Below are 144179 nucleotides of genomic sequence, written 5' to 3' on the forward strand. Positions count from 1 at the left end.
GTGTCATTTCACAAGCAGAACTTCCCACCTCCAGACTTCTGGTTGGTTCAAGTGGGAGATCCACCTCAAATCCTGAGTTCTATTTTGCACATTTCAGAATCTTATTTCAAATTCCAAGGTTTTTTCCACATAGACTTAACTCTATTTCAAGGATCGCATATATTCCAATGAATTTTATATATTGCATTTTTATAAGCATCCCTCAAGAATTTATTAGAATTCTTAATGGTAGCACAAGAAGTGCTATCTCTTTGTGTAGGGCCCACTTCAAATCATTTGCATAGTACCTATATATTGGTTAAGAGTTCAGTCTTGTACTTCTACCTTCCAAGAGTCTTGTTTCTGCTGTTTAGGGGCCCAAGGAACTGATACCGGTAAGAATGTATGGCCACAGATTGTTTTCTCCAGTTCGTATGATGTCTAGTAGGAACCCTCCTTGGACTTCCTACACATACATGATAGTCTGGGAGAACCCATCCATTCTCAACAACTAGTAAGGTAGATGTAGATTCCTTGGTTAAGGAGATAAGTTTGAACACAGACAGACCATTTTTCTGCATTGAAATCACTGAGACAGTTTCTTCAGGTTAATGCGTAAGAGTATACTTTTTCCCTTAGAGCTTCCACTCATTCTGTACTGGAATTCATAAACTCTTGGCCAGTCAGGTATGTTGGCTCACGCCTGTAATCTCAGCACTTTGGGAGGTGGAGGTGGGTGGATCACTCGTGGCCAGGAGTTCAAGACCAGCCTTGCTAACATAGCAAAACCTTGTCTCTACTAAATAAATGAGTAAAAATTACAAAAAAATACATAAACTCTTGGCCTTTTTGTGGTATCTTAGTACATTTTGTGCTGCTATAACAGAATAGTTAAAACTGGATAATTTGTAGAGAACAGAAATTTATTTCTTATAGTTCTGGAGTCTGGGAAGTCCAAAATCAAGGTGCCAGTGGGTTTAGTGTCTGTTGAGGGCCCAAGCCTCTGCCCTGAGTGCTGCACCCTCCAGAGGGGAAAAACACTGCTCCCCATGTGGCAGAAGAGTGGAAGAGCAAAGAAAGACAGAGCTCACTTTTCAAAGCCCACTTTTAAAGGTATTAAGCCCACCCATGAGGGCAAAGCCCTCACAGCCTAATCAACTCTCAAAGGGCTATCCTCTTAATACTATTACAATGGCAATTAAATTTCAACATGAGCTTTGGAGAGGACAAACATTCAAACCATAGCAGGTGGATACAAGAAGAGCCAACTTCAAAGACATGCAACCTATGCAGTTGCGCAGAACCCTGCTCTTAGCATAACTCCATGCTTGGTTTAATACTGTGCTGTTGCTGTCTTGAAATTCTTAATATTTTTTCATTTTGCAGTGGGTCCCATACATTATGCAGTTGGTACTGGGTACAAGGACCATTATTCCTCTAATCAAACAAATCAGTGTCTTCCTAATGATGCTCTGCACTATTACTAATGTCTTGAGGGTAAAATTCCTCCGAATGAAATCTGGGAATTGCCGTAGGAGTCAGTATCTCCTGAAAACAGGTGACACTAAAGGCCAGAAGGTTTAGAATATTCACAGAATTCATAACTAAGACCCCAAAAGCAAATGCAACATAAATAAATAAATAGTACCTAATTAAACTAAAAAGCTTCTGCCCAGCAAAAAAATAATCAGCAGAGTAAACAGACAACCCACAGAGTAGGAGAAAATATTTGCAAACTATACATCTGACAAAGGACTAGTATCCAGATTCTACAAAGAACTCAAACAAGAAAAAAAACAAATAATCCCATCAAAAAATGGGCAAAGGACATGAATAGACATTTCTCAAAAGAAGATATACAAACAGCCAACAAACATATGAAAAAATGCTCAACATCACTAATTATCAGAGAATGCAAATTAAAACCACAATGAGATACTATTTTATTCCTGCAAGAGTGGCCATAATTTAAAAGTCAAAAACCAATAAATGTTGGAGTAGATGTGGTGAAAAGGGAACACTTTTACACTGTTGATGGGAACATAAATTAGTACAGCCATTGTGGAAAACAGTATGGAGATTCCTTAAAGAACTAAAATGTGGAACTACCATTTGATCCAACAATCTCACTACTGGGTATCTACCCAAAGGAAAAGAAGTCATTATATCAAAAAGACACATTCACATGCAAGTTTATAGCAGTGCAATTTGCAATTTTAAAGATATAGAACCAACATAAGTGCCCATCAACCAATGAGTGGATAAAGAAAATATCCTATATATACACCATGAAATACTAATCAGCCATAAAAAGGAAAGAAATAATGTCTTTTGTAGCAACTTGGATGGAGCCGGAGGCCATTATTCTAAATGAAGTAACTCAGGAATGGAAAATCAAATATTGTATGTTCTCACTTTTAAGTGGGAGCTAAGCTATGAGGACACAAAGGCCTAAGAGTGATATAATGGACTTTGGGGACTCACAGTGGTGGGACTTTGGTGGTGGTGGGGGAAGCTATGTTTGGGAGGGTGGTGAGGCATAAAAGACTACATATTGGGTACAGTATACACTGCTTGGGTGACGTGTGCACTAAAATCTGAGAATTTACCACTAAAGAACTTATCCATGTAACCAAAAACCACTGATATTCTAAAAAAATTGAAATAAAAAACTAAATTAATTAACTAAAAAACAGTGTATAAGAGTTCCAGTGTTAACATTCTTGCCAATCTTTGATATTGTCAAGGTTTTGTTTGTTTGTTTGTTTGAGGGAGGATTTTAGCCCTTCTTTCAGTGTATGTAGTAATATGTCTTGATTATTTGGATTTGCACTTCTCTAATGCCAATGAGATTGAGCACTGTCTCGTATAGGTTTTGGTGGTTTGAATATTCTCTTCTGTGAAATGTTTATTCAACTCTTTTTTTCACTTTTCTTCTCCCAACTTTGAGTTAGTTGTGAATTGTCTTTGTCTAATTGATTTGAAGGATTTCTTTACATAATCTGAATAGGAGTCCCTTGTCAAATACATGTATCACAAATATTTTCTCTCATTTGTGTAGCTTGCATTCTGGCTTTTTAAATGGAATCTTTTTCATGATCTTAATTTAATAAAGACCAAGTTGCCAACATAATATAGAATATCATCATGTTCTGTAAAATATGCAAAGATTTCTTTTCTTTTTTTTCTTTTTTTCTTTTGAGAGGGAGTCTCGCTCTCTCGCCAGGCTGGAGTGCAGTGGCACAACCTCAGCTCTCTGCAACCTCCTCCTCAGGGTTCGGTTCAAGCAATTCTCCTGCCTCAGCCTCCTGAGTAGCTGGGACTACAGGTGTGCGCCACCACACATGGCTAATTTTTGTATTTTTAGTAGAGACGGGATTTCACCATGTTGGCCAGGATGGTCTCGATCTCCTGACCTCATGATCTGCCCTCCTCGGCCTCCCAAAGTGCTGGGATTATAGGCGTGAGCCACCATGCCCGGCCACAAAGATTTCTGAAATAGGACACAGAAGCCCTAACCAGTATATTTAGAGATCTTTGCTTATCTGAAGTTCATGAAGACAGTTTATGTTATCTCCTAAAAACTTTATTGTTTTCTCTTTTAATTTACATCTACCATTATCAGGAGTTAATTTTTGTGTATAGCATGAGGTTGAAGTGAAGATCTGGATATCCCATTGCCAGCACTGTATGTTGAAAAGGCCTGAACTGCAATGGCAACTTGATCATTACTTACGTGACTTTGAAAGTGCAGCTCTATATTCATGAGGGAAATTAGTCTACAGATTCCCTTTTTAGTAATGTCCTTATTGGTGTTTGCTTTAAGATTAGGTTGTCTTCACAGAAAACGTTGAAAATGCTCCATGTTTTCCTGGTCTCTTGGAAAGTTTGTGTAAGAATGGTGCTACTTACGTGGAGGAATTCATCAGGAAAGCAATCTAGGCTTGGAGTTTTCTTTGTGGATGAATTCTAATTAGTGATTAAGTTTCTTTAATAGATACTGAACGATTCATATTTTAATTTTTTCTGATATTTGTTAGATTGCATTTTGCAAGGAATTTATCAACTTCCTTTAAATTTTTAAATTTATTGGCATAAAGTTGTTCATAACATTCTCTTTTAACTATTTAATGTCTGATAAATAGTACTGATATTTTTCATTTCTTATATTGGTTGTTTGTTCTTTTCCCCCACCTTGATCAGCCTTGCTAAAGATCTGTCAATTTTATTAGTCTTTGCAGACTCAGATTTTGGCTTAATTTTCTCTATTGCATTTTCTTCCTATTTCGTTGGTGTCTACTCTTTATTGTTTTTATTTCTCTGCTTCTTTGGATTTCATTTGTTTTTCAGCCTCTTAAGATTGATACTTAAGTAATTTTTAATCTTTTTTCATTTCTAATATTCACACCTAATGCTATATATTTTCCTCTAAGAATGAATCCACATATGTTGAATACTGCATGTGTTGATATGTTGTGTTTTTATTATCACTTAGTTCAAAACTCTCTAATATCCATTATAATTTCTAGTTTGAAGCCTGGTTATTTAGAAGCGTATTGCTTAAATTCCAATCAATTAGTTAAGGGATTTTTTAGTTTTCTTTTAAAATTCTTAATTCCTTATTTTTTTGTTACAATCTCATACTCGGGAATTAATTCCTATTTTAAATCCACTTTAGTCAGAGAACATGCTCTTTATGATTTCAATTTTGAATTTGGTGAGACTTACTTTAGGATCCACTATAGGGTTAAGTTTTATAAATTACATGTGCACTTGAAAAATGCATATTCTGAAGTTTTGGGAGGGGTAGAGATTTATCTATATCAATTAGGTCAAATTTATAAATTATGTTTTCCAAGTCTTACTGACTTGGAATATTTTATGCCTACTGATTTTTTTTGACTGCTTGTTATATTAGTTAATGTGATTGTGACTTTGTCTATTTCTCCTTTAAGTTGTTGGCTTTTAAATTTATATACTCTGAGGCTGGTTATTAAGCAAATAAACATTTAGAATTCTTACGGTTTTCTGCGTCGTGACCCTTTTATCATTATGAAATGTCCCTATTTATCTCTCTGTAATATTATAATGCTTCTGTGTTAATAGCTATTTTTTCTAATCTTAATATTGCTACCCAGCTATGTTTTGGTTTGATATTTTATCTTCCATTTTTGCCTTCTTTTAGATTTAACAAGTATTTTTCATTATTCCATTTCTCCCTTTTCTTAGTTGTTAGTTATATACTATTTCATAATTCTGTTAGTGATTACCTAAATGATGGCAATATGCAATCTTGATTTGCTACCATAAATTCATTATTTTACCACTGCCTGGATAATGGAAGAACATTATTGTTTTTAAACTCTTTGTCAGCACCTCACCCCCTGAATTCTCTCTATATTTTACATTTCAGAAGTCATTACTATTACTGTTTTGAATAGTCAATATTTATCTAGTTTCACTTACATATTTACCATTTCCAGTGATACTCTTCATTATTTTTTGCACCATTGGGATTTCATCTGGCATCATTTTTTTAACCCGAAGAACCCTCTTTAATATTTCTTTTGACATGGGTCTGCTGGAAACAATTTACATGAGTTTTGTTTATCTGAAAACATCTTTATTTTGCCTTCATTTCTTAAGGATATTTCCACTGTGTAAAATTCTGGACTTGTCATTATTTAAAGCATATGAAAGATGTTGTTTCATGATTTTCTTGCTTCCATTGTTTCTTTTGAGAAGTCAGCTTATATTATTGTTAAAGTTTGATTTTTTTCTCCAGCTGCTTTTAAGCTTTTCCTTCTATCTTTTGTTTTCAGCATTTTTACTAAAATTTTCCTAAATTGTGAATTTCTTTGTATACGTCCTGGTTGACATTAACAGTGCTCTTGGATCAGTGTTTTGTCAGGAAATTTTTAGCAGAGTCTCTTCTTGCTTCTGTCTCATTTTCTCAAGGGTCTTGTTGGAGTCCAATTATTCCATTTACTATGTTAGACCTTTTCAGTTTTTTCAAATATCTGTCATGCTTTTTTTTTTCTTTTGAGACAGGGTCTCACTCTGTTGCCCAGGCTGGAGTGCAGTGGCTTGATTACAGCTCACGGCAGCCTCGGCCTCCTGGGCTCAAGCAATCCTGATCCTCCTGCCCTAGCTTCCTCAATAGCTAGGACTACAAGTGCATACCACCATACCTGACTAATTTTTAAATTTGTTGTAGAGATATGGTCTCACTTTGCTGCCCAGGCTGGTCTCAAACTCCTGGACTCAAGTGATCCTCCCACCTCAGCCTCCCAAAGTGCTGGGATTACAGATGAGAGCCACCATGCTAGGCCAGTCATGCTTTTTTGTTTGTTTTTAGTTCTTTTTCTGTGCATAACTTTTGTTATTCATTTATTTAGATTTTTTAGGAAAACCAGCAGCAGAACACTTAAGATCAACAATAATAAAGAACAGTTACCTCATTTCTATTTGATTTTTACAGAGACTTTTTGCCAAGATTACTAAGACTAGTACCTTCTATGACACCCCAACTCTGACAAGAGGCAGTAACCACTAATACACATTCTCCTCTCCCTTATTTGGAGATGAATTCAGATACATTAAACTGCAAGTAATTTTACGCTTAAGCCTTGTACAACACTAAAATATACAGTAATAATAGTCATTATACAAATGTATGGTTGAGTTTATGATATGGTTAGGATCTGTGTCTGTGCCCAAATCTCATGTTAAATTATAATCCCCAATGTTGGAGGAGGGACCTGGTGGGAGGTGATTGGATCATGAGGGCAGAGTTCTCTTGAATGGTTTGACACCATTCCTGCCTTGGCACTGTATAGTGAGTGAGTTATCATGAGATCTGGTTTTTTAAAAGTGTGTGGCAGATCACGAGGTCAGGAGTTCGAGACCAGCCTGACCAACCTGGTGAAACCCCGTCTCTACTAAAAATACAAAAATTAGCCGGGCGTGGTGGTGGGCGCCTGTAATCCCAGCTACTCGGGAGGCTGAGGCAGGAGAATCGCGTGAACCCGGGAGGCGGAGTTTGCAGTGAGCTGAGATCATGCCACTGCACTCTAGCCTGGGCGACAGTGCGAGACTGAAAAAAAAAAAAAAAAAAGTATGTGGCACCTCCCTGCACCCTCTCTCTTCCTCTTACTCCGGCCACGTGATAGCTGCACTCCCCCTTCCCCTTCTGCCACAACTGTCCATTTCCTGAGGCCTCCCCAGGAGTGGAGCAGATGCCAGCATCATGCTTCGTGTACAGCCTGTGGAACCATGAGCCAATTAAACCCCTTTTCTTTATAAATTACCCAGTCTCAGGTATATCTTTATAGCAACATGAGAGTGGACTACTACAGCTTACCTTTGAGTGTTTTACACATTTATGGGTATGCTTTTTGTTTGTAACCATAATTAGGAAGGTGAGAGCATTACTGGTCTTTATTGGACTGGGGCTACGAATGCTATGTAGTCTGCAATGGAAGGGACAGGTCCATACAAGGGATCAATAGTTATACTTCATGCAGGATTTCCAACAGTTCTGCTGGAGTATTCATGTAGGTGACATGCCTGCTAATAATGATCTAACCTTATACTCTTAGTACCTTTTACATATGAACCCTAAAATACATTTTTTAAATCCTTTAGATAAGAGATTGAATTCTTCATGGATAGTACACAGAGGGTATATTATGTTTTGTTTGTTTGCAACTTTACAGAGAATTCGCCACAATTTTGGAAAACCACATCAACTACCTTACTTTGCTGGCGGTATGTTTGTTGCTTATACAACTGATGCTTTGTCAGCAATGAAGCACATCATCTGAATATGCATTTGAGGGGATTCTACATAGATAGATGCAAGCATCTGATCACTTCATTGGTCTTCCGCATTTCATAAGGAGAAAAATATTACCTTGTTATAAATTACTTCATTTTTTCCTTCAAGTTGAAGCATCGTCGTGTATATTGATTTAAAAATTATATGTGTAGGCATGTGATATTAGTTACTAATTTTAGCTGAAGATAATTATAATTTCATTTCAGATTTCTGTTATTAAAAAGAAGGTCTGGAATCGGATAGGTTGAGATCAACCCGATACCACGATATTTGCTAAAATTTATTTGAACACACAGAAAAGTCCCAACACAGAGACCTCTTTATTACTATTATTTATTATTTCTACTATTCTTTTAAAAAATTATTATCGTTACACGCAGCGGTTTTAGGCACTATCAAGTGTTTATTGCCTCGGGGCTGGGAACCTTTGCGCCCTTCTTCAGCTGTGCTCTGAGGCAGTTACCGGCCAGACCCGGACCGGAACCTTGGCGCGGTGACGCTAGTTTCCGGCGGGCTACTTAGAGCGCCGAACAGCTCTGGGCCAAAGGACCATGAGAGGGCCGGAGCCGGGTCCCGAACCGACGATGGAGGGAGACGTGCTGGACACACTGGAGGCGCTGGGGTGAGTGCTTTCGGAGACGCCTTTTCCCTGAAAACGCAACCTCTCCTTGGCCTGGCTGCTTAGCCTACTTCCCTTGGGCCTCTGTGGGCCTGGGCGGCCATGTGTAGGCCTCCTTCCCTGCCTCGATCCCTCCGGCGCCGACGGAGTTAAGCGGGAGGCGGGAGAGAAATCTATCTGGGGGGTGGAGCAGGGCCGGAGAGCTGGGGTTCGTGGCCCCCTCTTCCAAACTTCTTGCCTCGAAACTCTATTGCAGGAATCCGCCGGGTGGCGCGGAGCGGCCCTTGTAGCCCCGGTTTTCTGGGCGAGCTCGCGCCCGCGGGTGATATTTGTGTTGACGTAGTTGTGGCGCCCGGAGGGAGGTGCTGGAACCTGAGCTGCTGTTGAGGACTGTTGTCTCCTACAATGTACAACTTGTGGCTTACTTGGGGCTCTGGAGCGAATGGCTTTTACTTTGACCGGAGAAAGTGTTGTAGTTCATTGCGAGTTCGTTCTTTCAACCATTTCGTCCGTTCGTCAACGTGTATATTAGCTTGTATATTAATTTACACATATTTACGTTTGTAAATTTCCCCTAGGCAAGGGAAAAGGATAGTTTTTCAGATTACTCTTGGCTTACATAGTCGCGCAGGCTGCAAGTCTGCTGCTGGCTGGTATTTACAGTGCAGAATGGTAAGTGCTGTGAGAACTCAGGGTGGAGGTGGGAGTAATGTTAATACTTAACAAGTGTGGTGGTTCGTAATCTCCCCCTCAACCTCATCCTGTTTTTTTCCACAGAGCTCTTGTCCCCATCCCAAATTATCATGTCCTGCCCATTCATTTGTCTCTTGAACTCTGCTTCTCCCTCGTTTTATTCCTCCTCCTCCCCAAGTCAGCTCCTGGAAAACTGATGCTTTGCATATTTTATTCACTGATGTTTTCCCAGCAACACACTAGAACGGAGTCTTTTACAGTAAATAGTGGTTGAATGAATGAGTAAATGAATGAAGAAAAGCTTAGAGAAGAGTCCACAGCAGTAAGCATAGGACCAGATAGTTGAGTCATACAGTGCACATTAAATAAAGAGCTTGGAGCCATCTGCACATTTGTTTGCCCTGCTACGTGCTGCTGTTTCTTGATAGGGGAAGCTGTGCCTTTGCAGCGTTATTATGAAGCTTGAACCAATCCCACACCCCACTTTATCTTCTCTAAAACTGCATTTGCCCCTCTATCAATTGTTTCTTTAGTTGAACCCTGATAATACCTACTTTGCAGTGACCCAGGGTTACGGAGTCTTGCACTTAGTAGATCGTGAATACATATTTGTCAAACGAAAGAACAGTGCCATTGATTATTTAGGGGGCATTTTTACTTCTGTGAAGTCCCTTGGAAGTTCTCACTTAACTTGGTTAAGAAGGAACCAAAACAAGAACTGAAAATACTTAGTAGAATTATTTAGGCTCCAAACAGTTTGAGCTCCCAAGTACTTCAGGTAAGAATATTGGGAACTCATAAATGGTTTATGAAAAAGGAAAAGGCAGTGCTTTTCTTCTTTCTTCATTTCTTGAACTTATTGTTCATATATAAGTGTTTTAGAAAATTCATTGCTATAATCTTGATTTTTATCAAGGAAAATTAGTCAGATTATTCAACATGGAAAGTAAAACAGTTTACACACTCCAAAATTAGTTTTTCCTGGAATAACTATGAGGGCAACATTTTGAAGTTTGAATTCTCCTATGATAATACGATGTGAAAAAAGTAGTTATTTACAATATGTGTTGTAATGGAACACTGTGTTTTCAAATATCCATGTAGATAGTGAATAATGCATTTTCTATTGTAAGGTATTGAGGATATCAGCAAAGGTACTTCAGTTTGTCATGTAAAATAAATTAATGGGAGGCATTTGAAGGGAAAAATCTATGTGAAAGGACAATTTAGTGATACAGGTGAAAACAGGATAGGCTAGGAGTCAGTCAGTTTTCTCATCTGTGAAAAGAGAGGGCTGGAGCAGATGATTTTAGAAGTCTCTTTCAGTTCTGATAGTCTCTGATTTTGTGGAATAGTAGATCTCAACACTGGAAGTACATCAGAGTCGTGTGGAACTTGTGAAAAACTGTTCCAGTCTAGTATATACCATAGACTGACCGAATCATAATCTTCAGAGGTACAGTACAGACCTGCATATTTTTAAAAAGATTCACAGACTCAGTTGAGAAACACTACTATGGAGAGAAGTTTCCTTTAAATATTTATTTATTGAACACACTATATATTGGACCTCTTTCTGAGGAGTCAGTGGTGAGCAATAGACTTGGTTCCTACCCCTGTGGAGTTTATAATCTAGTGGAGAAACAGACATGATCACAAAAATAATTATAAACTATAATAAATGTGTCAAAGGAAAAGAACAGGGTGATGTAACAGGAGGAGCTAAGAAGTCTTAGGGGTTAGTGATAGATTCCTGAGGAAGTGACATTTGAGTTGAAATAAGAAGGGTGAATAGAAATTAAGTAGTTAAGGTTGGATGGATGAAAAAGGGGGACAAAGATATCCTTACAGTGAGAAGAAAATGTGAAGACTTTGAAATGCGAAGGAGCTTGCTGTATTAGAAGAACTGGAAGGAGGCTAATGTGGTTGGAAGGCAGAGTGTGAGGGGCAGAGTGGTGGGAAATTGGATTCAAGAGTTAGGTGAAAATCAGGGCATGCAGCCCCTTTTAGTCTGTGTTGTGGATTTTATTCTTGATCATAACAGCAATGGGATGTGATTGAATAATTTTAAATAAAAAGGGAGTGGTTAGATGTCTAGTTTGAAAGTTACATTTGTCAGCAAGGTGGAAAATGGATTGGAGAATTTAGTTAATAGTCTGTGAAAGAAATGATGGTTGCTTAGTGGCAGTGGATATGGGAAGAACTACATTACTGAACTTAGTGATTGATTGGATATTAAAATTCAAGGATTCATTTCTCTTTATTTTAAAAATTTTTTTAGATACAGGGTCTTGTTATGATACCCGGGCTAGTCTTGAACTTCTGGCCTCAAATGATCTCCTGCCTTGGCTTCTCAAAGTGTTGGGATTACAGGTGTGAGCCACCACGCCCCAACAGATTAATTTCTTCAGTTGGTATTTATTGAGCACCAAAATGAAATGATACACCTTAGAATCTAAATTGGATACAGAAGAATGTGAAGATAGGAGAGAGTTGGTAAATATGGAGAATGCAGAGGGATCAATGAATGGAGGTAATGATGATATCAAAGAATAGTTTTAGGTGAGTGGTCGAAGAAGCAAGTGGAAGGATAAATAAGAGGTTGTGGTCAGGGAGCCACATGTTTGGATAAGTGATTTTGGAGGTGCAGTGGTTGCAAGTAATGGCAAGGGTGCAAGGGGGGCTGAGTGACATGTGCAGGTTGGAATTGAGAGCTCAGGGTGTGAGATAGGGTATACATACAGACATTAAAGAAACTCAGTGTAATGGCAAGAATAGAGGTGGAGAGGAAAACTGAGCAAAGGGGATGTTGGGGAGTGTCCAAGAGGTAATAGATGAAAACCACAAGTGAATGGGTGGCAAATCTGAGTGGCCTGTGCCTCAAGGAAACAGGAGATATTTATAAGATAATGGGAGAGCAGTGATAATGATGCTATTTTGGTAAGAAAGGAGGCCAAAACCCCTACTATCTGACCTTAAGGCATTTGTGAAAATAAAAATAATTAAAGCTAGAGATGGTAGGAATAACAATCTTACTTTTTTTTTTTTTTTTAGAAAGAGAATTTTCAGAGTCAAAAGAACAGAAATCAGTAATCTGTTCTCTTCCAGGGTGGGGAGAAAACCTCCTTCCCCATAGGTTCGAGACTATGGCTAGATGGTGAAGAAGGGAGCTCAGTACCCAACCTTGGGGAGACACAGAAAGGGCCCATGCCAGGCACTTAGCTAGAGGCAAGCGTAGCTTTTGGGCCACAAGACCTGATGGCCACTGGGGTACTGGCCTGGAAACAAGTCCTTATCTTCCCAGAAATGTCTTATTTTTGTCTGCAGCAGCTGGCTGGAGAAAGATTTTGGAAAGGTGTGTACCTGGAGCACCCAAAGGCATACCCTTCCTTTTTCCTTGGCATAGGCTTTATAACACTGAGGAAAGGCCATGGTTTGGCAATGGAGTCTTCAATAGTCTTCATCCCTGTAGAGTTCAGTGGCTTTTAGGGTGACAGGAGAGGAGACGACTTGAAAGACCAAGAGTCTTTCAGCTTCTCCCCCACTGAAACACTATATGCTGGGGCCACAGTTCATGGCAGAACACACACTCACACACACATCTCGGGAACCCAACAACTCGGGAGCAGGTAGCTCTGGGGATTGTTGGTCTGGCATTTGCCTACTTGGCATCTAAGCTGTCCTAAAGCTCTTTACAATCACTTCTCACTATTTCCAGGCCCATGTGGTGAGGCCCTCCAGCTTTCACTCTGTCCGTCAGGTGATCCTAAAGGCACAGCATAGGAAAGACCCTTACTGGGATGACCACTGCTTGGAAGCAGGGAAGGCTAAGAGGCCTGCCGCTACCCAAGGCTGGTATAGACGTCCTCTGCTCTGCTTCTCAAAGACCGGGATCAGGTTCAGCAACTCAGTATCTGCCATGTCATCAAACCAGGACTGCATAGGCACTGCATTCTCTGGGTGGAAGATGTAAGAAGCAGACAAGTTGTCCAGGATGAGGGTTTTCCTCAGGTTCCTCCCCAGGCGGCTGAGGTTCCTGACTTAGCAGCCCTGGTGGAACCACAGGACTCATGGAATAGGTGAGCCCGGAACACCCCACACCGGCCAGCAGATCCGTCACAGGGTTGGCATACTTGGCCAGGTTGGCAGTGAAGGGAACACATTCAAAGAGTTCTCTCATTCGTCTCTTTCCACGTGAGCCCTTTTGAGCACATACACCTGCTTGAGTGGTCTCCTCAATCTCTGTAGGCACTGTGAAGCTAGCATTGTTGCTGGGCTTAAAGATGCACAAGGGCTTCATCCAGGTCAGTGACCACACAGATCCTCCTTTGATCTTCCTCTGTCACCTTGGAGCAGACACGTCCCTGGGATCCGATAAAACTGGTATTGGAGACACTGGAGCAGATCCGACTTAGCAGTGGTGTTGGCTTCCTCCTTATATGGATGAGCTCAGTGGAAGAGCTTGACTGGCCATGCTGGGTGCGAAAATAGCAGACAAGGGCCTTGAAGATGTTATATCCACGAGGCTTCTTAAGGAGGGCTTGGAGACCAGGCCTTGCTTGGTGAGCACCAGGGCGTCTTCCCCTGTGCCTGGGTGATGATGGAACTGTGCTCCATCTAATTCCACAGGTGCGGGCTGGTTGGGTGGAAGAACCAGTGAGCCCATGGTCTGGGCTGGGCTGGGGGGCCTGGGTTTGGGCTTGCTGCAACTCCTGAGACTCCCGACTCCCACAGCTGTTTACATACCCCCTCTCCTTTCCTCCCTGGGCTGCGAAGCGAGGTGGCCTGTACCAAGGGTGGGTGCCCGGAGATGGGCTCCCTTGGGTACCCTGGCTCCAGTCTCCTAGCAGCAGCTCTGGGCTTCTCAGTTTGGGTCCAAAATAGAGAATCCAGAGTGAAAACAAGAGAGGAATAATCTTTCTGAGAAGAAATGGACAGTATAGCAAAATATCCACTGTGTTGTGGATGAAAGATAGTGGACATTTTTAGGAAGCAGAGAGAGGTAGAGAGTTGGATGAGGGGCAAAGACAATAGGTTGGGTAAATGATGGGAAAAGAAAGGGTCTTCTGTTTTATCTCTTGGCTGATGAAAATAGAAAGTAAATTAGGCCCTGGTTGTATTGTTGAGGAGAGTTGCCAGCAGCCCTAATGGACTGAAGATTTGGATCACCCAGCTTGAAGTAGTGTCAGACCAGCAACTATGCTTCCAGGGTATGAGGCTTTGGGGGAGGGCCTAGGCCTAGGGGAGATGTTCCCAGTGTTTGGAATAACAGTAGCACTTTGATGATTAACTAAGAATATATAGAACAAACTAGGAGCATGGTTATTCTCTGTAAACGCAGAATGGCATTGGAAATCAAAGCAAGTATGAAATAAATGTGGTAAACACTAAACAGTTGCTAAATGTAGCATAAATAGACTCTTAAATGCCTGCTGTAATTTCTCATGTACTGCAAGAGGAGAAGGAGTGATGATAAATATTGAGAGTTTTTTTTTTTTAATGAAAGTAAAAAAATAAGTACTATGCTGCTTAAGAGAGGTCTGTGGACTAGCAGCGTCATCATCACCTGGGGAGTAGAAATGCAGAATCCCAGACATCATTCCAGCTCTACTGAATTAGAATCTTTATTTTAACAAGACCCTCAGGAGATTCATATGCACATAAAAGTTTAAGAAGCACTGTTCTAGCCAGAAAAGTGCTTTCATATTCTTATTCGGTTATCTAGCAGAATATACTTAGACACTTCTATTGCCTAAGACAATTAGATACATTTCTGGATGGTGACAGAACAATACGGGCTAAGAGTGTGGGGCTATGGAGGTAGGTTGTGTGGCTCAGTTCCGGGACAGTTGTTAGCTATGATTATGGCCATCCCGGATGAATTATTTACCTTTATCTTCCTGAGCTTCCTCATCTGTAAAATGAAGCTAATAATAGTATCTACCTTATAGGGTATTGTGGCAACTAAATGAGACAATTTATATAAATTGTTTAGCACTGACCCAACATACAGTTAGCACTTTCTAAATGTTAGCCACTATTGTGATTTTGATTGTTAATAGATGTTCAGGTATGTTAAATGCATTTATTTGTTCCTCTTTTTATTTTTACTTCATCTGATGAGCTAAGGCATTAAAGATTGGATTTTTTTTTTCCAAATTCAGAATTTTTTGTGATTTGATCAGTTCTTGTTGGTTTTTATTATTGACATTTCAGTTAAAAAAAACTTACATCAATATGAATTAAATTTCTTCAAGAGTTTATGAGTATTGCTTTATTGCAGAAATGAAAGCAAATAAGAGGATATAAGATGTTTACTATGAAATCTCATTGAGAGGCATTGTAAGACATAGAGGAAGGCTGAGTCATAGAAGAACCAGCCTTGAGCTGGGGGGTGCAGAAATAATATTCTAGTCTCAGCTCTGCCTTTACTTGGCTGTATCAACTGGACCAGATTATTTCCTTAGTTTCCTTATAGTTGTAGACAGAGGTCTAACAAGACCTATGTTAATGATGGAGCATTTGGGTTAAACGTGGATTTAAATCCTAGTGCCATTTTCTGATTCTACAGAATTAGGATAATGCTAACTTAAAGCATTGCTGTAAAGATTAAATGAAATATATATATATATATATATGCCTAGCACTGTGCCTGGCCTGCTACATAAAGGCAGGTTTCCTAATGTCATGAAGTCTTAGTTTCTTTACCTACAAAATGAGGATTTGAAAATACCTGTACTTACCCTTCATCTGATATAACCAGAGAATTCAAAGAAAAAGAATTGCAAGTGGCCTTTAAACATATGCAAAGATGCCCTACGTCTTGCTCGTAAGAGAAATGTAGATAAAACTATACTGAGTTACCAGATGGTCAAAAATCCAAAAGTTTGACAACTTTGATGAATTATGAGGGAATGGGTACTCGGATACCTTGATGGTACAACCCCTCTACAGGAGAATTTAATAGTATCTAGCAAAGTTATGTATCTATTTACCCTTTGACCCAACAGTCTCACCTCTAGGAATCTATCCTAGATAAAAACTGACAAAAATTTGCCAAACTATATTAACAAAACACTGGAAACAATCCAAGTGTCCTTTAGTAGATGCGATTAAATAAAATATGGTGCATCCAGACAGTGAGGTAGTATATAACTGTAAAAATGGTTGAATACTATGTCTAAATACTGATCTCTACTCTATGTAAATGTATGTGTGTGTGAGCATGTATGTGTTTAAAGCAAGGACTAGAACAGCACATAGTAGGCTACCTTTTATCTGAAAAAGGAGACAAAAATGCATGTATTTATATTGAAAAACATGATGGAAGGACAATCCCAAACTAATAAATATGGTCACCTGTAGGGGAGGGAGAGAACAGAGTAGAGGATACAAGATTAAAATTGCAAACTAGATTTTTCTGATGCATTTTGTTTTTTAAGTTAGACTTTGAAACTGCATTAATGTTTTACATAATTATAAGACAAAAATGAAATAAAAAGAAACAAATCCCTACAAATTAAAGCTGAACAAAACAAATGTCTATTGATATATTGAGTAGGTGGTTTAATCACATGGGAATTGTTTTTCTGTATATCCTTACAGGAATACATCGTAAATATAAAAAAATTAAACTGTAATTTTATTGTTAGTAGTAATGCTGGATTTCCTATTCTGAAGCCATATGTAATTTATACCTATTTTAATATATATTAGGAATTTGTAAATGTTATTAAAACAAGAATTGTCATTGTAAGAGAAGATAAATAAAAATGTAAAACAAAATAAGTAAAACCCCTACAATTCTAAATTCCAGTTGGAAATAGCAATATGAAACTGATATAGTTTCTCTGAAAAAGGCATAGAAACAGTGACCAACCTTTGGTAGCAGATTATGTACTCTAAATACCATTAAAAGAATCGGGGCTCCTTGGAGAAATGCCTGATTCCAAGTCTAAGGCAGGAAGATGTTGTTGTAGAAAGCAAGGAAAGTATTCAGAGAGTACGGAGGACAAGACAAAGGGCTCGACTGGCCTACCTGAATGGGCTACTATAAACCAGAGACAGAAGAATTTGAGTATCAAAAGAATAACTGTGATGGATTAAAACACATCAAATATATTATCTGTGACTTTATAATGTTAACAAAAGTTCACTTGCAAAAAGAACCATAAAAGTAGAAAACTGATCATCTAATTCAGTTAAGATAGTATATAAAGTGTTTTGAAAATTTAAGATTCTTGTGAAATACAATTTGCAGAAATGTTTAGAGTATAAAATTATAAATAAATGAGGCCAGGCACAGTGGCTCACACCTGTAATCCCAGTACTTTGGGAGGCCGAGGTGGGTGGATTGCTTGAGCTCAGGAGACCAGCCTGGCCAACATGGCTAAACCCCCTTTCTACTAAAAATACAAACATTAGCTGGGTGTGGTGGCGGGCACCTGTAATCCTAGCTACTCTGGTGGCTCAGGCATGAGAATCCCTTGAACCCAGGAGGCGGAGGTTGCAGTGAGCCAAGATTGTGTCACTATACTCCTGCCAGGGTGACAGAGTGAGACCCTGACTCAAAAATAAAATAAAATAAAATAAAATAAAATAAAATAAAGTAAAATAAATAAAATTAAATTAAATAGTTTAGATTAAAATGATCTAATAGATTCTTTTCAACTTTAGCTTTTTTAAATTTGTAATTTGTGTCTGTGCTTTTTTCACCATATTTTTATTGTAATTAATATAAGGCTATTAGACTTCATGCTGTATTTGACTTTGTGATACCGGTGGTATTTATCTTAAAATTGGTAGATAATTTTACTGTAAAATGTTAAAACATAGGAAAAAAGCCAAATGTTAATTATATAGAGCAGGAAGCAGCAAACCATATCTTTAGAAGGCCATGTAGTCATCATTTTCGGTTACAAATACTTAGCTCTTCCACTGTAGTGTGGAAACAGCCATAGCCAATTTGTAGATTAATACATTTAATGGCTGTGTTCCAATAACATTTTATTTACAAAAACAAGCAGCAGACCTTGACACAGAGTGTTGGAGGTTTTTTTGTTTGATTGGCTTATTTAGTTTTTAACTTGTATTTCTTCCTTTCTAGGTATAAAGGACCATTGTTAGAAGAGCAAGCCCTTACAAAGGCGGCAGAGGGTGGATTATCTTCACCTGAATTTTCAGAGCTCTGTATTTGGTTAGGCTCTCAAATAAAATCATTATGCAACTTGGAAGAAAGTATCACGTCTGCTGGTATTGCCATTATGTTTTATTTACTTTTCTGTTTAATAGTAAACTAAGCTGATAACTTACGGTTTATAGTTTTATCAATAATGTGCCCACTGTACAAAGAAAAATCACATATTCCAAAGAATTTCAGTATGTGGTAGTAAACATTTTTGGATTAAATTTTATATTAATCCAGAATTGATATTTAAATTTGCTATAAAACTGTAAGCAATTACTATTTATCTGCTATTTTTTTCTCTTCCTGACGGCTCTGATATCTGCTGTCTAAACCTTAGTATTGTTTTTTAGAAAAAGTAGGGTCTGAATTTGATTATTTAAAAGTTTAATTTTTGAATGGTGCTCATGTTGAATTAAGGCTTAAAATATTATATATATAAAATTCCTAATTTGTGTTCTGAAGCTTGTAGCTCAGGATATGGATTCACATAGGAATACTTCTATTAAAAACTTCTGTACTAGCTCATAAAGCTTCTTTAGTTCATTACCATCTTAGTAACTGGAGTCCTGTGGGTCTTTGGTAGAATTTCAGATATTAATAGTATAATAAAAAGAAAAATTAAAAATTGTGCATTCACAAAAGTAGCTTTTTCTTTGAAAAGTATCCTTTTTCTCTTAAGAGATGGGGTCTTGTTATGTTGCACAGACTGGACTTGAACTCCTGGGCTCAAGCAACCCTCTCACCCCACCCTCCTAAGTAGTTGAAACTGCAGGTGTGGGCTACCGCACCCAGCCAGATCTAACAGTTCACTTGATGCAAAGTAAAATAATTTGAATTCTAAACATATAACACGACTGCCTACATAATTACATTATGAAATAAAGATAAGCACTGAGGGTTAATTAGATGGTTGCATTTATTTTCTGAATATATAGAAATACAATAGAAATGGATCATTTGCTCTGAAGTGAATTAATAATTATAGCCATAATAATGCTTTTACTATTTCAGTTGTTAACATAAGCTTCGTGATCACACATTTAAGGATTTAATGTGAAAATTTAGAATTGAATGTAAAATGGAAATAAACGAGTAGATTTTATAGTATTGGATTATATGGTAAATGCTCAGTAAATGTTTTATGATTTTTCTTTTTTAAAGGAAGAGATGATCTAGAGAGCTTCCAGCTTGAGATAAGTGGCTTTTTAAAAGAAATGGCATGTCCATATTCTGTACTCATATCAGGAGATATTAAAGATCGTTTAAAAAAGAAGGAGGACTGTTTGAAACTTCTATGTAAGTTATCGTGAACATTTAAATGCATGTGTTTGACATGGTTTTTATTATTTTCAAGTCAAGATTTATTAATTAATGAAGCATTAGACATTTTGTATATTAAAAAGGTTTTACTATTTTACTTAAAATACAAAGCTATCTCAGAAATGTTTATATAATATAGTATAAATTTTACCAGTATACCTTCTAACACTTGTGATTTGTTTGGCCAATATAGAATGTCCTGTGTTTGTGATTTATATAGTACTTTAGTAATTTTTTCTTTATCTCATTCTATCTGTTATTGTTCGTGACTATATGGCTAACATTGATGATCTCCAAAGTCCTATTTAATCTTAAAACTCTCTGAAACTAGGCACTGGATGATAATTTGTTGATCACTTGCTCTAACACCAAGAACTGCTCTGGATACTCGGGATATATGAGGGTTGCTTGTTTTTTTTTTTTTTTAAATATAAAATTTGAGCCTTTAGGACACTTTAAATGTGGCCAGTTTCATCAGGGAGGGATTTGGAATATAGGTCATACTGTATTCAAACAATTACCATAAATAGTAGGTCCATGTTTGTGTTGGGTTCCTTTCATCATTTTTTTACTTTAGGTTAATTTTATAATGTTTTTAAAGTTCTACAAACAATGACTATTTGAAAGAATTTTTCTAATACCTTCTATTATTGAAGATTTCTATTTCAGATTATGCCATTTATAAAAAGATTACATGTGACATATTCCTCCTAGGCGCTAGTGTTTTAATAAAGTTTGTTTCATTAGAGGTGAAATTTGTGTGTGTGTGTGTGTGTGTGTGTGTGTGTGTGTGTTTAGTGGTGACAAAAGTATTGGCATTGAAATTACCTTGTGTGTGTTGAGTGGGGATAAAAATTATATGCCCTCTCTCTCCATCCCAATACACCATTCTCCATCTTCCTCCCATTTGGTTCGAGTCACTGATTTAATGAACCACTGTTACTGGGAGATCACAGTAACTCTTAGGTATATTGGGACAGAAAGGAACCTAGGAAACACCGACTAGAGGAACTTGCATATCCTTAATATCAGTCAATGAGAATTATGTAATCCATCATGGTTCCCTTTCTCCTTAGCTGCTAAGAAGCTTAGCAATTGTAGTGATACAGGTTTCTGGTACAAGTAGGAATAAAAAAGAAATTTAACAGAAATATATAGTTTTTTTCTGATTATAAAAATAACATGCTCAGGAGGGCGGTGATGAGGAGTTAGTGTTTAATGGGTACAGAGTTTCAGTGAGGAAGACGAAGAAGTTCTGAAGATGGATGGTGACGTCATAGAACTGTATACTTAAAAATGATTAAAATGGTAAATTTTATATGTGCAAAAATTACATGCTTATCATAGAAATCTTAGAAAATACATAAAACATAAAGAAGAAAAGCATTTATAATCTCACTCCCTAGAGAGAATATTGTGTCTCTGTTTTCAGTGTACGTACACACACACTCTCACACTCGCACTCACTCTTAAATAAGATTAAGATCCTGTTTCAGATCCTTCTCCTCCTCCTCTTCATTTGATGTGTCGTTTTTCTCTTTATTTCCCTATCACTTGTTTTTTGAAAAACTAAATTGGCTCTGCTATTGACATAACATTATGTGTAATAGATTTCAAATTTGGAGGTATTTGGATTTTTTTCTATTTTAAAATGATTTCCTTGTTTATATTTTTGCTTACTTAGACAAAGATTATGAACATTTAAAATAGTCTCCGGTCTAGATGTATATTGCCATATTTTGCTCCAGAAAGGTTATACCAATTCACAGTCTTACCAGCATCTAGTCTTTCTTCAGTTTGACTGTTTTAATCATATTGATATAATAAGCTTCTTCATGTTCTTTTTGAAAGTGTTTGCAACATGTATAAAATTAAAAGGGCCAAATCCTGTACTATGTAAAGAGCTTTTATAAATCAACAGGAAAAAGATAAAAATCCACTGGGAAAATGTGTAAAATACATAAGACATGAACACGCATTCTACAGAAAATTTTTTTTTAACTGCTTCTAAGCATGACACGATGCACAATATCACTTATGACAGGATACCATCTTTCACTCAAAAAATCATAATAGAAGTTTGGGGGAGTAAGCCTTTTCGTATACTACAGACATTAGACTGTGGTGGGAGAATAACTTGTACAGCCTCTTAGGAGGACACATTTTCAATGTCACATTAAAATTCACTTGGCTTTTGGACTTGGCAATTCTTTTGACTTGGCAATTGTTTGTCTATGAATATATATCTATTTCCCCAAGTGTACAAAGATAAATGAAAACCATGTTCATTATGACATTGTAGTAATAAAAAGACCAGAAACCTGAGTGTCCATAAATATAGATAAATAGAAGTGGTACATTAATGCAGTGATGTCACTAGATAGGTAATAGGAAGAATGCAGATAAATCAAATGTGCTGATGTGGAATGATCTCTAAGATATGTTGGTAAATACAAAATAAATATACAGGACATGTATAGCATGTTCTTGTTTGTATAAAAGGAACAAACGCACACAGATGGCTACTAGGTATCTTGAATACATACACACACACATGCCTAAAAGGATACCCAAGAAATTAATGGTGATTGCCTCTGGGAAGGGGGAATCTAAGGATCTGCAAAAGGAAGAAGGCTTAATTTTCCCTCTACTGCTTACTATCTGCATGGATTAGCATCGTAAATGCTAAACCCTTATTTGTACTATTACATGGAGAAAGCATGTTTCCATAGAGCAAAGGTAGACTTCAGCCAAGGTTCTGTCTAAAATATAAATTTTTGAAAAACTGGCAATCTGTTTTAATCAAGTTTAATCAAGTTTTTATTATGAGATGGGGTCTCACTGTGTTGCCCAGGCTGGAGTGTGATGGTGCGATTGTAGCCCCTCAAACTCTGGAGCTCAAGCGTTCCTCTCATCTCAGCCTGCATAACTGGGACTACAGGCGTACACCACCATGCCTAGCTAATTTTTAAAAAATATTTTGTAAAGATGGGTCTGTGTTGCCCAGGTAGGTCTTAAACTCCTGGGCCCAAGCTGTCCTCCTACCTTAGCCTCCCAAAATACTGGGATTACAGGCCTGAGCCACCATAGCTGGTCTTAATGAAGTTTTTAAGTCAGAAGGACCTTAGTATAGTCCTCATAAGGAAAGTTTAATATTGGTCTTAAAGTTTAATAATTGATCTTAATATTTTGGTACTTGACTCTTTAAACTGTCATGTGTAGACTGCATGGAAAAGTCTTTAAACCAGTGACCCTCAATCTTGCCTGACCTTGGCAATCACACTGGGTCTAAAACAAACCACACACAGATGCCCAACTCCTACTTCTAGATCTACTGTTCAGAATCTCAGAGGATGGGACCCTGGCACCTGTACTTTTAAATTGTTTTTCAGATGTATTTTTGCTCAGCTGAAGTTAAAACTGCTATATTAAATTGCGGCGTTTGTGTCTAATTTTAACTAAACAAATAAAAACAAAGTATTTATTTATGTATTTTTTGAGATGGAATCTTGATCTGTCACCCAGGCTGGAGTGCAATGGCACGATCTCGATTCAGTGCAACCTTCGCCTCTGGGTTCAAGCAATTCTCCTGCCTCAGCCTCTCTAGTAGCTGGGACTACAGGCGCGTGCTGCCACGCCTGGCGAATTTTTGTACTTTTAGTAGAGTCGGGGTTTCACCATGTTGGCCAAGCTGGTCTTAAGCTTCTGACCTCGGGTAATCTGCCTGCTTCAGCTTCCCAAAGTGCTGGGATTATAGATGTGAGCCACCACGCCCAGCCAAAAACAAAGTCTTACCTACCGTAGTGAAGAGTCTGTTTAAAACAAGACTGTAATCATTTAAGATTTTTGAGTAATTTTCTTAAATATGGCTATTGAAAGGATTAGATGAAACAGTGAAAGTAAAGGGACTTGTAAACAGTTTGGGGTGATTTATCCTGACTCAAATTGCTCTATGTGCTTATATATCAGTTAGAGCTATATGTTCTCCCCTGACCTGTGTGCTCTGTACATAGAAGACAGAGAATAATTTATCAGAGTCTTACACATTCTTATCTGTTCTTAAATTGTTGATTTGGTGGTGGGTCTCAACTACTGGATTTTATACTCTTTGAGGGTAGGCATCATATCTTCCTTGACTTGGCATCCCCATTGTTCACACCGTTCCTGGCTCAGAACAGGTCCTTGGTAGACATGTACTTATTGAAATAGCAATCTAGATCATTTAATATGTTAATTAAAATTGAACTGAAACCAGCTAGTGTGAAATCGAAGAGAATAAAATAACCATTTCTCTTTTTCCTGGTAGTATTAAATAAATTCATTTTAGTTTTTTGCTTGTAGTGCCCTTTTTTTTTTGTACCCATTCATCTGTTTCAAACTAAGTCTTAGGTTAAACCTCTCTAGGTAAAGTAGATGAAAGTTACACTGCTGTTTTCTGGGGGCCTGTATCTTTGCCTGCTTAACTCCAGTAGGAGCTGCTAGGGCGCCTCCGGTGTGAAAAGAATCAACCATTTAAAGTGGCATTTACAGTGTAAATGCATTTAATAGGGTGTCTATTTTATATAGCTTTAGTTGTTTTTTCTCATTTCATTTAAAAAAATGTAACACTTGCTATGGACTAGGGAATCACTTCGTTTATAAGTGTACAGTGTTCTACAACTGTTGTTCTTTGGGTCTTTGTAAGTTGGCATTATTGGTATTAATTGATACTTGTTTTAAGTGAATAAATTCAGTGAAATATTTTAAGAGATTCTTATACATGTATTAACATTATTTATTTTCTCTTTATTGTAGTATTTTTAAGTACAGAACTTCAAGCTTCACAGATATTACAGAACAAGAAACATAAAAATTCTCAATTAGATAAAAATAGTGAAGTTTATCAGGAAGTTCAAGCTATGTTTGATACACTTGGTATACCCAAGTCAACAACTTCTGACATTCCGCATATGCTAAACCAAGTGGAATCAAAGGTATTATCTTTGTTTTATTTTCCCCAAAATTCAACTGAATGGTAACATGTAAGTGCTATATTAAAAATGAAACTATTCCCTATAATTATGAGGTATACATTTTATTTCAAGAGTTTATCTTCATATAAACCCAGTTTTGGATTCAGACTTAACAGGCATGTGACCTAATCTGTCAGTAGCTAATATTCAGGAATCAAATCTTAATGAGTTACTGGCCTTCAGCTTTGCCAGAGTTTACCATGATAGAAATCACTTAGCAAATTTAAGGATCACTTTCTTAACCAGGGTTTTAATGTAGTATAAGAAAGAAAGAAAGAAAGAAAGAAAGAAAGAAAGAAGTAGAAGTAGAGTTATCCTACAAAGTGAAAGGAAACTAAACTTTTTAAAAAATGGATGTTAATAGAATTGCAGAGTGGTTTCTTTGGCAGTGAGCATGCAGTTTTTGGTGGATGAATGTTTAGTAAGAGTAAGTGCATTATATAATGAATGGAAGAATGTATTAATTAGTACCCTGATGGGGTTAGTTAAAAACAACTACAAACTATGTACCTTATGTACTTTGGAATTTTTTTTTTTTTTCAGTTACTAAACAACTCTTGTTCCCTGTCAAGCCATATATTAGAGAGGATGCTACTCTCACAGACCAAATTCTGGCCTAGTTCCTGGGTTTCATTTGTTAAATATGCAGTCCTTTAGGGGAAGAATACAGGATTCATTTTAAAGGAAAATAAAATTCTTGCCTAATCTTCAAGAATAAGTACATAACTCCATTTTTAGACACAGTGCCTTAAATTAAATCCTTGTTCAGTACAGATCTCTTTTGCGTTGATAATTTATGAACTGAAAAATAAGGTTTGTCTTAATGTAAGAGAATTATAGTATCATTAAGATAAAAACAGAATATTAAAAAAATTTTTTTTGGTAGAACTTGCAAACCAGAGAGTAAGTCTGTGAAAATCAGCTCAAAAACATTCTTATAGAGTTAACAAGTTACTCTTCAGAATTTTTTTCTGTTTTCCTCTGGATGAAGACTGATCTGGGGTTGGCTAAATTTTCTGGAACTATTTCAGATTGAGACAGATTTCTGAGCTCATTATAATTCAAAGAGGCTATTCCGTTTTATGGTTTTTATTTAGTATTAACAACATTCTCAATTACCTCTTTGCCCTACTTGAAGTAGTCTGTAATGCCTCAGTTCAAATACTGGCATACTAATTATAAGGTAGTTGTTACTATGGCCATCTTGGCTAAATATTTACTTAAAAGGTCTTCCTACTCTATTCAGTTTTTAACCAAAAGTAAAAATTTTCATGTTTTCTTTCTTCTGCATGTGATGTGTCCAGAAGACACTTTGTTACCATTGGGGAAGGAAAGTATTATTTTCTAACTTCAAGTTGTTCAAATGTGTATTTATAGTGGTATAATTACAACAGATACATAGTGATGGTATAATAGCAAATATATAGCATTCACTGTTCTAAATGTTTACATGTAATAACTCACTTAATTCTCACATCACCCATGTGAGGTGGTTATAAATGTTTACATGTAATAACTCAATTCTCACATCACCCGTGGTTATGGGTAATACATCACCCCTGTGTTGTATTACCTAGACAACCATGTGAGGAAACTGAGGTACTGAAAGATCTAATAAGTTAAACAAGCAAATTTCTAAATGGTGGTAGACCTGAGGTTTAAACCCAGGTAGTCAACCTCCAGAGCCTGTGCCCTTAACTTACTCTATAACAAGTGATTTTCAGATTTATTAAAACTATTACGTAATGTTGGAATCCTAGGAATGGAGCTGAATGTGATTACACGTAACAAACTACAAGTATACATTGAGAATTCCTCTGGAGTGAGGAGTTACAACTCATACTTTTTATAATGTATGAAAAAACCTAAAATTGGAGATATTTACAACAGTTGGAGAATCTACAGAAATGGTCCATTTTAAGAAAATAAATTAATAATTTCTTTAAAATATGTACAAATTGTATCAGTAGAGAAATTGTATCATTGTAGATGTAGATTTGCTGTGAAGCTACTAAAGCTGAAGTTTTGGGGTCTCTTATTTGCACAGGTTCTTTCTAAGCTAATTTTTTTAAAACACCATTTATGAAATGTAATCATGCCATAAAGTTTGCCCATTTTAAGTATATATATATAGTTCAGTGAATTTTAGTATATTTACAGAGTTAAACAACCATCACCAAACTCTTGAATTTAGAGCTTTTCCATCACCCTCAGAAGAAACCTCAACTGTGCCCATTTACAGTTACTCCACATTACAACCCCAGCTTCCAGGCTAATTTTGAATTCTTTCCTTAAAGAGTGCCCCCAACATTAAATAAGCTTCATGCTCCTTAAAATCTGAACTGCCCTTGGTTGTTTCCTTTGGTTACCTTGTAAAAAAAACTGTATTTCATTTGGTTTTGTAAATATTTTATTTAGCTAATGATGGATTCTCCAGTCAGGAAGGTAAATTAATCCTTTAGTTAGGAGGATAAATTATTGAATGACCCTGATATTGCTAAAGGGAAAGTAAATGCCTAATATTTTGTTTATCAAAATAAAAATGTTTCAAGTAATTTAAATTAGGGGCTTTGCAAAAGTAATGAAAATATGTATGTGATGACTGTAATTGAGAGAGATGGCTTGCTCCCTTATGTTGTCTTGCTGAACAATGAAACGAGAATACTTACAACAGGAATGTGTACGTAGCATTTATTTGAGAAAAATCAATGTGCTGGTTAAAGGTTTTAGTATCCCTTTTGAAAATTTACTAGAAAGTAAGAAAGTGCTATCTTAAGTAGGAACTCCAAAGTTATTTCACTAAGACACAGATTCTCATAGTAGAACCTAGGTACTTCTTTAGCTGTCTGTTTATGTTTGTTCTTACGCTGGGAAAGAATGTGCTCTATAGCTTGAATGAATATAATGTGCTTTTTTGAAAAAGATACTCTGTATTGTACTGGTATTCTGGTATATGATGGTATATTTTAATTATGTCACTTTAATATTTTATTCTGTAGTGTTCAGAGCGATACTTTAAACAAGCATAAGATTGTTTTAAATTAGGAATATACATTTTTCACAATCTTTTATATTTACTTTTAGGTGAAAGATATTCTCTCAAAGGTCCAGAAAAATCATGTGGGAAAACCACTGCTGAAAATTGATTTAAATTCAGAACAGGCGGTAAATCCCCCTTTTTGTTATTAGTTTTATGTAATTACATTAGTGAATATGACTTAATTTTATAAATGAACATCTATTTTGCAATATGTAGCATGCATATATTATTTTGTAGAATTAAAATTGATTGATATTCTGGAGTAATATGTCCTAACATTTCTTTAGTTAAATTATTAATTTTTAAAAATACCTGGCTGAGGATATTGATAGTGCTCAATGTGCTAGCACAGTTGTGATTTGAAAAGAACAGAGGCTCAAAGCCAGCAAGATGAGTTATTGGTATTTTCTTTCCTTGTTGGTCCAGACTGCTTAGCAGGTAAATGTTTTACTTAAATTAACAAATTTGATTATAGATAAAGTATACTCTACCAACGGGTGGAGTTTAATTTGTATGTTTAATGTCTTCTGGATATCATAAATGTTCTTTCAATTATGCTTTAGTATTTAAATAATTTACCATAAAGTCTCATGGGAACAGAAAATGATCAGTAAGTACAACATCTTTTGACTCAGTAGGAAGTACTTAGCACAATTTTCAGATTTCTTTTCTTTGCAGAATGAAAGAATCTAAAGTTTATTATTTTTGTTTCCAAATTTTTTAGGAACAACTGGAAAGAATCAATGATGCTCTTTCCTGTGAATATGAGTGCCGCCGACGAATGTTAATGAAACGATTAGATGTGACTGTACAGTCCTTTGGATGGTCTGATAGAGCAAAGGTAAGGCTGTTTTCCCATATGTGTCCTGTAGGTGGTAGCCTATAACAGCTCTTCTGGCTTGCTTGTCTGTTATGTAACCATGCCACATTTGTACTTCATCACCATCTCAACTACATGCCCAGGCCAACTACTGGTCTTACAAGATGATCCTGGTCTTGTATAAATCCCTGTTGCATATAACTTAATTTCTCCCCACATTTTTGACATTTATTTTAAACTCATAGATATTGTGATTTATGCCAGGATATGCATAAAAGAAGGGGCATCATATGAGATAATGAGATAGATACAGTGAGCAGCGTAACAAGAAAGCAGGATATAAGAATAGTTGCAGGTAGTACTGATGCCAACAGGCCTTAAAAGTATCTTAAGGCTGGATGAATATAGAATGTGTTTCAGTTGAAGAGGGGGTTGGGAGGTGAGGGCATTTCCAAATTTGAATCTCTTCAGATAGCTTTCTAAAGAGCTGTCTCCCATCACTCCCATTTTATGCCTTTAATCTGTACCCATGCTTAGTCTGGGATCACTCCTCACCCCCGCTCTCCCTACCCTGCATCATTGCCTGGAAACTCTCCAGGCAGTAAGCTGAGATAATTATAGGGCTTCTCCTCATTTAGGGATCATTGTCCTGTGTTCCTTGATGTCCAGTGTCTGACCATCATTGGTTCACATCACATGGGTTATCCAGTTTTTTAGTTGTTTCAGGTGGGAGAGTTAATCTGGTGCCGATTACTGTATCTTGACTGCAAGTGGAATTTCAGGTATTATTATTTTTACATTTTTTGAATTAACTGGGCAGTTCTTCTGCCCCATGCTGGATCAGTTGGGGTCACTTATGCCAGCAGTTCCCAACCTTTTTGGCACCAGGGACTGGTTTCATGGAAAACAGTTTTTCCATGGAGGGTTGGGGGGCAGGGCGATGGTTTTGGCATGAAACTGTTCCACCTCAGATCATCAGGCATTAGCTTCTCATAAGTGTGGTGCTTCTGTTACCTTCTTGTCTTTCACATGACGTCTCTTTCCATGTGATATATTAGTTTCCTATGGCTGCTGTGAAAGTTTACCACAAATTTAGTAGCTTAAGTAATACAGATTTATTCTCTTAAAATTTGGAGATTAACAGTCCTAAAGTGAAGGTATTGGCAGGGTTGCATTCTTCCTGGATCCTTTAGGGGAGAATCTGTTTCCTTGCATTTCCTAGCTTCTAAATGCCACCTGCATAGTTTAGCTGTTGGCTTCATCTCCTCTCTTCAGAGCCAGTAGCCCGGTAGAATCTTCCAGCCTTTCTCTCTCTCTCTGCTTCCATTGTCGCATCGCCTTCTGTCTCTGACACTCCTGTCTCTCCCTTATGAGAACCCTTGTGATTATATTAGGCCCACACAGATAATACAGAATAACCTCTCCATTTCAAGATGTTTAACTTAATCATACCTGCATCTGTAAGGTAACATTCACAGGTTCCAGGAAATAGGATGTGGACCTCTTTGGAGGGCTAGTCAACCTACAAAGGGGCTTCTAAATGAATTTTATTTTTTCTTGCATTGTATTTCTGCAATATGATAAAATGCTTTTTTTTAAAAACTATACTTTGAAAAATTAGGTCTTCTAATGAGTTCTCCATTTTCTGTATACTTTTTCTCTCAGAAACTTGCATCCACTTACTGCAGTTTTGCTGTTTGCATGGCTATCCTTGGCTGCTCTACTACCTTCTAGATCCCATGGCTCACTCTTTGTTTACCCCTTGTTCTGCTGTAGGAAATCCACAAGTAATTTCCAAACAAGGAGTGCATAGGAGGTGATTTTTGTCAATCTCTTTGCATTTTGAAAATGTTTAGTCTGCTTTCACATTTGAATATAAAATTCTAGGTTGAAAATGTATTTCTCTAAGAATATTGAAGGCATTGCCTCATCGTTTTCAAGTATTTAGTGCTGCCATTAAGAAAACTGACTCCATTCTCTGTGTTTTTGTGTGACCTGTTATGTTTCTCTGTAAGCTTTTGGGCTCTTTATCCTTGGAGTTCTGAAATTGCACAATATGTGTTGGTCTGAGGTTTTTTTCATTCATTGTGCCCTACTAGATGGACCTTTCGATATGTAGACTGTTTTAGCTTTTATATTTTCCTTTATTACTTTTTCCCTTTTTTCTGTATTCTCTTTCTGAAATGCTTTAGTCAGATATTAAACATTCTAGATAGACTCGCTTAAGTTGTTTTATTTTTTCCTCTCATTTTCTCTCTCCTTTTTTAATTCAGTTTCTCAGAAATGTTTTTAACTTTATTTTATACTTGGTGTTGAATTTTTGTTTCTGCAATTATTTTTTAAATTTCCATAAATTCTTTTTGATTCTTGATTTTTTAAAAATATATTTTGGTATGCTATCATCTTGATTAAAGATAGAAACTTTGCTTTTTTTTTTTTTTTTGCTTTCAATTATCTGTTTCCTCTAGCATAATTTTTTGTTTATTTGTTTTTCTTGGTCTCTCCCATGTTGGTGGCTTCTTCAGCTGCATGGTAGTTTTTGGTTGTCCATATTTAAGAGTAAAGCACTGGCTGGCCATGGTATTGTGTGCCTATAGTCCCAGCTACTCAGGAGGCTGGGGCGGGTGGATTGCTTGAGCCCAGGAGTTTGAGGCTGCAGTGAGCTATAATCATGCCACTGCACTACAGCTTGGGCGACAGAGCAAGACTCTGTCTCTAATGATAAAGGCAGTTGGGGTTGGGGGGCAGGTGCTGTGCTCACACCTATAATCTCAACACTTTGGGAGGTTGAGCTGGGAGGATTACTTGAGGCCAGGAGTTCAAAACCAGCGTGATCAACATAGCGAGTCACAGTCTCTTAAAACAAAAAGAAAAGAGTAAAGCACTATAAAGCCTATTGGGAACTACGGTCGTTATTAGGGATCGTTAATGTCAGGTTTTGGAGCTGGCCGATGTGCTGTGGCAATTCTTAATGCCAACGTGTAGTCTTTGTAGCCGCTCATTTTCTCAGGAAGATAAACCTCATTTTTTTTTCCTATATACTGTATTTTTCTTTGTCCAGGAAAGGAGTAGCAGCATGTCACCAGGGGTTGGAGGGATGGCCTATTTTACAAGTAGACTTTGAGTGTTTTGAAATGTTGGTTCCCTTTTTATCTGTCTCTCTTTCATTCTTCTTGTCATAGGATATATGTACCTTTTATAATTTAGTGTCTTCAGTATGATTCATTTACCTAGAAATCCTCCCTCATGTGTTTTACATAGAGTCCCTTTCCAAACACCTGACAGATACAGAAAAGTGAAGAGTGATTAGAACAGGGATTGAAGACCATCATTCATGCATTTTCTTTAATAAACATTCAGCACTTTGTATATGTCAGGTACTATGTACCTGGTTCAGGATGAATATCTCAGTACTCCGTATGATTAGGTATAGAAGATTTGTGTGTGTAATATCTAATCAGCTTCTTGGGTGGTTAAAGCCTGATTCACTTCTGCATGTGCGCCAGGATAAACTCCAGGGATGTCTGTGTATTTCATTGGAGTAACTGCTTTGTGCAAGAAGCTCGAGTGCTGTTAAGAGTTATAAGTTACCAACGAAGCAGATGACATGATTGCTTACCTCAAGAAATGGAATAGAGTTCAGATGTGTGGGAAGCACCAGCATTACTGAGCTCTGGAAACTTAAATAGAGGTTTTATCTATGTTGGGTCTCCAGTTTAACCTAACAGAATTTTAATGAGAAAAAGGAACGTAGGAATATTAGGCAAATTGCGAAGGGTATTTGCATTAAAATTGTCTTAACGTACTTTGATATTTTCAATGTTGGCATTAAGATTACAGAGAAATCCAAAATAAGTGAGTTTTGATATATTCTTTCAACATTCAGTGACATAGATTCATGGGCATGTTTGACCCCTGAACCGGACTTAAATGGGAGCTTCGAGCAAATATTCCTTTAGGAAATATCTTGATATTTTATCTTCTCATGTTGGTCTTTTTTCTTCATGTTTTAGGACAAGGAGGTTGTGTTTTTGTTTTTTCTTATTTGGGAAGGTTTTTAAAAATATATTTTCCTTAGACTATGTATGGATCAGTTTTGGCCTTTCATTTGGTCTTTTTCAATTGATTATATGATTATATGCATTTGTATACTACGTTTTCTTGTTGAATTTATTATATCTTTATCATTTTCTCCCTATTTTCGTGATAGAAAAATATGTCTGATATTGTTGAGTGACTGTCATCAACTTTGTTCTACAGCAGTTTAAATCTTTGCACAGTATTTTATTATATGCATATATATACTGTATTGATAGACACTGAGGTTTTCTCTAATTTTGCCTCTTTGACCCTGTAATAAAATCCTTGACAGCTAAATTTTTGTTCATGTCCATGATGTATTCCTAAAAGTGAACTATTTGATTAAGGGAAATGATTTTAAGGCTGTTGATGGATACTCCAGAGTTGCCCTTCAAACAGATTATAGTCATTTATTAGAAAGGTTATGCAGTTTCTTTTCTTCACTGTTTTACTAGTATTGAGATAATATTGTGAATGTAATTTTATAGCTTGCTTTTTCGCTAAATATATTGTAACCATTTTCCAATATCTCTAAAAACTCTATTTTAGTACCCTTTTTAAAATTAACTTTTAATTTTTTTGAGATATAATTAACATAAAATTTACCATTTTATTTTTATTTTTGAGTTGTAGTCTTGTTGTTGCCCAGGCTGGAGTGCAGTGCCATCATCATAGCTCACTGCAACTCACTGGAGGGTCAAGTGATCCTCCCACTGTGGCCTTCGCTCAGGCAGCTGGGACTACAGACGTGTGCCACCACACCTGGCTAATTAAAAATTTTGTTTTATTTTTTATAGAGACAGGGTTTTGCCATGTTGCCCAGGCTGGTCTCAAACTCCTGGCCTCAAGTAATCCTCCCACTTCAGCCTCCCAAAGTGCTGAGATTACAGGAATGAGCCACTGTGCCTGGCCAAAATATACCATTTTAAAGTGTACAATTCAGTGGTTTTTAGTCTGTTGACTGTGTTGTGTAACCCTATATGTAATTCCATAACACTTCCATCATCCCAAAATGACATAGCTACCTCTCAGCAGTCATTCCCAATACTCCCTACCTCCATGCCCTGGCAACCATTACTACAATATACTTTACGTTTCCATGGATTTGCCTATCTGGACATTTCATATAAATGGAATCATAAAATATGTGGCTTCTGCATCTGGCTTTGATTTAGCATAATGTTTCCAAGGTTTATTCATGTCATAGCATGTAACAGTACTAAATTTCTTTCAGTATCCTTCTTATGGCTGCATTATATTTTATCATTTAGTGATTCAATAGTTTACTTCTCTTATTTTATACATCTTTTTCTATATTAACAATACCAGGCATGTTTCTGTGTATAATTTTTATATATAAATTTCAGAGTAAAATTTTATGGTGGATTCCTTAAAGGAAATTTACTGTGTCAAAGGTTTTGTCTCTTAATGCTCTCGCTTCCCATGGCCAAATTGTTTTCCACTTAAGTTTATATGAATTTAAACTCCTACCAGTAAGGTAAATGAAATGTTGTCTCACTTTAGCCTCTTTATTGCTAACTTGATGTTAAAAAGACTAACTTGTTTTGTCTGTTCTTATTATTGACAAAGTTGAACTGTTTTCATAAGCTTATTAGTCATTTGAATTTCCTTTTTTTAACTTCTATTTATATGTCTTGTCATTTTTTTTTCCTGTAGAATTCTGTTTTCTTTTTGTGTTTGAGGTTTTTATATAGAAAGGAAGTTTGCTGGTTGAATTATTTGTTGAAAATATTTTCCCCAGTTGTCATTAGATGTTGTTTTATATCTTTTAAAGTACAGAAATTTTAATTTTTATAATGTAGTTGTTTTTAAATTGAAAATTAAACCTCAAACAGTTAACTTTTTGTTCTCTTTGGAATTCCCTTTGTTATATGGTGTGCTGTATTATTGTTATTATTACAGATAGCCACCAGGTCATTCCAGCACCATTTAAAAGATAATCCTTTCCTTTTCTCGTTGATCTGTGATGTCTCCTTTATCATTTATTGCATTCATAGATTTATGAGGCTCTGAGTCTCAATATACTATTTCATCAATCTATGTTTTTTTCTCCCAAGTTCTAGTTAATTAGATGGAGGTAGGATAGCAAACTGTTATCTATACTAGACCTGTGCTTGGGGGTCAGGTAGACCTTTGTTGCTAAGTGGGCAGAGCTAGGATTCTCTCTATATTTTGGGGAAACTAACTTAAGCTTTCTATGCCTCATTTTTTTTTTCCATCTGCAAAAGGGGATAATAAAAACCAACCACTCTAAAAGGATATTTTGAGGATTAAAGAAATAATGCCTTACTAAGTGAACAGCATCCTGGCACATTTAATAAGTTCTCATTAAATGTTAACTGATAAGATGATGATAATTTTGTATTATAGCATATTAGTATTTGGTAGGATTATATTTCAAAATGCTTTTAGTTATTCTTACATATTGAGTTTCTGGATTTAACTTTAGATTTTTTTTTCATTCTCTCAAAAACTATTTATATAGGATTATAAGTTAATTTGGGGGAAAACTGACAATAATACTTAATGTTCCCATACAGAAACTTGGTATTTCTTACCATTTATACAAGTTTTCCTTTTGTTTTTGCAAGATTTACTGATGTTTCCCTTTTAAATGTCCTGTATGTGGTTTTGGTAAAACTATTTTTTAGGTATTTTTTGTTAATATGTATAGAAATTTTTTTGTTATTTTTTAGCGAGTTGTTGCTGGTAGTTACATATTTTTAACACCTGTTGGTCTATTTTATTTGTTCTAAATTATTCATAAATTCTCAGATATTTGGGTGTTTTTGCTCTTTTCTAACTCCTTGCTTATGCATTATCTCCTTTTCTTTATTTCTAAAGATTATGATTGTTTTTGCTCTTTCATTAAAATGTACTTTTGTTCCTTTTTTCCTTAACTCTTGTCATTTAGGTAAAAACAGATGATATAGCAAGAATTTATCAGCCTAAGCGTTATGCTTTGTCACCCAAGACAACGATTACAATGGCACATCTACTTGCTGCTCGTGAAGATCTATCCAAGATCATTAGGACAAGTAGTGGCACCAGCCGGGAGAAGACCGCATGTGCCATTAATAAGGTTGGTGTTTCTTTCAGTACAGTGGAAAATGAATTGATAATATCTTACTTAATGTTTTTACAGATTTTAGTCTATTTTTCTTTCATGTCCTGGTAAATGTTTAGAAAAAAGAGTGGCAGGGGGGTTCAGTCTAGGCTTAGTTATGTTATTTTTGTGTATGTGTGTATGTTCATTTGAATTTGTGTATTCATAAATCAAAGTATTTTCTGAATTAGAGGAATTATGAATTGTTTTTGTCAAAGCTTTAGCAAGAATTATCTTCCATCTTTCTAAAAAGTAATCATTTTTTGTCAGTAAGAATCTTTCGGAATTGTTTCAAGTACTGACAGATTCGTTATATCCTTGGTGTAAAGGGAAGAAGAGTTTGTGCTTTAGAGTCAGACCAATCTGGGTTCCCATCCTGGCTCTGTCATTTACTTACAGAAATGACCCTGAGCAAGCTACTGAACCTCTTTGAGCTTCTGTTTCCTGATTTGGAGTATACATCCATTTCTCTGACAGTAGTCTGTTTAAACAAGCTCAAGGAGTCTGAATTTTTCACTTTACAACAGCAATAACAATAAAGTAATTTAGTATGTTTATGTCAGCTTAACTGGCATGTCCTCTTCATTTAGGTAGAGCACTCCATGGCAAACTTTATTACAAAAGAGCAAAAAATCAGAAATAAGGGATTTGGATAATTTTAAAGCATCGCTTCTCACTCAGTGTAACTTGAGATAAAATACCTTTTCAGAGGGATGGTTGTTTTTAAAGTCATTTTGCTAACTATTGCTAAGTTAGGCATCACCAGTGTTTGCCTCTGTGCTTCCACTGTGGCTCAATCCTATCTTCTGAAAGTGTTCTCTCTTTAAATATATTACCTAACATCTTGCATTGGGTTATAATTTAGTCTTGCTGGATCAAGAGTTCTATTTCTGTAAGTAACATTGGCCATCTCTTCTGAGTTTATAATTTATGGTCTCATTATTTGAGGGTAGTCTTATGATCAGTTCTGGCATCTCCATATGCCCACCAACATACCATGTTTGGTAGAGAGACCAGTGAGAATAATAACCAAGAAAGGCTGTTTTTTGGATTTGGTAGTTAGGACATCATTGCCATCTTTAAAAGAATGTTGCATACTTAGAACCTTGTCTCACTTTGAGGATATTGCACTTTTTATATTTCATTTGTGACATAAATCCTAAACTTGGTTTTGATTGGAGGATCAATGGAAGTGTATAATAATTGGTCATTTTGGTTGAGGCAGTTACTTTTTTGCTTTCTTTCCTGAAAGGCAGTAGCAGGAAGCTATTGGCTTCCCCTTGTCTGTGGTAAGCAGATGACACCCTTCTTATTGCTATCTTTCCTCTGCTCATGGCATATAAAGCTGCTACTTTTTATAGGAGGTTGGATACTTAAACTCTTCCCTAGTTTATTTTTGAAAGGATTATAAAGCATAGTAAAGGAATTATATCAACTCTGTTTTCCTTTTAATAATATGGTACTAGTATCATCACTGAAAGTAAGTGAGCTTAAGTTTCTTAAAAGAAGCAGTTCATTGAGAATCCTTCTCTCTCTTTGCAGTGATACCTGGAATTATAGTTTTTATATCAATCTCTGACCTCATTAAGGTCCCATGTTATATGTACTTCATACATTTTTGAAATGAAATGTGCTTAGGAATATAATCTTTTATTGGATAATCAATTACCAAATCAATGGCAATGGAAAGTCCAGAGTTGTTATTGTATAAATGGATATTAAGTTAATGAATGTAAGGTATGTCGTTATATATATATAAAATGTTTTCCTAAAAGAACTTCTTAGTGAAATGGGTACTACATTTGTTACAGAATTTGCTAAACAAATTTAAGTGAGAAAAAAATTAAGCCTTTAAGTTTCAGAAATACTCTCTCAGATTGTTTAAAAATAATATATTCTAGGCTGGGTGTGGTGGCTCATGCCTGTAATCCCAGCACTCTGGGAGGCCGAGGCAGGCGGATCACGAGGTCAGGAGATCAAGACCATCCTGGCTAACACGTTGAAACCCTGTCTCCACTAAAAATACAAAAAATTAGCTGGGCGTGGTGGCGGGAACCTGTAGTCCCAACTACTCGGGAGGCTGAGGCAGGAGAATGGCGTGAACCCAGGAGGCAGAGCTTGCAGTGAGCTGAGATCATGCCACTGCACTCCAGCCTGGGCAACAGAGCAAGACTCCATGTCAAAAAAAAAAAAAAAAAAAAAAAAAAATATATATATATATATATATTCATTCTAAGGAATTTGTCATGTATCACACATTTTATATTTTTTCATATTTTTTAAAACAATTCATTTTTTTCTTTTTTCTTCAGACTTGGTAAACAGGAAGTAAAAACATTATTTTTTAAATTGAAACACAATAATTGTACATATGTATGAGGTACATAGTGATGTTTTGATACATACAATGTATAGTGATCAGACGGGGTAATTGGCATATCCCTCTCAAACATTTATCATCTCTTTGTGTTGGAAACATTCAATATCCTCCTTGTAGCTATTTGAAACTATATATTAACTACAGTCATCATACAATGGTATAGAACACTAGAATTTATTACTTCTGTCTAGCCGTGATTTTGTATCCTTTAACAGATTTCTCCTTATCCTTCCACACTTAATATTTTTAATATTAATTTGTTCTGCCATGTCTGGTACTTTCATGTCCTTATATATTGGCTTCTGTTTATTAGAAACAACATCACTTGAAACTTTTATGTAAACTTTTTTGAAATATTAGGAACTAAAAGAAAATGTTTCTTCACACAGGTGCTGATGGGAAGGGTGCCTGACAGGGGAGGCCGGCCGAATGAAATTGAACCACCACCTCCAGAAATGCCCCCTTGGCAAAAGAGACAAGAAGGCGGCGGTGGAAGGGGTGGTTGGGGTGGTGGTGGTGGAGGTGGTGGTAGAGGAGGTGGTGGGGGTGGGGGTGGGAGAGGTGGCTGGGGGGGTGGAGGAGGAGGTTGGGGAGGTGGTGGGGGAGGGGGAGGAGGGTGGGGGGGAGGAGGAGGAGGTGGTAGAGGAGGTTTCCAAGGCAGGGGAGATTATGGTGGAAGAGGGGGTTATGGTGGAAGAGGGGGCTATGGTGGAAGAGGCTATGGAGATCCATATGGAGGAGGTGGTGGTGGTGGTGGTGGTGGAGGAGGTGGATATAGAAGATACTAAAAACTATAAAAATTAGATAGCAGTGCTTGCTTCTTTATAGATACATTAGAAATAGTGTTCTAAATAACATACTTGAATATCATCTTTGAAGTAAACACCATGTTAGACTCCCTGGTGATACCACTCTTGAATTGGTTAATATGTAAGAACATTGTTTTTTATTACCAGTTGATCTCTCAAATGAAGTGACGACTTTTTCCATATTCTATGTACCCTTGAGCATGTTGTGTCTTTTTAAAAAACAAAAAAGAACAAAAATTATTTTTTAAAATGTAAATATTTATTACCATCAGACTTGGAAAATGGAAAGTATTTTATTGTCATGATAGAATTTAGATTGTTACCTGTATTTTGTTCAGGTTTGAGACATATAAAAGACCCCACCTATAATAGAAAGGAATATAGACCCTTGCCTCACCTGTATTGCTGTGGATGTGTTTTGTGGGTTTTTCATTCGATTTTACAAAATAGGGAAAGGCACTTCCAGTTGTATTTAGTAGGCAGTTGTTGTGAATCATTTTTTTCTCTTATAGGAGGAGATTCCTCTCTAGCCATGTTTCTGTTAAAGTTTCATTAATTGAAGCCCAAGTTTACTTTTTACTGTACATACTTATTTTCTAATTGGATTTGAAATCAGCATGATTTTGTTTGACAAAGCAAAGTTTAAGATTGAGGTCAGAAATACTTTAATGGAGCAAAGACACATACCAACTTTACATGATGGTGTGAGAAATAGTCCTATAAACTGGTCTCTTCATCATTTATGCTCTCACTTTAGATATCCAAATATTAAAAGGCAGGCTGACCTGTATCACACAGAATTAAGGCAGTAATTTCCTGCTTCAGTAGATCAAGAGTAGGGCTAAGGCATCCTGTGGTAATTGTGATTCACAGCTAGATTTGGGAAACACAAAGTTAGGGAATGGCTATATGTGATTTGCTAGTTGGAGCAGTCAAAGTCTTAGCTATCAAGAGTTGTGAATTTGAATCATGGCACTAGGTCAGGGGTGCTATGGATTGAAATGACCTTAGTTCTCAAGGAGTGATTTGTCCTCATTTGTCAAATGAGGAATGAGACACTTACCATCATCTCAGGTTGTTTCTTAAAGACCTAAGTACAAATACAATTTGTTAAAAACTTACAGAGGGCCTATTTTGAATGCTTTAAGATGTAGGCCAAGTAATGTATTTTTCTCTTAGTGTAGAAAGTTAAGAGAAAAAGAGCTGGTACCATAAATTTTTTCAATCTCAGTGTAAAATCTGTATCTCATTGTAGGCTTCTGGTCAATACCTATACATAACAACTTAATGTGATCTAACCAACTCAACTGATAGAAAGCTGAATTGTTCCCAGTGGACAAGTGGTATTTGATGTTTAGCAGGTTTTTTTGTTGTTATTTTTTGGGTAAACTCTGTGGTAAAATCTAAAATAATGTTAAAACCCTAAAAGTAACTATTGAATATTCTGTAATCTTAGACATGTATTTTTCAAGTTAACCCTTTGAAGAAATGTGTTCAAGGTAGGAAAATATAAAATTTTTTGGTTATTTGTAAATTTATTTTTTCTGTGTTTATATTTAATGAAAAGATGTAATTTCATTTGTGATAGCTGGAAAAAAGGCTTTCCATAATTAAGAAAATACCTTTATCAGTAGCTATGAACTCTGAAAAATAATTTTTAAAAACTTTTAAGAAAAAAACTACTTGAGTAAAATATTTCAAGAGTTGTTTAAAAATCTTCTTTAAAACCTTTACATTTCTGCCTCACTTCTTTTTTGGTAGCATTAGTTGCTGATGAAGGAGATTTACAACTACTTTCAACTTTTTTACCACTAAAGGTTTATGGTAAATATGGCAGAAACAATAGTTTATCAGTTTCATTAGATTTTCCATAAGATTTCTTTGTACCTTTATAGGAGTGCTGCTTGGGTTATTCACTACAATCACTTATTTCCTATCAAAGTTTAGCACTTGCTTCCTGGAATCGTGTTGGAGCTGAAACCACTCCTATGTACACATTCCTATAAACCTTAATTGAATGAAAAGCTGAATCAGGTAGACTCTTAATATTTTACTCTTTCCTGTAAGGTGGGATTTTCCTGATAATCTTTGTTCAGTAAAAATTTCTTTTGTAGAACAGTTTGCTGAGCAGTATCTGGAATAGCAGGAAGGAAATTTGGGACCTTAATGGGAAAGGCCATAGTGTGAAAATGTTTTATAAATTGAGTGCAATACGACATGGAGTATGATGAATGGCACTCCACTGCTTCCTAAAATCCAACACTTTTTTTGATACCTCCTTTTCATTCTTTTTTGCCTGGTTCTCAATTTCATTTTTTAATTACCTCATTGTCCTTCCCCTTTTTTCTTCTCTTTTTGTCCAGCCTGGTACCTAATAGCAAATATAGACATGATCTTACTGGGAGTTTCTGCCTAAAGTAGTCATCTTTCCTCTGGACCATATAAAGAGCATGTATTCTGTCTATAACATAATCACCACACTATTACTCATAAGCACACATCAAAAGGGAAACAAGGGTTTTCTTTGAACTTACTTTTGTTTTGCAGATCAGGGAAACCTTGCCTCATTAAACAGAAAAAGGAAAACATTTTAAATAAAAAACATCTTATTACCTGTATCTGTGATAAGAGGAGGCATGACAACCTAAAAAAAATTTGTGACCAGAAAAATGTCCTGAGCAGTGATACTATCTATACCTTGGAAGGAGCACAGGTTAGAGAAACGTGGGGATGAAAATTGGGGGAGGTGAGCAGGCAGTTTAATCTTGCCTTCAGGATCAGGCTGTCAGTGTGACTTTATTACTTTGTATGAAGTATTATGAATTGCCCAAATGATAAATACACCCCCATCTAAATGTTCCAGAATGCATTCCACAGAGGAATTTGAGTGACTGAAATTTTTCCTCTTTCTTCATTGGTGTGGTTAAACAAAAATTAGCTGGGGATTAAGGGAAAATTGTGGCTATGTCTGATCATTCTAAATAATCATGACCACAAATAAATTGCCCTGAGTAGGTCTGTAACCTGGATTGAGCTGTCGTTACCAATTTTATCCATAGCTTCAAAGGATTTCTTCTTTACGTGCTAGTTTGCTTAGATGAAACTGTGGAATTAAAAGCCACAGAGAAGGGACAACCTCAAGTCTGTCTCCTTTAATGTTAAGTATTTATAGACTTAATATTTGGGGACCACTGTAAGTTATGAATAAGATGGAAAGAGATTGAATATTTCTGTAGTGTTACTTCTTCGTGTTGTAAAAAGATGTAGAAAATTTTAAACTGAATAGCTGCTTTGCCTTTCCTCCCAGGAAAACTCAATTTGATTAATAGAATAGGGCAGTGGTCTTAGCTGTGGAATATAGGAAAAATTCAGGTAAAGTGTTTACGGGGTCACGAAGCAGAAGAAACACAAGACATTTGTGTTGTAGGGATCCTAATGTCTTTTATCATATAAATATTACACAAAGAAAACTTACATTAGGTATCAAAAAACTTTACAATCTGTACATTTGTTTTTTTCTTGCATTTCTATATTATACATTTTGAGACAGAAATTCACAATGGTCAGTAAAAAGGTAAGTCAGCAAAGAAAATGAGAAGTGACCCTGCTGTTACTACAACAAGATTTGTCCTTGTTTTGGCAGATAAATACCTGGCCAAACTAAAGTCATGTGAGATGCAGAAATTTACACTAGGCTTGATAAGCCAAAACCGTTTTTTTTTTTTTTTTTCCCAGATTTCTGTGATCCCACTAGCCCCATGTTGCTCAACACAAATACTGTTAACTTGTATACTGTACCTCTTTGGCCCTTGCTGGACTGTAAAAACGTGTGATGAAACTATTTCCTCTTATCCATTTCAGTGATAAATTCTGCAGTACTTGATACTGTTTAGCCATTGCTAATTTGACTAATTAAGGGGACTGTGACACCTTTTGAATCCCTATAGATTATTTATATAAAAACTAACTGGGGATCTTTACTTTGAATGGAGAGGAGGAAGAATGAAAAAAATTGTGTTCCATTACTGTTTTAAAAAATTAGAGTACACCATCTTTGGTCTATATCAAAGGAAAACAAGAATAGTGAAGAATATGAATTTTTAGAGTTTGTCCTAACTCATGCTTGTCCTATTAAAAAGAAAGTAACAAAGTGTTACTATAAGTTTATATGCCAGGTAGTGGGCTTAAGCAGGCCTGCTTTGGGTATTTCTGAGTTTAAATTTGGAAAAGGGTAAATATGTGTGTAAAACGATTCTTTATAATGTAATGAAACACTAACTACAAGCTAGTTCTATATCACTAAAACTCAGTGCAAGGAGGAACTCAAATGGGAACTGGTCTTTCATCAAAGAGAATTCCTAAATGATCTGAATCCTCCAGGTAAGCAATACTGTATGTATACTTTGTATTCTTATGAAGACTTGGTGCTATTGGCTTTAGTTTGGAACTTTTAATTGTTAACATATTCTTGGCAATTGGACAACTTGTTTATGAATTTCAAGTCAGTCTGGTACCAGACTTTATAGGCATGGAAGCTAAGTACCCCCAAAAAGGAAAATGATCATATGATTTTTTTTTTTTTTAAGAGAACTAAAAAGAGGCTGACAAATGAATTTGTGAATAGGTGCCCAGGCAACTAAATGAGCCCATTTATTATTAACTTTCATAATAGAAAACTCACAGGATTGTTACTTGTGATTTTGCCAAACAATACAATTTTACCTTGTGAGCAATTTAATCTTGTGACAAACTGAACTTTATATTTGTGACTTTGTATAAATGACTAAAACTTGTTTAATTCACTTCCACATTTTATGGAGGAAACAAAATTCTAAGCCACATGCATGCCTGATATTGTATATACATATTATATACATATGTACACACAGTCAGCTATTATTTAAGCCACTGATCCAATTAGCTTATTTCTAAACAGTATTAATAGTGAAGACAGTTAAGCACAAATTCATTTCAAAAAGAGAACTTTCAAAATAGTTTACTTCAGAAGATAAAGATGAAACATGAAGAGTTAAACAGACTCTTCATAGACTTTTTTTTTAAGCCATCAATTCCTAATTCTATCCACTGTAGAATATATAAGGACAAACATGTTTGCGTTATGTTTATTTTAATTAGACAGTAATACGAGATGGTAATAGCTATGCTTCCAGGTACCTAATTTGATTACTTATTTTATGATGCCTGTAAGTTGTAAGGCTACAACTATAAGTTGACCTGCAATTGGATAACGTCATGTTTAATAGGCCTCTAAAAAGTTGTGGCTACGTCAGTAGAAATTGGCTTCTAGGTAGATATGCTCATGTGTTATGACTGTAGTGAGGAAGGAGGGTACATGGACTAATTGATTAGATCTGAGGTAGTGAAGAAGGAGCCAGGTTCACAAAGTATGCTGGGATACAGAGGAAATCTACTTTTGGAATATGGGTAGTTTTCTATTATTAGCAAGCTTTGGCTGGAACAAAGTAAGTCAGTTTGCAGAAAACACAGGGTAAGAAGCAAATACATTTTCCAGAGATTTTAGTTTTAAGGAAGAATCAGCCAGGCAGGCCACCGAGATGCCCCATTGTCAGGAAATGATAGTCATGTTTTAGATCGCATACTTTTGATGAACATCAGTGGTATGAATAGCAAAAGTTTTGCATTCTTTAGTTTTCCCCCTTTGAGTCAACTAACTGAAAGAGAAAACAGTGCTGCACATTAGGACTCTTTCTTTTAGGTAAATAAACAGTAACAGGCTTTTCCTTTTAAAGTACTGTTTTAAAGCTGGTCAGTGTAAAGTTCCTCAGGTCTGTGCATTACAGTTTAGGAAATGAGATCACTATACTCATCTACAGATTGTGCTACTTAGTTTCTGGGCTAAGAACAATCACCCTGCTCCATTTGAGCTAAGACATGATTGCTTTTTTCAAGCTGGAGGGATTCTATTTTCTTCTGTGCATATTTCAGTTGGATCTTTAGGGCATCATTATCTGCTTTCAGAGTATTTATTTCCTAAAGGGAAAGGAGAATGAGGTATGTTAATAAAGCAGCAATGAATAGCAAATGAATTACAAATTGAGAGGTACTTTTGATTGGCATTTCCTATTCACTGTGGCTGAGAATTAACAACTATTTTCAAGATAGTTATTTTGCCCTGAATAGAAAATAGCAAGTTAAATATCAAACGAGCATTTGTAAGCAGCAGTTAGTCTTTGTTATCATATCAAAGTTTGTGAGTGGTTAGCAGGCAGAATAAACCATTTCCGAGCAATAGGTAGATAATGACAAAACTTTTGGATGTTTTCTCGTGGGAGATCTCAACTTGGCAGAAACAGTCTCTGGTCAGGTCTGAGCCATGAAAGCATGACTGAGAATTCTGTAATGCAAGGTGTCAGTTAATTTTATCTAAGTTTCCCCCCAACAAATTATTGAAAACAAATTTAACTTTTTGATGATGTTAAGAATTTCACCCCACCCCTAAGTTGAGATTTAGTGATCTAATTTGTAGTGGTATCATTATAGAGCCAACAGTTGATTTCCAGTCTTCTGATTTTGAGTCCAGTGTTCTTATGTTATCCTATACTGATTACTCCAAGAGAATATTATATATAGACAGTGTCTGGGTAATTTGGGATACACTGGGTTGTTTCTCAATCTGAATTATCTACATAGCTGTCTCAGCTGCCATATAATATTGAGCACTTGCTATGTGCCTGCGCTGTGTGACATAATGGACTGCCTTAACCTACACAAACACCCTGAAAATAGGTTGTATACCTCAATCTTATAAAGGCAAATGTTGCCATATAGTATAAAACTGCAGAGTTGAGCCTTGGTATAGCTAAACATAAAAGCTTTTATTTGCTTATTCTTTTGTCCCATGCTGGTTCAGTGGTGCATTATACTTAAAATAATACATAATATTTATTCTTATTAATATACATTATATATTGTAAATACTGATTTAATTTGACTAGTTATTATGGATAGGACTGTTGAATTACACATAGACTAGTCATTGTAAGGATTATACTTAATGGGAAAGTGGGACACATAATTGTTCCTCTAAAATACACACAGTGAATTCTGGACCTTAGGTCTATCTGACAAGCCTAAAAAGTAAAGAGAGGCGGTGGTCAAAATGGTGAGAGGGTTTACTGGCTCTGATGTTGCTGAGTAGGAATTCTAATCTTTCTGCGAGCCACTTCTTAAAGCGTTGTTGCCAACCACATTTTTCCTTTTCATCGGCATGTAAAATGTCAAGATTTGAGGCAAACCTTTCAGAACATGGAATCCCAGCCCTGTATTTCACAAGGACCAAATAGGCTGTAGAGTTTAACAGCTGGTGTAAGAAATGTCTGGGACTGAAAACACAAATCTTTGCCTCCAAGACCAAAGTTCTTTCTATTCTACTGAGTTCATTTTTTGAGGTTTCTTTCATCATTTTTAGAAGTTGCATTTGGCAGTCTCTATCCCTAAAGAGGAAGGGGTTTGTCTAACCCACGTTTTGCCACCTTCTCATTGACTTGGTTTTTACAGCACATCTTAACAATAACTCTGAGCAAGAGAGTACCATTCATCCAGAAAATCTGTTGTTCTTTTTTCGTATGTTTCTCTTAATATTATGTTCTTTGTACCAAGCACCAAATCAAGAGTTCCACATAAGTTATCTAACTTGTTTCTTCAGATGTTTCTCTAATTCAGTTTCTGGGGGTCTGACAGGGAAGGTAGAGCATTGAGGACAATGCAGGGAATCCTGAAGCCCTCGTGGACAGTTTTTCAGTCTGTAGAATGTAGAATTATATAAGGAATTCTACTAGCTGGATATTGGTTTTGTGTTTGCACTGACAGGTCTCCAAAAACACAGTGCAAACCTTGATGTTTTTGGGAAAAGCCAGAAAGGCATTCCTCCTCCTCTAATAAAGTGAATAGTAGTGTTGATATTAACGTATCCTTGCTTCCTTGTCTCTAAAATGGCTTAGTTATCTATAATTAAGAAACTACTATGCCATGGGACAGTAGTTTCTTACCATTTATAGGTTCTTACCAATTATAGGTAACCTCTTGAGCCAGCCCTGTGAGTTGTGTACTCTACTCGAAACAACTAAGAAGTATAGTAATGATTGAACCTTCAGAATTGAGTATCTTGACAGTTGGCTGTTGGCTCTTTTTCCTTCTGCTGTTCCCGTCTCCTACTCCTCCCCACCCGCTTTTTTTTTTTTTTTTGAGTTGGAGTCTCACTCAGTCGCCCAGGCTGGAGTGCAGTGGTGCCATTTCGGCTCACTGCAAGCTCCGCCTCCCAGGTTCATGCCATCCTCCTGCCTCAGCCTCCCAAGTAGCTGGGACTACAGGCGCCCACTACCACGCCTGGCTAATTTTTTATATTTTTAGTAGAGATGGGGTTTCACCATGTTAGCCAGGATGGTCTTGATCTCGTGACCTCGTGATCCGCCCACCTTGGCCTCCCAAAGTGCTAGGATAACAGGCGTGAGCCACCGCGCCAGGCCTTTTTTTTTTTTTTTTTTTTTTTAAGATGGAGTCTGTTGCCTAGGCTAGAGTGCTGTGGCTTGGTCGCAGCTCACTGCAACCTCCACCTCCCGGGTTCAAGTGATTCTCCTGCCTCAGCCTCCTGAGTAGCTGGGATTATAGGCACCTGCCATCATGCCCAGCTAATTTTTGTATTTTTAGTAGAGACGGGGTTTCACCACGTTGGCCAGGCTGCTCTCGAACTCCTGACCTCAAGTGATCCACCCACCTCTGCCTCCCAAAGTGCTGGGGGCATGAGCCACCACGCCCAGCCCTATTTTCCTGTTTTTAATGTCATTATTCCCTTCTCTCAAACCTTGGCACCATGTTTCCAAACTCTTGTTCTCCTTTCCTTGGTAAACTTTATTTTGTCTTTTCCATTGTCTCTGTTAGGTACCTGATAATTAGGACATTGTGAGCCTAACATTGAAAAGCAGCTCCTCTTGTCATGATTGTTAACATTTTATAGATTATATTGCTCTATATTATATTCCACTGTGTGTTTGCCTGCTACTGTTGCTTTCACTATTCTAATATGTGTAAAAGATCAGCATATTCCCTGATGTGTCAGAAAAGATTCTCTTCGTTTATATTTAGGAGGGAGGCGTTTTCTATGGTGAGCCACAATACACTCACCTTTCTCTTGTTGTTGTTGCTATAGGACTAAGATCACTAACTTCTCTTAGGAAGATGCTTAGGTAACCATGATGATCCTAAACCATAACCCTGATGAACATGTTAAAGAGACCTCTAGGGAAGGAGGATTTAGGCAAGTTCATTTTAGTTCCATCTAGAAAAGGAGTGGTATCAGCACAGTAAAGCTAACCAGTAGATACTGTGGTTTTTCTCTGTGAGCCTAGTAAACAGGGCTTTGGGCACTGGCACCAGCACTCTGAAATGCCACCACCTGTCTGGTGATAGGGAGCCCCGTATAGCCTGTGCTACTTGTGTAATGTGAACCAAGGCCCCCAGTGGGTTGTGAGAAAGCTGGAATCAATCCATCCTTTCTTCCTTCCCTCCCTCTCTCCCTTCCCTCCCTCTCTCCCTCCCTGTTTCTCCCTCCCTGTTTCTCCCCTCCTCCTTTTTTGTTTTAGACTGCTTATAATCAGCCTGATCTGAATCTTCAGTCCACATACTCTTTCCTGGTTTGGCCCCACTTCTCTAAGATAGTCTGAAAAAAAGGAAAATGAAAAGGAAGGTACCTGTTCCAGTTCTTGGTAGGTAGGCAGTCTGAGGTGACGGAGCTCCTCCTTTGATTTTATGAGGGAGTCTTTATTCTCCCACTTGACAAAAGCCCGCTTTCTGACCAAGACTGGGCTAGGACATGGAGAGGTGGGACTGGGAAGCACATATAGAGTATCCTGGGCTGTCTTCCTTGGGGAAGACAGCACAAAGGGACCTGAAGGGCCCTCACTGCCAATCCAAGGCTGTGATTCAGTCTGGGTGGCCTTGTGGGCAACAGCCCTCTTCAGCCGAAGAGAAATCTTCTGTGAGGACACTCCCATCAGCATGATGGTCCGATCCTTACTCTCCTCACCATGTTCCACAGCCTCCCCATTAGGGAATGTAAAAGGTCCTTCCTCAGGTGCTGTAGGAAGATACAGGACATGCTAGTACTCTAGCTCAGGAAAGCAGAGACTCAAGACTGAGACATTAGTTTCAATGAGACATTTCTTATTGTTACAGGAGTTCCATATGTTCAAAGAGGACCCATTTTCAGGCACCCAGTTTAGGGGGTGAGGGCTAAATCCAGGGGCTTTGGCCAAGACACGGCCACTGGTGTCAAGCTACATCCACCCTGAGAAAGAGCATCTTCTGTTTGCACAAAGGTTGCTTAGAGGGTTTCTGTTTTTGGAGGTAAGTTGAAGCCCCTGCCTCAGTGCCACAGAGTTTCATAAAGAGAACAAGAACAATATCTAGACAGAAATGCTCCATAAATACTTTTTTGGACCCTCGAATTTGGGAGCTCTCAGCATTCATGTCTCAGTCCTGATACAGACACCCTCTAGCAGATAAGTAAGTACTCTCTGGGAACCCGTTTGTACAGTGGGCACAGCTTAACCATGAGAAAGAAGTTTTAGCTTTGTGGAAATGTACCTTAAAATGTATTGCCCCTGTTTGATACTGAGAGGAAAAAGGTAAGTTACTCTGGTTTTCTTTAACTAAGACCCACTACCCAGGATCCAGCCTAGTAATGTTAGCCATAAGGAGTAATTTCCTGGAAAAGTAAAGTAAGAGCAGATCTATTTGAGATGGGTGATAGATAGGCTTTAAGATAAACTGAAGATCATCTCAGTTTACTTTTTGGAAAGACTCAGCAGTGATTAAAACATTGGATAGTCTGACTTTGAAGACATTGGATTAGTATAGTCAAGATGGCTTTAAAAAACAACAAAAAAGTTTTCTAATTAGTATTTGACCAGAATCAACCAGTTGTAAAACTAGAAATCTTACAAAGATCTTAGTTTAATTCTTGCCAAAGAGAACATAATTTAAATTAACATTTAATATTTATCCAATAAAGCTCAAAATTGTAATTACATAGTTATTTAAGTGCTCAAATATTTAAATTGTTATGGTCACCCTAAAATAATTACATTGTTTTTTTTTGGAGGAGTATTATGGGTGATTATTTTTTATATCTCCATTTTCCAACTTTTCTGTAATACAGTTATATATTCTTTTTACCAACCTAAATTGTCAAATTATGAATATAATCCCCTCCATTATTTGGGTTGAATTCCTAGACATACAGGGAGCTTGGGACAGAAATTCAGGCACTATACACTTTGAGGAGCAAAAGGAAGAAAGCAGTAAGAACAAAAAGCAACAGAAAGCCCTTAAAATTGCAGGAAGAGTCCTGAGAGATGACAGTGTTAACAGAAATTAGGAGAGGTACAAGTTTCAAGAAAGTGAAAGTTGATGAGATTGAGAAAGATAGTAATGGGCTAAAAGAAATCACTGGAAATTTTGATTTGATAAGCAGAAACCATCCCCGATAATAATGAGATAGAAATAACTAAGAATGGATGATATCCAATAGTCATTTTTGCCATTATAAATAGACCTTGACTTTTAGCAACTTTATAATAATATAGTAATTTTCATTTTGTTGCCCATGATACATGTATGTTTATCCTACCTATTGGTCTACTTCCTGACAAGTACTTATCTTACCAGTGTGGGGCAGGGTTTGGAAAAGGGGAGAGATGGCCTGGAGAGGAGAAATCTCTAACAACTGCCCCTTCAGGGATTCCTTTTTGAGGCCTCAGATTCAGGCTGTTCTCTGCTGTCTTTTCCACTTGAAAATCTGCATTTTATGTGACAGAATTGTGGTGCCCTAAGGTTATGTGTAACTCTGAAAATACAGAGTGCATGAATGAAATACAGGGTACAGGCCTATTTTTCACAATGGTGTTTGTGATTTCTATTAAAAGTTGAACATCAAATCCTTAGTTGATTAGCATATTCTTTCTTAGAAAAGACCCTAAGAGGATTTTTTCCCCCTAAGAACAAAACACCCCAAAAGTTTGAAGTCAGCCTGTGTTTAGATAGATAGTAAGGGGAAAGATTTAGGAAGACAGCAGAAAATTTTTACTTGGCTGATGTGATAAAAAGGAATGTGCATTTCTTACATGGAAGTGAAGCACTTAAGCTTTGATCTAATTGATCAATAAATGCATGTGGATATTTACCACTGAACATTAGAAGTGCTTTAAATGCAGAATGTATACTATATGGACTTTTTCTCTAGGCATCTGTTGTAACGATAGTGGCCTTACCACTTTAGGGAGCTTATTTCAAAAGAGTAATGATATTAACATATGGTACATACGTGTTAAGCCCGATTTTAAGTGCTTTATATAAATAAACTCATTTCTTATTTCCCTTTTTGGTTCTACTTAGAAGTCACACAGCTTCTTATATTAAACTGGCACTAACCTAATAAGCGTTGGGTTTTTGCTGAAGACCTATATGTTCTTTAGTTAGTCAAGGTGATCAGTGTTTTGACATGCTGGCTAACCAGCCAGCCCAGAGATCAGGGCCTAGTATAGCACTATGAAGCCTTGTGCCCCAACCGTCCCCAACAAGCCCTTCATGTTACCCTTTTTAAAATAGCTCCTCATTTTATCATACAGACAGGCACCTGTCATTTAAGACTCTCTAGACTGTCTCATTTTTCTACTTCATCTCTTACCTAAATCGCCTTAACACCTTTTTTTTTTTTCCACTATCCCAATAGTACTAAAGCTGTTCTGCCCTTGGCCTTTTGCTCCTACTGTACATCCTATCTGGAATGTGCTCTGTCCTCCTCCCATAACTTAATTCTACCCTTCCTTCAAGACTTAGCTGAAATTCCACCTTCTCCATAAAGTCCCAACAGCCCCAGTACAGCGATCTCTCTGCCATGTCCTCCTGTCATTTGCTGTCACTGCAACCTATTTGGCTCTTAGCATATACTCTTGCATTGTTTCTAAACTGCTCTATATTTGTATATTATCTTCCCCCTAACTAGAACTACTCCATGAAGACAGAGACAGTCTATTCTCCTTCTTTGCACTTTAGATCTGGGGCATCTCAAACATACTCAAAGTCATTTCCTTATTGTACTGTTGTTTGCATTTTAACATAAGTGAATTTGCTAGTTTATTTCTTGAATGTTGAATGTTTTGTCTCAGTCCTAGGATTTTCCTTGTATGATTTGGAATTTTAATCTGCAAGCTCCACTTGAGTGGGAGTTTTGCCCCCCGCCCTTCCTTTCTACATTTAGCCTTCTGTTTCTAGAATTTTGACAATTACCTGCTACCTGGCCCCTCAGGGTTCCTCAGACTAGGACCTGGTCTTAAATTAATGGCTTGGGGTTCCTCTCCTGGAGAAAAATTGGGGCTATCATAGACAGTCACTCAGCTAGTAGAACTCTGTCTGTGGCTAAGTCTGCTTCCTGCTGCTAAGTGACAGTCACAGTTTTTTAAGCATTGGATTTTTCCTTCTCAATTTTAAGCAGTAAGTCTGGTTCTGGTCACCTTTCACGCATAGGTGGTCTCTGTTACTATGCAGAAATCAAATTCGCAGCTGCCTCTACCTGCTTCTAGACATGCAGCCAAGCAGACCAGTAGCTTTAGCATCTACTCCTTGCAGTATGTTTCTAGTACATGTGTAACCTTGAGATATCTGTTTTTGAATGCACTATGCCTTTTAATGTGATTTATATACTATATATGTTAATTTACATTATATATACACACACATATACATATGCATGTACATACATATTTTCCCTAGTCACTGTTTTGGGTGTGGAGCTGGGGATAGGGTGGGATAGTTAACTGTTAACTTGAGGCACTATCTTGGCCAGAAGTCAGTATCTGTGCTTGGTGTAGGTGCTCAATAAGTACCTGCTGATTTTTATGCCTAACTAGGACTCTGCTCTTCTCACACCTTAAGTCTAAGACATAGGCATGGAGCTAAAATCCAAAACTGTGGGAGGGGTCAGCCCTGGCCTAGCTGTTGAGGTTACATTTAAACTCAAACATAGAGTCATGAGGTAATCTTTCCGTCTCTAAAACTTTTCCCTTCCTACTTCACTTTCCAAGATGAATGTTCCCAGTGCCTACTTACCATGGAGCAGATCTTTGGCTCCCAATGAGCAAAGGTTGGACACTGGCCCCACAGAAGTGTTGTTCTCTGTGGGAGCTACTGGGTTCTTGGCTCGCTTCTTACACTCAAACACAACCAGATCTTTGCATTGTTTGTGGCAGTTCATCCCGCAGTCTGTGGACAAGACATCCTGGGTCAAGAAGTCTTTCACTTTTCTCTCTTCCCCAGTGTGTCTCACAACCAAATTCATGCAGTGCTTTCTTGTCACACATGTCTGTTCTATCTTCTGGAGCTAAGACACTTAACATTCCTAATGAAGCTAGCATTCTTCTCACTTGGTGAAGCCCAGAGCTCACACTCTTGATGTAGCCCTTTATCAGTGAATCTCAGCATCAGAAGCAGTATCCTGATATCTTGGAGGGAAGAGATGGTGTCCTGGTATCCCATACATTCTGCCTACTCTAGGGAGACCCTCCGGAAACACTCAGCTGTTAGGTCTTATTTTCTTTCTTGCAGTAAAAGGTTTCCTCTCTTTCACTCCTGAATTCTCCTAGTCACAAGGAAGGACAGTTATGTCCTGAGTGATAAAGGAAAGCTGACAAGGGCCTTTAGTAATCATTTATCTTCTGTTGCAAAAGAGATTCTATCTTTTTCACTGGGGGCCCACCCTTCCATGACTATATGAGAGCACCATCTCCTACCTGCTATCCCTGTTCTAGGCCAACCACGACAGAAAGAGGATTTTATACAGAGAAAATGCCTAACTGTGCAACCAGGCATTTCTCTCTTCGGTGTGGCGGTCATTCACCGGGGGTGTCCGAGGGAAACCACTTTGGGGATGAGACTCTGAACTCTGCTGAGAAGTTGTGGACTAAATGGACAACTACTATGGGTAAAAAATGTTTTAGAGGTGGGATTCTAAGACCAGCTGATATGGTTTAGCTCTGTGTCCCCATCCAAACCTCACCTTGTAGTGCCCATAATCCCCATGTGTCATGGGAGGGACCCGATGGGAGGTAACTGAATCCTGGGGGCGGTTACCCTCATGTTGTTCTCATGATAGTGAGTGACTGCTCATGAGCTCTGATGGCTTCATAAGGGCTTTTCCCCCCTTTTGCTCAGCACTTCTCCTTCCTGCCAGCATGTGAAGAAGGACGTGTTTGCTTCCCCTTCTGCCATGATTGTAAGTTTCCTTAGGCCTCACCAGCCCTGTGGAACTGTGAGTCAATTAAACCTCTTTCCTTTATAAATTACCCAGTCTCAGGCAGTTCTCTATAGCAGCGTGAGAATGGACTGATACACCAGGAATATGTCAACAATATTGAGTCTTACCTTTACATCGATATCCTTGTTTGATCACTCCCCAGAGCTATGAAACAAGAGACAGAATGCACCACATGTCATTCATCCATCTGGTGTGAGGCTACAAGGTGACATTCCTTTATTTTCCTTCATTCTACTCTCTAGCTCAAGTGGGAAGGAAACCTCATTTATCTCTCATGTCTTGTCCCTTCTGACCTTAAATCCATGAGAAGAGTTTATGCTGATCAAAGTTTCTCAAGAAGCAGGGTTTTTTTTGTTGTTTTTTTTTTTTGAGACAGTCTTGCCCAGTTGCCCAGGCTGGAGTGCAGTGGTGCGATCTCGGCTCACTGCAACCTCCACCTCCTGGGTTCAAGCAATTCTCCTGTCTCAGTTTCCCAAGTAGCTGGGACTACCAGGCATGTTCCACCACACCTGGCTAAATTTTTTTGTATTTTTAGTAGAGACGGGTTTTCACCATGTTAGGTGGGCTGGTCTCGAACTCGGGGCCTCAAGTGATCTGCCCGCCTTGGCCTCCCAAAGTGCTGGGATTACAGGCATGAGCCACCACACCTGGCTCTCACTAGCAGCCTTATGACCCAGACATTCTCGAGAAATGGATGAATCATCGGGCAAACAGGTTCCTCAGGACTCCAAACTGAGAAGGATATAGAGCCTTGCATCAGGACCCGAGTTTAGGGGGAAACGATTGGTCAGGAGTGGAACGGAGGAGGGGCATAGCCAAGGTTATCTCCTAAAGACAGAAGGTATGTCATATGTCTTTGTTATAACACTTGAAACAGCACATGAATATTATACTTTAAAAGTATATCCCTAATTCAGCATTTCTGGTACCATTTATCTAAGGCCTCATTGCAATAGAAAAGAAAAAACAGGAAGAAGCGAGAGATGATGAGTGCAGGTAAAAACCACACGCTTGAGCTCTAGGTTATTCTAGGTGTCTGTCTGGGCTCCAAGCTGGGATGGGTTTATAAGGATTGTGAGGTCTGTGCCTGTCTTAAAGTATCCCACACTCTTCCCCAAATTCAGCCCTGGAGCACCCTAAGAACAACTTACAAATCCAGCACAGTTGTCACAAAAAGTGGGCTTCAGGTAGGTGGTCTCTTGGAAGTTGTGAGGAAAGCCCAGGCCCAGCTTGGAATAGATTGAGCTGGCTCTCATGAAGTAGGCTGTGATCTCATCCCTGCTGATGAGGCCTTCCCTGCCGGCAGATGACCAAGGCAAGGATGTGAGTATAAGGGGCACGGAGGCAGGTAGCAAGGGGGGGCTTCTAGCCTTAGAAACTCACCTTTCTTTTTATCCTCAGTGGTAATATGGTATGTGCTACCTCATGATTACTTCCATGGGCCCTACTCTTAACAAGGATACAAGATGACATGTGGTAAGTAGGTAAGGCAGCATTACTCATTTCCACAGAGGTGTTCTTTGGCCAAACTAGGTTTCCCTAACTAACTTGACCACTATCTATAAGACTTGAAAAAGAATGTAACATGTACATGTGTATAGGGAGGGAAATGTCTTATGCTACAGTTTCTGACTTTAGACAGTACCTAACTGGAACCCACTAACCATACGATTAGTTTCCTATAGAGAACCAAGATAGAATTTATTTAACCTTGAGAAAAGTAAAAATGCAAAGTATGAATAAGTATTAGCTTTTCCCAAAATCTGTAATGACAAAGCAAGAAGGAAGACTAAACTTTTTCTTATTTATAGTTGACTATTTATAAAGTGGCAGATTTATGGAATGTTCAATTCAGTTTTTGTTTTTGTTTTTTTTTTGAGACAGGTTTTTGCTCTTGTGGCCCAGGCTGGAGTGCAGTGGCATGATCTCGGCTCACTGCAACCTCCGCCTCCTGGGTTCAAACAATTCTCCTGCCTCAGCCTCCCGAGTAGCTGGGATTACAGGTGCCCACCACCACACCCGGCTAATTTTTGTATTTTTAGTAGAGACAGGGTTTCACCATGTTGGCCAGGTTGGTCTCGAACTCCTGAGCTCAGGTGATCTGCCCACCTCGGCCTCCCAAAGTGTTGGGATTACAGGCGTGAGCCACTGTGCCCAGGCCCAGAATAGTTTTAAAAGAATGCATATTTCATGGTCTGTTCTTTAAGTGATCACAGCAGCAACATATCTGAGTTTTCAAATTCTTCTAGTGACATACCTATAAACCTATTCTCACCAATGGGCTCATAACCACATATTCCTAAGTACAAACCCTCACCTGTCTTTGTCCATCACACAGAAGGAAAATGGAAAACTCGCAGCAATCTTTTCAAATTCTTCCTGAGAAATGTATCCATCCTGGTCGTGATCATAGTTCTTGAAGACAGACTGTGAAAAAGGAGTTTTTTTGGTGATTACTAAAGAGAAACCGGTCTTCTCTCCCTTTACTCAAATGACAAAGAGCTGGGGCAGTTGGATAAAAGCCTTTTAACAACCTGAACGAGAGGAACAGGGAAACCTGCTCCTTTAGCTGTGGCAAAGATGTGGCAGGTCACATCTCAGGCCTTTGCTGGTAGCAGCATGTGGGGGGTGGCCATGTACTTTGAATCATTAGCACGTCAATTATACTATCACGCTGGCTACTCCTAGTTCACTGCACAGAGGGATGTTCTCCTTTCACTCTACCCTTTTTTTCATCACTCAGCTCCAGTTGTACCTTCTTTGAGAAGCTTCTACAAACAGCCCAGTTGGAAGTGCTCTGTCCCCACTCTTAATCCTCTTGTTTCTCACCGTTACGCTCTTAGTTTTCCATTGTTACATGTGAGTTGTCCACGAGGATACATGCATAAGTATGAGAATATATACCCCTTCCTCAGCAATTAGCACAGAGAATTGAATCAAGCAGTACAAAGGTTTTCAGTTTTAGGTTTACCTGATTACCCTTTACTATACTCTAATGTATCCCAATACTTCTGTACTCCTAAATCAACTGACAACCTTTAAGCATATGCTCTTTTGCTAGGTCTTGAAGAGGAGGCACAACTGCCTTCATATGAGTCCAGTGTGTGTTGTCAAAATGTAACTTTTGAATTGTTCTAAAGCCACAGTAAGAGAAGTAAGTGGTTCAAGTTTCGTACCTCTACATTTCCACCATTGTGCTTTCCTCTCCCTTTACCCCACATACAAAACTGAGCCAGGCAATGCCTAGTTTTTGTGTGCTGAACACAGCTGTACTTACATCCACCATCCTCTGGACGTGTTTGCTAATGGTTTTTGGATCAGGTTTGGGAGACACTCCAGAAGCCCAGTCCACTACTACTGGTGGCTTTGAAGGTGTTAGTGGCTAAAATGAAATATTTAGAGAAATCCTCATGACTACAATGCAATATTATAACCTATAGCTCTTTCTTTTCCTACTACCTGACGGTTACATTTATGGACAATCTTCAATTATGTTCAGTGGCAAGGAGCAGAGAACCCACAGGCAATTGAAATCTCTACTAATAATTTTGGCTAACAAGGCATCGTGCTTACGGTTTCCAGAGTGCTCTTCACATACATTATCTGCAGCTACAGATAATTTGAAATTCTCAATCTGCCTGAGTTGCAATTCCCTCTCCATTAAACCTTTTGTCAGAGCTATCAACAAAGAGTAAAGTGGATCATTTATGTTTCCTCTCTATTCTCCAGTCACATTTTGCAGTAGAAAGAAAGGTGAGTAAGAAAAAGCTTAGCTAAAAGGCAGGAAGGCACAAGAAAAATCATCGGAAGCCTGGACAAGCTCTTTTCTAAATATAGTCATGCATCACTTAATGACTGGGATATGTTCTGAGAAATGTGTCATGAGGTGATTTTGTCATTGTGTGAGCACCACAGTGTGTACTTACACAAACCTAGATGGTATAGCCTGCTACACACCTAGGCTATTTGGTATAGCCTACTGCTCCTAGGCTACATACCTATACAGCAGGTTATTATACTCAGTACTGTAGGCAATTGTAATAATGGTATTTGTGTATCTTAACATATCTAAACATAGAAAAGGTAAAAATATGGTATAGAAAATTTTTTTTAATGTTACACCTGTATAGGGCACTTAACCATGAATAGAGCTTTCAAGATTAGAAATTACTGTGGCAAGTCGTGAGTGGTGAGTGAACGTGGAGGCCTAACATTACTGTATACTCCTATATACTTTATAAACACTGTACACTTAGACTACACTAAGTTTCTTAAATTTTTTCTTCAATGATAAATTACCTTATTTTACTGTAAAAGCTTTTAATTTTTTTAACTTTTACTCTTTTGTTATGACACTTAGCTTAAAGCACACATTGTATAGCTTATAGCTGTACCAGTTATTTCCTTTACAGCCATATTCTATAAACTTTTTTCTATTTTAAAAATGTTTAATTTTTTAAATCTTTGTTATAAACTAAGGTATAATTACACTCATTGGCCTATGTCTATATAGAGTCAAGATCATCAATATCACTGTCTTCCACTCCACATCTTGTCCTATTGGAAGGTCTTTAGGGGCAATAACATGCATGGAGCTGTCACCTTCTGGAGGACTTGCCTGAGGCTGTTTTACAGTTAACTTTTCTAAGTAGAAGGAATGCACTCTAAAATAATGATAAAAAGTATTGTATAGTAAGTGCATAAACCGGTAATACTTATTATCAAGTATTATGTACTGTACGTAAGTGTATAACCGAGACTTTTTACAGCTCAGTAGGTTTGTTTACACCAGTATAATCACAGACATAGTGAGTAATGTGTTGTGCTACAATGTTACAATTGTTCTGTCACTAGGCAATAGTAATTTTTCTGCTCCATTATAATCTTAAGGGACCACTGTGATATATGAGGTCTATCACTGACCAAAATGTCATTTTGTGGTGCATGACTGTATTTGAAACTCGGCCCAAATTAAAATCTCTCTGAAAAAACAGAATGTACCCTTTCCATTGAAATGCCTCTAACCTGATGGAATCTACCAAATATTTTCAGTGGAATCTTTCATTACAATAGAAAGCTAGAACTTGATCTTTCTGTGTGGAGGAGTGCAATTTAGCCACCCCAATAGATGAGCTGGATTTCTTAAGTGTGGGCAACTCTCTTCCCTTGAGTACCACTTGTTTTGGGGTTTGGAAACGTCCCAGGAGACTGAAGTGATTTTACTTGCCTGTGGGAGGGTAGGGCAGATAACCTGTGAAGTTCCTACTGCAGGCAGTGCCAGGACTGTGTACTATTTTGAGGACTTCTCAGCATAGGAGGTCAAAAGACTCAGCAGACTGTTCTTTTCACCCAGAACATTACAGGAAAATGGGGCTTTTCTATCTACCAACCTGGAAATCTTCAGAAATTTAGCTTCTGATTAGTACGCATATTACTCTCATTATCATCAATGAATCATAGAAAAGAAATGTATGTGGGGACTCTTCTTAATGGGGGGGGGGGGGGATGTCACCCTGGTGCACAATAGTATCTTCCTTCTCTACTTTGTAAACCACTGACTGATTCCACCACACCTGGCATTCTGATGATACAGTTATTTACTGTTCACTAGTTATTCACTGGTCACACATTAGGCTTATCCCTTCAACTATATCACAGCTTTTTAATGGACAGGAACTATTCCTCAGACATATGTTGAAAAGCTTTCTCTGTTCCTAGCATAAGGTTGAGCACTAAGAAAAACAGTACACGTATTAAACTGAACTGAAAGTCTGTTCCTGAGGATGAATGAACTCGAGGAGAAGCTTGTAAAGCACCTGTTACATGTGGAGTCTTAATATGAAAAACTCACTGGAGCTCTGTGGTTCCTTGGTTCCCGGGCATAGGAAAGCTCATAGATTTCATCCTCAGTGTAGTAAAGATCCAGGGATAACTGCAGATCAAAGCAGAACAGGGTTCATTGCTAAGATGCTGTTTGCCTCTCCCACAGCTGATGGTTCTTTCTTGGATTTTCCTTGCCAGTAGTTTACTCTTTTAGGTTCTAAACAGTTTGTTTTTAAAAGTCACAAAACAGGTATAACACCTACTATTGCAATAGGGCAAGCATTAATTCTCATTGAAATGTTTTTAATTTTGGACATATCTCAGGATGCCCTCTTTTTAACTATGATTTAAATCTAAGCCTCTATATAGAGCTTAGGCCAAAGGCCTTGTCTGGACAGATGACTAATACATCACTTGTTCTCTCTCAAAGCAGACAGATGATCTGAAAGGATGGTGTGTATAGTCTGAGACTATTAAATTTGAGTCCAGCAATAAAATCCAGTTTAAATGGTAAGACATATTAATTGCTATTAAGAGTTAATGAGTCTGGGTGCATGGTGGCTCATGCCTGTATTCCCAGCATTTTGGGAGGCCAAGGCAGGTTGATTGCTTGAGCTCAGGAGTTTGAGACCAGCCTGGGCAACATAGCAAAACCCTGTCTCTACAAAAAATACAAAAGTTAACCGGGTGTGGTGGCGTGTGCCCGTGGTCCCAGCTACTCAGGAGGCTGAGGTGGGAGGATGGCTTGGACCTGGAAGATAGAGGTTGCAGTGAGCTGAGATTGCACTACTGCACTCCAGTCTAGGTGATAAGAGCCAGACCTTGTCTCCAAAAAAAAAAAAAAAAAAAAAAAGAGTTAGTGAGTTTCATGTATCTTAGAACTATAAAATTTTAGGAGAGAAGTCCTTAGGAATAATCTTATTCTTAACCTTGAGTCTATGGATAGGCTTTAAGGATTTCAGAACTTGAAATTACATGCATATTTAAAAATATATGGCTTATGTACATTTTTCTGGGAAGAAGGTTCACAGCTTTTATCACAAGATTTATAATCCAAAGAATGTTAAGATTCACTCCATGTTTTTACAAATGATGTCTGAGACACAGACCTGCCAAGGTCACCTGGCTAATAAGTGAAAGGGCTAGGATCACACACCAGCTGATGTGAAGCCCAGGGTTCTATCAAAATGCTGCTGTGAGGCAGAAAGAGGTTATGATCATTATTCTACTCTCCAAAAACAGCAGGTTAAAAACTGTGTAACTTTAGAACTGGAAGAGAAGTTCGAAGTCATCCCAGAGACTAATCCGTTTGAGGAGAGGAATATTGGAGGGTTATATGTCCATAGTCACACAGCTGGTAAACTACAGAATTGCAGGTCTGGAAGGGAGTTCATCATCTGATCTCACCCCATACGCAAAATGCAAATCCTGGTCTCCCACACCATTGACAAGTGTTCATCTTCACTTGAATATCTCCAAGAGCAAAGATCTAAGCCAAGAACCAAATAATAACCCTGGGTGTTTTTTGTTTGTTTTTTAAATTACTGCCTGCCCTTTTTATGAGAGCACATTCATTCTCTCCATCTGTTACCAAGACTTGTATCCTGATTTGCCATCAGCTCCTCCCAGAGAGCTTAGGACTGCTTTTGTAGGGGTAGTGAAACAGTCCTAGAAGTCTGAAGGGCACAGTCTCTAGAGTCCCACCACCTGGGTCTGAATCAAGGCTCTGCTACTTAATAATGTGTGGTCTCCTGGCAAGGTATATCTTTGTGCTTTAGTATCCCTAGCTATATGTTGGAGATAATAATAGGATCTGCTTCATAGAGCCTTTATGAGGACTAACAGCTAATATTTGGTAAGGGGTATAGAATGGCACCTGGCACACAGAAAGTGCTTAGTAATTGTCCTCCAGTGTGAGCCTCACCGTCAGCAAGTGTACCAAGTCCTTGTTAGCCTCCAAGGGTGGGGCCACCTCTTGCAGCTGGACCAATTCACTGATATGATTGTATAGGGCCAGTAGCTTATGGACGTTCACTTTCCCGTCCTCCAGATAGTCAGGCATGGCTTCATACAGGGAGATGAGGTCCTTGAGATGCACACCCAGAATGGGGATCTTGAAGTCGGTGCACTCTCCATAGGCTCGCCGGTAATTGTCATAGTTTCTGGAGGAGGACAGCAGCTCAGTCATCTCACCGAGAACCTACAAAGCAGAACAGACCAATCACAGGTACCCGCTAGGCAGTGTGCGTTGTCTGTAATGAGGACCTTGCATGTTTGCATCCTGTGCCATGATCTCACCCCATCCAGAATTTGTTGAGCGGGGGGTAATTCATGTAAAAGGTACAGATTATGACTCCCCAGTTAAAACCTCAGCTATGTCAAATATCACAGAATATATTTATAAACACAAGATATGCTTGAATCTATTATATAACTTAAACATTATAAATCGGGGTTTTATCATTTTTATGTTAAAATTTCCTTCTTTTCAAAAACAAGGACCTGATACAAAAATTAAAAAGGTACAAGAATATATAGTGAACACTATCCCTCTAACTCCTGTCCCCAAGCCATGTGATTCCCTTCCTTGGTGTCTTGTGAATGCTTCCAGAGACACTGCATTGATTAACGGTTGAAATGTGATGTCAGGAAATGCTGACTATGTTGCTGGCATGGGGAAGAGCATGTATTTTAAGAGTGGAGCTTCAGTAGTCTATTGTGTGTTATTCTCCATGAGGTGCTTGATGGGCCTTTCAAGATTCTCAGAATGGGCCTATGACTAGAAAGCAAGTGACATTCCATTCACAGACTAAAACCTTGAACTAAAAAGACTGAATAGACTAGATCAATTCTGAGCAAAGGACAGGAGAGAGGACATTAGAGATTACACCCTGCTTCAAACCTGGAAGTGGGAACGGCTGCTCACCAGCACAGAAAGGGAGCAGCCAGATCTAGTTTTCTTTTCAATCACTTGTCATTCAAGTCAGCAAGCAGTTCACAGAATCCATTCCCCATGAGTGATAACCAGCTTTCTCAGAAGCAAAGACATGAAGTGACTGTCTGCCAATCATGTTATCATACAACATAAGGAGTCCTCTCTTATCCTTAGGGGGATACAGTCCAAGACGCCTAATTGATGCCTGAAACTGTGCATAGTAACAAACCCGATTGCTGTCAAGTGGAACACATTTCTGTTCATGTTTCCCACCCACAAATGTAATGCCATTCCCATCATGCACTGTGGCCATAACTTTTTGCAGTATGAAGTACAAAAGAGAAACTAGAATGAACTTCTTTCCTTTTTCACAATTTCATAGATGAAATTCCTTCTTACTTAGATCTTAGCAACCTCAGCATATGATTTTTTTCCTTCCTTATTAAGTAAAGAACTTAGAGGAAACACTTTAGGGCTGCTCTTTGGCATATCCAAATTGCCAACATCATTACTCTTGCACTGTGAGGCCATTATTAAACAAAGTGAGAGTTACTTGAACACAAGCACTGCAATACCATGACAGTCAATCTGATGACCAAGACGGCTACTTAGTGACTGATATGAAGGAGTCCCAGAAAGAATGGAATGGGATGGCTTAAGATTTCATCATGCTACTCAGCACAGCATGCATTTTAAAACTTATGAATTGGCCAGGCGTGGTGGTTCATGCCTGTAATCCCAGCACTTTGGGAGACCGAGGTGGACGGATCACCTGAGGTCCAAAGTTCAAGACCAGCCTGGCTAACATGGTGAAACCCCGTCTCTACTAAAAATACAAAATTAACCCGGCGTGGTGGCACACGCCTGTAGTCCCAGCTACTTGGGAGCCTGAGGCAGGAGGATTACTTGAACCTGGGAGGCGGAGATTGCAGTGAGCTGAGACTGAGCCACTGCACTCCAGCCTGGGTGACAGAGTGAGACTGTCTCAATCAATAAACAAATAATAAAATTTATGAATTATTTCTGGGATTTTCCATTAAATTTTTTTTGGACTGCAGTTGACCTCAGATAACTGAAACTACAGAAGACAAAACCTCAGATAAGGGGGACTACTGTAACCCTTTTAGACACTGTGCCCAAACTTAATAAAATTGTGGCCTACGAAATACCATTTCTCCACAATGAAGAACTTGGAGTTCTTGGAGTCAGACCCCTTCAAATCACTGGGAGATGGCAAGAGAGCTTCTTCTTCATAAACCTCTACCAATGGTGCAGGTGAGCCCTAGGCATGGAAGGGGCTCACAAGACAAGAGTGTAACAGCAAAAATGATAAAGATATTTTTATTCCCCTCCGAAGGTGAAATCAACAACTTGGGGACTTTTGCTTCAACCCTGGACTTACTAATTCACTATGCAGACCACCCTGAGGGTCAAGGAGCTACTGACAGGAAGCACTGCTGTGGGGGGACCCCAAGCTGAAGAGGAGCAAGCTCTCTCTTATAAGCTAAATGACATGAAGGCTTCTTAATCTCTGTGACTATTTCTCTCTGTCACCTCTGAGATGTGGGCAATCTTTTCAACTGTTCCACCTGGTTTCAGCAGAACTGTTAAGGAATGAAGAGGTGACTAAAGATGATGCCCTTTTGATCAGACCACTGGGAAGTGGGGGGCCTCCCCAGAGGCCCAGCATTGTGATAACAGAGATAATAAAAGACTCCCCAAAAGGGAGCTGAACACCTGGGAAAAACAGATGGGGTAATGAGCTTAGGTATCTCTCCCTAAAAAGAGAGTTCCTCTCCATGCCAGTTTGGAAGGATCGGGGCTTGAGTATAGTAAGGTCCTCTTACATGAAAGTGCTCAAAGAGCAGTCATTATCTAACCCATGCCATACATTTATATCCTCAGTATATTACAGTGGTTTATATTTATAACAACAGCTCCAGCTGGACTCAGTGGCTCATGCCTGTAATTCCAATACTTTAGGAGGCCGAGATGGGAGGATCGCTTGAGGCCAAGAGTTGGAGACCAGTCTGGACAACATAGGGAGACCCTTATCTCTCCAAAAATTTTAAAAAATAGCTGGGCATAATGGCGCGCACCCATGGTCCTAGCTACTTGGTAGGCTGAGGTGGGAGGATTGCTTGAGCCCAGGAGTTTGAGACTGCAGTGAGCTATGATCATGCCAGCCTGTGCTCCAGCCTTGATGACAGAGGAAGACCCTGTTTCTATAAAAAAGAGAAACAAGCAAAACAGCCCTATGTCATAAAAGATAAAAGTATATTCTGTAAAATCTAATAATGTAGGAAAATGTACAGGACATTTAAGAAAAATATTCATTAATAAAACATTATGTATTACAAAATGGTATCTGAAGAACTCATATCCAATTATCTGGTAAAATTCAACTATCCAGAATGTCATTCTTCAAGGGTTCTGGATAGCTAAGTTTTTAATATATCACTATATAACTACACTCAATGTGCAAACTGACCTATGGTCAACCGAACCACAATTCCTTTTGAGAACACATTTTGGAGCAAGGAGCTGGAGCGAGGGAATCAGTGTCAAAGATGGTAACTGAATATTCCATGGCCTACGAACATGGGAAGAGGCACACATTGTTTCAACTGGTCCAGCAGGAATGTTTGCAGTGACACTGTCTGAGGCCAGACAAAATCACAGTTACTCTAAAAAATGTGACTTCTCCATCCTATGGATTTCCTTAAGGTTTGCCTCCCTGCCACTTAGCCTGGTTGACAAGGGATGGTGTGGTTGGAAATGCTCTCTGGGCTGCCCACCAAGGAGAAAATGTTGGCACACATCTTGAGAATGCTGCTAAGGGCCCCAGAGAAGACAGTAGCACTGACCTTATTGATTTCATGTGGGACATGCGAACTTGTCTCCTTGAGCCTCGAGATTGAGCTGTGACACAGCCCACCTATCACAGCCATCAGTGTATTGAAGTTCTGTAGTTGGTGGAGCTTCTGTGACACAGAAGACAGATGACAGCAGAGTCACTGTACATGTCAGTTATATGGGGAGCTTAGAGGCTGCCTCTTGTCTCTGTGCCGTGAGTCTCCCTTACGCTGGTTAAAGACTAGTTATGAGGCATTGCAATTTCCTGTCCATGTCTCCCCTTCTGCTTTATTCAGACTGGTGGATTCCAAATCTGGGAGGCATTACATCTCTCTCCTTTTGTTGTTGCTGATCTGTGGACCACCTTCTAGATCAGTGCTTTCTTAGAATCACCTCAAGTACTGGTTTAACACAATGGTTTCTGGACCTAACCCAGACATTCTGATTGCCTGGATCTGGGGTTAGGCTTGGAGATCTGTACTTTTAATATACCTTTAGTTAATATCAGAGCAGGTGATCCAAAGTCAGAGCTGTTGACTTTGAGAAACACTGGTCTAGACCATCCAGAGTTGGAGAAAGATATTATTAAGTGTAATCTTGTATTTATTCCAAATTTACCAGACTTTTATTTTTGAGGGTAAGGACTTTGTCTTATTTTCCCATGCAATGCCAGTGCCTATATAGGACAGTAACTGGGACAGAGAAGCTAGAATCTCCGGGGAACTTCAAATATGGGTTCATAGTACTTGTTTTCCTCTTATAAAATGCCCCTCAAACATTAAATGCAGCCATTCAGCACTGCATGGGCTTAAAGACCTAAGACAATCCAGGATGGTCCAGCTCCAGTAAATCTTAGAATTGCCCTTTCCTTTGCCATGTGGGGGAGACTCGGGAAAATAATGTAAGCTGGTAAGCATCTTTTGAAAAATGTTAAAGGTCTAAACAGATCTAAAACTGGATCCTGACCCCTGATATGGCCTGTATGGCCCCCTCCCCTCCACACTGTCCTTGTATGGAAGAAGAGACAAGTCACCATATCTAGATCTGGTTGAAGGCACACAAACCTCTCCACCCCCTCGCCATGGTTCAGGAGGGAAAAAACAGCTCTAATTAATAGACTAAGCTGGAGGAAAAGGGGATAGAAAGTTTACCTTATAGCCCAAGCCAAATGTCTTAAACCAGTTATTCACCTGAGCCACCTGGATGAACTTGATGAAGACTTCTGCTCGGAGCTGCGGCGTGGGGCGGCTGAGAACCATCAGTTGTACCCACTGGGAGATGCCGTTGCACAGAGCAATAGATCGCTCCATGGTGGGGTTTTCCTTCACACAGCTATTTACAAGGTAATTCTGATAATCAGAGAACTGCAGGAAAAGAAACAACAACAACAAAAAAAACCTATCAGTACTGTACTCTGGTATTCCAGAAGATTTAAGGGACAAGTCCAGTCTGCTCAGTTGATGGCTGGGAACTGCCATGGAACAGAGGAGCTCCTGGCGCTCTTCTGCATCTTGGCCACTTGCCAACAAGCATGATGGGAGGGAAATCTTCCTTATTCTACCCACAGCATGATTTCTCTACATCGAAAGTTATTAGGAATAAGTGGATGTGTAGACACATTAGTTAATCCAAATACTGTATTTCAGTAGATATTGTTACTGACTATTCTAAATTCTAAAGAATACAGTACAGAATAAAGATCAGTATTGCTGCTAAGGTTAAGGGAATAAAAGGTAATTCCCCTGACAAAAACAAATCTCTCTCTCCCCAGCTGTTTTCTTACCTTAAAAATGTGATCATAAAATCTGCCCTATCTAGGACATAGAATTGTTATGAAGATCAAAGAAGATAATGTGTGAAAGCTTTAACTTTTTAAAGTGTTACATATATGTAAGGTTGCGCTAATGGAGTAGTTATGAACCTTATGCTAATACAAGCCTGTTTGTATTTCCTTCTACTCACCAACTGGAGCAGAGGCAAATGGAGTACTTAAAATTTGGTTAGCTATATGTTTGCTGATCATGGTTTCCCAAGTTGACAATAGCATTGACTACAGTTGGCAATGAAACAGCATGTGTAAAACTGGAAATGTCCCTGAAGATCTAGTCTAAATGATGTTTGTAGCTATTGTGTCCCTGTCACAAAGAATCCCTCTGCTCAAATCACAGTCTGTTTCTCTTCAACTTTCCTATGGAAGTCTTTGGTGCTTTTCCCCAATTATTTCCAACTCTTCCCCTTGAAAGAAGGTGTGACCATATGACATGGTTCAGCCAGCAGAATGTTGAGTGGAAGCGATGTAACTTTGGAGGCAAAGATGTAAGAGCCAGTGAATGGTCTGCCATGTTGCCTTCCTACTGCTGCAGAGATCTTGGAAATTCCTGGCAAGATGAAGCCTCCATCATCTGGGTTCCTGGGGAACTCTGATCAGCCTCTGCTGACCCATGTTAGGCATGCAGTGTGAGTGAAAAATAAACTTTTGCTTAATTAAGCCACTGAGATTGTACAGGAGGTGGGTGGGTGGGGGGTTATTACTACAGTACACCTTAGTTCTGCCTAAGTAGTAAATATATAGATGAGAAGTCACAACCCAAATAAAATAGCTGCAAACTAACTGAGCCCCATTTTACTGTGCTATATGGCTGCTGATGGGTGGAAAACCTATGAGTAGGACCAAAATCGCTCCTTAAGAGAGATATATAAAGCAAACATCTTACTGGTTCTAAAAGAAAGTAGCCACAACTCATTGAATGCATATATTTTGAATATATTCATTCAATTAATATATTCCAGTGAATACATTTAATACACCCCTCCCACTATAAATATAACTTTAAATCCACTTGTTTTTTTAAAACAATTATCCCAGTAACATCCTCACTACCCCTAAAGTTTTGTAATAAACAGAAGATATCAAATGCCTTTCAATTCACAGCACAGATAAATTTCCCTCCAACCTCATGTTGGAGAGAAAACTTGTGTTTGGTAAAACTGTTTAGCACTGTACAGGAAAAACAAAAAAAAAACCCTGAGATAGTCTTCTATGAAGGGACCAAGCCACTCAAAAGAAATGAAGGTTGAAACTGATGTTTTCACTTGCAAATAGAACACTGTTCAACCCCTGGGGATACTGGCTGGGATTCCTCGTTCTACACTGATTTTTCACTTCTGCCTCCACTGATGTGAGCATTGGCATCAAGCAGACATCCTGCAGGCCTGACCAAGCAGCCTGCCAGTTTGACCCCTGCAGAGCTCAGATTTCCTGTGTGATAAATGGCTTTTTTTCAGTGGCTCAGCTCTGACTGCTGTCCTTCCCTGTGATGGGGAGGCACTGCCAAATGGGAACTCCCGAGGCAGAGTCTTTCAGTTTGGATCTGGGGTACTGAGGGGTGCAGAGAATGGAGAGTTAATGCTTGGAGAAGTTATTTCCAAATGGAAGCTGGGAGCTTCCTGGCTGAGTGGCCAAACAGCTGCGTGAAAACAGAAGGGATGTCAATATTATGAATGAAAATGTAAAATAACCTTTGTAACCTGATTTGCAGGTCTCCTTCCAGACACAACTGAGCTCAACAAATTGGTGCTGAGTGACTGAGAGAGGCATGTAGTCCTAGCCCCAGCTTTGACTGTAATCAACTGTGTCGACCTTGTTCAAGTCAGCCCTCTGGGCCTCCATCCCCTCACCAGAATACTGGTCATTTTAATAAATGGACCCAGCAACTAGGTGGTCACTATTTTTAGCACGGAGGTGAAGACTGTATCTGTTGGTAGGGGTAGGGGCTAAGTGGAATAAGGGTTTCATTTCTCAGGAAAGCACATTGGCCAGTGAGGGTCTGTTGGCATCTGACATCTTGACAAGTTCTCTTGCATAGAATTAATATTCTTTGGGATCACATATGGATTGCAGTGAGGAAAGGATGAACCTGTACTCTTTCTGTACCTGATGATCAACTGAAATCTCTCTCCCTTTGACTCTGCTTAGTTGCCCCAGTTGAAAGGTTTTGGGTCAGCACAGCTTATCTCTAGAATCACAGTGACTTCTGGGCCAGCACCACTTCAAGGATTTAGGTATGTTCTGGGCTAGGGCAGTAGAATCTATTTTGGGATTTCCCAGAGCCATTCAAAGCTTACCCCAGAATGAATTCAAACTCTGAGAGGACATATCCTCTCCCCGCCCCCGCACCCCCCCCCCTTTTTTTTTCTGAGGAAGATTTTAAAAAGAGTTGTTGAAGCCTAATGATTATCAGGGGTATGAGGGTAGAATGAGAGAGACAGACACAGAGACAGAGACAGAGAGAGAGAGAGAGAGAGAGTGTGTGTGTGTGTGTGTGTGTGTGTGTGATGTGTGCCCACAGTATGGTAACTTGAGTGAGTGGTGGGATGGTATGGGGCGGGGGCATGGAAGAAGAGAGATGGGAGAAGCACAGGAGTCACAACCAAAGGAATTCAGATGGTACTGATTTTCTCAGACTCTATGATGTCTGGCAGGAAAGCCTGCCACGACTTGAGGGGGCCTCTAAGGTTATGAAGTGGATGGGCTGTTGAATTCTCATCTTATTTTCAGAAATATCCCAGGGAAGATTTTTCTCCTGCCCCTTGCATACGTACCGATATCCTCCGGAAGGACTTGAACTCAAGGTAGGTGAGGTGCTCGGATAGCTCTTCTGGTTCCAGATGGTCAAAGAGCAGGGAGACTTTCCGTTTCTTGCTGGTATTTGATTTTATCCTTTGAGTAAGTTTCCTGGACCAGTCACGGGCATTGCTTTTGTGGGTAAATGTGAAAGGGAGAAGACAGGGAAAAGGAATAAATCGCTTTTTGCAAGTAAATCCATTAACATTTCTCACAAGAATATACAAAACACCATCAGCTAACTTTCCTTGTGAATGCCAAAACAGTGCATTCACAGAGTTTCTCCAAATCAGTTTTTTTCCATGGCAGCCTCCAGGAGGTCTTGCTGGTTTTCAGTGAGCCTTTTAAGTGTGCAGTTGGGTACAGGATAAATGAGTTTACTTTAAGGCAGTGGGAAGGAAGGAGTCTCAGGTATCGGTCAGTTTCCTTGCCTTTGGTCCTGGCTCCTTTGTGTATCCTCTGGTATGTCTGCTTCCTCCATTCTGCTTGTGTGTTCCTTCATTCTTGTGTGAATGATAGGGACTCTCTATCTGGTTGGAAATCCCAAGGCAGTGAAACAGTTTTCATGCCAGAAAGAGAGCTCAAAGAACCACAGCAAGATGTCATAAAGGGAGGGAATCACGCGTAGAAACATATGGTCACTCTTGGCAGAGTTGTGTCATTTTCCTCAAATGTCCTCAGCTACTGAAATGACCAAGGAAGCCTAGCTGACCCTAGAGTGCCCCCGTTATTTTCTTGTAATCAACCCATGCATTTCTTATTCAGTTTCCTTCACTAAACAAGCAAAGGGAAGCGGCCCCATTTTGAAAGAGAGCAGGTTGCCTGTCTTTTCCAAACTGGTATTCCTGGGAACCTAGTCTCTTGATAAAAGGGTTCTGTGGTCAATGAGCTTGGGAAGTGCTATAAATTCTGTAGCCTCTTTGGCCAGTGAGCATATTACACACTCTGAAAAGCACTGCAAAAGAAAAGTTTAACTCATTATTCCTCAATTATATCTGGCCAAGTAATATCCCACAGACTAATAATTCCTACAGAATATAATGTGGAAAATTTTGGTCAAGAAAAGTCAGCTAGGAAATATTGGGAAAAGGAGAGCTGGGGTTGAGAATTGCCCTGGGCTCTAATTTCATCTTTAAAATGAAGAAACTATTACTTTGAATAATCTCTTATCTTTCAAGTTGTGTAATTTTAAGCAGAGAAGTACAGGGAATCCAAACTGATAAACAGACTTATTTGGGGCTCTGGAATGTAATCTTGAAATCATTTCTACGTGGCTACAGTGCATCATGGACAGGACCTCAGAGGCTAGCTGCTGCTCTGTCACTAGTTTAACTAGCTGGACCCTAGATGAGTCACATTCTTGCTGAGCCTCAATTTCCCAGTCAGAAAAATCAGGATGTTGGATGAAATGATCTCTAGAATATATATCAGTTCTAGAATTCTATTTCTTAGGGATTTGTACTATTTCAAAATAAAGCAGCCACACTGTGAAAACCCTGGCATACAAAGCATACATTCCCCTCCCCCTAATTAGGAAAGGCACTCATTTTCCCAGAATGGGTCAGTCTTATAAATAAGAATTCCAAGGAATAATTTAAAACATTCCTGGAATCCCATCCAGCTTTGGAAGTCTAAGTGTCTTTCATAGACATCCATATATGTTATAAGCCTTCTCCTGAATACATTTTTTAGTCCTGTCCCCATTTACAAGTTCAGGTGTGCCTCCTGGCATTAAGCGTGGGTTCGGTCATTTGCACTTTCAGTTTTTCATTATCTGGATTAATTTTAGTCAATATCTTGCTACCTGATTTCTTTTTGACTGGGACTTACTTTTTCTGCTCCTGGATATAAGTCACCTACTGCTTTATCACCATGAGGCCTCTCTGCTTTTCTGTTAAATGCCAAGCCTTCACTTTGGTGAGGCAGTTTGAACCTGTGTATTTGAGGGGCTTCTCAGAGTGGAGAAAGAGAGCAGCAGTCACCGCTGGGGGTCAGAAGCCCAGCAAGCAACTGGGATTATATTACAGGAGGGAGGTGGTTTCGAAAGATGAGTCAAGACCTTGACACTCACATTTGAGTTGTGTCAATCAGGCGGCAGTGTAACTCCTCACCCTTAGCTTTCACCAGTTCCTGAAACTCCTCCATAGTGTCTGTCAAGCTGGCGTCCATTTTAAACATGACCCAGAATTCTGTTATCCAATACCTACAAGGAGGGGGTTAAAAAACACAATCCAAAACTGATACCAAGGACTCACAATTTGTTGGGTTCCAAAAGGAATTTACTGCCACAAAGAGAACTCAGAAAAAGACAAAGTCTGATTCGTCTATTAGTATATTGAAGGAGCTGGGGTGGGAGCAGGGAAGGAAGAAAACCCATCCACTGAAAATCTTCTGTCCCTCCACACAAATGCTGTGGTAGGATAAGGCATAGCATAATCAAAGGAGCCATGACAAAGATACAGGCACAATCATGTGGGTCGGAGATAATTATAAAGGAGAGAACTATAGATAAACCAAATGTCCAAAATGAGACAATCTATTCATAGGTTATGCTTTATCATATTCGAATATTACATGGCTATTAAAAAGAATGTTTACAAAAAGTCTTTAATGACTAGAGAAGATTCTCATGCTATAAAGTTAAGTGAAAACTATAAGATATAAAACCGTATATATATTTTCATCTCAAAAAAATTGACATGAAAACAAGACAAAGGAAATACACCAAAATAGGTAACTGGATATGAGTGATCATTATTATAGTTATATTCTTTTCTACATTTTAAAAAATGTTCTATAATGAGCTATATTACTTGTATAATTAAGAATAAAAATAAAGAAAATAACAGACCTTTAATTATTTCTGTATTCCCTCCTTCATGTCATTTGATACCAAAGACTGAAAAAAGGTTGGTATAAAATAATTAAGCTCAAGTACACCAGAGAAAATTCACTGTTATGAAGGACTACCCTTTTCCATCTGTCCAAAGGTGTTCTAGAGAGGTCAGGAAAGGCAGGGAAAGTCCCTTGCTTCACCTTTCGTTTCACCTTGCTCCACAAAGTCTTGAAATACATAAAGAAACATTACCTTACAAAATAACAGATCTTCAGGCAAAGTCCTGGTGAATTCTTTGCCAAAGCATCCTTATAGGTAGGGCTGTGGTTAAGGGAAATGGAGACCTCTGTTACAGAAACCAAACGACTTTTCATCTTTGGAAGTATTTGCTGAAACTACCTCCCAAAATATTTTTTCTAAGAAATGAAAATGTGATGCTTTATCTTTCTGGCCAAAGGATAAAAACCAACTTGATGTATACAGCTGTATGCATATTATTGCCTAGAAAGGCGATGATGGTAATTTTCTCTCCAGCCCACGTCGACCTGGCTTACGGAAGGAGGCAGCAGCACTGCAGAACTAAGAAATGAATCACGTAAAGAGGTCCTAAGACAGGTAACTTATAAAAAGTGAAGAAGGGGCAAATGACTCCTTGCCTGTGCTCAAAAAGCAGCCCCTATGAAGGAAAAATGAAGCAGAAAAAAAAAGAAAAAACAGCAGCCCCATTTATCTTTTACAATGTTTAACTGATACACATGTATGCAGTGAATTCGAAGAGGAAAAAATACATATTCAGATATGTCATGATAATGAAGAACAATAATATGAAAGTTACAATATATACACCTAGAGGATGTCAGTAGACTGACCTCATAGATTGTAACGGCAAGTCAGATAAACCGTGTGAATAATCGAAAACAAAACTGGAGGTCACCTTAAGGATCCTTTTCATTCTGAGCATTCCAAGAATATGAAAGAATAGCAAGATCTCATCAAGTTCACATGTCTTTAAAGATAAATGGAAAAAAATATTCATCTATTTTAAGAGTCAAAGAGATGAGAACTCCAATGCAGTGATGAGCCCGAATAGGTCCTGCCATTTCCCATCAACAGACTGAGGCATCAGGCTATGTGGGCTGTGTGCCCGCCCGTAAAGGCCATGCCTTGTTTTCCTTCTAAAAGCTGTGCATAATGACTACAATATAGGGTTCAGTGAATTCCAGCTGGGCCCATGAGAGGAATCCAGTGAACAACCCAGCAAACATTTTAATTAACTGGGACAGGACTGGTCTTCCTTCTGTGGGTGTACATATTTTAACCTTTGGAAAATTTAGAGTTAAATAAAGAAAAGCAAAAGAGAGTCAAAGTCATAGTACTGATCTTTTTTGTCAGGAAGGAGATGTGTGCATTTTGAAATTGTATATGCTTGTAATGTTTAAAAGCATATTAGAATGATAGCCTTGCAACTTCAATTTGCAATATATAATTAAGTGCTTTACACTTGTGGTTTTAAACTGAAACCTTATTAAGTTTATGCATAGCTTTGGAACATCTAAGATAATGCTAGCTTTACTGTTTATAAATTTAATCTATTAGAGTTATAAAAAACTATTTAGAATTCAGGGAGGTATCTGAAGCACTTAAAAATTATCTAAGATATAAAATGCAGAACTGTAGTTTAAAATCATTGGGAAAATTTAATTAATATTATTCAAATTAATGAAACATTTTTCAAAGTCCCTTAAAAATGCTTGCTGAAACATGCTAGACTTATGGAAACAGTAAGATTTGCAAGCTAAACTTGAAACCCTAAACAAGAACTATGGTTATAAAATTTGTAATTTTAATAAAATGACTTCTAGTTTTAAAAATTAAAATTTAATACATATACTGCCTATAAAATCTGCCCTTTAGATCAGAGCACCAAAACAAAACAAAAACCCACAAAACCCTACACATCAACAAAGGTAATTGACATAAAAATAAGTGCAGGGAACTGGCAAACTTCATGAAGTAGAAAGTTTTTATGCCTGCCTTTCTTTGGGTGGAAAAGTAGAAGTGAGAATGAGATGGCTTTATGTTTCTTTATGCCACATCACTAAGAAAAGGCATCACTTCAATGCAAAGAGATTCAGGCATAAGGCACATAGATAAATACCTCTCAGATTCTATATTTTTATCATATGTTCGACTTGTTGAAATTTTTATTCTTCCATTTTAAAGGGGAAGGCACAAAAACCACACTTCTGTTTTAAAGCTAAGTAGATACATTAAATCGACATGGTGACTTTTACTGTGTCATTCACCTTCTCCCAGTGGCTCCTTATCCTTCCCTTCAAAAGTATATTCTGACAGTGCACGTTGGCTGCATGTGGCGCAGCATCAGTGTTGTAAATCCAGTCAGTCTACACGTGAGTGCTGAGCCTGGGCGTCATTCAGAGGTCCTTGGAGCCCCTATGCCATGGCAAAGGCTGCCCCCAACAGGGAGCAGGGCACCCTCTTTCTCACTTCATTCAGGAGCTGAAACAAACACCAGCACATGCAGGCTAAATAGTAAGAGGCTCAGGCATCTGCTGATCTTGGTAAACTTCAGTGTTTGCTGGAACCCTCAGACCCCATACCTTTTTCTTTTCTTCATAGCTAGTACTGTGGCTATAAAGTACCAGTACAGTTCTGACTGTACTTTTCAGGCATCTAAACTATTCAAAGCATGTTTTCAAATTTATCCCTCTCTTCTTTTCACAATGGAAATCAGGAGACCATCTGAGCTTATTTAACTAAAAATTCTATTACTTCAGGTCAGAGAACAGGGAAACTAAGCGTAAAGAAAGAAAATAATTTTGCCTTCAATGTTTAACCTGGCTTTCATTACAGGAATATTATTTCATACTCTCAGAATCCCTTTCCCTACCCCAGGTTACATCTTCACCTGAGCAAAGCCCAGATATCACAGGTAAAAGTTCTTGTAAATATAAAAAGTATCCCAATGTTTGCACCCATAGTAATGCAACATTTATTGTGTCCTACTATGAAACAGCCACTAAACTAAGTTCTAGATACAAAGATAAATAAGCCTTGCTCCCTGCCCTTGAAAGACAGAGTCTAGCGGGGGAGACGACACACAAATAGGTAAGTTACAGTGTACGTACTTTTAAAATAAAAAATATATTTATATCTTTCTTAATTTGTAATTCAATCAATTTTTCAGTACCCTTGCAATCTTTTATATTATTAACCAAATTGAAATCACAGCAGCTAGACACAAACATTCTGTACTTTACTTGAAACGGTCATCTATAAAGACCAGAGTACACAGGCACTACATTGCAAAACGGACTGAAGTTTAGGTAGATACATTTATTTAGCTAACAGAATAAAAACACTTCACACTTTCTGTGAGTTTTTCAATGCAGATTACATCCAGGCCAGAGATATGAGAAACGCACTTTGACTTAAGCAGTACAAAACTAAAATCAAAGGAATTAAATAGATTGTCAATCAATAATACTATTTTAAAACATTAGAAGTATTTTTAAAAGGGGAGAAGGGCTGGAAAAGTCTAGAAAAGCTTCCCAGAAGGGTCTTGAAAGAGCTTCTAAACAAAGAGGGTAGAAAGGCTTTTAAGGCACAGGAATGATAAAAGGCCCCATTACATCCAGTATATTGAGAAGTTCAGTGAGGAAGGGAAAGGGTTTCTCAGAGAGCTACGGAATGAAGCAGGAAAAACTCGCTGGGAACAGACTGAGGAGGCCCTTTTGCTGGCAAGCTAAGGAGTTGACATTAACTCCGTAGTCTGCAGAGGCTCAGAAGCAATGGCCTGCCCAATTTGCTTTGTAGGAAAGAATTTCAAGGGTAGCTACCATGAGACGGGGTAGGCGGACCATGTAGATACAAAGACTGGAGTGGGACAGTGGTTCAGGAGAGGGACCACGGAGACATGAACTAAGGCATGGTATGGGAATGGAGAGCAGAGACCAGACAAGAGTCATTTCTGAAGTAGAAACCCTAGGATCAGGTGACAGACTGTAGGAGGTGAAAGCAGGGGAGAAGTCAAGAGTGCTTCTGATGTTACTGGTTTAGGCAAGAATAGATACTAACACTATTAACTGAAATTGACCATGAAAATACAGTCATGTGCTGCATAACATTTTGGTCCATGACGGACCACATATATGACAGTGGTCCCATGAGATTACAATGAAGTTGAAAAATTCCTATTGCCTCATCCTGTCTTCATAATCCTGACCCAATATAGGCCTAGGCTACTGCGTATATTTGTGTCTTAGATTTTGACAACAAAGTTTAAAAAGTAAATAAACATTAAACATTTTAAAACAGAAAAAAGCTTATAGAAGAATATAAAGAAAATATTTTTACACAGCTGTACACTGTGTAGAGTCAAAGTTTTAAAAATTAAGTTTATAACATAAAGTCACAGTAAGCTAAATTATTATTGAAGAAAAATATTTTTTATCAATTTAGTGTAGCCTAAGTATATAGTGTTTATAAAATCTACAGTTATGTACAGTAATGTCCTAGGCCTTCACATTCACTCACCACTCACCCCTGACTACCCAGAGCAACTTCCAGTCCTGCAAGCTCCATTCATGGTAAGTGCCCCCCTATACATATCATTTTTTAATCTTTTATACCATATTTTTACTGTACTTTTTCTATGTTTAGATATACAAATACTTACCATGTGCTACAACCACCTACAGTATTCAGTACAGTAACCTGCTGTACAGGTTTGTAGCCTAGGAGCAACAGGCTGTACCATCTAGCCTAAAGTGTAGCAGGCTATGCCATCTAGGTTTGTGTAAGTACACTCTATGGTGTTCACACAATGACAGAGTCGCCCAATGATGTATTTCTCAGAATGTGTCTTAGGCAAAACAAGGCTGTACTGGTGTCAAAGCAGAATTAATGAGGTAGTGGCTCTGGGTGGGGACAGTGGGCTAATGAATATATTAAAGTCTTAAGTGTTAGCAGGACAAACTGGTATAAACCTAAGAAAAATGGTTTAGGTTAGATGGCTGGGTGCAGTGGCTCATGCCTGTAATCCCAGTACTTTGGGAGGCTGAGGTGGGAGGATGACTTGATGCCAGGAGTTTGAGACCAGACTAGGCAATATAGTGAGACCCCTCTCCCCACACCAATTTCCAAAAAAAAGGGAAAGGTTTAAGTTAGAGAAATCCAGACTTGAAAGTCACCATCAGCACAGAAGAATGGTGGAAACAGTGGTAGAAATTCTGGTGAGAAATCACCCACAGAAAGGAAGCTGAGTAAGAGGAAAACCAGGACATTATACCTATATGTAAGCAGAGTTCAAAGAAGCCTCTAGATGAAAAGCTGGAGAAGGCCCAACCCAAGAGGTAGGAAAGCCAGGAGGGTGTAGTTCCGGGAGCCCTGGAGGGAGAGCTGGGAGGAGAACGGGGTTGTCAGTCATGCCTAATGCTTCTGGGGGTCAATGGAAACAAAGATGAGAAAAAGCCATTGGGCTTTGCAATTAGGAGGTTACTGGTGACATCAGAGGAAAGTTCGAATACTGGGGGCCAACTTAACACAGTTACGAAGTGAGGAGTAGTAAAGAGATTGGAGATAGTGAGTGTAGACTATTTTAAGACGCTTTCACATCAAATTTTTAACCCTAACAATGGAATGATGGGGAGGTAGGGTTAAGAGTTGATTTTTAGATGAGGAGACTTGAATGTGTTTTAGGCTGAGGGGCAGGTGCCATTGAAGAGGTAGAGTTTAAAAGTATAGGAGGGGTGATAGCTGGTGGAGTAAGATTCTGTGAGAAGTACGAGGGACCATGGGAAAGGGAGGGGGGGTCTGCCCCAATATGTAGGCAGCCACTAGTGCACTAAGGGCAGGAACCCCAAGGTACAATTTTCTTTCTTTCTTTCTTTTTTTTTTTTTTGAGACAGAGTCTCACTTCATTGCCCAGGCTGGAGTGCAGTGGTGTGATCTCAGCTCACTGCAACCTCCACTTCCCAGGTTCAAGTGATTCTCCTGCCTCAGCCTCATGAGTAGCTGGAATTACAGGCATATGTCACCACGCCCGGCTAATTTTTCATATTTTTAGTAGAAATGGGGTTTCACCATGTTGGCCAGGCTGGTCTCAAACTCCTGACCTCAAGTGATCTGCCCACTTTGGCCTTCCAAAGTGCTGGGATTACAGATGTGAGTTACTGTGCCCAGACACCCCAGGAACAATTTAGTCCCTAGGCCAACAAATAAGTTTTTAGGGAGGAATATTTAATCACTGACATTGTTTATAATCACTGGTACATGAAATTAATAAAAAGTAGACATTGAGTTGGTTTCATGATGGTTTAAAATTCTCTGCAGAAGAGGCACCCACTTATTACCTGCACCTCTTATTTATGTGCACTTCTCGCAATGCTCCCCCACTTTGTGTGCTACTGGAAAACACCTCCTTTGAGATGAGAGGTAAAGATTCATGAGTAGGTATAGAGAAGGGATTCAGCCCTGATGGTTTTTATTTTTTCTGTGTGCTGTAAGATGAAACGTGGGGAATTAGGAGAGTGGAAAAGTGTTAGAGCAGCTACAAGTCATGACACAGTACCAGGGACCTGCGCCTTGGGTGCTAAACGGTCTCACTCCGCCTACAACTCTTCTTTTGTGGGGGCTGCTGCTTACAGTGTCATCAGTGAGAAAAAGCAAGCAGGAGCTTTCTCCTCCCTACTTGATTCATATCCCATAATAAGATTAAAATCCAGCAGGTTTTGCTTGGCACATAGTCAATCCTCCTGCCTGAAGCAATAAGGCACCAGCAGATTCTCCAGATGCTGTGGCACTGGGAATCTTTCTTCAGAACCTGGAGAAAGTTGAAGAATTGGACAGGAAGGTCAGAAAGAAATTCATCCTTGAGTCATGCTTGCACCTTTGTCAATTTGCACAGGATGAATATCTATTTTGGACACTCTACAGAAAAAATATTTTTTACTATTAAGAGCCTGAAAATTGTGCTTGCATATTGATTTCTTTAACCACCCCCCCCCCAGAGCAATCAGCATCAATAACATTGCCCCACCCAACAGAGGATACACAAACACACCCCCAACACATGCACCCATACCCCTGAAAGGACATATGAACCTATTTGCCACTCAGGGTTATTCCAAACCAATAAAAATAAAAGCATACTTCAAATTTCAAGCTACTTTTTGGGTGGATTCCATTTTGGGATTGCCAGTCACTGAGTTAAAGGATATAGGGTGATAACTTTTTGGAGCAGTTCTGCAGAGGAGATGACAATTCGGTGCATGGTCAGCATGACTTGCAACAGTTGGTTACTTCGACACAGGTTTCCATCTGCATCTGAAAATATAAAGAGCAGCACCTGAGTTAGGCCCTGGAGGGAAATTAGTCACCTGGTAGACACCTGCAAACCCTCTGTGACTCAGGTGCAATCCTTCAGGCACAGTGATTTGTGATTTTCTTCCACTGCCCCTAGCACCGCCCCCCTCTGTTTTTCTCATCCTCCTGCTACATTCTTCCCTTGCAGAATGTCCATTTTGATGCTCATTAACTACCCCTTTTCCTCTCCACAGTGGTAAAATCGGGAAAGGGATAAAATGTGCATCAGCACACTTGAGTCTCACTGAAAGCAGAAGCAGATCCAGGTTTTGTGGGGCCTAGAGTTCATATAACTGGTTGGGGGGTGGGCAGGGAGAGAATTCTCTGGGGTCAGAGTGAGAAAAGTTGGTTTTTAATAGATTGCAGTTAAAATATCTTACCTTTACAAATTTTACAAAAACAAATGACCATATGAATACATTTCTAGGGCCCTCCCATGGTGTTGGAAGGGGCTCATGCAAGTGAGGAGCCCTGAAATATATGCTTCTCTAGTTTTATGGTTAATATGCCTCTGGATGGAAATAAAAGAAGACTATGGGCAAACATTACATTTTAAGATTGCAAGTGGATTACAAGTACTCATGATGATTTGTATTAAAGAACATGGTTAGCTAGGTTTTCTAAATCCCAGCTGGCACCAAATAATAAGATGCATTTATACACTGGCATTGGGTAAAAAGATTCCCCTTGGAGTGGTTTTCAAAATCTTTTCAACATTTATGGCATGAAGTGTTAGGAGCTCTGCTGGTTATTCTCTGCCAGATCTATTCTTTCACCATGAAAAATATCAGCCCACTCACTTGCCAGCTGGCTTCCAGTTGGTTTTAGCCATTGGGAAGCACCAGCAAGAGATTGGGAGTGGAGGGAAGTCAGGATATTTGTTTTTCGTTCCCTCTCTGCATTGACACCACTCCCCTGACAGTGACTACATATCTTTTCCATGAATGATCATGCTGGTTGGTCCTCCCTTCATGGCACCAGCTCTCGTTGGATCTAATACTATTAATCTCCTTTGGCCCCCTGGCCCCAAGGGTGGTAATGACTCCTGAGTGTTGATAGTTTCTGGATACATCTCTTAATTCCACTCTCATCTCTGTAAATAGTCCCTTCATTACAGTGTCTTCATTTATACGAACTGAATTCTGTTCCAGACTGGGAACTTCAATTATTCAAGGCAAGAGTATCAAATGAAAGAATATACATGAATTGTTTTGTCATCTGTATTGCTCTTTAAAATTATATTAAAGGGGTTATCATGTTCACTCTGCTTCAAATGTACCAAATGGTAAGTGAAGGACACAGTGCTTTTGGGCTCAGGATTCAGAAGTCTTGGCTCCTCAAACGATGACCTAAAGTCATATCTCATTGAGAAAATATACGTGGCTGGGCACAGTGGCTCATGCTTGTAATCCCAGTGCTTTGGGAGGTCAAGGTGGGAGGATTGCTTGAGGTCAGGAGTTTGAGGCTGCAGTGAGCTATGATAACACCACTGCACTCTGTCTGGGTGACAGAGCATGAGCCCATCTCAATAATTAAAGTGTATATATTAAAATGTATATATATATGTGTGTGTGTGTGTGTGTATATATATATATACATATACACATATATATATATGTATATGTAAACTGACAGTGTCTTTCATCTTCCCATCCCCAAATCCACCATTTCACTGGTACTCTGTTGCCCTTACCCCCTGCCCTCTCCTGTTAGCATGGAAGGCCAACACTTCACTGTGCTCTGGGTCTCCCCCTTTCTCAAGGACGTTGATCCTGCATTTGTCCATTTTCTCTCCCACAATATCAACTTTTCTCTCTGTGGGTTTATTTCCATTGTCACTGAAATATGCCTCTGCATCTCCAATTCAAAACCAAATAAAACAAAACAGAACCTTAAACTCTCATCCTCTCTAGCTACTTATTTCTCCCTTCCCATTTTTAGCAAAACCTCACTGTTATCAGTTTCTTTTCTCCCATTTACTTTTCAATCATTCCATTATTCCACTAAATCTTTTATTTTCAAAGTTACCAATCAGCTCCACACTGCCAAATCCAATAGTTACTCCTTGATCCTTATCTTACTTTATGACTCAGTAGCATTCAACCCAACACAACCCAAGTTGATGACTCTCTTTCCTGGAACACTTTCTTCTCTTGGCTTCCATAGCATCACACTCTCTCAGCCTCTCTCCCAGGCTCTTCTTCTGTCTCCTCTTTTTCTGCTAAGCTTTTAAATGTCAGCATGCTCTGTGGTTGAGTCCTCCTGCTTTTTCTTTTATTTATTTTTTGACAGTTTTTAAAATTTAAAACTTCTTAAATTTTAAATTAAAAATAAAACACTTTCACTACTATTTTCTAGATGAACTCATTTAGTCCCTTGGCTAAAATACCATCTATATGCTGATGACTGCCCAACTGGTATCTTCAGCCTTCGCTACCCAATTAGTATGTCCAGCAGCCTACCTGGCAAATCCAATTCAACATCTAAGTTCAAACTTAACTCATTCAAACAAAACTCCTGATCTCTCCCTCCCCTGAGTTCATTGTTCCTCGCATCTTCCTCATCTCCAGAAATGGCACCACCAAGCATCCACTCAGTTACCCCAACTAAAAACCTAGCCATTATCCTTTATTTCTCATGTTCCTTCACATCCAATCCATCAGAAAGTCTTGATTCTACCTCCAATATATATCTCAAACCTGTTCATTTCTCTCCATCCTTGGCCTCACCCTAGTTGTAGCCACCATGATGCAATGACTTAATCGACCTCCTTGCTTCCACTCTTGTCCACCTACAATCTGTTCCCTATACAGAAGTCAGGACGAACTCCTAAAACCTATAAATCAAGTCATGCACTTAGTACACTTCAGTGGATTCCATTCCACTTGGAATAAAACGGACTCCTTACTGTGGCCAGAAAAGCACTACATGTCCTGGCCTCTTTAAATATCATCCACTTCATTTCATACCACATTACTCCTCTCCACACCTCTAATTGTACCTCAAACACTCCCAGCTTATTCCTACCTCAGGGCCTTTGCATTTGCTATTTTCTTCAATGTAGTCTTTCTTCCCTTTGAATTACTGATGTCATTTTGGTCTTAGTTTCAATGTCACATCCTCAGAGAAGTCTTTTCTAAACTACCTAAGGTATTCCTTACCCTGCCTGAGTTTTCTCATGGTACTTACCATTATCTGAAGTTATCTGCTTTATTTATTTAATTTTTTATTTTCTAAATCTCCAGTAGAATACAAGTTTCATGAGACTTGGGCCTTGTCCATTTTTTCCACAACTATATTTCCAGGGCCTAGAGTGGTACTGACACATGATTCATTCAACATTTCTTGAGTAAATGAGTGAACTATATCAAATAGGAAACATGTTAACTTTTCACATATATTTAGAAATTGAGTTTGCTTTCGTCATTACCTATTTCATTCGTGAAATGTAATATACACATTTATCTTCTTCCTGGTCACAGTTTGCAAAAGAAATTCAAAGTTACAATTTGGTAAATCATTTTTATAAAGTGTTCATCTAGCTTGGTTATAGTTTTGTAAATCTTTCATTAATTCTTCTAAACTTGTACTCTGTCCAGGTAGGGTTAGTATTACTTTATGTTTTCTGGCCCCACATAATTTCCATAATAATTATTTCTTGCCACAAAAATTCTGCATAACCAACCACCCCAAAACTCAGTGCCTTAAAACAGTAATCACTTACTTTTGCTCAAGTTTCTGTGAGTTGGTTAGAATCAGCTAGTGCAGGCTGGGTGCTGCTGGGGGCCCTAGCCTACATGCCTCCCTGCTTCCTTGGGCCAGTAGGCTAGTGGGGGTAGGTTATCTCATGATGATGGCAGAACACTGAAGAGTAACTGGAAATACCCAGGGCCTCTGAAGCCTAGGTTTGGAGCTGGCATGCTGTTTCTTCTGACTCATTCTGTTGGCCAAAGCAAGTCACACTACTGAATATAAAATCAAAGGGCAGGAACTGCAAAGTCACATGGAACATATCACTGACATAGAGAAGGTAAAAAGTCAGGGGGCAATAATGCCATCAAACCTACCACAATTACAAGGGGTGGCTTTTCAATGCAGCATTTGACAATACAGTCTTTACAATGTACCCTTCCTCACAGGTAGCAGTGTTCATATTCCTGAACACTGTGGTGAAACTACAGTGAAAAGAAGAAACTGTGAAATATACTTGTAGGGTATGCATTAGAATGTTCACATGAACCATGGACAAAAGCCAGCTTATTCAGTATGGATGGCATCTAAAACTTGCCATCTCAACTTTCCTTTATGGCTGGCTAACATCTTCCCATGGATACTCATATGTGAGGAAAAGGGACTTAGACGTGTCCTGGGTGAGATCAAAACTAAGTCACCTATGGAAGGATTCCAGGAACTAAAGGGTTTACCATGAAGAAAACTTGGGGAAGAGATTAAAATTGTCTTCAAATATCTGAAGTGTTCTTTGTGGGAGTTGGTTTAGACTTGTTCTATGGGGCCACAAAAGGCAGCAGCAGAGTAGATGGATAGAAATTATAGGAAATAGGATTGGGCACAACATGTGGCAGAAAATTCTAGCCATTAGCACTGTCTGATGATGGAAGCATTGCCATCACAGAGATATTAAAAAAGAGCCTGAAGAGCAACACTTAATAAGCATTATTGTAATTAGCATAGCAGCTATCATTTATTGAAGCCCTACTAAATACCAGGAGCTGTGCTAAACACTTTAACCATGTTCTAACTCTCAACAACAAGCATTGTTCACAACTCACAGCTGAGGAAATCAAAGCATAGAGAGATTAGGTAATTTGTTCTAGGTCAAAGGGACAATGGGTGGAGGAGCTGGGACCTGGCCCAAGGTCTGTCTGATTCCAGAGCCCCTTCTCTTTCCACTATACCTGGCTGCATGCTGAATCACCATTCGTCAGGATAAGGAATTCAAGAATAAAGTGGGAGCTGAGCTTTACGAACTCTTCCAGTCCTTATGGCTACGAGTCTAAGAAATCTCACTAAGGTCACAGCCACTGCACATTTCGTGAAATAGCTTTTGTACTCTGGTGATTTCTGAAAAACTCTTGTGAACTCTGGTTGATGGATACTAATCTTAAAAATTGCCTTTAAGAACTCAGGGTTCTGTGCTTAAGATTCACAATCATATTCACACTTCACCTTTACCTTGCACTGCTTTTCCACAGAGTTTCAGTGATGTTCCCAAAGTACGGCTTGTTAATCCTCACATGGTCTCTGTGGGAGTGAGTGCTGGCAAATGGTAAGGCTGGCAGAGGATGACTCACTCAGCCAAGGGAGGCAGAGATGTGGTTAGGGAAGGAGCAGACAGAAACACTCTCTCTCTACACCCAGTCCAGAACTCCGAGGTAACTCCTCTCCAGTCCTGGTTCTACTTTTCAACGAGAGAATGGTTCAGTGTAGTCACTTGCCCTCATTCCCACCACCGGCTCTCCCACACATAAGCTCCAGCTCTATACAACCTCATCAGGGATATGTCCCTTCCTGCCCTCATTCCGTACAGCATGCTCTTCTTCCTTTTTGAACAACCTCATCGGGGATATGTCCCTTCCTGCCCTCATTCTGTACAGCATGCTCTTCTTCCTTTTTGAGAGGAAGAGCCTCCCTTTGAAAGACGAGATTTTCAAAGTGGGTGGTCAAGGAAGATCTACCTTCCAGGCTGCTAGATTTTATTTTCATATTTTGAGATAATTGCTGCAAGCTGATTTAAATATTTCAAAGAATAATTCCATTTTGTTTTCATCTTTAGGCTTTTTAAAATGCAGGGTGTCATACTAAAAATTCTAATAAGTAAAATGTGCAATGCATAATAAAATGTGCATATTTTTTCATTACCATCTGCTTCTCCTTACACTTACAGGAAAAGACTTCTTTAAAGGGTTGAAGCCTCAGTGGGGTACACAATGTTGATCTTACATACTCTGCCATTTGACTAGGGGAGTAATGTACGCTGCTAGAGAAGCATATTAATTAAAGACTCATTCAACCTGCAGACCACTTGCTCAAGAAAACAGAAAAACTAAGCGGATTCTGGAGAGTCATCTGTCTCTGGGCCAACAGCCTATTTTCCACTGTTAGACTCAGTGCTGGCATCCCATAGTTTATGAGATCACAATCAGGGTGGAAAAGGCTAGCCATCTTCTACCTCTTCTTTCTATCCAAATGCATTATTCCCTCCTAAAACCATCACAGGTAAGTGGTTGTCTGGCCTCTACTTGGACCCCTCCAATGACAGGATATGGCTTCCTAACTATTCTATATAGCAACTGTTCATTCTACTTCAAGTAGAAATAATTTTTGACACCACTAACCAACATTGATAATGAATCTACCCTATGGAAAGCACTGTCCTAGGTACTAAAGGAGATCTGAAGAACTATATGAAAACTGCTGTTATTGCCTGAAATAAGCTCCTTGCCTCTGAGAGAGAAGACCTGCTCCCTGATGATCAGAGTCTCGTGAGAGAAAACTGGCAAAGGGTGGTGATGCAGACCCTGCTCCTTGCTGATAAGAGGTGGGGGCCAGCTTTCCTACAGTGAAGGCTTGTCTGGGGGATGAGATGGAAATGCCTTGCTGCAAGATGAACATGAAACATGAAAACAAACGTCCAGCACCAGGCAGCAACTCCGGAACAGTCACTTCTTCTCCTTTGTTTTGGTTTCCAAGGAAATCTCTTGATGTGTGAAGGTATTTTGAGTGTACCAGAGACAGATCAGTATATGAAGGATAGGCAAGCTGTCAGCATTGAGGGCCTAACATGAAATAACAGGTGTGCCACAACCAGAGGCCAGAGGGTGGTAATGGGAAAGCTAGGATCAGAAAACCTAGGGGCAAGGTTAGAGCAGAGCCTGTGGTAAGGCTGAGGTTGATAATGGAGGTCAGTATCTCCAGAAACATGGTTAGGCTGGGTCTAGGTTGAACCTGGTAGGTATACACACAGAATTCTAAATAAATAACTATGTGATAAATATTCCAAAGAAATAAAACCTATTTGTCAGCAAGACTATTACATTCATTAAATCCTGTTTGGAGACTGTATAAAAATTGGCAAGCTGAAAATAAGATCAGTAGTTTGTTTTCCGGTCGTTGTTTGTTTAGTTTTTTAGAGCGGACGGCAGCAACTTAGGCAGGAAGTGCATGTGAAGAAACAATGTGGTGATACAAACTTTGAACTTGTATACCGTCTATGACCTGAGCCACTTCATACATATCACCAAGGCCACTTTGGTCTCTGTTAGTCCCCAGCCCCTCAAGACTCAGGGGAGGAGAACAATCGGGAGAAAGCAAGTGATCTGCTAAGGATTAAGTCCTGCTTTTCAGGGAAAGTGAGAATCCATTATGGTTGCCACCAGCAGGATGCTTGCAAGAGTTTAATGTAAAGCTCTCCTGGGAGAGAAGTGAGAGGAACCCTGGTTTGCAGTGTTCACGTATTTGCATGGTGTAAATACTTCCACTATGGCCAGTTTCAAGCTACCAACATGAAGTCACTGAACATGCACCTAGGAAGAGATGCTTGCAGTCAGCTCTCAGGACAGGTGTGGGCCACCTCCAGCATGCACCCACAGCAGCTGCAAGCCTCCTCAAGAGGGCTGGTGCTTGCTGGGCTTCCTTTTGTATTCCTTCCTGTCTGGTTTCCTTGCTCCCCAGGTGTTCCTGAACCCATTCCACTCCTCATCTCACTCCTAATCTCATGCCCTCTGGGCCTTGCCCAATGACTGGACAGTTAATCCAGATCCACAAATTCCTCTGCAGGAGACAAGGACTTCAAGGGTGAATCCTCTCAGAGAAATCCACATTGCAACAGCAGTTTCTTGAAGTGGTTGGTGCTCTAAACCAAGAACAAAAATGTTAATATAAGGTGAGAATTTGGGAGAAGGGAAGCTCAGTTCCTTGTAAAGCTTGTCCTGTTCTTCTTCTTTCTGGGATAACCTGGTATGTCATACCCTGGTCCACATAGGATAGCCTGCCATATAGTTAGACTAGTGTCTATTTCTTGTCATATTATGGTGTCCAGGAATTTATGGAGCTCTGAATATCTCGGTTACAATTGGCTTTTAATTATTTACTTGGAATGGCTGGGGGACACCATAACATGGACAATACACAAGCTTTAAATTAACCCTGACCTGCAATTTCAAACTTTTACGACAGGCCTTTAAGCGGAGTCTTACCAAAGCAGGAGAGGGGCTGGCCAGGCTCAACTCTTCTCTCCCACCCAACTGCTGGGGCAGTGATGACAGCTGGTGCCACAACCAAGGCCACAGACACAGAAGAGGGAAAAATCTGGTTAACCCACCCCCAGACAAAGGTGATTTGTTCTAACCAAGCCTCCCTCAACTCCTGTTGCAGAGAAGCCAACGTGGAAAAGACTTGAAGGAAAAGAACCCGTGCTTCCTCCCTCTGTTCTATTGATATTCACTGTCCTGCTGGGGCCAGAGTAGTAGAGCAGGAAGGAGGAGCAGGCCTTTCAAGTTGCACAGCATCTAGGTACACAGGAACAGACCTGTACAAAATGAGCACATGCCCACACAAACCATCCCTGAAGCAAGCGAGTGGCTGAAGAACCACACTATTCTCTCTGGGTGAGAACACCTGATAATGATATGTTACATTTTTGTGGCACTTAGGTTCAACAAACAGCTTCACCTGTGTTGAACATTTGCATTGTACAGCAGCTCAATGCAGCAGCAGAACCATGAGCTGAAATTTAAAAAATGAGAAAACTGAAGCAACATGCCTCAGCCATGGTGAGTAGAGGAACCTCCACAAGAAGGGCCCTCTCACTCCCAGCCCAAGGCTCTTTCTTTGGCATGTCCTTCTCCTTGGGGCTTAGGAGGTAGGTAGGAATATACTTGGAAGAGCTCTACCATTTTGGCCATCCATGTTACATGGCTAAACCTCTCACCCACACCTCTATTCTTTCTTCCTCCCCAGGAAGCCCTACACCCCCAACAGACCCACCCAGCCCTTCTCACTGGAATTATGGCACATACTTTAAAAATGTCCTTAGAAAGCCTAATCCTTAAACCCACCACTTTTCATGACATCAACACAAGGCAGCTATTATTGGCACCATTTACTCAGAGACTCTGTGAGTCAGTGGCCAGGGGGTGAAAATTCCAGGTCCCCTAAGGGCCCACAGTGCCTGCGCTGGTCCATCTCTCCCTCTTCCCACAGCAGAAGCACTCTCTACTGCCTCAGCCAAACCAGACATCAACAGAAACGCTCCTCCCTGGGCCTGGCTTTCCTTCCAAAGTGTGAAGCTCTATGTAAAGAATGACCTAGATTTTTTGGATGAGCAATTGAAGTCTATAAATGTCTAACCAAGTGCATGAATTGCCTAAAGTGAGAAAGAGCTTTTAGCTGTATTGTCTCTGCTGAGCAAGACAGCTGGCCTTCCTTGGGGATTGCAGTCTCAATCTGGACTTGTCATGTCTGAAGAATCATGAGTCTCAGAAGTCAGGAGGGAAGTTGGTCCTCTTCAGTTCTGGAAATTGGACACAAGTCTGTGGGTGGGGTTTGGGGACTGGGGCTAGGAAATAAACACCAGAGCAGGGAAGAGGTACTGCAAGTCCCGGGCAGACCCAGTGAGCTGACTCTGGGACAACGCTATGACTTCAAACTCTAAGAGCATTTGTTGAAGTCAGTGCCGACTGAATATACCTGGTGGCTACTTCTTCTGGGTCCCATCAAACTCTCTAGGAACAATTGAATTATCTGGCTGGGTAGTTATGCTACAGTTTGATTCTTTGATGAGCTGCCATGCACGCAACCCCATGGCTCATAGACATTGACCATTCCCATGCAGCACTATAGACATGAGCCAGGCAAGGGAAGAAGGAGCAGTGGGGCCCTGTCCTAGCTTCCCAGAGGGACACAGAGAGCTGCCAGCAGCTTGCTGGGAGGAGGGCTGGCAAAGGGCCAGTGGACCCAAAGAAAAAGAAATAAACAAACTGGGAAGAAAATCTGGGTCAGGCTCTTACCTTGCTCACTGGAGCATATTTGTATCACGTCATTCTTATCTATTAAATTCTTGGCCTTTTTTGCATATTTTCAGACATGCCCAATAGGCACGAAGAAGCAACTTGGAGAACTTCCCAAATACTTACACAACAAAATAATATAAGGCCCATCTGAGAATTACTGGTTAGCCATGACCTCAGCCTTCCTCAGACAATTTTTCTCAATGAGTGACTTGGTCCCATCAGACCCACAAGCCTAGATAATAGATAACCTCATTCCAGTGCATGATGGAATTGTGGCAAACAGTGTATGCTGACATAAAATAGAAATCCACTGACCATAGTCTTATTGTAAAATATGCTTTTCACCATAGAAACTGTCCTTTAATTGCTTATAATTCTCTGCAATGAACAGTCTCATACAAAAAAAATCACATCACCATGTAGGGTAAAAAGTAACTGAACAGAGTCTTTTTTGAAATCAGATAGAAATCATTCTGAAAGTTTCCTCACCCCTTCTTTGGTTGTGGTTAGGATTAGATGATGTTTGATTAAATACATAAAAATGCTTAGAAAACTGTGAAGCACTATAACAGTGATGAATTATTCTTATTTCTCTTGCTAGATTTAAGCACTATTTTGTTTTTTTTTTCTTTGTTCTGGCTATTTTTTTTCTTTGTTTGGCTATTCCAGACTGGAACCATGATTTTTTTGTCCCTTAACTATGACCACTACTCAAGGAGTGGCTGTCCACTGTAGTTCATCACTGTGCCAGCGAGACTGGACCCCTCAAGCATGGGGTCCTCCTTGGCAGTTAGTTGGTGGCTGTGTTAGTCCATTCTTGCATTGCTACAAAGAAAATATAATTTATAAAGAAAAGAAATTTAATTGGTTCAAGGTTCTGCAGGCTGAATAGGAAACATAGCAGCATTTGCTTCTGGGAAGCCCTCAGGAAGCTTAACAATCATGGTAGAGGGTGAAAAAGCAGGCACGTCACATGGTGAAAGCAGGAGCAAGAGGGAGAGGGAGGAAGTGCCACACATCTGGCTGGGTAGTTATGCTACAGTTTGATTCTTTGATGAGCTGCCATGCATGCAACCCCATGGCTCATAGACATTAACCATTCCCATGCAGCACTATAGACATGAGCCAGGCAAGGGAAGAAGGAGCAGTGGGGCCCTGTCCTAGCTTCCCAGAGGGACACATATCTCATGAGAACTCACTATCATGGGGACAGTACCAAGAGGAGGGTACTAAACCATTCATGAGAAACCTACCCCCATGATCCAGGCATCTCCCACCAGGCCCCACCTCCAACATTACATTTCAACATGAGATTTGGGCAGGAACAACATCCAAACTATATTAGTAGCCTTCCAAGCTTTCTTTCAATCCTAGGTTTTAAGCGCACTCCCCCAACGCCAGAACCCTCAAGAGTTTACAGAGGTGCTAGAGAGAAGTGAGCAGGAGGACCTGGAGAGCCACTCTGAAAGTGAGAACTGCACCAGTGAGTGAGGAATCTCTTACTATTCAAAGGAAAGAAACTGGTCTCTATTCAGTAGTCAAGAGCTGAATAGGAATGTGCTTCAAGGGGCTGGGCACGGTGGCTCACGCCTGTAATCCCAGCACTTTGGGAGGCTGAGGCAGGCAGATTACCCGAGGTCAGGAGTTCAAGACCAGCCTGGCCAACATGACAAAACCTTGTCTCTACTAAAAATACAAAAATTAGCTGGGTGTGGTGGTGGGCGCCTGTAATCTCAGCTACTCAGGAGGCTGAGGCATGAGAATAGCTTGAACCCGGGAGGCGGAGGTTGCAGTGAGCCAAGATTGCACCACTGCACTCTAGCCTGGGGGATAGAGCAAGACTCTGTCTCCATAAACAAAACGAAACAAAAAAGAATGTGCTTCAGAACATCCTAAGTCATGAATTGATGTGTTGTATCACTGTCCTACAGAAATAGCCAAAATGCAACACTGAAACTAACAATGTTGTTACTTATTGGAAGATGGGGGAGACCAGGAGAAATATTTGAGATTGTTGGAAGAAATGCAGCATCTAACCAGAAGAAATGAACTACATTCAAGGTTTAGCCACCCCCATCTTCTCTTTTTGCTAACATACTTGGAGCACTTCCTGTGTACCAGACACTGTTTCAAGACAGCCTTTACGTATATTAACCCTGTGAGACAGGTGCCATCTGACAGATGAAGAAACTGAGGCAAGGAAGTAAGGTAATTTGTCCAAGTTTACACAGCTAGTAAGTAGTAGACCTGAGATTCAAACCCAGGCTGCCTGGCTCTGGGATGGCCCTGATTGTTTCTGAGCCTCAATTTGCTCTTTGCAGAATGAGAGCTTCATAATGTCTCACGCCTACCCCTCCCAACAGAGAGATAATCCAGAGATGGCACTCAAGATAAGAAAAAAGTGTTAATATCTTTTGAGGAGAACAAGGTTCTGAACTGAGTTCACACCACGGATGTCTGGTTAACTTGTGGGTCCCAAATAGTTAGGGTGCCTGACAGTTGTCACGTAGGCACATGAAACCCTCACCCTGGTGCTGAAGTACTAATAACCTCTATTTATTAGCGTTTTATGAATGACCACTCTCTCCTCACACGTTGTCTCATCTGAGCCTCACAACTCTGAGAGATGGGTATTATTTGCATTATTTTATAGGTGAGGAAACAGTAAGGTGGTATGACTTGCCTAAAGTCACCCATCTTATGAGTGACAGTGCTGTGACTTGAGTTCCAGTCTTCTGAGGTAAACCCTGCCCTTTCCACCAGATACCACTACCTCTCACCCTGACAGCTGTAAAGATAAAAAGCACATAGTCTACCTGGGTATTGAGGGTTTCCAGAGCTGGCCTGCATGCTAAATGAGAATATAATAAATGCCACCATATACTGAGCCATCCACCATGTGCCAGGAGTGAACTAGGCCATGTTACAGACATGCTCTCAATATTTACTACAATTCTGCATGATCGATGTTTTCTCTCTTTCACACATGAAGAAACAGAGTCAAGAGAGGTAAAAATATCTACTCAATGTCCCACAGCTAGGAAGTAGCAAGAAGGGGCTACAAATTATCACCCTGGTTATTTTATCATTATGTTTTAAAGTTATTAATATCTACCACAGTCCTGCATTGCCGTTTTTTTGTTTTTATTTATTTATTTATTATTATTATACTTTAAGTTTTAGGGTACATGTGCACAATGTGCAGGTTAGTTACATTTGTATACATGTGCCATGCTGGTGCGCTGCACCCACTAACTCGTCATCTAGCATTAAGTATATCTCCCAATGCTATCCCTCCCCCCTCCCCCCTCCCCACAACAGTCCCCAGAGTGTGATGTTCCCCTTCCTGTGTCCATGTGTTCTCATTGTTCAATTCCCACCTATGAGTGAGACTATGCGGTGTTTGGTTTTTTGTTCTTGCGACAGTTTACTGAGAATGATTATTTCCAATTTCATCCACGTCCCTACAAAGGACATGAACTCATCTTTGCCGTTTGTTTTTATTTTTATTTTTTGAGACAAGGTCTCACTCTGTTGCCCAGGCCGGAGTGCAGTGGTATAATCATGGCTCACTGCACACTTGACTTCCTGGGCTCAAGTAACCTTCCCACCTCAGCCTCCTAAGTATCTGGGACTATAGGCACACATCACCATGCCCGGCTAATTCTTTTTTATTATTATTATATTTTGTAGAGATGAGGTCCTGCTGTGTTGCCCAGGCTGGTCTTGAACTCCTGGGCTCAAGCGATCCTCCCACCTCGGCCGGCCAAAGTTCTGGGATTATAGGCATGAGTCACTGTGCCCATCCCTGCATTGCCTTTTAAATGGGAATCCTTCAAGAGTAAGTAAAAGGGTTGTGTCTATTTTCTGTCTGTTCCCTACAGTCTCTAGTTCTCTGCTGTACACACTACACTGGGGCCATTTCCTTCATTTAAATCAAAGCATATAAGAACAAACATTGACATTGACTGGCAACTAATGATAAACACAAAACAGTAACTGGGCACTGAATATGAGGAAAGAGTGAAATGCATTTGGAAGAGAGAAGTGGCTAAGGATTTGTATCCCCAGGATCTGCAGACCTGAGGGCATGCGGGAAGGCGATGGTGAGGAAATTAAGACAGTTTTTAAGGAAGTAAAAGGGTAAAAAGAGGAGGCAAGAAACTATAAAGACAAAGCAGTGACTAAGATTTAGACTGTCCCTTTAATCTATGTTAATGTCTCTGGCGTTTAACTCCATTTACAGATCTAGGCAGAGCAGCTCCTTGCCATATGGTGACAATCAGATGAGTCTGAGATGCCCAGATATCTTTAAGGATCCTGAATTTTAAGGTCATTGTGCAATAGAACAAGGTGTCCTCAAATAAGGAAAACTTAGGTTAAAATTCAAAAAGCCTTGTTAGGTTTTTGTTTTATTTAGCTTTTCCAAAATATATGTACTGAAACATTGATATTTTTCAGGCCTAAAAAGGGGCCATCCTTGAAGGAGCTGATATTCTGAGTTTCCTTAGGACCTAACAGGTTGATTCCAGGATTTCTCAGATTTGCAGTGTCCTGCTCAATTACTCAACAACTCCTTGGTTTGCTCCTGGGAGACTGCTCTGAGCAGAGCAGAGCAGACCATGAGACCATGTTGAGGGCTGGGCAACCAACCCCACACACGGGCACTAGAAATACCACCAGGGAACCCTGACTTACATTTGTATAGCACTTTGTACTTTACAGAGTACTTTCACATGCATTATCTCATTTGACCATCACAACAACCTTTTGAGGTGGGTAGGGACTGTATCCACTTTACCGACGAGAAAAGCATAAAGACAGGGCTAATCCCCAGGCTGGCCAGCGGGCGTCTAAATGAAGGGACATGTGCCATGCTGGTTAAATATTTTGAAGGCCAGGTGTGGTGACGTGTAATCACAGCACTTTGGGAGTCTGGGGCGGGAGGATCGCCTGAGCTCAGGAGTTTGAGACCAGCCTGGGCAACACAGCAGGACCTCATCTCTACTGAGGATAAAAAAATATTAGCTGGCATGGTGCCTCATGACTATGGTCCCAGCTATCTGGGAGGCTGAGGTAAGAGGATCATTTGAGCCAGGGAAGTCGAGGCTGCAGTGAGCCGTGATTGTGCCACTGCACTCCAGACTGGGTGATAGAGCAAGACCCTGTCATTCATTCATATATATATACACACACACACATAAATATTCTGAATGTCACCCCTGGATAAATCACTAACCCACGGATAATACCATCAAGTGGCAGAGCTGGCATCCTAGGCTTGGCTTTTCTCATCACAAGACCAGAGTTCTTTGCTCAAAGAGCACTGTGATAGGTACTGTGGGATTGCAGATATAATAAGCACCCTGTCCCAGCCTGAAGAACCTACAGGCAATACTACAGTACACGGTACAGTCAGGGCCTAGAGGGAGGTAAACACGGGCAGTTCAGAGGAAGGGGAAAGTCAGACTGGAAGAAATGGCTAAACCTTCATAAAGATGGTAGCATTTGAGATGGACCTTGAAGGAAGGGTCAGATTCTGATAGACTAAGATGCAGGTGAGGCTTTTCAAGACCTCCTGAGTAGCTTACCAACAAAACTAAGGCTGGGCCTGGGGTGGCAGCTCACCCATTAAGTGCCTATAATCCCAGCACTCTGGGAGGCCGAGATGGGAGATTCACTTGAACCCAAGAGTTCAAGTCTTCAATAAGCTGATACTGTCACTGCATTCCAGCTTGGGTGACATAGAGGCAAGGCCCTGTCTCAAACAAACAACACACTAAACTAAAAAATAACAACAAAAGCAGAACAAAAACCGGTCTGACTGAAGTGGTGTTTACAACTAATTGATCACAACCAGTTACAGGTTTCTTTGTTTCTTCTCCACTCCCACTGCTTCATTGACTGGCCTAAACAAAACAACAAACAAAAAACCACCAACGGAACTCAAAATAGATTCCAAGGCCTTACCTAATACCTACTCCATCAAGAGATCCAGGGATGCAGCAGAGAATTTGCATTCTTAAAAAGCTCCCAAGGGATCAGATCAAGTTTGATTAGACTGATTTAGACCATTGAGTTCATCCTTGCCCTGGAGTAGATCTACAAGCTATACTAGATGACCCCATGAAGACCCCTTCCAATTTCAGAAATCAGCAGTGAAGTCTTTCGCCTGTTCTCAGGGCAACATGCAAGGGAAGTACTTAACACAGCTGATTTGGTGCCTGCCTATATTACAGACTCCTTGGAGGGGCTTGGTTAATTCTAATTTCAAAAGCGTGATCAGAAATCAATCTGGTGTGAGCCAGAGGGTCCCAATAATGGCAATTCATCTGGGCCACAGGGAATTTTCCTTTGTATATTAGCATAAAATGAAGTTCTTGTCAGAGAGAGATATATATATATATACACATATATATACACACACACATATATATACATATATACATACATATATGTACATATATATACACACATATATACGTATATATATATATATATATATACGTATATATATATTCCCCAAGTATTTTTCTTCCATTCATTTCTTTAATGGTATCTTTTGATGAGAAGTTTTTTATTTTTATGAAGTCCAATTTGCTAAATATATTATTTATGGTTAGTCCTTTGTGTCCTGTCTAAAAAATACTCTAAGTTTGCAAAAACATTGTCCTAAATTTCCTTCTAGAAGCCTTATCGTTTTAACTTTACATTCAGGTTAACATTATTTACAGTTACGTAATTTGATTCGTCTCATTTTTTGTGTATGGTGTGAGACACAGGTCACAGTTCATTTTTTTTCATGACTGTCATTTGTTCCATCACCATTTGTTGAAAGGACACTCCTTTCTTCGTTAACCTGCCCTGGTGCCTTTGCTGAGGATCAACTGACCATATATGTAGATTTCTTCCAGAACGTGCTATTCTGTACCACTGATATATTTGTCTATCCTTATATGTATATCACATGGACTTGATTACTATAGCTTTATATTAAGTCTTGAAAACAGGTAGTGTAAATTTTCCACTTCATTCTTTTTCAAGATTCTGGTTATTCCAGGTCCGTTCATGTCCATTTAAACTCTGGTTACATCATCTGAAACTCTAGTCTTTTTTTTTTTTCAGCATTTTCTCTCTGAGATATTGACCTGTCATTGACTTTACTGACCTTTCTTTTTTTTCTTTTTCTTTTTTTTTTTTTGCATCCACTATAGTATTAAGCCCATCCAGTTAATTTTTCTTTTTGGTATATTTTATTTTTCAGTTCTAGAATTCCATTTGGTCCCTTTAATTGTTGCAATTTATCTGCTAAGGTCATCTTACTTTACTTACATCTATTCATCTTACTTTAAATCCTCCAACATATTTATTTATAATAGCTGCTTTAAATTCTCTATCTACTAATTCCAACATTTGTATCATCTCTGAGTTCATTTCTATTGATCTTTTTTCTTCTGGTTATGAGTCACATTTTCCTGCTTCTTTTTCTGTCTTATAATTTTTATTACATGCTGGGCATTGTAAGTGCAATATTGATAATTTGAATTATTAATATGTTCCTTTATAGTGGTATTTAATTCATGGGACCTTAAATTAATCCTGTTGAAGCTCAGATTTAGGCTTCATTAGGGTGAGTCAAGATTAGCTCATATTCTAGGGCTAAAGTAGCCCAACTCCTACATTATAGTCTTTTTCTCATCCCACCTGAATGCCCAAAGTGTTATGTCTCTCCATTTTGGCTGGTTGGAACTGCATTATTTCCCAGACCATGAGACCTCCTTTAACTCAAAGACCCCCAGGAACTATTAGGGGTCGTAGAGTCTCATCATATCCATGCATAGTTTAGTCTTTGGAAATACCTTCTCTCTTGTATGCCACTCCACAAATGCCAGCCATCCCAGAATCCCTGAACACAAACTGTTCTCTCTGTGCTGTGGTTTGAATGTCCCTCAAAAATTTGTTGAAATTTAATATTGTCATTGTAACAGTATTAGGAGGTGAGGCCTTTAAGAGGTGACTGGGCCATGAGGGGTTCACCCTCATGAATGGATTAACTCCATATCTTGGGAAAGGGTTAGTTATCTTGGGAGTTTGGTCCCCTTCTTCTCTGTCTTGCAAGCACTCTCTCTGTCCGTGTGATGCCTTCTGCCATGTTATGACACAACAAGATGTGGTCCCTTCATTTTGCACTTCCCAGCCTCCAGAATCGTGAGCCAAATAAATCTCTTTATAAATTACCCAGTCTGGTATTCTGTTGCAGCAGCAGAAAACGAACTAACATACTCTGCAAGGCAAGATGCTGCTCACTGGGCTCCAGTTTCCTGTACCATGATTTGTAAAGTGCTCTCAGGCAGAAAGCCAAGAGGAGTTTTGAGTTAACCTCACATCTTTTTATTTTATCCACAATCACATGTCTGTCTTGTTTTCTGAGACCCAAAAATAGTTGCTTCAGATATTTTGTCCAGTTTTATAGCTCTTGGTAGCAGGAAAATAATTCTAATATCCAGTATTCCACTATGGTCAGATATGAAAGTTCTCCTTTTGCTATGTTTACTTTTTTTTAAGGGAAGTCCCAGTTCTTTGGTAGATTTAAATTTGTTTACCCTTTATATGTCCCACTGGAGGTAAATAACTCATACTAGCTCTTCTATGGTTATTACTATTGAGACATACATGTTTACATTATTAAGAAAACAAAGGGGAAAACCCACTTATTTGTCTTCTTTTCAGGTTCTGCCATCTTATATCCTCACAGATGTTATTTCTGTATAATTTCTTAACCATTTATCTCCTCGGCACTCTCTCTAGCCTTTCCATTCCCATCTTAAAATCCAGAAACTAAACTTGAATCTAATAGCATGCTGCACCCTAGTGTTTGGTCAGATCTTGGTCATGACAGATACTGCTTCGTATGCCCAGCACAATAGCCTTCCTTTAGGAAATGCTCCTTCCCCAGATTCCGTCATGTGGTTTTAGAGAGAAATGCTGGATTATTAAATGACTCCAACCCTGTGGCCACAGTCAATTCATTCAAGCAGTAGCCACCTGGCCAAATCTGAACCAAAGTTCTTCCCCGACGGTTTTTTTTTTTTTTTCACTGAACTTGAGGGAAAAAAATATTAAATTTCTAATGGTAAGAGATGCATGATTTACAGCTGTTAGTGCCATGTAGAAAACAAATCTTCAGTGAAAGAAAATGATGAGCTGACAAGCAGAGAGAAGCAAGTCAGACAGAGAAGAGACACATAAATACACAGAACATATGCAATAGTCTCCTAAAAGTATTATAATAGTCCCTAATTTCAGGCACTCCTAAGGCCTGCAGGCATCCTGTACTCTTCCTGTGTTTTGGATATATGAAATACTCCATATTATTTCTAATAAATTCCCAAAGATAGTTCTGGTTGGATTTCCATCGTTGTCCTAATATTTTGAAAAATGAGAGACTTTTCAGGTCTTCCTTACTAAACACTGCATTAATATAGCTCAAATTCATGTAAAAATTTAAATTATAACACTCTCTTCTAGTCTCATAGCTGTTCGTGTCTATTATGACACCATCCTGGTAATTTTTTTGGCATAGCTATTATAACCATCTTGTATCTCCATGACATGATTTTGGATCCTCTGGCAAGCTGCATTATTAACCTGAAAAAGCCATACACTAACACTTAACAAGTCTATACTAATAATGATTGCTACTGTTTTTGAGTATGTACTGCAGATTGGAATTTTAATAACATTTTACATAAATTATAACTTTCTTTTTTTTTTTTTTTTTTGAGACGGAGTCCTGCTCTGTCGCCAGGCTGGAGTGCGGTGGCACAATCTTGGCTCACTGCAACCTCCGCCTCCTGGGTTCAAGTGATTCTCTTGCCTCAGCCTCCAGAGTATTCTGTTGCAGCTGGGACTACAGGTGTGCACCACCACACCCAGCTAATTTTTGTATTTTTAGTAGAGACGGAGTTTCACCATGTTGGCCAGGATGGTTTCGATCTCTTGACCTCACGATTCACCTGCCACCTCGGCCTCCCAAAGTGCTGAGATTACAGGCGTGAGCCACCGTGCTGGGCCATAAATTCTAACTTTCTAGTAAGATGCTTACTTCACAACAATCCAGGGGAAGTATCTACTAACTTTCAGGTTGATAGAAACTGAGTCTCAGAAACATTAAGACACTTGCTAAGGAAATAAAGTTACTATGTGTCAGCATTAGGACTGGACCTCAGAATAGAATGGAGGCATTACTCCCTTAACATGGAAAGGCTATTTCTGTTGATGCAATCTCTAATTATTTTAACTTTTGGAAAGTTAATATTCTGGGGAAGACACATGACACTACTGACTCATGTTGAATTTACAATCTACTAAAATCTCTTGGTATTGGTCATAAGAACTACAATTAATACAGCTTCCCCCCATCCAGAACATATAGGAAGCACTATTTTTAAACTTAAGTGCAAGACTTTACGTTTTATTGAAGTCCTGTTTGTCTAAGTTCTTTGTGCTATGTTATTCACATCCTGAATTCTGCTAATTATGCTATTTCCCACAGTGTGTCTAACCAAAAACATAGATTGTGTTTAAATCTGATGAAAATGTCCACAGCCACTCATAAATGGTTCACCTGCAGAAGGACATCCTTCAATACTCATATCTACATGTATACACTTTGAGTATGACTATAAACTAGCTTTGAAACTGTTTATGTGGATTTTCATGTAGCCTATATTTGCCCATCTAACATTTACTTTTTGACTTCGTAGCAGAGCCTGTAAGTTCCCACACACATACTCTCAGACCTTACCATTGTAATGCATGCCAACTCAACTTCCACCAGCCTGAGAGGTTTCTGGAAGCCCTTCACACCCCCACCTGTGTGCAGGGCAGGCCAAATGTGCTGCAAACTTAACACCCTCTAAAAGCAGCCCTCAACCAATGACCGATGGGACTTGGTACATCAATGCTCCAGTTCCTTTCCCTCGGATAAGATAGGTCTGAAAAGAGCCTTCCACTCTGACTCCCAGAGTTATAACTTGGCAATGCACCCTCCAAGAGCTGCCTTCCCTACTCCCCTACCAGTTTTTCCTAGGACCACCTTCCAAAGTAAACTATTTGTACTTAAAAATCCTTGTCTCAGGATCTGCTCCTGGGAAAACTCAAACTAAGACAATCTTGTTAAATTTTCACCCAAAGTAAAACCACCTTTAAAGTTTTTTACCATTATTCTCCATTTTAAAAACGGGCAAACAAGCCCCACATGTGGTAAATGGCAGACTCAGTGACTCAGCTTTAGATTCCAAAGACTGCCATGCGACGTGGACTCCATAATCTTTTCACCGCTTGCTGAAATCAGCTGTGGCACAGTCACGGCATTTCCCTGCTCAAAACTGTGTGTGTGTGTGTGTGTGTGTGTGTGTGTGTGTGTGATGGGGTGTGGAGGAGAGTATCACATTCTCTTACTTACTCAACTCCAACTCCCACCTCTGACAGTAGCATTAAAGATTACAAATTTCCAGGTTTTTTTTTTTTTTGGTCTTTTTGGATACCCAGGAATTGAGCATCTCAGTGCTGATTGGGGAATGGGCTGTGACACGAGATGTCAAGTACATGACACGGGTGAATTATTTTCATGATGTGTAACCAAAGTAACCATTTTCATTCTTTATTTTCCTCTCCCTTCTTTAAAACAGACACAGCCACTCTATTTTGCCACCTAAGAAAATTTAGAGAAATTTCCTAAAATCGGTTTGAATTTTTTGTAATCCTAAATCATCTATTTGTCCTAGGTTTGAGGACACTTTTAATTTTAATATATTGTTAGAGGTCGAGTGCAGTGGCTCATGCCTGTAATCCCAATACTTTGGAAGGCTGAGGCGAGCAGATCACTTGAGCCCAGGAGTTTGGGGCCAGCCTGAGCAACACGGTGAGACCCTGTCTCTACAAAAAAATACGCATACACACACAAATTAGCCAGACATGGCGGCACATGCTTACAGTCCCAGCTACTCAGAAGGCTGAGGTGAAAGGATCACTTGAGCTGGGAAGGCAGAGACTGCAGTGAGCCAAGATGGCATCACTGTGTTCCATCCTGTGTGACACAGCAAGACCCTGTCTCAAAAAAAGATTATGGAAAATTATAAGCATATATACCATAGTGAGCAAAACAACGTAAGGGACCTCCATGCACTCAGCCAGCTGCAACAATGATCAGCATACAGCAGATTTGGATCCATCTATACTCCTATGAGTGTGTATGTGTACACACACATAATTTTTAGAAAAAAGGTTCACATACTATGACTGTTTGAAATGTCTTTTAAGTCTCTTTTAATCCAGAGGGTCCTCCTCCAACATTTCTCCTTGCAATTTTGAGGGTGCACTTTCTCAGTTAAATGAAGCTTAGTCCATCTCAGGTAGACACTGGTAGTTGCTGACAAGGTAATGAGACTCTTAGGCACTGGGACAGAGAGGGTGGGGGGACCACAGACACAATAAATGTAGGGAGCTTTTCCTTTAGGGATTAAAGCAAGGCCAAACAGTCAGGTGGACCCCGGCATCCATTCCCGAGACCAAGTGCTCATCCTTGGCAATAAATGAAGACTGAGTCCAGTGGCCAGAGGCGAGGGTCCTATGGCTCTCATCTGGGAAGCAGCCCCTCAGAAATGGCAGTAATTCACAGTCTGGCCTGAACTCCCCAGGACTGGAGGTAAATGGTGAACCCACCAAGGTAGGTTTGGATGAAGTAAATATGGAATCCAATTGTGGTGCTCATGAACTGGGAAGGAGGAAGGGCAGAGAGTGTGAAAAATCCCCTATGCATTTGGCATTTAATAAGTGAATCCAAAATTAACCAGTGATTAATTGCTCATCAGATTTAAGGATGTTCCATAGTCTATAACTATATTCCAGCAAGATAGACTCATAGATGATTAACAGGGACATTTCTTGGCTTCCTGAATATTGTGGGCTCCCCCTTAAAATGAGGCTGTTCACAAGATTACAAAACCAAGTCCTATACCATGATTCAGATAGATCAGTGAAGAGGAGACAGACATAGCTCCATTTGCTCCTCCAACTAGAAATCCTCACTTTCTGGCAAAGATATACCTTTGATAAGTTCTTGGATGGCTTCATCCCCAACTGCCTTACTTTTCTGGTGACTGCATTCTTTGTTACAAAACCGGCAATCCCTGCTTCCCTCTTCTCCTCTGCTTCCCTCTTTCCCTCTGTTTCCCTCTTCCCCCTCTAGTCTCTACTCCCTTTGTCCATTTCAATGAATCACTGGTGTCCTTCTAAGTACGTCTCCATCCTAGGAAGCATCTTCTGCTTGAAGGCTCTAGTGAGAACCTCAGCAATCTCTCCAGGGCCCTTCACTACTCTTTGGGGAAAAAAAAACAAGTAGACAACATGGCTTCCTTCACACCACTGCCCACCATCTCTTCTGTGCTGCTGAAGAATCACAGATGTACCAAATCTTTGTGCTTCTGCTATGTATCTCACCCAGTTGCTAACTTAATATTCCCTTAGAAAGTTAATAGGCTGGGCACAGTGGCTCATGCCTGTAATCCCAGCACTTTGAGAGGACGAGGCAGGTGGATCTCTTGAGCTCAGGAGTTCAAGGCCAGCCTGGGCAACATGGTGAAACCCCATCTCTACTAAAAATAGAAAAATTAGCTGGCTCTGGTGGTGCACACCCAGCTACTCGGGTGGCTGAGGCACGAGAATCACTTGAACCCAGGAGGTGGAGGTTGCAGTGAGCCAAGGTCATGCCACCATACTCCAGCCTGGGTGAGACTCTGTCGCCAAAAAAAAAAAAAAAAAAAAAAAAAAAAAAAAAGAAAAGAAAAGAAAAGAAAAATACAGACAAAAGATCTTTTCTTGTTTCTGAAAGTAAAGTTTCTCTTCAACAAACCCCATCTCACTTTCACTGTAATACAAAATAAAAAAAAGTTCACATCAAGAATTTTTAATGGAAGTTTTGTGTTTCCTTCATTTATTACAACTGTAATCAGCCATAGTTACTGCAATTAGCATGTAGCATTGAAAAGAACTGAGTACTCTTCTTTTCTTGTAATGTCTTTAATTCCTCATTACCATCATTTCAGTTGCCAAGCAACCTTCACTTTTATGTCCTATATTTGAAGGGACTAAGCAGAATTATTTTTTAAAAATCAATTTTAAAATAGAAGAGCAACCTTGTGTGCTAGCATACCTCTTTATAAATAATAATATTGATTTCAAGATCAAAATTGTTTAAGATATAAATTATGGGAAGCAAAAAGTTATAGTGAGTTTATCACCAAAAAGTTACTGTGATTATAATACATGTAAATATCCATAGAAGAGAATCAAGAAAGGCACACCCAAGAAAGTTGATAGTGCTTATCTTGCTCTTGATGGTAAAATGAGTGACGGTAATTTTCTTCTTTTTGCCAGTCTGTATTTTCTATGTTCTCTATGGTGAACATGAATAATTTTAAAAGTTATTAACATTTGTAAAGTAAGTATAAATGCTGAGGGACAGTTAGACCTTTGCAGATACAAGAACTTATAAAATAGTGGGAACTAAAGGAGACTACATATGTAAAATATTAACATAAACACTATGGTATTCATAGTAAATGCTCAAAAGTTAGCTATTACTAAAATAATATTTTAAAAGTCTATGCTAGTGGTTGATCTTATGTATATCTTACCGCAAAGTCTATGTAAGAACAAGAAACAGTCTATATTAATAATTTTTAAAGACTGAGTTAAAAATTTGTTGGGTTTCTAAGACTCCATCCTAAGAATATTGACTCTTCAAATATATCCAAAAGCACATTCTTAAAATATGCAAATTCCTGAAGGACTTTCTTCAAGTTTAATATCGTGATGGAGACGCCCCATTACACCTTCTTCCAGACACTTTAAGTCTCAGAAATCATTTTAATGGTATCACAGCGAGAAACGGAGGCTCTGAGTTACAAAGCGACCAGTCCAAGCGCTGTGGTTTTAAGGAAATGACAATCTCAGAAACAAAACTGAAGGCTTCTTTTTTGCCAGCAATAACTTATTGACAAGCTTGTATTGATCATCCATGACAATGTATGATATGGAATTATACACTGGGTTAAGTAAAACTGTGATTAAAATGACAATGGACTATTAATTAAATCTTTGGAATAGGGATTTTTTTAAGGTTTAGAATTTTAAAAAGCTAAATAGAAATGGGCAAATTTAAACACAAAAATCCAAAGTTTCTATACATGACAATATCAAAACCAACATAAAAATGAAAATGAGAATAGGAAAAAAATGCCTATAGTAGATGATATTCAAAGAGTTAACAGCTTTTTATATAAAAAGCTTTTGCACACCTCTAATAATAAAAGCATTGAGCAGCAAGTGATAAATAGGCAAAGGATATGAACAGACCGTTCATAAAACTGGAAATACAGTAGGCAAACAAACTTATGAAAACATACTCAACAAAAGCTTGGTTATATACACCAGTAGTGCCTGTCACCATGCAGTGGGTAATGAAGGCAAATGATTAAGCAGATGGAATCAGAAATCGAAATAGAGATAGCATATAATACATGAAGAACAAAAGTTCACAAAATTGAGGGTTGGTCAGAAACAAGGCTGGTTAATCTTAGAGATATTTTAGAGGTGAATTAAAACAATAAAAACACGAAATAACTTTGACTTCAGAATGAGAATCTCTCATGCTGTTTTCATGTTCCATTGTCACTTCTTTAAGAAAACTTCTCAACCACACTGATACATGATTTCCTTATCTCTAAGGTCCATTGTTCCTTTCCTTTGAAGAACACACAGAGAGGTTGTTTTATAAGATACATAGATGAAAGCAAAATAATAGCAGAATTATTACTTTCTCTTAATTAAGAGATAAAAAATAGAAATCCCAGCTTTTAGGGTCCCTTCCCACCTCAACATTTTGTTATGTAAGCACCCTCTGTATCTGGGAAACAGTGGTGTGCTGGTAAATGTTTAACAATGGGCTCTCCAGGGGAGGGATTGAAAAGGAAGCCCTGATTAGTGATGTTTGTTGATTTCCACAGTGTAAATACTCACAACAGACTACTAACAAGCTACTAACATGACTTCACTGAACACGGAGCTGGGAAAAGATGCATGCTAGCATACCATCATATAGCGTTTGTACCAGGTAGACATAACAGACATAACCTCAAAAGCAAAGATAATAGTAAAATGTAGTCATGAATTAGGAAGTGGTGAGTTTTGAGTATTTCTTATCTTTGTTTTTAATATAACTTAATTGTAAGCATATATAACTTCATTTTCAATCATGGCTGTGTTTAATAACTAGCTTGCAAAATTCCTGAAAATTTAACAATCTCCTCTTGTGAGCTGGTATGAGCCAGCCCAGCACACCACTGCTAGGAGATAATGAAATAATTTTTGTTTCACAGTTGCATCTATGAAGAAAGAAATTAAGACATAAATCCACATCGTTCTATGTGTCTTCAATATATGGCAAATTATTTTTGCCCTCTGGTCTTGTGGCTCTTACACAGACCTCTGACTACATAGTTGGTGGGACTCAGTGCAATTAAAAATGATGGTCCCTTATTCAAAAATTATTAACAATTTCAAGACTGTGACAGCATTAAACCAAGCATGGGAACCTGTGGGCCTTCAGAGGTGGCATGCCCAGGAAGCTGGCTCTGCTTACATTCTCACTCTTTCCCCGTTCTTTTCCTTCCAGCCACTCTAGAGCAACCCCAACTAGGTTGTAGCCAAAGCTCACTGTAACTCCAGAACAAGACACAGCAGCTATAATTGTTCCGGGCAGGAGTGGACAAGTTCTAACATCAGCAGGTGGGCTGCGGCTGGGGCCCGAACTGTAGATGACCTTCTCCAGGGGTCTCAGGGTCCAACACAGCTGTTTCTGTCAATTACTGAAAAGACTGTTTTTGCTTTCACACAGTTTCCCAATGTGTTTTCATCACAGATTTCATAAACTTCAGTTCAACATATTGCCTTACATAATCTGTTGCCAAAGTAGTACTTTTGGGTAAGTACTCAGGAGCAGCACTCCCCAGTTCCTCCCCAGCTAAGCCACTACTGTAGTCCTCTGACCCATGGGGACGGGCATAAGTTACGGAGTAGACCCTCCCAGCACCATAGGAAACTGGAGTGTTGAATAAAGGTGGAAATGTACACTAGGAATATGGCCTTTGAATGCAAGAATCAAACTGTAGTTGTAACAGACATCCACATTCTATTTACATAGCCAACAGACAGGCGTGCTGTACATTTTATAGGGGGCTTACTGCAGTTGAGAAGAGACAGGAATGCAGGAAAATCTGATAAAAGTGCTCCCAGGGTTTCAGACCTGCTGTTAGGCAGGGATCTCATTAGATCTGGCTGGATTGTTTTAGAGATCTCCAAGAGGCTGGCTTCACCATGTGCTTTTCTAGTTCACATAGCTGAAAAACCTATATGCTCTATTGCTTCCCTGGAGATTTGTGCCCTTCAGGTTTTCCTAGGATGTCTGAGAAAAATGATCTGGGATGTTCAGGAAGCAAGTGTGCTATACAACAGTATTTCTCAACATCCATTCATGGGTCACCTCCATCCAAACCAGTGACTGCTGGCTGAATGGCAATCTCTGGGGTTGACTGTGAGGAATTTGAATGTTCAACACACTCCCTGATTATTCCTCACGCCAAAGTTGGAGAATCTCTGGAACAGCAGAAAGAACGTGAACCTCGGGGGAAGACTGACCAGAGTTCACATCTCAGCAGCTCTCTCACTAATGAACTGAACCACTTTCCACAGGTCATTTAACTTTCCTGAGCTACAATTCTCTATTAGTTAAAGGAGCAAAATAACAACCACCTCATAGGGTTGTTGGGAGGATTAATTGGGTCAAGTTAGGTAAAGGCTCAGGATCCTACAGAGTCCACAATAAGTGTTAAACTACTGTCTGTCCACTGTCTGTCTCCAGATCTCTCAGCAGTAAAACTCATCTCTCTGGATGGCTTTACTGAATTGAACTGCTCAGAATTCCTGAGACACTGTCTAACTTACGCATAAGCATTGCCTCTGTTCTCTACAGCGGGGCCTGCAACAAACACTGCCAAGCAGGAGAGCACAGATATGAATGAAGGGGATTTCCCATCTCCTCCTTTCTCAGGCCTGGCAGTCACTGAAACCCATGCTCATGAGAAGGCAGACCAGCGTGGAGAACTGGTGATGCCTGCTCATCAAAGATGCAGCAAAGGCCTCCTTGGAATAAATAGTGTCCAGTCTTATAATAATGCTAATTCATTCTAGAGGGCTAAGAGTGGCCTGGGAGCTGCTCTGATGACTAGAAGCCTCAGGATGCAAGTGCCCGCGAGGACCATCCTTTACACGTGAAATCTTGTAGCCACGACTACTAGCAACTGGGAGGTTCCACTGAGGAGGCTTCTGGGAAAGCTGTGTTCTTCACACAGGGCCTGCCATCAACAGTGGCTAAGGCTTCCGCCCCTTCCTGACACTACAACTGACTTTGTTCCTTGGTGTTGCCTGTTATTAGGTCTACATCCCCAATGATGTCATGGCCCTTGGCTTCTGGTCTTATGCTCCTGTTGCCCTCTGGGCACCTTTCTTTGGTGCACAGACCAAGTTGCAGAGTGGTAAGAAATACCTAATCTTTCCTTTGTTACGGAGAGGGCTATGGCCCTGAGTGTGTGTTTGCCTTTTGCGGCTCCCATTTTGAAAAGAGATGGAATGTTTTACTTTCAATAAACTGAGACCTATAAAATGCTTTTAATATCCAACTGCTCCATGGTGGAGAAAACATACTTATTAGTTTTGGGGTATTTCTAGTTTGGAAGGTCTTTGGATAGCATTAGTACAATTCACGCAAGAATTCACTGATTCACACTTTGCTCAATAGAGAATATCAGGCAGACACCTGGTATATAGATTGGGTCCAATCAATATTTCTTACATTGAATGGAGTTTCATTTCTAACTGGGGAGACACCAGGATTGCAGAAGAGTGGGCACCAGGTGCAGCCCTGTCCTATGTGGCATGCAGGTCTCCCCTGAGTGTAGGAAGGCCTGTCTTAGGAGAGAGATCCAGGCTTGCCCCATCCCAGGTTGCAAGTGGCTGCTAGGGGTAGTGGAAGGAGAACAGGAGCGGCACATCCTCTCTTGAGACTGGGGGCACAAGGCAAATTCTTTCAATTCTCAAAGGTTTATTTTCCTGTTTGTTCAATGGAGAGAGTAATATCTGACCTGCCTATTTCAGAGCTGTTCTCAGTATAAAAGAACATCAATACAAATGGAACTCTAAGAAAAAATAAGTCAGTCCATAAATAGAAGATATTAGGAAGCATTTCCCTTCACACTAATAGGTAAGATGAAACATGGAGCTTCTTCCCACGTCTCGCTGGGAGTAGGAGGTCTGCTTGCTAGGGTGGAGTTGTGTATGTGTGTTGGGGGAGCCCGTTCTGAGGCAGGTGTGCAGTTTTCTTTCCGATGCTGTCAGAAGTTGTCTTGCATTGAGAGGGAGATAAGGAAAGAGCTTTGTGAATTCAGACATTTGAAGCCTTCCATTTGGCCCCAAATGCTGGCAGCCCTCTTGTAAAGGGAAAAAAATTAAAAGCCCAGATGATCTCATAGGTCTTTTCTACCTCTGAAACAGATGGTGTGATTCACATATATTTGACATAAGTGTAACCAGGTTGTGATGATTTGCCCTATTATGCTCAGCTGAAGAGAGGATTAACTAGCAATAATATGCTGAGAATGTAAAGCATGACCTCTGGTTAGAACAGAAGGCGGGAGTGGGTTGTTTCATGGTTAAAGCAATGAGCTATGACTCAAGGCCGTAAGTTTCTAGTCACAGATCTGTAACCTTGTGTGTGACACTGAGAGGCTTGCTAGAGGCCTTTGAAAGTGCTCTTAATTTATATGTACTAGCCACTGCCCTTAAAAGCAATATAAGTCCTTCTTCTGAGAACAGTGTGGGTGGTAATTAATGGTTAATAATGCTAAAGAGATAGCCATCAGTGAGACTTCTGAATGCCCACGATGCTTTAAGCAATATTCAGACTCTTATCTAGAAATGCTAGCAAAATGCAAATCCCACAGTTTGCAGAAAATCTATCCTTTTTTCCTTTGAGACAAACATCTACCCTCTCCAGCATTGTCCAACTGACTTTTTTGCAACAATGGAAGTGCTCTCTCCTCTGTCCAACAGTAGGTGCCATTTGTGGCTATTGCACACTTCGCCTATGGTTGGTGAGGCTTAGAAATGAAATCTTACATTTAACTTTAATTGAAATGTATACGAAAATAGCCACATGTGGCCAGTGCATTGGACAGCACAGCTGTAGCCAATTCAAACCTCCTGAAAGCAAGAAGGTGAGGTTGAGAGGCAGTAGGAACTAAATTAACAATTATTCAGTCTTTCTCTTTAAAACAGTTTCTTTCCCTCTTTTATTCAAGTTGCTGGGTGGAGTAGCTGAAATTAGGGTCTGAGGCAAAAGAGTACCAATAATAATAATGATAATAATTTCCCCTCCACACTTCTGTACAGTTTTTCGTGGGTTTAAAATGAGAAGACATCTAAACTCATTAACAAAAAGCTAGCTAGACTGCTTTAATCTAAAGCACCACTTTTCTCTACAAACCTGAGAAACTAAGCAGTAAGGTAAACTTCAGGAGAAGCATTAGCCTCACTCTGTTCCACTGTCAGATTACCTCTTCAAGAGACCTACGGAAGCACAGGCATATATTTTGCTATGGGCTTTTCTCCCTCATAAAGTCTGCTGCTGATTCCTGGCTCCATTTCCTCTGTAGCCCAATTTCCATGTCCCAGCCCCATAGATGGGTCAACCAAAGAGCAAGAAGAGAGACAGACAAAAGGTGCTGGCTTCTGTTCCTTCCAGACACAGAGCGTCTTTTCTTTTTTGCCTCTTTCATGTACTGTGATGAGAAACTCTTCAGTACATAATACACAAAACCCTGAGATCTTACCTTACTGACTTCCCGCAGCATTCCCTTGGCCCGTGAGGGACTTAAACAAATGGTGGCTGTTCTCCTTGACCTATGTCCTCACCCATGAGGTGCACTTACTCAAACTCTACATGGTATAAAAACTTACTCTTCCTGCATGCCTTCGGTATTTATCACCCTGTCCTTTGTATATGTGTGTGTGTGTGTGTGTGTGTGTGTGTGTGTATATATATATATATATCCTGTCCTTTGTCCTTTGTATATGTGTGTATATATATATATGTGTGTGTGTGTGTGTGTGTGTGTGTGTATATATATATATATATATATATATTTCCTGAACAGTATGTTTCTCAGGTGTTGTAAGCTCTAATGGAAGGGAGAGTTTGGTCGCTGTAATTCTTCTTGAGCACTGCCTAGCACAGTGTCAGATACAATTAAGGGCTTAACCAATGCTGCTTGATAATGGATAAAAGACTATTAGACTCAATGGGACTTTTACAGCTTTGGGATTTTAAGCCACTGTTTTCAGTTCAACATATTCCAGAACACAATATATTGTCGTTGCCTTTGGAAGGTCTGTTAAGGGGATTGAATTAGGCTTGGTTATTTGGGGGGAAGGACTTCAGAATCAGTCATGTATTTTTCAGGTTGATAACATGATGCTTTGAAGATTAGAAAAACAGTCTTGAACTCGGCCGGCAGTTGCACAACAGGTATGGAAGGAAGGAAGGTGGTGTGATAAACACGTTTCTCGTCCCTCTTTTTTCAATAGTGAAACAGAAAGAAGAAAAATCCTTATTCAGGAAATAGTCACGGCGGCCTGCTAAAGCCGAGTAAATCTGACTGCTGAAATGGTGTAAGGAACTTCGCAGTTTATTCAGGTTGGGAAGGAAGTGAGAGTGGAGTACATGATGAACAATGGCCCCATGTCAGCCGCGCCTCCCCGGTCTCCACCATCCTCTAGTTTATCTCCTCGCAGCATATTTTCTAAGGAGATTATTTTGAAATAGAAAGCCATTCATTCTGCTCCTAGATTCATCTTAACTGAATGATTAAAGTGTGAAATAAGATTGAAGTATAAAATAAAGAGAAATCTAATGAAAATTTAATGCTAAACTAGTAATACTAAAAATTCTTCCTCTTTTCCAAGTTAAAAAGTCTACAACAAACAGCACTTTAAAGCAATGATTCACGAAGTGCGGTTCTTGGGTCAGATGCATCAGCATGGCCTGGGAACTTGTTAGAAATGCAAATTCTTGTGCCCCACCCCAGGCCTACTGGAGTAGAAACTCTAGGGGTGGGGCCCAGCAATGTGTGCTGAAAAACAAAACAAAGAAACAAACAAAAAACAGCCTCCATGTGTGATTCTGACACTCTGTTTGAGAACCATTACTTCAAACCAACGTTGAAATAGTTGAAACTGTTCAATGCTGTACTACATTGTACTAAATGAATATCCCTAACATGTCAAGTATTTCCCAATTCTATACATAAGGTCTGAGCAAGCACTTAACACACACAGCCACTAGTCCGTCATTCTGAGATCTCATGGATCCTGAGCTGCCTAGGATCTGATTAAGCCTCCCTTAGGTTCCCAGGAGGCTCCCAGGGTTGGGGTAGGCTTGGGGGGGTTGGTATGTCTGAGCTGTGCCACACAGGCTCCTCTGCTTCACCGTGGGAGATGGAGGGATACAAAAAGGGGTCCACAGGAGGAACAGGAAGCTGGAAATCTTTGAATTCAATGATTTCATTGAAATCCATCAATTTTAATCATTTTTTGGGAGGAAATATTTAGTACTTTTCAATCACTATTTCACAAATAAAAATCCAAAAATACACCACACTTATAACATTTAAGAAAATCTTTTCAGATAATTGCTTGACGGCTGCACTAAGCTGTGCCTCCCTCATGGTGGGCAAAGGTGCTGACAGAGTGCAGCGTCTGAAATGTGCGTGTCCACATTTATTTCCCAGCCCCTTGACCCTGCATTGCAACATTTATTAACCAATGTCTTCTCGTCACAAACCTCCTGGCTTTACCCAATCCTTTCCTATTCCACCACATCTGCCCTCCAGATTGCAAGGGGAATTATTGGGACTTTATTCCTCCAAATGATTCCAATTTCTGTTTGATAACAAAGTTTGCTCATGTAACAGTCTTTATGTGCCCCAAGAAGGCAAGGACAGAAAAGTCTCAAAGCACCAGATGCACAATATCATTTTATGATATTTTTCATCACAAGAAAAACCTCCATCCTAAGAAAAATGGAAATGCAAACTCTCCTAACTTTTCTCACTTTAAAATTGCACTTCTCATCACGACCTATTACACCCACATAGTCATGTGCCATAGGCTCTGCAGACTGTCTCCAACATTTCAAAGGCTCAAAAGCTATTTTTAAAGCCAAAATACAATCTAGATTGCTGTTCCGTAAAGCACTTTTAAAGGAAGAACAAAGTAATAGAGTGATTTTTATGCCTGTGGGCAGTTAGCCAACTTACCAAAAGATTGAATGCAGCTGTCAATGAGATCGTCCAGGCTGGCTCCTTTGGCTAAATGTCCCAGAGACACCATCATTCGGAACTGGGTGATGTGGGCCAAGCTGGGATGGGAGGGGAAGGGGCTGTTGGCTGGCTTTGCCTCTAGTCTTGCTTTAGAGGCAGCTCTGCAGCCATGGGAAGGTTTCCTGGGGAAAGAGAGAAGGCAGTGAGGGGACAAATGGGCAGCTCCACGCTCTGAAGGCAGATTGGAGAGGAAGGGAATGGAGATAAGACAATTAATCTCAGGAGCTGGGCTGATAGAAGCCATACCCCTCCCACTTGGCAAATGCACCAAACTACTGGTTGGCTGTTAAAGAGACATCTCCCAAGCAAAGGTGAGATTTCAGGGTTGCAACTAGTGCTCTTCATCCTGGCATTAGGATTGCTCTGTCCTACTGTCTCCCAGTTCCTGACGGGGAATGGCAGAGGCAAGACTATCTTGGCAGTCCTTAGCTCCCAGCAATGTATACATTTTTTCAGCTACTAAGCCACTGACTTGAATCTTAAAAATTATTTACATTGGTTTCTTTGGCTAACTTTGGCCGGGCATGGTGGCTCACGTCTGTAATCCCAGCACTTTGGGAGGCCAAGGCAGGTGGATCACCTGAGGTTGGGAGTTCAAGATCATCTTTGGCTAACTTCATTAATCTTGAGCAATACCTGAGATACTACACAAGGTCAGGCAGCCTCAGAATCATCATTAAGGACCTTGGGGGAGAAGTCAAAGACTGAGGACCCAAGTGCAGGAAGTGAGGGGTGATGATGGTGGTGTTTAGATTTTAAGCGAGTCCTGCCTTTCTTACAAATCTTGGTTGGTTTTAAGATATTGTTTTTCATGGTTGATAATACAGGTAACCATTATGAGTCATTTTTGTTACTAAACATCGTTTTTTCAAATCCTTACTTGGGTCCTGATTGAAACAGAAAGCAGAGCTGTGAGAGCGTTGTTCCAGCACTCAATGTAAAAGGGCAAGTTTGGATCCAGAAATGGCTTAAGAGTCCAATGGACTTTCATCTACTCACACGCAGCTCTATCTCTGGTCATGACCTCATCAGTACAAGTCATTTTGCGAAATGATTTGGGAAGTTTATTGTCTTCTCCATTAAAAAATACACATACACACACAGATCCATATCTATAATCTTCTATGGTTTAATAGTGATGAGTGTTGCTGGTAACTCTCTTGAGCATTTAGTTAATTCTCCTCTCTCTACTGTGGCTTTGGTCATTTTGTAGTTTACTACCAAAGCAGCAAAGAGAAAAAGGAAAAAAAACGTACCTCTGAAGTGTAACTTTACTCGCTATATATGATAAATGCATAATGGCATCAATTAATCTCTAAGTGTTTATTCTATGAGTAAGGCATTGTGATTGGCCAGAGAAGACCACAGCGAGATAGTCTAGGTGAGGGTACTTTATATACTCATTACATACTAGCTGCTGTTGTTACATAATGGCAGTCTAGAAGTTCCTTAATACAAAAATATAGCTGAGGAATCAGACTGAGATAATGAAAAGAAAGCTACATAAATGTTAAATAAGTGTTCTATGAGTGTCAAGAGTAATAAGCATGATGTTCCCAGAGAAGAAAGAGGCAGTTTGCTGGACAGTGTCTGGGAAAGCTGCTCTGACAGGATATAATCTCAACCAAAGGGGCTGAAGAAGTGCTTAGATCAAAATAAAATGCTAGGCACATGTGGGTTTTGGGAAACCAGCCTGCTAAGAGATGGTGTATAACTGAACTATGGGGCCACTCAGTACACAGCTAGACCTGTGCAGGGGCACCCCGGCCCTTCAGGTTGTTTCAAACTAGCTCCAGGGCGCTGGTCTGCAGTGGCCGCTCGGCTCTATTCTGACCTGATGCAGGTCCAGTGAAACTGAATCAACAATTGGTTATTGGGCATCTGCTAACCCTAGGCAGTAATTCCTGAAAGATCAAGTCGGTGGTACAGGACTCAACTTTCTGGCCATAATTGATTTTCAAACAGGCCCTGTGATAGCCCCAGAATTGGATCAGTCTCTAAAAACAAAATAATAATGGTGACATGAATTGAGTACCTATGCTATGGCAGGTACTGTGCTGGGGACTGACCCTGTCTTGAGGCTTACGGCCCAGAACGATGTTATCCCCATCTCATGACACTGAAACTGAATCTTAAAAAAGGGTAAATGACATAGCCAAGGTTATAAAACTCATATATAATAAACCTGAGATTTGTACCCAGCACCTCTCTGGCTTTATTCATTTAATAAATATTGACTGTGCCTGGAACTCTGCACATTTCACAACATCAGGATTAGTAGTAGACAATCACAGAGAGGCTGAAAAGGTCAATTCAACTTAAAATGAAAGCAAAATCCTTCAAAAGCATAACTGGTAATGTAAAGGCTGAATCTCAGCCCATATTCCTTTTGCAGGCCCTCAGAACTGTCCTCAGGCCCCTAGAGCTGGACAGACTCTTTATGGTCATTTTCCAAAGCCCTCTTCTACAGTGTGGAGGTCCAGAATCAGAAGAGCAACGTGCCTGGCCACCACTGCAGAGACAGGCTAGAAGCCAGCCCCTTGTGGCCCATGCCGTGCGCCCCAGGTGGGCGCCCTTCCCTTCCTGGAAGCACTAACAACTCTCTACACCTGGGGCTACATAGCCACTGCTGGGATTACTCAGCTTTCTGCCCCAGCTGCTGCCTTTGTCACCATTAAGACCTCCACCAAAGGCAGAGTAGGGGAAAGGTTTTAAAAAAATAAAGTCATTCATTGTAGAAGTCTCCTTCTCTCAGGCCTTCCACAATACTTCTCCCTAGACCTTGGAGAAGAGGCAACTGCAACTAGAGGCTCTATCTACAGACAGAGCTCTTCCTGCTAGGGGTGGAGGGGAGGTGGCTACAGATCCAAGGAAAATTCCATTTTCTTTCTTGGATGGTGACACTGACCATTCAAGACTCCTAATCCTGCCCTGTTTTCTAATTCTGGTAAAGTTTCCTAGTGTCACCAGTAAGAGAAACCACTTTGTTTCATAAGTGGATTCTTGAAGCTTGATGCTTTTACCAGAACTAGAAGGGATCAGGGTAAAGTATAGGGTAGTAAAAGGGAAGAAAGGGTGACAAAAGCAATCTGGGAAGTATGGAGCCCAGAGAGACTCAGAGGACTAGGGCATGAGAGAACAGGGAGAAGAGAAAGTACTAAAAGCCAAAGTGCAGCCTCAGAGTTCTAAGAAGATGGGGATTATCTGCACCATAGACTAGGAAACCTGGCTTTCTTGCTGTACAGTCTCTTAACTGGTTGCCTTGTGAAAAATCCTCAAATCATTCTGCCTTTTCTGGTGAAATGGGAGTAGACAAGGATTTATAAAATGCTCTATTATAGGCAGGTCGAAGGTGTTTTAACAATCCATAGAATGAATGGCCTCTGAGTCTGTAAAGGCATATTTTTTTTAAAAAAAACAGTAGCCAAATGTTTTCCTGTAAATGAAAAAACCAAAACCCCGAGAGAAACAAATTAACTTGAAGGTGTTTTCCAAGCCTAAAAGTAACCAAAGCCCCATAGGTTTGCTGAAGGAGACCGTCAAAACTCTAAACTGGTTTAGGTGAAATCGTCTCCAGGCATAGGTATCTCAGTGGAGGTCAGTTTCAGGCTGAGCTTTTTATGAAATCCAGCCTAGAAAAGTAAGAGATGAAATGGAGCAAGGGAACTGGAACTTCCACAACTTTCTTTGCAGTGGAAGGTGACTCTCTTGACTTCTAGTGTGGATTCCTTCCAGTCCCGTCCTCTTCCCCTTATAATACTCAATTTAATGTGCTGAACTCCTCCTTCTGAATCTAGTGCAAAGTACAGTGGTGGACCCTCAGGGGATACCTGGATGGGGAGAGGCAGGGCGTGCATACAGGGCCAAGAATCCTTCGTTCCTGGGATTATAAGCACGGGAAGTCCAGCATCGCAAGCTTCCTGCCGCTACTGGGTATGGTGGTGCAAGGCACAGTCCCATCAGTGTCGATGTGAATGGAGTTGTGAAGTGCACAACTTGTCCAGCCCCTACGCCGAGGCCAGGCCGTTGTTCATGCAGTTGCCTAGTTCTGCTCCTTTGGCTACAAACTCAAAGCTGCCTGGCCAAGAGCCCTTTCACTCACTGTCTCTCTTTCTTCAACTTCTGTTATCCAAGACCCTCTATAGAATCATAGTGAGGGGGAGAGGAGTGCAGCTTCCCATCCGGAAGGCGATATGTTTCCCTGACCCACGGATCTGGAAACTTCCGTGGGGCAGGGGCGACCGAGGGGTGCCACCTCTGCGGGCTCCCTGCAAGCTCCCTCGGCCGTTCTGGGCAGGGCCGGGAGGGGCCACCAGGTGGCGCAGCCGGAGCCCAGCGCCCCAGCAGGTGCGGGCAGCGTGGAAAGTCCGCGAGTGGGAGTCCCGATGCCGGGCGGGGAGATGTGGGGGAGGAGGTTGGCGGGTGGGCGCAGGCTCCGCGAAGAGCTTCGGCCCTAGCAGATCTCACCGGACGAGCTCTGGCCTCGCGGCCGCCCCTCTACCGCCCCTCAGCCCCAGCTCCCTCCCCGAAACCCCGGGCGCAGCGCGCCGGGCGTTCTGGACACGTCCGCCCGTCGCGCTGGTGTCCCGGGACTCCGGCCGACCCCGGCCCCCCTCCGCCCTCAACTTCCCTCGGGGTGTTGGGGCGACGGGCAGGGGCCTCTTTCCCAAGAAAGGACACAGGCGCTCCCGAGGGCCACGGCCGCCTCTACTCACCGCGGAGCCTCTCTCGCCTTGCCCAGGGTGCCCATGGCCGCGGCCCGCGCTCCCGGTGCCGGCTCACCTAGCGCGGCCGGGCACGGCGCATCGCCCCCGCCGCCACCGCCGCCGCCTGCCGGCTCTCTCCCCCCGGGCCTCGTAGCCCCGGCGCCCGCCCGCCCTCGAGCCCGGCGAGCCCGACCGAGGTGCACCGCAGGCACAAACTTTATGCGAGCGCGCCCCCTCTGCCTCGCGCGCGCGCGCTCACACCCGCCTGGCAACCACCTGACACGCTGATGCTGGCGGCTGCAGGAAACGTGCGGCGCCCCGCCGCTCTTCCCCAAAACCTGCCCCCTTTCCGCGGGTGCCCAGGCCTGCGCCTCGCGCGGTTCTCTCACCCCTGCCCGCCTTCGACCTCTCTTGGCCAAAGGGTTAAGTCTCAGGGGAGTTGGAGAAGAGCGGGCTCCCGGCTACCACGCCCGCGCCTTGCAGGGCACCTGTGCCCGTCGACCTCCACCTGAGCTCGGGAAACGGGCTGCGCCTAGCGGCTCCCATGGGACCCCCTTTCCGGCAGCCGACCCGCAGCCTCCACGCCGCTGCCTGCGGCCGCTGCTCGGAGCACTGCAGTGAGGACGCCTTGTCCCCTCCAGGGCCTCTCCTGTATATATCAGAGCGCGGAGTCCGGCAGGGGAAAGGAACGGAAAGACAGTTGTGAAGTTGCCTTAACCTGCGCACTGGGGTCTCTAGGTAGCCGTCTGCAGGACTGGGCCGTAGACATGTGCCCTGTGCCCTGCGCCCTGCGCCCTGGACGAGGGCTGCCCGTGTGGAGGGAGGTGCGCTCCACAGGCGTGATCCCTATCTGGCCCAGAAGCGGCCGCCTGGCGTCGGTGGGTGTAGGAGACGTGGGGACAACTTTCACACAACGTCAGTGCGCACAGAAGACCTGGCCAAGAGGGGCGGCCCACCTGCCGCTTGTCCAGGTGATAGTGCTGATAATCTCAATAGCTAATGATTGAGTGCGGTTGTGCTAAGTGCTTTCTATACATTACCTCATTTAATCCACCCTCCCCGATACAAAGAGACCACTGTTGTAAAGATGAGAAAATGAAGGTTTAGAGAATACTATGCCTTAGATCATACAACTAATAAACAGCGGAGAGACCTCTGACTTGGACTGAGGTCTGTCTGACTCCCTGTAATCACTGCTGGACTGCCCTAATAACACACTCATTATCACCGCCACAGACCATAACTCTAGCCACAGTCATAGTTGTCTTCCTGGCCATAGTGTTCTGGACTTTAAAGCCTTCCTCTGTTTCATTTATATATTTCCTTATATTTATATGCTACCTTGTCCTTAAAACAGAATTCGAGACAGCTTACAAGAGCACATAACCTACAAAAAGAAGTGTGTGAAATGAAAAATGAGGCACACAAGATGGAGCCAAAAATGAACATCATTTGAAATAAATGCATCTCATAGAGTCAAATACCCTTGCTACAGGTGGGACCAAAATTTGTCTCCTGCATTTCTAGCAGTCAAGTATAAAGAGAGGCCTTGTCTAAAGTTCAATTCCTATCACATGCAAGACCAAAAACAAAATTGCTCAAGAGAAGATCCCCCTTTCTTGATACTGAGACCAGCAAGAAATTTCTCCAGAGAATCCTCATGAACACTGGGTGATATAAAGAACCAAGTCCTCAGTCACAGCCACAGATGCAGAAGGGGCAGGTGAATGTCAGGAGAATATTAAATAATGACACCCTTTCTCACTCACTGGGTCTAAGGCTCAAACATTTTTAGAGTTATCTGTTATACACCCTTCCTCATGTAAGCCCTACAACCTAAACAACCAAGTTGGCGGATGTCTGAGGATGGTAAAGATTTGTATCTATATGTGAATCTGACTATCTCCCAACAGTCCGAAGTTTGCAGTCTTAGACTTTGTTCACAGAGATCTTCTCTTATTACTAGGTGAACAATTACTTTTCACTGACCCCTCTATTACAGAATGAGCTCTTTACCCTACTTAAATCTATAATATTTACACTTTCAATTGTCACATAATATTCTGTGTCCCTGTCTTACCTCCACAGCTAAACTGTAAATTGTCCGAGGTCAATAATTAGGTCTTATGCTTCTTTAGCTTCCACAGCTGCCAACTTGAGGCAGTACCTGTGGGACATTACTAATGAACTGCTGTGGATTTGATTTTGAAAAGCAGAATGTGCTGACCTCAAAGAAGAAAATAAGATCCTTCCTGATTATTTCTGGAGAAAGGGTTTCAGTTTTTCTTTGAAGTCCCCTGTCTATGGCAGGAGTGATAAGCTTACTGGCACTGTCCCCGGTGGCTTTCGTGGGATCCCCATCACAGGTTATCCGAGGCCTTCGGTATTTCTCTATTGCTTCACCCTTAAAAATGCAGCCCCTTCCATGCCATTCATTGCACTGAGTCTTTGGACAGCAAAATCTTTGTGTGTGGCAGGGGAATAATCCAGCCTTATACTGCATATGCATAGGTATGTATGCCAAATGGATGCCTTTATGTAAATGCATCATTATATTTATATGTAAATATACATATATGCATAATACTAAGTGCACATGTAGGCAGTTACACACATCTACACACCTACAGTCCACATATATACAAATGGTTGAAACCAAGGTTATTAATTCATTCAATACATGAGTCTTGCTGAGTTTTCTAAATAAAGAGGCCTACATATGCCCAGCGAGTGTTATTCTCTTGGACTTCCTGAGAACTCTGCACTTCACTTGCATCTGATTCTGCTTCTGGGCCCCCTCGAGCTCTTTTTTGAGGTTTTCTGGCTACTCCTACCTGAGCAATAAGTCTTTTCCAAACATCTAAAAAATGAGAAGTTTATCTATGTCTCTTTTCATCATCGGCCATGTGATTAGTCTGCCTGGTGTTATATGAGGCACCTCTGACCTCAAGAACAAACTTCTTTTTTTTTTTTTCACAAAATACATCATTTAATACAACATTCTTATAAGGTAGCTAATGAGGATAATATTCGTGCTTTTAAAAAATTATTATACTTTAAGTTCTGGGATACATGTGCAGAACGTGCAGGTTTGTAATATAGGTATACAAGTGCCACGGTGGTTTGCTGCACCCATCAACCCGTCATCTACATTAGGTATTTCTCCTAATGCTATCCCTCCCCTAGCTCCCACCCCCAGACAGGCCCCAGTGTGTGATGTTCCCCTCCCTGTATCCATGTGTTCTCATTGTTCAACTCCCACTTATGAGTGAGAACATGTGGTGTTTGGTTTTCTGTTCCTGTGTTAGTTGGCTGAGAATGATGGTTTCCAGCTTCATCCATATCCCTGCAAAGGATATGAACTCATCCTTTTTTATGGCTGTATAGTATTCCGTGGTGTATATGTGCCACGTTTTCTTTATCCAGTCTATCATTGATGGGCATTCGGGTTGGTTCCAAGTCTTTACTATTGTGAACAGTGCTGCAGTAAACATACATGTGCATATATCTTTATAGCAGAATGATTTATAATCCGTTGGGTATATACCCAGTAATGGGATTGCTGCGTCAAATGGTATTTCTGGTTCTAGATCCTTGAGGAGTTGCCACACTGTCTTCCACAATGGTTGAACTAATTTACCCTCCCACCAACAGTGTAAAAGTGTTCCCATTTCTCCACATTCTCTCCAGCATCTGTTGTTTCCTGACTTTTTAATGATTGCCATTCTAACTGGCATGAGATGGTATCTCATTGTAGTTTTGATTTGCATTTCTCTAATGACTAGTGATGATGAGCTTTTTTCATATGTTTGTTGGCCACATAAATGTCTTTTGAGAAGTGTCTGTTCATATCCTTTGCCCACTTTTTGATGGGGTTGTTTGTTTTTTCTTGTAAATTTGTTTAAGTTCTTTGTAGATTCTGGATATTAGCCCTTTGTCAGATGGGTAGATTGCAAACATTTTCTCCCATTCTGTAGGTTGCCTGTTTACTCTGATGATATTTTCTTTTGCTGCGCAGAAGCTCTTTAGTTTAATTAGATCCCATTTGTCAATTTTGGCTTTTGTTGCCATTGCTTTTGGTGTTTTAGTCATGAAGTCTTTGCCCATGTCTATGTCCTGAATGCTATTGCCTAGGTTTTCCTCTAGGGTGTTTATGATTTTAGGTCTTATGTTTAAGTCTTTAATCCATCTCGAGTTGATTTTTGTACAAGGTATAAGAAAGGGGTCCAGTTTCACTTTTCTTCATATGGCTAGCCAGTTTTCCCAACACCATTTATTAAATAGGGAGTCCTTTCCCCATTGTTTGTTTTTGTCAGGTTTCTCAAAGATCAGATGGTTGTAGATGTGTAGCATTATTTCTGAGGGCTCTGTTCTGTTCCATTGGTCTATATATCTGTTTTGGTACCGGTACCATGCTGTTTTTTTTTTACTGTAGCCTTGTAGTATAGTTTGAAGTCAGGTAGTGTGATGCCTCCAGCTTTGTTCTTTTTGCTTAGGATTGTCTTGGCTATAAAGGCTCTTTTTTGCTTCCATATGAAATTTACAGCAGGTTTTTCTAATTCTGTGAAGAAAGTCAATGTTAGCTTGATGGGGATAGCATTGAATCTATAAATTACTTTGGGCAGTATGGCCATTTTCGCAATATTGATTCTTCCTATCCATGAGCATGGAATGTTTTTCCATTTGTTTGTGTCCTCTCTTATTTCCTTGAGCAGTGGTTTGTAGTTCTCCTTGAAGAGGTCCTTCATATCCCTTGTAAGTTGTATTCCTAGGTATTTTATTCTCTTAGTAGCAATTGTGAATGGGAGTTCACTCATGATTTGGCTCTCTGTCTATTATTGGTGTATAGGAATGCTTGTGATTTTAGCACATTGATTTTGTATGCTGAGACTTTGCTGAAGTTGCTTATTAGCTTAAGGAGATTTTGGGCTGAGATGATGGGGTTTTCTAAATATACAATTATGTCATCTGCAAGCAGAGACAATTCAACTTCCTCTCTTCCTATTTGAATACACTTTATTTCTTTCTCTTGCATGACTGCCCTGGCCAGAGCTTCCAATACTATGTTGAATATGAGTGGTGAAAGAGGGCCTTCTTGTCTTGTGCTGATTTTCAAAGGGAATGCTTCCAGCTTTTGCCCATTCAGTATGATATTGGCTGTGGGTTTGTCATAAATTGCTCTTACTATTTTGAGATACATTCCATCAATACCTAGTTCATTGAGAGTTTTTAGCATGAAGGGGTGTTCAATTTTATTGAAGGCCTTTTCTGCATCTGTTGAGATAATCGTGTGGTTTTTGTCATTGGTTCTGTTTATGTGATGGATTACATTTATTGATTTGCATATGTTGAACCAGCCTTGTATCCCTAGGATGAAGCTGACTTGATCATGGTGGATAAGCTTTTTGATGTGCTGCTGGGTTCAGTTCGCCAGAATTTTATTGAGGATTTTCATATTGATGTTCATCAGGGATATTGGCCTGAAATTTACTTTTTTTGTTGTGTCTCTGCCAGGCTTTGGTATCAGGATGACACTGGCCTTATAAAATGAGGTAGGGAGGATTCCCTCTTTTTCTATTGTTTGAAATAGTTTCAGAAGGAATAGTACTAGCTCCTCTTTGTACCTCTGGTAGAATTTGGCTGTGAATCCAACTGGTCCTGGGCTTTTGTTTTGATTGGTAGCTTATTAATTACTGCCTCAATTTCAGAACTTGTTATTGGTCTATTCAGGGATTTGACTTCTTCCTGGTTTAGTCTTGGGAGGGTGTATGTGTCCAGGAATTTATCCATTTCTTCTAGTTTGTTTGCATAGAAGTATTTATAGTATTCTCTGATGGTAGTTTGTATTTCTGTGGTATCAGTGGTGATATCCCCTTTATCATTTTTATTGTGTCTGTTTGATTCTTCTCTTTTTCTTCTTTATTATTCTGGCTAGTGGGCTATCTATTTTGTTAATCTTTTCAAAAAACTACTTCCTGGATTCATTGATTTTTTGAAGGTTTTTTGTGTGTGTGTCTGTATCTCCTTCTGTTCTCCTCTGATCTTAGTTGTGTCTTGTCTTCAGCTAGCTTTTTAATTTGTTTACTCTTGCTTTTCTAGTTCTTTTAATTGTGATGTTATGGTGTCGATTTTAGATCTTTCCTCCTTTCTCCTGTGGGCATTTAGTGCTATAAATTTTCCTCTTAACATTGCTTTAGCTGTGTCCCAGACATTCTGGTACGTTATGTCTTTGTTCTTACTGGTTTCGAAGAACTTATTTATTTCTGCCTTCATTTTTTTATTTACCCAGTAGTCATTCAGGAGCAGGTTGTTCAGTTTCCATGTAATTGTGCGGTTTTGAGTGACTTTCTTAATCCTGAGTTCTAATTTGATTGCACTGTGGTCCAAGAGACTGTTTGTTATGGTTTCCATTATTTTGCATTTGGTGAGGAGTGTTTTACTTCTAATTATGTGGTCAATTTTAGAATAAGTGTGATGTGGTGCTGAGAAGAATGTATATTCTGTTGATTTGGGGTGGAGAGTTCTGTAGATGTCTATTAGATCTGCTTGGTCCAGAGCTGAGTTCAAGTCCTGAATACCCTTGTTCATTTTCTGTCTCATTGATCGGTCTAATATTGACAGTGGGGTGTTAAAGTCTCCCAGTATTATTGTGTGGGAATCTAAGTCTCTTTGTAGGTCTCTAAGAACTTGCTTTATGAATCTGGGTGCTCCTGTATTTGGTGCATCTGTATTTAGGATTTAGATCTTCTTGTTGCATTGATCCCTTTACCATTATGTAATGTCCTTCTTTGTCTTTTTTGATCTTTGTTGGTTGAAAGTCTGTTTTATCAGAGACTAGGATTGCAACCCCTGATTTTTTATGCTTTCCATTTGCTTTGTAAATATTCCTCCATCCCTTTATTTTGAGCCTATGTGTGTCTTTGCATGTGAGATGGGTCTCCTGAATACAGCACACCAATGGGTCTTGACTCTTTATCCAATTTGCCAGTGTGTATCTTTTAATTGGGGCATTTAGCCCGTTTACATGTAAGGTTAATATTGTTATTGTGAATTTGATCCTGCCATTATGATGCTAGCTGGTTATTTTGCCCATTAGTTGATGCAGTTTCTTCATAGTGTCGATGGTCTTTACAATTTGGTATGTTTTTGCAGTGGCTGGTACTGGTTTTTCCTTTCCAGGAGCTCTTGTAAGTCAGGCCTGGTGGTGACAAAATCTCTCAGCATTTGCTTGTCTGTAAAGGATTTTATTTCTCCTTCACTTATGAAGCTTAGTTTGTCTGGATATGAAATTCTGGGTTGAAAATTCTTTTCTTTAAGAATGTTGAATATTGGCCCCCACTGTCTTCTGGCTTGTAGAGTTTCTGCAGAGAGATCCACTGTTAGTCTGATGGGCTTCCCTTTGAGGGTAACCCGACCTTTCTCTCTGGCTGCCCTTAACATTTTTTCCTTCATTTCAACCTTGGTGAATCTGATGATTATGTGTCTTGGGGTTGCTTTTCTCGGGGAGTATCTTTGTGGCATTTTCTATATTTCCTGAATTTGTATGTATGTTGGCCTGTCTTGCTAGGTTGGAGAAGTTCTCCTGGATAATATCCTGAAGAGTGTTTTCCAAGTTGGTTCCATTCTCCCCATCACTTTCAGGTACACCAATCAAATGTAGGTTTGGTCTTTTCACATAGTCCCATATTTCTTGGAGGCTTTGTTCATTCCTTTTCATTCTTTTTTCTCTAATCTTGTCTTCATGCTTTATTTCATTAAGTTGATCTTCAGTCTCTGATATCCTTTCTTCCACTTGATTGATTCAGCTGTTGATACTTGTGTATGCTTCGCGAAGTTCTCGTGTTGTGTTTTTCAGCTCCATCAGGTCATTTATGTTCTTCTCTACACTGTTTATTCTAGTTAGCAATTCATCTAACCTTTTTTCAAGGTTCTTAGCTTCCTTGCATTGGGTTAGAACATGCTCCTTTATCTTGGAGTAGTTTGTTATTTCCCACCTTGTGAAACCTACTTCTGTCAATTCGTCAAACTCATTCTCTATCCAGTTTTGTTCCCTTGCTGGTGAGGAGTTGTGATCTTTTGGAGGAGAAGAGGCATTCTGGTTTTTGGAATTTTCAGCCTTTTTGTGCTGGTTTGCCTAATATTCATGGATTTATCTACCTTTGGTCTTTGATGTTGGTGACCGTTGGATGGGGTTTTGGTGTGGACACCCTTTTTGTTCATGTTGATGTTATTCCTTTCTGTTCGTTAGTTTTCCTTCCAACAGTCAGGCCCCTCTGCTGCAGGTCTGCTGGAGTTTGCTAGAGGTCCACTCCAGACCCTGTTTGCCTGCGTATCACCAGCAGAGGCTGCAGAACAACAAAGATTGCTGGCTGTTCCTTTCTCTGGAAGCTTTGTCCCAGAGGGGCACCTGCCAGATGCCAGCCATAGCTCTTTTGTATGAGGTGTTTGTCGACCCCTGCTGGAAGGTGTCGCCCAGTCAAGAGGCATAGGGGTCAGGGACCCACTTGAGGAGGCAGTCTGCCCCTTAGCAGAGCTCAAGCACTGTGCTAGAGATCCACTGCTCTCTTCAGAGCCAGCAGGAGGCCCACAGCCACCCCTTCCCCCAGGTGCTCTGTTCCAGGGAGATGGGAGTTTTATCTATAAGCCCCTGACTGGGGCTGCTGCCTTTCTTTCAGAGATGCCCTGCCCAGAGAGGAGGAATCTAGAGAGGCAGTCTGGCTGCAGAGGCTGTTTGGAGCTGCAGTGAGTTCTGCCCAGTTCGAACTTCCTAGCGGCTTCATTTACACTGTGAGGGGAAAACGGCCTACTCAAGTCTCAGTAATGGCAGATGCTCCTCCCCGCACCAAGCTTGAGTGTGCCAGGTTGACTTCAGACTGCTGGGCTGGCAGCGAGAATTTCAAGCCAGTGGATCTTAGCTTGCTGGGCTCTGTGGGGGTGGGATACGCTGAGCTAGACCACTTGGCTCCCTGGCTTTAGCCGCCATTCCATGGGAGTGAATGGTTCTGTCTCACTGGCATTCCAGGTGCCACTGGGGTATGAAAAAAAACTCCTGCAGCTAGCTCAGTGTCTGCCCAAATGGCTGCCCAGTTTTGTGCTTGAAACCCAGGGCCCTGGTGGCATAGGCACCTGAGGGAATCTCCTGGTCTGCGAGTTGCAAAGACTGTGGGAAAAGTGTAGTATCTGGGCCAGAGTGTACCATTCCTCATGGCACAATCCCTCACAGCTTCCCTTGGCTAGGGAGGGCGTTCCCTGGCCCCTTCCACTTCCCTGGTGAGGTGATGCCCCACCCTGCTTTGGCTCGCCCTCCGTGGGCTGCACCCACTGTCTAACCAGTCCCAATGAGATGAGCCAGTTTCCTCAGTTGGAAATGCGGAAATCATGTGCCTTCTGTGTTGATCTCGCTGGGAGCTGCAGACCGGAGCTGTTCCTATTTGGCCATCTTGCCAGCCACCCAAGTGTCTTATCTTGTACCCTCATTTACCCTCTCTTCTATTTTTCCTACCTTTTTGATAGGTGTCTGGTTGGGGAGTGTTGTCTTCCTCTTCTCACCCCTTGGGTGAGGCCCTTCCTCTGGATGCTTTCTTTGTTATTCTTCCTTCTCTCAATCATGGACTCTTAATTAATGTCCATGAGGAGATTAACTGGGGAGAAGGGACTATACTATATGTGAAGCTTCTGAAACTATATCTAAATTTTTGTGTATGTTTTTTTCTGGGGGAAGGGTTGTTAGCTTTCTTCAGATTTTCTAAATGATCCATTACTCAAAGTAGGTGTTTTAATTTTCTCCCATGGCCTCAGCAGGACCTATATGACTCTTCTGTCCGAATATCCACCTTTGTCACCTAGCATTCAGACCCACATTTTCAGCCACCACCTCCTTTCATTGTTCCCGAGGGCTTCCTCTCCATCTTTAAAGCCACATGCTGGTCTAAGCCCCCATCATCTCTTACCTGGACATGTGTAATAGCTTTGTAACTGGCGTCCCTAATTACATAACCTCCTTTTCTCTGATTCTTCTTTCATGTTGCTTCTTTCATGTACATGGTCACATAATTCCTTTGCTTCTAAACTGCCTAGGAGTCTCCAATTGCCTACAGAATAAAGTGCAAACTTTTTAACATCATGTACCTTCATGACTGGATCTTACCTCTCCAGCCATGCCCTCCCAAGCACCTGACCTCTTAGAGTGCACCTTGGTCACTTACAGAAATTGATGTTCACTGCGCCCTTTGTAGCCTCAGTACTTTTGCTTGTGTGCTTCCTTCTGCTGCCCATCTATTTTCACCAGGTAAGCACACACAAAGGGAGCTACACCACACACATCGGAACCAGTGGCTCACCTAGAAGGCATATGCAGGGCTGCCTCCAGGTGCAGAGGGGTGCACACCCACCTATCTGCATCTGCTTCATGATTGGTTGTGCTTGGAGAACCTATTGACTACCATGGTCTCCGGTCCATTGCCTAGCACTGATTCATCCATTTAAGATATATTTCCTGGATGCCTTGAGAATCTGGTAGAGAACAAGACAGGCAGGATCCTTGTTCACATGAGCTCACATGTCTAGAGGACAGTAGCCAAGTCAACAAATAAATAAATATGCCATGGTTTCACACCCTGATTTCCAGGAGCTGCTACCCCTAATCTCATGGGGCCACCATGAGATGCCCTAGTTGAAGCCTCCACGTGGGCCTGTGAGGACAAAACCACTGCGATTAGGAGCATACAGCTCCAGAGAGTGAAGAGACAGGGAGAGGGAAAAGGAGGGAGGGGATATGGTACCATCTTCTACTGTCCTGATGAGTGCTGCTCCTGCTTCTGACGGGGAGAGTTGGCCTCAATGTTTTTGGCTGTCCCATTCAGCAGTACATTAAATATAATAAATCCCCACTGCTGCTCACCTTAGTCCAAGCCTGTGAGGAACTGCCCATATGAGAAGTGGCTCCTTGTGCCCCTGTGCCCTTTTGGACGGGGCTGGTGGTTGGACTTCTGCTTCGTGCTTGGTCCTGGGCATATTCTGGAATGGGCAGTGCATCTCTCTGGGGTTCTGTCTGTCTCACAGGTCTGCTGCTCTAGAGAGTGCTCCGTCCCCCTGAGGCACCCCCAGGATTCTTCAAAGGAAATTTTATAAATGTCATGCAAATTGTATTTTAAACTACATCATCACAAATTAGGCCCTAAATATAATAATCCATTTTGTTTTCAGCTGCTGTGAAGGGTGCTGCCTGTCTCTTCAAAGGCCCTTTCCAGAGCCCCCCAAAGTCTTTTATTTGGATCACAAAACCCACATTTTCCGTCAGATTGGCCTAAATAGTCTCTCTAAATATGATCAAATTTCATGTTGGTGTTTTTTTAAGGATGCTAACGCAACAAACAAATTGAAATACATGTTGTCTCATGGCTTTTACTCCCGGTAAGAGAAGAGTTCTTGAAAGGGTTTGCGCAGAGGAGGGATGGAATCTGACTTCTGTTTTAATGGGGTCACTCAGGCTAATGAGCAGTAGGGATGGAAGGTTCTTGGTACAGGTGACCTCCATAATGTTAAGCTGTAAGGGTCTGGCAGGTCTGTGGCTTTCAAACTACTTCAAACATTGCTTCACAGTAAGGGAGCCATTTTATACTCTGTTACCGTCAGATGTACATTTATGCTACGTGTAAAACTGAAACACAAGCTACACGAACAACATTTACCCTTACTACATGTGCTTCATTCTCATCCTTCACATTTGTTTCTTTTTCTATGACTTTAAAAAATACCCTGGTCAGAACCCACTAAATCCATCCATTACTGGGTTGGGATCACAGTTTACAAAATACAGGTCTCTGTCTATCTCCCATGATAACAACAGATCTTGATGATTACTTCTGGAAAAGGGAACTCAGTGGCTCTGAGTCAGGGGACTCTTACTTTTCATTGTCCCTCCTTTTGAAACTTTTATTTTGTATTATTTGCATGTACCTATTCAATAAATAAATGCTATTTTGACTCATTCTGGCATAGAACTTATTGCTTTCTGATTCTGGCCTGAATAGGTTTACAAAAACAGGGAGTGAGGCCAGCAAAGGTAAGTTGCAGGAGCAAAGGTAAGTTGCTGGTGAATCTACTTTGTTCAACTTCATCAAACAATATCTTTTTTTTTTTGCAAATGTTTGGGTGGCAGAATGGCATGGTGGTTAAATGTGTGACCTTTGGGGTTAGATTGAGTTGAACTCTCAGCCCTAATGCTTCTTAGTAATGTGACTCTAAGCAGTCAATAACTTTTCTAAGCCTGTTTGTAAAATTGGGTACAAACAACACCTACCTAACAGAACTTTGCGATGATTATATGCCATGACCTACAGCTTGCATGCAGAGGCACTGAAGACACATTAGGGTTTTGAGTGCTTCTTCTGTGCCAGGCTGTGGGCCTACAACAGTGAATGTTTCAGTTACCTAGTAAGTGCTACACCATGACATCCAAGGGGCACCTACCCAATATCTTGGCTGATGAAGTGCTAACCTCTCAGAGGAAATGAGGCCTAGGCTAACACGTAGAGTGAGATAAATAGTGAGCTGAACACAAGTGAGGCAAAAGAGGAGGAGGTGTTTTAGAGAAGAGGAATATGCAGAGGTAAGGAAGAGTAGAACGCTTTGCTGAACCACAACACTCAGGAGCTTATTCTCTGATTCTGTCTCCTCCCCACCTGCCAATGTGTAAGTAAAGTTCCAAGTCTGACTTAATCTTTTTGCCTTCACAGAGTCCGAGAGGTTTCACACCTTGAAGAGTCCCCCGTGAGTTCCTTAAATCCCTCGCTCCACTTTGGATGTGATTAAATTAACACCACTCCCAAGTTTGCCTTTGGGTGCTTGAGATGAAGGCTGCTGAGAAGAAGGCTGAGTTAATTAAAATTCAACACTGGGCCTCTTTCAAAAGCCTGGCATTGCAATCCGAAGAGCAATAATTTAAATGCTAAAACCAGTTTCGTAATGCAACCACTATTTTTAAGACTCCTATTGTATACCCAGCACCTTACTGCATTAACGCTACTTAATAATTTAACACCTACGAAGATACAAGGGTAAAAGCTGGAAAAAAGCGTTCATAGAAAGATTCAAATTGCCAGGACCAGCCAAAGGATGTGGTTTTCTGGGTACAAAACTGTTTAATTTAATATGCATTTTTAAAATTACTGTGATAAGCATAGTATTGAAATGAAAACTCCTGAGTATTAATAGATAAACTTGCATGTGAGCAGTGGAGAAAATCATTGCAAATCAATGTGGGTGGGTGTTTCTCAAACTGCGATCATCTGCAGATGCATCCTTAAAGGCTGCAAAATTTTTTTTCTCCCTCAAAAGGGGTCATACTTTACCCATATTTAAGGTGTCCTAAAGTAGTCCACTTCATACACAGATTACAAGCATTTTGCTTCTTGATTTTCAGTTTTCCCACTACCTCTCTGCCAAAGCACAATCTTCCTCATCCCACACAGGGCTTAAGCATATTTTTTTCAGCTTGATTCTTTGTCATGAGAATAAGGAGTGAAACTCTCATGGGGAGAAAGCCGTCTTATGGAAGTATAACATGGGATAAAATAATTTATCTTCTATGTTCATCTCTTTTGTGCTCTCTGGCTTTGGAATTGGGAAGTGAGATTGTCTCAGTTCAACCCCGAGGATAACCATGTTCTCTGTGAATATAGAGTTTGTATTTCACAAGTCATCAAGTCTCACACAGGAGAGCATCATGAAAATTAGAAATGCATTGATTGAAAAACAAAGCTGAAAGCTTACATTTGCTGCAAGTATGGATCAAGATTGGTCTGCATCTGTCTAATTTGCAACTGATTCACACTTTTGGTCAAAATAATTTCTCAGTACACAGCCTAAGGATAGCCCAAATTTACTGTAAAACACTGCTTTTTTTGTATTTTTTTTCTGCATCTTGCATCAAATGGAAAATACTCGACTCTTAACAAAGTGTGCAGCTGGAGAAGTCTGCATTATGGCTTCACAAGTGTGGCTGAGAGTTAACTCTTGACTAGGTAGTCAGCCACATATTCAGCTTTATCGATCTTAATCAGTGAAAAGCATTGCCATATATTACAATAAGTGTAATCAGGGCACACTTATGTGTGATTTTTAAGTGCCCTAAAAGTCAGGCTTTGCCTCCAGCGGAGGGCTACCTCATGCTGGATCTTAATTTGGCCCAGGCAGGTACAATCCTACTGTAGTGTCAGTTGCTTTGACGTCAATAGTTTGTGTTTGGACTGGGGGTGTGAAGAAATCTGGGTTAGATTTATGATGTATGTGTGAAATAAACAAGTTATATATAATCAATGTTGGTGGTGGTTTTAAAAAAAGTCCTTTTTAAAAATCAAAGTCACTGTGACTTTTGCCCTGTACCAGCCAGAGGAAGTAAATGGGTAGAGTAGGGGGTGAGGGTGGCAGGTAGAGGTGGCAGGTGGGCGAGTTTGCTTCAGGCCTTCTATGATGACCTCTCCAAACTCAGCAGGAGTGGCAGAGCCACATTTTTACATGCATGCACCCCTTCTTCCATAAAAATATATTTAACAATATATTTTGGCCAGGCAGTGGTTCATACCTGTAATCCCAGCACTTTGGGAGGCTGAGGTGGGAGGACTGCTTGAGCCCAGGAGTTCGAGACCAGCCTGAGCAACTTGGCAAAACTCCATCTCTACAATCAATTAAAAAAAAAAATTAGCTGGGCATTTTTGGTGCACGCCTGTGGTCCCAGCTACTCAGGAGACTAAGATGGGAGAATCATCTGATCTTGGGAAGTCAAGGCTGCAGTGAGCCAAAATCAAGCCACTGCACTTCAGCCTGGGTGACAGAGCAAGAGCCTATCTCAAAAAAAAAAAAAAAAAAAAAAAAAAGAAAGAAAGAAAAGAAAAGAAAAAAAGAAAAAAACTCCCAATATATATTGTGATTGTGTTGGCATAAGGATGACTATAACCCAGACTGGATTCATTATTATATATCCATTATCATATTCCTTTTTTCTTTGATTTTAAAAGACATTTTAAATTTGAGCCCTCGGCACTGTGCCTCCTGGATAAGTTGGCCCTGGGAGTTAGGCTTACTCTTTCATGAAAGACAAAGTGCTCTTTCCTGGTTCCAGCAGAGTTGGTGGCTTCTGCCTGTTGAAAAATCTTAGTGTAAAATAAGAAGAAAAGGTGAATTTAGAGGAGGAACTCCCTTCATGTCCGTTTTGAACTTGCAGTGAGGGAGGCATGTGAATAACCACCACCTGGAGAGCAGTAGGATGAGAAACGGGATGGGAAGTGAAGGCCTGTCTGGGGAGGAGAGGTAAACACAAAATCCTCTTTAAAACTGGGGGTTCTAACAGGATGTTTAGGGCAGTGAAATGATTCTGTGTGATATGATAACAATGGTTACATGTCGTTAACATTTATCCAGACTTGTAGAATGTACAACACCAAGAGTGGACCCTAATGTAATCTGTGGACTCTGGGTGATAAAAATATGCAAATGCAGGTTCATCAGTTGAAACAAATGCACCAGTCTGGTGGGGGATATAGAGAATGTTGGAGGCTGTGCTTGTGTAGAGGAAGGAGGTATGTGGGAAATCTTTGTAGCTTCTGCTCAATTTTTTTTTTTTTTTAGGAGACCAGGGATGCTGCTAAATCAATTTTGCTGTAAGTATAAAATTGCTCTAAAAATAAAATCTATTAAAAACAAAACAAAACAAACAAATTAGGGGCTCCAAAAGGTCATTCAAGTTTAGAGGGTCTAGCTTAGAGGAACCAAAAAGGCAGTACCTATGGTCCAGGTAGCTGTCAGCTTAGTGACTAAGAAGTCCCTGTCCTGTAGCAGGGAGTGGGCAAGTACCTGCTTCTGGGTCAGACTTGAGCTTGGGGCTGGTATACCCAGAGGCCCAACCAGAAAGGACTCGGCAAGCCCCAGGCTATTGAGGACTATTGGGCACAACTGGTGGGAGGCAAAACACATAAACAAGCAAACCAAAAGAGGGCTAACTTGCATGTTAAGTTATGCTGGGCTAGATTCTGTGATCAAACAGAAGGTTTCTTACTTTTTCCTCTGTATTTTGTTTCCCTTAAATTTCTTATGAAGATTATATGAACCAACATATTGAGTACATCCTGTATGTCAAGTATGGTGCCAAGATGTAAGAATATGTTTCAGAGGTTCCAAGATGGCCAAATAGGAATAGCTCCAGTCTACAGCTCCCAGCGTGAGTGACACAGAAGACGGGTGATTTCTGCATTTCCAACTGAGGTACCGGGTTCATCTCACTGGGGCTTGTCAGACAGTGGGTGCAGCCCACCGAGTGTGAGCCAAAGCAGGGTGGGGCATCACCTCACCTGGGAAGTGGAAGGGGTCGGGGAATTCTCTTTCCTAGCCAAGGGAAGCTGTGACAGACGGTACCTGGAAAATCGGGACACTCCCACCCTAATACTGTGCTTTTCCAATGGTCCTAGCAAATGGCACACAAGGAGATTATATCCTGTACCTGGCTCAGAGGGTCCTACGCCCATGGAGCCTTGCTCACTGCTGGCACAGCAGTCTGAGATCTAAATGCAAGGCGGCAGCGAGGCTGGGGGAGGGATGTCCGCCATTGCTGAGGCTTGAGTAGGTAAACAAAGTGGCCAGGAAGCTCAAACTGGGTGAATCCCACCGTAGCTCAAGGAGGCCTGCCTGCCTCTGTAGACTCCATCTCTGGGGGCAGGGCATAGCTGAACAAAAGGAAACAGAAACTTCTGCAGACTTAGATGTCCCTGTCTGACAGCTTTGAAGAGAGTAGTGGTTCTCCCAGCATGGAGTATGAGATCTGAGAATGGACAGACTGCCTCCTCAAGTGGGTCCCTAACCCCCGAGTAGCCTAACTGGGAGACACCTCCCAGTAGGGGCTGACTGACACCTCATACAGCCAGGTGCCCCTCTGAGATGAAGCTTCCAGAGGAAAGATCAGGCAGCATCATTTGCCGTTCTGCAATATTTGCTGTTCTGCAACCTCCACTGGTGACACCCAGGCAAACAGGATCTGGAGTGGACCTCCAGCAAACTCCAACAGACCTGCAGCTGAGGGTCCTGACTGTTAGAAGGAAAACTAACAAACAGAAAGGACATCCACAGCAAAACCCCATCTGTATGTCACCATCATCAAAGACCAAAGGTAGATAAAACCACAAATATGGGGAAAAACCAGAGCAGAAAAGCTGAAAATTCTAAAAATCAGACCGCCTCTCCTCCTCCAAAGAAACACAGCTCCTCACCAGCAATGGAACAAAGCTGGAAGAAGAATGACTTTGACGAGTTGAGAGAAGGCTTCAGATGATCGGTAATAACAAACTTCTCCCAGCTAAAGGAGGATGTTCGAACCCATTACAAAGAAGCTAAAAGCCTTGAAAAAAGATTAGACAAATGGCTAAATAGAATAAATAGCATAGAGAAGACCTTCAATGACCTGATGGAGCTGAAAACCATGGCACAAGAACTACGGAACGCATGCACAAGCTTCAGTAGCCGATTCGATCAAGTGGAAGAAAGGGTATCAGTGATTGAAGATCAAATGAATGAAATGAAGCGAGAAGAGAAGTTTAGAGAAAAAAGAGTAAAAAGAAACAAACAAAGCCTCCAAGAAATATGGGACTATGTGAAAAGACCAAATCTACGTCTGATTGGTCTACCTGAAAGTGACAGGGGGAAGGGAATCAAGTTGGAAAACACTCTTCAGGATATTATCCAGGAGAATTTCCCCAACCTAGCAAGACAGGCCAACATTCAAATTCAGGAAATACAGAGAATGCCACAAAGATACTCCTTGAGAAGAGCAACTCCAAGACATAATTGTCAGATACACCAAAGTTGAAATGAAGGAAAAAATGTTAAGGGCAGCCAGAGAGAAAGGCCGGGTTACCCACAAAGGGAAACCCATCAGACTAATAGTGGATTTCTCGGCGGAAACTCTACAAGCCAGTAGAGAGTGGGGGCCAATATTCAACATTCTTAAAGAAAAGAATTTTCAACCCAGAATTTCATATCCAGACAAACTAAACTTCATAAGTGAAGGAGAAATAAAATCCTTTACAGACAAGCAAATGCTGAGAGATTTTGTCACCACCAGGCCTGCTTTACAAGAGCTCCTGAAGGAAGCACTAAACATGGAAAGGAAAAACCGGTACCAGCCACTGCAGAAACATGCCTAATTGTAAAGACCATCAATGCTAGGAAGAAACCGCATCAACTAACCAGCAAAATAACCAACTAACATCATGATGACAGGATCAAATTCACACATAACAATATTAACCTTAAATATAAATGGGCTAAATGCTCCAATTAAAAGACACAGACTGGCAAATTGGATAAAGAGTCAAGACCCATCAGTGTGCTGTATTCAGGAGACCCATCTCACATGCAGAGACACACATAAGCTCAAAATAAAGGGATGGAGGAAGATCTACCAACAAATGGAAAACAAAAAAAAAAAGCAGGGGTTGCAATCCTAGTCTCTGACAAAACACACTTTAAACCAACAAAGATCAAAAGAGACAAAGAAGACCATTACATAATGGTAAAGGGATCAATTCAGCAAGAAGAGCTAACTATCCTAAATATATATGCACCCAATACAGGAGCACCCAGATTCATAAAGCAAGTTCTTAGAGACCTACAAAGAGACTTAGACTCCCACACAGTAATAATGGGAGGCTTCAACACCCCACTGTCAACATTAGACAGATCAACGAGATAGAAAGTTAATAAGGATAGCCAGGAATTGAACTCAGCTCTGCACCAAGTGGACCTAATAGACATCTACAGAACTCTCCACCCCAAATCAACAGAATATACATTCTTCTCAGCACCACATCACACTTATGCCAAAACTGACCACATAGTTGTAGGTAAAGCACTCCTCAGCGAATGTAAAAGAACAGAAATTATAACAAACTGTCTCTCAGACCACAGTGCAATCAAATTAGAACTCAGGATTAAGAAACTCACTCAAAACCGTTCAACTACATGGAAACTGAACAACCTGCTTCTGAATGACTACTGGGTACATAACAAAATGAAGGCAGAAATAAAGATGTTCTTTAAAACCACTGAGAACAAAGACACAACATACCAGAATCTATGGGACACATTTAAAGCAGTGTGTAGCCGGAAATTTATAGCACTAAATGCCCACAAGAGAAAGGAGGAAAGATCTAAAATTGACACCCTAACATCACAATTAAAAGAACTAGAGAAGCAAGAGCAAACAAATTCAAAAGCTAGCAGAAGGCAAGAAATAATTAAGATCAGAGCAGAACTGAAGGAGATAGAGACACAAAAAGCCCTTCAAAAAATCAATGAATCCAGGAGCTGGTTGTCTGAAAAGATCGATAAAATTGATAGACCATTAACAAGATTAATAAAGAAGAAAAGAGAAGAATCAAATAGACACAATAAAAAATGGTAAAAGGGATATCACCACTGATCCCACAGAAATACAAACTACCATCAGAGAATACTATAAACACCTCTACACAAATAAACTAGAAAATCTAGAAGAAATGGATAAATTCCTGGACACATACACCCTCCCGAGACTAAACCAGGAAGAAGTTGAATCCCTGAATAGACTAATAACAGGAGCTGAAACTGAGGCAATAATTAATAGTCTACCAACCAAAAAAGTCCAGGACCAGATGGATTCACAGCCAAATTCTATCAGAGGTACCATTCTAAAGAGGAGCTGGTACCATTCCTTCTGAAACTATTCCAATCAATAGAAGAAGAAGGAATCCTCACTAACTCATTTTATGAGGCCAGCATCATCCTGATACCAAAGCCTGGCAGAGACACAACAAAAAAGAATTTTAGACCAATATCCCTGATGAACATCTATGCAAAAATCCTCAATAAAATACTGGCAAACCGAATCCAGCAGCACATCAAAAAGCTTATCCACCATGATGAAGTTGGCTTCATCCCTGGGATGCAAGGCTGGTTCAACATATGCAAATCAATAAATGTAATCCATCATATAAACAGAACCAAAGACAAAAAACACATGATTATCTCAATAGATGCAGAAAAGGCCTTCGACAAAATTCAACAGCCCTTCATGCTAAAAACTCTCAATAAACTTGATATTGATGGAATGTATCTCAAAATAATAAGCGCTATTTATGACAAACCCACAGCCAATACCATACTGAATGGGCAAAAACTGGAAGCATTCCCTTTGAAAACTGGCACAAGACAGGGATGCCATCTCTCACCACTCCTATTCAGCATAGTGTTGGAAGTTCTGGCCAGGGCAATCAGGCAGGAGAAAGAAATAAAGGGTATTCAGTTAGGAAAAGAAGAAGTCAAATTGTCCCTGTTTGCAGATAACATGATTGTATATTTAGAAAACCCCATCGTCTCAGCCCAAAATCTCCTTAAGCTGATAAGCAATTTCAGCAAAGTCTCAGGATACAAAATCTATGTGCAAAAATCACAAGCATTCCTATAGACCAATAACAGACAAACAGAGATCAAAATCATGAGTGAACTCCCATTCACAATTGCTTCAAAGAGAATAAAATACCTAGGAATCCAACTTACAAGGGATGTGAAGGACTTCTTCAAGCAGAACTACAAACCACTGCTCAAGGAAATAAAAGAGGACACAAACAAATGGAAGGACATTCCATGCTCATGGGTAGGAAGAATCAATATCGTGAAAATGGCCATACTGCCCAAGGTAATTTATAGATTCAATGCCATCCCCATCAAGCTACCAATGACTTTCTTCACAGAATTGGAAAAAACTACTTTAAAGTTCATATGGAACCAAAAAATTGCTTGCATTGCCAAGACAGTCCTAAGCTAAAAGAACAAAGCTGGAGGCATCATGCTACCTGACTTCAAACTATACTACAAGTCTACAGTAATCAAAACAGCAAGGTACTGGTACCAAAACAGAGATATAGACCAAGGGAACAGAACAGAGTCCTCAGAAATAACACCACACATCTACAACCATCCGATCTTTCACAAACCTGACAAAAACAAGAAATGGGGAAAGGATTCCCTATTTAATAAATGGTGCTGGGAAAACTGGCTAGCCATAGGTAGAAAGCTGAAACTGGATCCCTTCCTTACACCTTATACAAAAATGAATTCAAGATGGATTAAAGACTTAAATGTTAGACCTAAAACCATAAAAACCCTAGAAGAAAGCCTAGGCAATACCATTCAGGACATAGGCATGGGCAAGGACTTCATGTCTAAAACACCAAAAGCAATGGCAACAAAAGCCAAAATTGACAAATGGGATCTAATTAAACTAAAGAGCTTCTGCACAGTAAAAGAAACTACCATCAGAATGAACAGGCAACCTACAGAATGGGAGAAAATTTTTACAATCTACGCATGTGACCAAGGACTAATATCCAGAATCTACAAAGAACTTAAACAAATTTACAAGAAAAAATCGAACAACCCCATCAAAAAGTGGGCGAAGGATATGAACAGACACTTCTGAAAAGAAGATATTTATGCAGCGAACAGACACATGAAAAAATGCTCCTCATCATTGGCCATCAGAGAAGTGGAAATCAAAACCTCAATGAGGTATCATCTCACACCAGTTAGAACGGCGATCATTAAAAAGTCAGGAAGCAACAGGTGCTGGAGAGGATGTGGAGAAATAGGAACACTTTTACACTATTGTTGGGACTGTAAACTGGTTCAACCATTGTGGAAGACAGTGTGGCAATTCCTCAAGGATCTAGAACTAGAAATACCATTTGACCCAGCAATCCCATTACTGGGTATATACCCAAAGGATTATAAATCATGCTGCTATGAAGACACATTCACACATATGTTTATTGTGGCACTATTCACAATAGCAAAGACTTGGAACCAACCGAAATGTCCATCAATGATAGACTGGATGAAGGAAATGTGGCACATATACACCATGGAATACTATGCAGCCATAAGACAGGATGAGTTCATGTCCTTTGTAGGGACATGGATGAAGCTGGAAACCATTATTCTGGGCAAACTATCGCAAGGACAGAAAACCAAACACCACATGTTCTCACTCACAGGTGGGAATTGAACAATGAGAACACTTGGACACAGGGTGGGGAACATCACACACTGGGGCCTGTTATGGGGTGGGGGGAGGGGGGAGGGATAGCATTAGGAGATATATCTAATGTAAATGACGAGTTAATGGGTGCAGCACACCAACATGGCACATGTATACATATGAAACAAACCTGCACGTTGTGCACATGTACCCTAGAACTTAAAGTATATAAAAAAAAGTAAGAATACATTTCACTTTGTCCTCACAAACAAACTTTGTGATGAATTACCATTGTTATTTGTTCCTGCTTTATAGATGAGGAACTTAAGGCTTAGAAAGGTTAAGTAACTCATCCAAGAACACACCCGTGAGAAGTGAAGCTAGGATTCAAGTCAGTGTGATGCTGGAGCTCAAGCTTATCACCACTTTGCTACACTGCCTACCCATAATATAACATAATAGATTTTGTACCCTGAACAGTTCAGCTAGCTGGTTATTACCCATTATGAGGAGCTGGGTGAGGTAAAGATGGTAAATAACCAACTCTAACTATATTGTTGATGCTCTAAGGAAGTGCTAACCTTTTAGCTGTCCTATCAACTACAAGTTACAAACCTGAGCGTCATAGGGGTCAGAATTCTGGTCTAGTGACAAGCTGCTCCTTGGCCCACCTCAAGTGAGAATTGTCCTAAAGTGACTTAGCCATTGGTTGGGGAAAGAGAAGTCACTGACTTAAAACTTCTGGCCTTACCCTAAGTTTTCAGTTTCAAGTTATTTGAAAAGTGAAAGTACAAATGTTGCCAATGTGCTATTAAATATGTTGGTGGAGGCCACGTTCCCCTATGATACCAGTTCTCACGTGCCAGGTACCATACTTTGTGTGTGTGTGCGTGTTTATGTATGCGAGTGTTTCGGGACGGAAGTGTGGTTCTTGCTACAGTCTCTTCTCCATGATTCCTTTTCTGAGGGCTTTGGGCCTTCCCTTTAAGAAATGGGGAATTATAAAATCAAGTGATTCAATCATGATTCCTTAGGTCTTTCTAACTACAAACCCAGAAGTTTTATTTATTAATTTGTTTTTGTAACAAGACTCTTAGCTTTTTATTTTACCTTTTATTCTCATGACTGAACTATTAATGGAACTGTGCTCCAGTCTCAAAATCTACTTTCAATAGCTGTGAATGTTTTTCTGCAATGCAGGCATAAATTCAGACATTTGCTCAGACCTGGTTAAATTAGGGAAAATTAAGACTGATATGGTCTTTTCTCTTTTGGGGATTATTTTTGCCCAGTCCCTCAAGCTCCCACCCTACACCATCCTGTCCTGGAATACTCCAGACACCCAGTGTTCTCAGTATCTTTCTACCTTGTTATTCCACCCAGCCTGCTTGCAGCTTCTGCTACAGATCTGAGCACTGAAATGAAGGATCCCTCAATTTGCCTTGCTCTCAGCAAAGGGGAAATCATATGCCAGGACGTTCTCTGGCTCAGTGGTGCCACTTTTCTCCCTGGTCTCCAGCCCCTTTGAAAGACTCACAAGTGACACGAACTTGTATTCATTGCTATTCCACTAGTGTCTGAATTTTCCTTTTACTCTTCCAGAACATTGGAGTACCACTTTTCATTTTATCTTCATTTAATGTGGATGTCTGGCACTTCTGCCATCCTAAGAGTACATACCAAATCCTGTCCTTACAAACACAGGCGTATACAAAGGAAGGGGTGTATGGTAAACAATCCAAGGATGCCTGTAAAACAGACTGGGCTAGAGATGAAATACAAGGAAACACAGGCAAGCGGGATGACTTACCTAGTTTCTAGCTCTGCTAAAGCAGGAAAGGTCCAGCTTCCTGAAAAATCGTTTAACTCTGTCCACCCTGCCCTCCACCCACCGGCCCCCCTGACTTCTTCCTTTAGTGAAGGATTCTTTTCTCTGCTAAAAGCTGTATTTTTGCCCTGTTGACTTGGAGGCAGCGAGTGATGAGTTGTATGAGATGGACAACTTAATATTTTGTTTGCCGTAACTTTAGTAAAGTTTAGCAGATATCCCAAACCTAGGATAGGTTTCTGAGAATCAGGGGTGGCTTTTGAATCAGAATCTCAAGGCCCAACGTTTTTGGCAGATGCAGCTCTTTCTGAACAGTAAGTCATTGTTGAGTGACATGAATAGGACGAGAGCTACAGAAAATGAAGGTTTCAAAAGATTGTCTAAAACAAAAGTCCTTTCAGTCCCTTGTATTCAGAGTTTCACCCCTCACTGAACCAAAGTTGCTCATTTTGCAGGGAGAATGCACGTGAAACTGTGCTGTCTGGAATCCAGGCAGTATTGCACTTTGATTGGCAGGTCAGCCACCATCTGAAGGTACTTAGTGCTCATTACTCATCAGTCCATCCGGAAGGGTAAGAAAGAAGTAACCCTTTCCTGCCGTTTGCACTTATTCTCACCTTGTCTTTCCCGAGGAGTATGGCTGTAGTTACAGATACATATCAAACAGAAAGCAGTCATATCATTCCAACAGGGAAGAGAACTCAGGGAAATGGTTGCCAGTGTACCAGATTCCTTCTTTCATTTTCTTTCTTTTTACTCCTTTTGAAAGCTGTTGAGGTCTAGTTGTTTCTTAAGGAGGTTTAACTCAGATCTCAGCACTGATCTGGAGGCCAGGCAGGGTCTTATCAACTCTGGCACTGAAGTTAACCCCGTCCTGGGTGCAGCTGGGAAGGCTTAGCTCTCTGAGACCACCGAGGAACCCAAAGACATCTAAAGATGAACTGGGTACCTGCGGGAGGCGAGGGGCCTGAGAGACCCCTGGAAACATGCTAGCATGAGCCTTTATAACTGAGACTGTCTGGAACAACACAGTTCCAGGCTTTCAGGGCCAAGGGGTGAGAAATCCCAAATCTTCCTACATTTTTCCTGATACTTTAGTAGACAGGTGCCTAATTTTTCTTAATTCACAGAGGACTTTCCCTTCCTGTTCATTGTTCATTACTCACAAGAGTCCTTCCCAAGGCAAGGAGGTAAGTGCTACAGGGTGAGTCACTAACAAATTGAGAGTTGCATCACGTCTCCAAACTCCAGCTTGGCCTTCTGACCAAAAGAGTATCTAGT

The 144179-nt window shown here is 40.2% G+C and overlaps 2 protein-coding genes and 1 pseudogene across 4 annotated transcripts; 1 reads left to right on the forward strand and 2 right to left on the reverse strand.

The window, feature by feature from the left end:
• Window positions 1-8303: 8303 nt before the first annotated feature.
• On the forward strand, window positions 8304-40440 carry FAM98B (family with sequence similarity 98 member B). The gene is made up of 8 exons (XM_001138413.7): window positions 8304-8441; window positions 18238-18383; window positions 19480-19614; window positions 24433-24611; window positions 27735-27815; window positions 28415-28531; window positions 35526-35693; window positions 38487-40440. The coding sequence occupies exons 1-8, from the start codon at window positions 8371-8373 to the stop codon at window positions 38883-38885; spliced, it is 1296 nt and encodes a 431-aa protein (XP_001138413.5). The 5' UTR covers window positions 8304-8370; the 3' UTR covers window positions 38886-40440.
• On the reverse strand, window positions 12886-13843 carry LOC134808441 (carboxy-terminal domain RNA polymerase II polypeptide A small phosphatase 2-like; annotated as a pseudogene).
• A 3446-nt stretch (window positions 40441-43886) lies between the features above and the next one.
• Window positions 43887-119237, reverse strand: RASGRP1 (RAS guanyl releasing protein 1). Of its 3 annotated transcripts, none has more exons than XR_010151348.1 (17): window positions 119017-119214; window positions 114239-114423; window positions 80571-80676; window positions 73582-73644; window positions 72565-72696; window positions 70472-70625; window positions 67060-67233; window positions 65881-65997; window positions 62003-62278; window positions 60107-60187; window positions 57533-57637; window positions 56573-56682; window positions 55407-55551; window positions 54363-54399; window positions 53052-53580; window positions 48635-49020; window positions 43887-44918 (listed from the first exon to the last, which is right to left on the reverse strand). XR_010151348.1 is itself a non-coding variant. In XM_510293.8 (17 exons), exons 1-17 carry the CDS (start codon window positions 119049-119051, stop codon window positions 44784-44786), a joined length of 2394 nt encoding a protein of 797 aa, XP_510293.2. In that variant the 5' UTR covers window positions 119052-119237; the 3' UTR covers window positions 43887-44783. The 3 variants fall into 3 exon arrangements, 2 of the variants coding, with proteins under 2 accessions (XP_510293.2, XP_016783407.1); XM_510293.8 differs by having other exon boundaries at window positions 53052-53204; window positions 119017-119237; XM_016927918.4 differs by lacking the exon at window positions 65881-65997 and having other exon boundaries at window positions 53052-53204.
• Between the last annotated feature and the right edge of the window lie 24942 nt (window positions 119238-144179).

This window comes from Pan troglodytes, chromosome 16 (assembly GCF_028858775.2).
Source record: "Pan troglodytes isolate AG18354 chromosome 16, NHGRI_mPanTro3-v2.0_pri, whole genome shotgun sequence".
Classification (NCBI taxonomy): Eukaryota; Metazoa; Chordata; class Mammalia; order Primates; family Hominidae; genus Pan; species Pan troglodytes.

Coding starts and splice junctions, on each gene's coding strand:
- FAM98B (XM_001138413.7), top strand. CDS start 8,371: ATGAGAGGGCCGGAGCCGGGTCCCGAACCGACGATGGAGGGAGACGTG. Junction 8,442..18,237: donor GACACACTGGAGGCGCTGGG/GTGAGTGCTTTC, acceptor CTTCCTTTCTAG/GTATAAAGGACCATTGTTAG. Junction 35,694..38,486: donor CCGCATGTGCCATTAATAAG/GTTGGTGTTTCT, acceptor TTCTTCACACAG/GTGCTGATGGGAAGGGTGCC.
- RASGRP1 (XM_510293.8), bottom strand. CDS start 119,051: ATGGGCACCCTGGGCAAGGCGAGAGAGGCTCCGCG. Junction 65,998..67,059: donor AGTTCATCCAGGTGGCTCAG/GTGAATAACTGG, acceptor TCTGTGTCACAG/AAGCTCCACCAACTACAGAA. Junction 57,638..60,106: donor CAAGGAACCACAGAGCTCCA/GTGAGTTTTTCA, acceptor ATTTCATTTTAG/CCACTAACACCTTCAAAGCC.